We start from the raw sequence: 144,179 nt of genomic DNA on the forward strand, positions 1-144,179 counted from the left end.
CCTACTCGTAACAATTCTAAAGGGCACAGTAAAACTGCCCCATATGGTTTCCAAGGCTGAAATATTTAAAAAAGCAAATCACCAGCTCTTTATCCTGTGGAGTGACTGGTGGGTTCGAACTGCCAGCCTTTCAGGCTAGCAGCCAAGTGCTTCCTGGCAGTCACCAGGTCCACTTCCTTAACCACGGTAACTTGAGTATGCTAGAGAATTCTTCATTACTTAATATGGGTTTTCTTTAAGCTTCATCTGCTTCAAATTTAACACAGCGCATAATTGTTAGCTGATCACTCTTGATTTTCTCCAAATACAGATATCCTCAAAATTTTAGGGGGAACGAAATCTATATTCAGTTGCCTATAATTAATGTGACAAGCCTTAAGTCACATCGCAATACATTCAATTCCGTAGAATAAATTGTGCTGCTCTAAGAGACGATGTGGCAGTTTAAAATCTAATAATACTCCCACATTAATATTCCAATATAAATAATGGTTATAGTCACAACTTAATATCAGTTTAATTGAAGTCTATATCAATATTTTCGCAAAGCAACCCATCCACTTGGATGGATAAACAGAGCTGAGAGTTCTAGAGCGTACTGTGGGGTTATCACTGATTCTGGAGGCATCTCCTTTCTGCCTTCTGGGCATGGGGAGAACTCCGGGGGTCTGGCCCAGTGGAGAAGAAGAGGCAATGGGAAACATCTAGGCCAAGGCCAAGAGCACTAAGCTGTTCAAGCACCAGGGCCCGGGAAAGCGTATTGTACACTTTTAAAAAGCAAAACATTTTCCATGACTCAATCTTTCAACGTGTCTATATAGTCAATGCATCTGTTTTTCAAGGGGAGAAAGAAAGGCATATTATGCTGCTAGCAAAGTTCTCAATTCAAAGTCCACCATTTGCTTTACATTTTAATAACCACACTAAGGTTGGATTATTCTAAACAGATCTTAGAGAACTGTCTGTTACAGAGCGCATTTGAACTGAGTCGATTCTTGGCATCTTATGGAAACTGGTGTGCCACTGTATTTCAGCCCAGCAGATAGTCTTGTTCAAGGGGGGGAAAAGTTATTTTTAAGGATAGAGGAAATGTATATCTTCTGTAAGTAATTTTTAAATTTATTTTTTAATCATTGCATTGAGGGCTCTCACAGTTCTTATAACATTCCATACATTGATTGTATCAGGGATGTTTGTACATATGTTGCTATCATTTCCAAAACATTTTCTACTTGAGTCCTTCTTATAAGCTCCTCTTTTCCCCCCTCCCTCCCCCAACCTCCCACCGTCGTGAACTCTTAATCAATGATATATTGTTGTTATTATTATTTCATATCTTACACTGTCCATTGTCTCCCTTCACCCACATTTCTGGAATTCAGGACAGATAAACACCCCAGGAACAGTTGTGGGAGGAGTAGCAATGTCACAAGTGTAGGAGGATGGTTGGGGAAGGGTAAGGGGGAGAAAGGGGGAGCCCATTACAAGGTTGGATATACAGCCCGCCCCCAAAGGGGATGAATAACAGAAATGTGTGTGTTTCCTTGAGGGGTGGCTACATCAAATATACTCACCTATTTTACTTGCCTCGTTGTTGTTGTTAGGTGTCTTAAGTCGGTTCTGACTCTTAGCACCCTGACTACAACAGAATGAAACACCCCCGGTCCTGCGCCATCCTCACAATTGGTCTTATGGTTGAGCCCCTGGTTGTAATCGTGGTGTCAGTCTATCTCGCCAAGGCTCTATCTCTGTTCCACCGCTCCTCTTTTTTACCAAGCACACTATCTTTCTCCAAGGACTGCTCTGTCCTGACAACATGTCCAAGGTGCGGAAGATGGTCTCACCATGTTTCTAAGGGCATGCTGGCTGTACTTCTTCCAAGACAGATTTCTTTGTTCTTTTTGGCATTCCACGGTCCTTTCAATATTCTTCGCCAGCACGATAAGGTACTTTCTTTAGCATTTTCCAGGATACCAGCTGAAACATTTATTACTTAGACTTAAATCCACAAACCTATGGCCATCGAGTCAACCTACTTTGACTCACAGCGACCCTCTAGGACAGAGCAGAACTGCTCCATAGTCTCTACGGCTGCGATCATTACAAATAGGCCCCTGGGTGGTTCAGTGGCTTCAGCACTGACCTGCTAACCCAAGCTCCAAGAGTTCAAACCCACCAGTGGCCAAGGGAGAAAGAGGAGGAGGCTTTCTACTTCCATAAAGATGAAGAGTCTCTGAAACCTTATAGAGCAGTTCTAGTACATGCTATAGAGTCTCCGTGAGTCGCAATCATCCCAATGACAGTGCATGGATTAGTCTTGTTTTTTTAAAATAATTTTATTGGGGACTCTTACGGCTCTTATATTAATGCATACATTCATCCATTGTGTCAAGCACATTTGTACATATGTTGCCAGCATCATTTTCAAAACATTTTCTTTCTACTTGACCCTTTGCTATCAGCTCATTTTCCAGTCTACACCTCCCTCCATCCATCATGAACCCTTGATAATTTATAAATTATTTTTTTCATGTCTTAAACTAACTGCTGTCTTCTTCCACTCACTTTTCTGTTGTCCACCCCCCTGGGAAGGGTTTATATGTAGCTAATTGTGATCAGTTCCCTCTTTCTCCCCACACCATCCCCTTCCCCTCCTGCTATCGCTACTCTCACTATTGGTCCTGAGGAGTTTATCTGTCCTGGATTCCCCATGTTTCCAGCTCTTATCTGTACCAGTGTACATGCTCTGGTCTAGCTGGATTTGTAAGGTAGAATTGGGGTCATGATAGTGGAGTAGGGGAGCAGTAAAAAACCAGAGGAAAGTTGTATGTTTTGTCTTTGCTATACTGCACCCTGACTGGCTCTTCTCTTCCTTGTGATCCTCCTGTGAGGGCATGTCCAATTGTCTACAGATGGGCCTTGGGTCTCCACTCCACCCTCCCCCTCATTCACGGCGAGCTGGCAGATGAAAATTTACAGACGCATACGGCCACATTTTGTGCTGCAAGTCAGCTGGTGAGCAGGCTCAAACTTTCAACCCAACAGTTAGCAGTCGAGTGCATAATCCATGCCCCTTTCAGGCTCTTTATTACTAGACTTCAAAGCCTGTATTTACCAGGAAAGGAAGAAATGCCGGAAGTCCAGACGATTCACGTTTAAATGATCTGGAAGGAGGATTTCAGAAAGGGCACCAGTGCAACTGGAAACAGCGGCCACTCTCGCCATGCAAAGCAGAAAGTGATTTAACGTTGGGAATTACACAATCATTGGAAAGATGGGAGGAGAAGAACCCCGGGAAGTGGGGGCGGCGGGGGGGGGGTGTTTGCCAAAGTCTTTCAGGTCACAGTGATGCAACTGATCCAGAGGTCAGGAAACTCCAGGCAACCCTGTCCCCACAAAGCTGGCGATTAGCCAGTGGCAGATGAAATCTGGCCACTAAAAAAATTAGCATCGGTTAGTCCTTGCCAGTCGCCTCTCAGCAGAATGACTTGCTTCTCTTTGGATATCCAAGTCACACAAGAACTGACTTAATGAGCACACCTTAAATGGCATCCAGTAAGGCTCTCTAGGAAAGAAAGTTTTCAACTCTGAGCCTGTGCAAAAGAAGGGGGAACAGGACATGGAAAGGCTGCTGCAAAAGAGGCCAAGTGCTAAGTGACAGCAGATGCGATGAATTGCTCCATACGCATGTGAAAAGCCCAGACGTCCCTGAGTGGGGCAAACAGTTAACACGCTTGGCTAGATGCTCGAGTTCCCCCAAAGGTGCTCCAGAAGAAATCCTGGCAGTGCACTTCAGAAAACCCCATGAAGCACAGCCGACTCTTGTCTTCATTAGCTCGTGTTGCTAAAAAAGAGAAATGTCCCAGTAGTTGGCTCCAAGAAACAAGACTTTTTCTCTCTCTCACCATTTCGGAGGCCAGAAGTCTGGAGTCAGAGCACCAGCCCAGGGGGAGAGCTTTCTGCGGTGGCCCTGGAGGAAAAAGTCCATGCCTCTTCAACATCTGCATACTGTTCCTAGGAGATCTCCCTTTGTCTTGGGATCTGTCTTAACTCCATCTCAGATAGCTAGCTTGAGTGTTTTATCACTTATACTTTAAGAGAGATTCGGCCCCCATACCAGCTACATGGACAACTTCCCCTCACTCCAGAAGAATTTACTTGAGAGGACGGCACTGAAGCTGCAGCTAGAGGAGAGGGCCAATGTCTGATCAGAGCAAAGGGATCAAATGAAGGGGGAGGAAGAGAGAGTGGAGCACATCCTGACCCATCAGGCCTGGAGGATGATATCCCCACTCTGAACAGCCAATGGACAGAGTAGACAATATGGCTGATCACACTATGAAACACGCCATCCCTTGATGGCCCAGGTCCTAAGGGGGACAACACTGGAGACTCAGAGTCTGGACTGGCCCAGACTGACCCTGTGACCCTGAGACAAACCACTAAAAGCGTGCGGCAGAGCAATCATGAGAGCAGAGCAGGGAGCCCCTGAGGGAGTACAAAGGACAGACTCTGGGGCCAGAGCATGGTACCCCATTGGACCTGACTGAAGGACACGCCTAGAGATAAAAAATCAGATCTTGATCTACTTACAGATTTTTCTTTCTTTTAAAATATTTTTCCTTTTAATTAATTTATTCTTCTATAGGTAATTGGGTTCCTTTTTGTTGTCATCACTGTGTTCTCACTCATTGCCTATCATGTTAGGACTATATTTTTGGTGCATATTAGTATCTCTACAGATCTATCTAGATAAGATAGACTGGATGAATAGTCTGGAGGTAGGGGAGAGTGGGGAGGGAGGGGGAAAATGAGCAGCAGATGTTAAGGGTTCAAGTAGAAGGCAAATGTTTTGAGAATGATGATGGCAACAAATGTACATATGTTCTCGACACAATGGATGTATGTATGGATTGTGATAAGAATTGGACGATCCCCCAATAAAATGATTTTTAAAAAGAGAGAGAGATTAATGAAATTAATGAAAGACACCCTACATTAATCCTGACTCATTCACACAACAAAGACAACCATTCGCAAATGGGATTATAGCTCCAGTCATAGAGGCTGGAATTTATTAGACACATATTTTTTGAGGGTAGAATTCAATTCGCAACATTTCACCCCTTGGCCTCCCAAAATCCATGCCCTGGCCATATGCATAACACATCCATCCCATCCTACCTTGGCAGAAATCTTAAATCAACTCCAAGCTTGAAATCTCATCTTTTGAATCATCAAAATAAGATATGGGTGAGATTTTAAGCATATTCCATCCTGGGGCCATAGTCTTCTCCATCTGTGAACCTGAACCTGGGAAATATAGACTTCAAGTTACCAGTTTCCCTAATACAATTGATTGTGGATCCAAGGAAGACAAACTCCTTGACAACTTCAAACTTTTATCTATTTATCATGATGTTATCTGTTGGCCCGTTTTTGAGGATTTGAGTTTTTCTTACAGTGAATTACAATCCATACTGAAGGCTGAAGTCTCAGAGCTGCACCAGCAAGCCCTCCTTGTTTTCAGCAGGCAAAGTTGTATGTTCTACATGTCACACCTTGTTAATACGACGTCCTCCAAACTTGGTGCCAGGTTCTTCTTCATATGGTCCAGCTTCTCAGATTATTTGCTCACCACGGAAATGAAGTATGCTGAAAGGCTACAACCCTGATTCTAAATCATGCAGTGTCCCCTTGTTCTGTTCAAAGGACTGCCTCTTTGTCCATGGATAGGTTCTCTACTGAGCACAATGAAATGTTCTGGGATTTTTTTTATTTGCTTGACTGATTTTAATACCATGACAAACAACCCCAGACTTGATATAATCATTATGTAAATACATAGCTTAATATGGTCTCCTTTTTAAAAAGTAAATAACCAAGACGTGACAATTCACGTATTCCTTCTCACCCACAGGAGTTCTGACATGAATTTTCAGTTGCTTACATCAGGCCAAGGCCTTTCCACACATGCTGCATGCAGGGTTTTATTCCTTTATGTATTCGCATGTGCCTTTTCTACCTGCTCGCATCTGAAACCCCGCGCTGGTTTTACATCTGTGGGGTAATGGAATGGCTGCATTGCAGTTCTTCCTGGGACATCTCTGGTTCATAAGGATTCTTGACACTGGTCATATCAGACATGGTGTGTTAAGTACACTTTGGCTGTGATTTTCCACATTTCCGTTCCACTGTGAAGCGTGTGCACAAAAGTACTTTGTGCTGCAAATGCATTTTCCACAAGGGAGACAACTTGTGTCCTGGCTTGCTTCTTTGTGCAACTTGTTCTGTTACAGGTGTGGACAATTTATCTATATCGAGAAATCAGGCAGCAGACGTATTCTTGAAAATTTCACTGGGATACTGTACAGTTTTATTTCTCCGGTTTCTTAGGAAGCTGAAAATCTTGTTTTGGTTCGAAATGCCCTTGTACAGGAGTTACCTGAACTAAAATATGATTTTCTTTTTATGAAATCTCTGATGCAAGCATTATTTACGTTTTTTTTATTTTGCAGGTGGCTTGATTTTTAAAATTAATTTGTATATTAAATGTCTTGAGGTCCTACAATCTGTTTTCGGGATTGAGGCTTGCTTGATGTCCTTAAGCTGGTGGGGGAAGTACCTGGGGAACATGTGAAAGAGCATTTAGTTCTGAGGGAAAATGTTTTGTTGTATGTTGCTTGTATCATGGTGATTATAATATTCACCTTTTCCCATTTTGCATAAGAAAAGAGTTATGTTTCAAATCTACACCAAGGTTCAGGGAAAGGGTTTTGCTGCCCCCTTTGTTTGGGCTGTTGTAACATTTGTGACCCTTCCTTCCAACTCCCCAACAGTGTTTCTTGCGTTTTTGCTGCTTTTTCTCCTAGTTGCTTGTTGTTCCTTCTGGTTCCTTCTGGTATTCCTGATTGTATTTCCTGCGTTTACGCTTCTCCACTCTCGTGTTAGTTCATTTCTTTCTCACCTTTCGTAGGAGTTCTACAATAATTTCTCAGTTGATTTGGGTTTCTGAAGTGTCACAGTCTTCCTGTTCTTATGAGTGGCCATCGCGGAGATTTGGACTCATAGCGACTCCATAAGCACAGAGTCCAACTGCCCCCTAGATCTTTCCTGGCTGTGAACTTGAGGGAGTGAGCTGTCATTTCTGAGGCAACTCTGGGTGAGTTTAAACCCCTAACTTTTAGGCTAGTCCTCAAACGCTTAAACATCTGTGCCACCAACAGATGACATTTGTAAGCTAGAATTCAGTTAAAAAATCCTTCTACTTGGAAAGCAGTATTTCTTGGTAGAATTGCTCCCTTTTGCTATGTCCTTGTAAACTTTCTTTGGAATTGGAATCAGTAGTTGAAGAGTTCTCTTTTGGGCGAGTGAGAGCCTTCTTTCAGAACGTGAAATCCTTTCATGCTTACTGACTTTTTAAAGAACCATTGTCAAGGTCCTAGGAGTCACACTGCTCAACCCCTGATAACAAGTGCAGCGGAATGTCCGCTACATTCTGTAGTTCTCTCTTTCCAGCCTGACTGGCCTGACAAGTACAGGGAAGATACAGAAAGTCAGTGCTTTACCTAAACGTGTCTTTGTAGCCAGTGGGGAAGTAGACCCCTACAGGTGCTGTTTGTAGGTATTTATTGCCAGGGGCAAGGTATTTTCTGGAACGCTGGACTGGGCCACGCAAGTTTTCCCTCCCTATTATGATAGTTTGAAGTTACTTCATGGATGTCACCCCTTTGTCTTCCTTATTTAGTGAGTTGTGGTATCAAAGGGGGAGTAACAGGACTTTGTAATCCTGTAAAGAGTTATAGTCTCAGAAACCTACAGGGGCAGTCAACCTACCGTGTCCTATAGGGTCACTATTGAGCCGGCATCCACTCAACAGCCGAGAGTTTGACTTGGTCGGTGGTGTCAAATGGCGGGCTAAAGCGGAAGCTGTCTGCAGCCTTGGGAGCCCACAGGGGTAGTTCTGCTCTGTCCCACAGGGTCGTTATGAGTCAGAATTGACTTGATGGCAATTGCTTCCTTTTTGATTTGGGTATCAAATGAAACAGAGGACACGAGCTGCCTGCCCAGCACGCAGTCCTTAGAAGCAGGGGGCTCTTGTTGGGCTCTGTTGGGGTATCTCAGGGACCTGCTTAGCAGACTGACCTTTGCTGATGGGTAGAATTGTAAACAGCCTGACACGGTTTGCTATGATCCTCACTCATCCCCATTTGCACCCCATCATTTCTGATTCCTCAGAGGTCACCCTTCCTTTTTTTTAACAGAACTTATTTTAGTGGCATTTTGGAAGGGAATCTCGAATTGCAATATTGAAATAGGAGTCACTCCATCCAGGTCTGACCGTTTCAGTGAGTCACATAAAGTGCAGAGGGAATCCAAATTCTTGCTCTATGTTGACTAGTGTTTCTTCTCCTCCCAAACCCAAAGGTTTTTCAAGTATCATTTTTGAATCATGTACGCCCCAGACAGTGAAAGCAGCAAAATCGGGGGAGGGGTATTTAGAAATGCCTTATACTAACATTGTTTACTCACATTTCTTGCTCAAACGAACAGAATGACCTGAAACCTGCATTGGTCTCCTCTCCAGAAGGCTCCCAAGTGAGTAAATGCACAAATCAGGCAAGAATAAGCAAAGGGATATTGAAGTCATCTATCAAGTAGTGTCTTGTTCCCAAACTGCCCATGCAAAACCCTAGGAAGCGCCAGTGCCTCAGCTGGCTCTTCCCACTGTAATGTCATGAAAGGGTCATGGGTCAAAAGCACATCCAACCAATGTTCAAGTAAGAGTGGTTCGGACTGCTCTGAGGATCTTGACCTGGTAACGGAACATAACCACACTCCCATAATATATATCTCCTACTGATATATCTCCCACATGAAACATTATCCAGTCAATGTTCCCGAAAGAAGGGAAAGAAAAGTAAACAAAGCAGTAACAAGTCAGGAAGTCTTTGGCAAAATGCTGGTAAAAGACCAACACTAGGCATCCCTCAGACGCCAATATTCCCCGGGAAACTTTTGCATAAAAAGCGGATCCATACCTACAACAGAATCATCTGGGTAGCGGGACTAGAAAAGTAGTCCTGGTGGCACAGGGGTCAGAGCTCGGCAGCTGACTGAGAGGCAGCCTGCTTCTGTGACCACTTAAAGCCTTGGAAACTCTGTGGGGCCCTTCCTCGGTCCCATGGTCACCAAGGGGCAGAACTGCCTCCAAGGCAATGTGGTTTGCTAGCGACCACCCGTAATGCAGCTTTACAGATGCCGTGCTAACTACAAACATGAGCTCCACCGTGAGCCACTACTGTGCTAACTGAACAGATCCCAAAGTAATTTTCCCTTTCGAAATAAATCAATGACTTAAAAGGGACAACCCAGGATGTGGGAAATGATGAAAGAGGGGCGGGAAATAAACTCTTGCACATACTATTTTTAAAGTTATTTTAAAAATCTTTCTGCGCATTACTCTTACTGTAATATGTGGCAGGGAGTAACCAAGTAGCTAATGAGGGAACGTTTCTTTATAAAAGAATCCCTGTCAGTCAATGACCAGTTTGCTTAGAGAGGGAGGGAGAGGGGGAAGAGAATACAGAAGATTTTTAGAAACATATCAAGCAATGACACGTATGTTTATTTAGATTCTGGGGCAGTGAGTTCGCCAACTTGCACCTGTGTGTACGTGGAGGGGTGGAGACCTAGCTACCATTCGGGTCACACCCTGATGATGCATCCTTAAGGGTTATGGTGTAGCTTGCTGGGACTCTTGTCTGCTTTCAGGGGTGACCTCATGTAAGTTGCCAACCCTGGAAGCTATAAGCATCCTGCCACATTCCCACCGACCTTGGACCCATTTGACTCTGCACCCAGTGACCTGGATCTCCCTGTATTCCACTTCATCTTTCAGCATCAATGCCTATAGCTTTGAGTCTGAAGAGGGCTCCAGCTCAGCTCAGACCCATGGACTTAAACTGAATTGGGCTGGGACGCTGTCAGCATACGAAGTTCTTTCTTGCACACGTCCTTGGTTTTGTTTTCTAGATAACACAGACTGTATCTCATCTGTTTATTAAAAAAAAGCGAGACAGGAAATTTTAAGTGTATATACCTTACCCACTGCCATCAAGTCAATTCTGACTCATAGCATAGGATAAGGTAGACCTGCCCCTTTAAGTCTGAGACTCTTAACTCTTCATGGGAGTTAAATGCCTTGTCTTTCTCCCCCAGAGCAGCTGGTGGTTTCAAACTGTTGACCTTGAAGTTAGCAGCCCCAAACATAACTACTCTGCCACTAGGGCTCCGTTTTAACAATGGATATTTGATATTAAAAACACTTTTTAAGGTATACTATGGGTATACACTGCTTATCTTTTAAAGTTTATTTACAAATAGAATTAAATGTTCAGAAATTTGCTTCAAAATAATAAGGGTGGGGAGATGAGAGTATAGACAGATAAGATTGCTTATAAGCTAAGTACCTGTAGATAACGACTAAATGGGAGATCATCACATAATTTTATATGCTTGCTTCTCACTTTTCACATATTAAAGGGTGGAGAGGAAATGGTTTGGGATTAAATAAATGAAAAGGTTATAGACTAGAATTAAAATGTGATTTCTGTACAAATGTGGGATGGTTGATAGTTATTTTCTGTCAAGGTGCTGGGCCAAGACTCAGTAGTTTGGCATGTGACCTAACAATTCCACGATGGCATCTGCGGTAAGCAGCCAATAACCGTCAAATTAGGGCAGAGGGTATTCCCCTTACTCAGCTTACCCCTGCGAGGCAATTGAAAGGGAGAATGGCATGTCTTACATAAGTAGATTCTTCAGGACCACTTGCTTCTTGCTGGTCTGGATCTTGAATCTGGCTCACTGACCGCTGGTTCTTTGGACTTGAGCCAGTGGTCTACAATTAATGCCTGCGGACTCTGCAAGCCATCAGCAGCCTGCCATCTAATTGCCATTGGACTTCATAGCCGCAAACCTGCGCTGATAACCTTGGATTCATTGGCGTCTGTATCCACCAGTCTGTGGCCTTGCCCCATCCTGGTTTATCTGTTTCTACAGCCCCTGGAGGCTTCCAGTTTAACATCTGACCCACCGACTTGGACAGACTTCCCTTCTACAAATGTGTGACTCATTTTCTTGATATAAATTTGACTTAAACAATTAATTATATATACAATTATACACACACACATATATTACACATACTGGTTTTGCTTCTGCTTCTCTAGAGAACCCTGCCTAACACAGTCTCTACTAAGATGAAGGTCGGGGTCCTCTGAGATAATTTGCCCTTGAAAAAATAGCTATTAATGACACACAGATACTGACTCATTCTTTATAAATATCAGAGTGAAAAAGTCTTCATAGAGTCCAACTTTTACGCCCAACTTGATTTTTAGAGTAATGTGCACTTAGTACTCCCCTCAAACCTAGTGCCAGAAAACAGCAACGCGATCGAGGAGTAAGTTCGTGAAAACATCTTTCAATCAGAAATATATGGGTTTGGGGAGCACTACTAGTTTGACACTCTAAATTCTAAATACAAAGAAACAATGCAGAATGTGGTGTTTGCTTTTAGTTTATTAATTTATTTTGCAGGAATCTTTGACTCTCCAAGTATGTATGGTTTGGAGGTACGATGCATGCATAGCCTTTTAAAATGCCTTTGTACAATTTCCATCTCAAAATAATTTCATTCACAGCATACACAGAAATCTAAAAGACATGATATTTACAAGATTTAATAAGTTCTTGCTGTTTTAATGAAGAAACTGATCAATTCTTTTACAGTAGGGAAACGTGGACATTAGATATGCCATTATAAATAAAAATTCAGAATTGTTCAGTCTCAAAGCAACTTTTCATGGCTTTAGAAATTAAAATTGAGCCATAATTCTAGTAATCTGAGTGCCCAAGCCATGCAAAATCTACTTGTACTAAATATTTTGGGGATGCAAATAATACAGGAAAAAAATTCATGTTTGGTGAATGTGAAAACATCATGAGAATTAACTTTTACAATAAGAAAATACTGTTAATTTTCAAAAAGATACAGTAGTGGTGCAACACAGACAGTGCCCAATTATTTTGATTTTTTTGCATGTAACATTTCAGTGGTCATTTCGCTTCTTCTACAGATATATAGACACACACTGCAACACAGACTTGTCCAAGGTCAGAACAGGGGTACAATGTTAACAGAATTCCATTTGTACCTAGAACGGGCCATTTTCACATTCTAGGAGACATCTTTGATATTATTAAAGGACAACATTTCTACACCTTATAGTCTTGCTTTTCATTTATATTGTCAAAAAGACATTACAATTACCTTTTAAAATACTATATAAAATTGAATTGTCGCAGAAAGTGGGACGTGAACCCTACATGACTGTGACAAAGCCACGACAAAATTTAAGGAAACATTGATTTAATAATTAAAAAGTACTAAAATTGAGACCAGCTCCTTAAAAAATTATTAAACTGCTCATCACTTTCCCATTTCTGGCAGGGAAATAAACAAAAAAAATTAGCAACACTTTCCCCACCATCATTAATCTGTTCTATGACTACATTTTTACAAGGCATTTCTTTAAGCCCCCCTCCCCCTGCCTCTACGCTCTCCCATATAAGGTCAAAATAGATTCAAAAGACTTTACAATGCTTACAAAGTTTCTGGCTCCTCAATTCCCATTTTAAACTTTTTAGAACTATGCCATCATTGAAGGGGGCAATGTACTTTAACAGAGTGGCAACTATGCTTTCTCACAACCCAGTTTACAAACCAGTAAAATCATGTAAAATACACAGTCTGATCTATGTTACCAGAAGCAAAAACTGAGTTGTCTTTTCAGAGACAACTCTACGTGGACACAAGACGTCTCAGCAGCCAGGTTCCGTCCACTTTTTATCCTACCACTTGGATGCCAATGGTCAGTGCATATCAATCTAAATAGGAGCCCCCTTTGGAAAAGGCACCTTGAAAGGTGAGTGAATTCTTGTTCTAAGCGGCCCTCAGCAAGAAGCAGTCTACGGATGGGGCCCAATTCAGGATACGGAAATTGACCAGTGTCAAGCAGTTTTATTGTCAAAAGTGAACACAGCCTGCTGGCTTGCATACAGAACTTGTGCAAGATGAGAAATTTACACATTAAAAAAACAAACAAACAAAAAACTTCCTGAAAGTCCATCTCTGGAGTCTCATACCCCACCCCTCTACACCTATCAAGACTATTTGCTTATTTTCCCCGGCAGGTGAAAACATTGATTGACTAGGTATATTATCAGAGAACTGAAACCATGCACCTACTGTATGATAACTGCTTCTTAACCTTGATGTATTTTCATGCACTGGTTTTAAAGTCATCTACATGGTGTTAATAAAGCATCAAACTGGTTTCATACATGCGACTCTCCTCAACTGCCAACTGCCAAGGTAATTGCTATCACTTCAGCACATCCCTATGAATACTGGGAAACCTTTATCTATACTGTTCCTTAAAACCAAGTGGGGTGACCATCACTAAAGAACTCTACCACGCTACAAAGGCGAAGGCATTGACTGTTATCGAAGATATAGGACTGACAGCTAACCAGTGTAACAAACCCTTTAAAAACCGCTGCTTTCAGAACAATGCTTTTACGCCCATCTGCTTTCTCATCATTATTTTCACAGTTTGCCAGTTGTTGGATGAGAGATGTTTTTATCAGTGTAATTACATAACCAGGTTTTCTTTGTGAGACGAATGATCTATTTTAAGGAACTTTCCACATATGGAAAAATGTTTTCAAAGCTGTAGGTGGAGTGTGAAATTATGGTTTTGATGGAAAAGTATGATGAGTTATTATGCCTTTGGTTTCATTATACTGTTCCGTGCAGCTTGCCTTTCCAGGGCTGCCAGAAATCACTGCTAAATTCACATACAATGACAGCTTGAAGTGAGAGTGAGAACATGTATGAGTGTGTAGGGGCACACAGTACAGGACAGTGAAGATCCCCAATGTTATAACCACGGCTGTCATCCTGTAGGACGGGGAGACCTATCAACTTTATTGCTGTTTATATGTTCACCGAAACGAGGGGAGATTCCAAACTCTAATTCTGAGCTGGTTGGGAAGCCAACAACGGTATGTATCGAGTGAATTCGGACTCCTTCGCAACCTCCCAGAGCAGAGTAAGAACTGCCCTTGTGTGTTTCCATGGCTGAGTATCTTTATGAGAGCAGAAAGTCTCATCTTTCTCCTGTAGAGTGCCTGGTGGGGGTTTGAACCACCAACCTTGTGCTTAGCAGTCCAACACATAATCCACTATGCCACTAGGCCTCCTTCAACAATGGTGGAGGTCTTCATTAGATGTGCTGGTGGTAACTGTCTAGTGATGCACCGTAGTGAAGCACATGACTTTAAATCTCTTCAGTGAGCCGCACCCTAAAAGGTCCGGTTTCATAAATAAGGAGTGCTTTAATATTGTCTGGACTACCTGAACAAACTCAACATCATCTCTGAATACCATAGGTTATGTTTGAAGAGTTCTTACTTTTAAAGTACTCTGCATTCATCTTTCTCTATTACAGTATTTCTTGGTGAGCTTTCTCTTTTTTCCTAAGTAAGGCAGCATGCAACTTTATGATATTGGCCAACTGTAATTTCCCTCACATTGTTGTATTAACATATGTGCAAATGAATTTTTACTGAACAGCTAAGATTGATTCTTTCTCAGCTAGATTAGGATAATGGCACAAAGTATTATCTGTGCTGTAAACATGATAAATTCTTCACACAATTGGAAAGGAGAGAGGGAAGGAGGGAGGAAAACTGAAAAGGAAAAGGAAGGAAGGAAAGCCCTATGGCCTGCAAACATGTCTCACAGAACCACAGCTGAGCTCCAGATTTCCAAATGGATTTTGGAATGGGTTGACATTTGGCATACATTCCCTGTGCTATTAGCAAAGCGTAGTTTTACAAGAATGTCATTTATAAAAGATCATACTTCATAGGAACTTGCTTGCTTGCAAAACAATGGCCTTGTCAAAGCATGCAGTAACTTAAAAATATAATATTATATGGCATAATTAGGTCTTAGTTCCCAGTGTTGATACAGTTTGATGAATCATTGTACAAACAAAAGGGATCTGACCACCTCTGATTGTACGTCAAAACAAAGGGCACGGTATGCCTAATTCCTGACTGCTACAAATCACATTTTACATCTTGTTTGTGTCCGTGTATGTGTGGTTGAAATTACCCCTGAAAAAAGCAGCAATTACAAATACCCTTAATTACTTTCATTTCCCCTCCCAGAATAAATCGTATTCTGGGTGCTTTTGCCTATCCTCCTCTTCAGCAAGAAGCCACAGGAAGAAGCTGGGGGTGGGGGTGGGCCTCGGTTTTTCCAGAGAACTGTCACCAGGTAAGTCTGCTCTGGCAATTCACAGTTGGTCTGCATAAACTGTAACATTTTACATCATGATTCAAAGTTCTAGTTTCAACAATAAGGGCCACTCAGCAGTAACTTTAACATTAGGGGTTCCACAGAGGAGTTCTCAACTTCTCTGTGTACATTCTTTCAGGCGCGATCCTCTTCTGATTTCAAGCATCCCTATCTATCTCGCGCTCTGCAGTGAGTTGAGAGAGAGAGAGAGAGAGCGAGCGAGAGCGAGCGAGCGAGCGAGCGAGCGAGCGAGCGAGAGAGAGAGAGAGAGAGAGAGAGAGAGAGAGAGAGAGAAACAAAACCAACACGCAATCCCCATTTCTCCTCTAGTGAGCACAAGTGAACACAGTGTCATTCTGTCTCCCCCGGTGTAATGTACAATGAGAAAAGCTGGGCCGATGGAAAGAATCCCAAAGCTTCCATTTCGTGGGGTGGGTGCTCCAAACATCACTTGCGACTATGTGCAGACTCTTCCGAAGTCAGGCGTACCTCGGCATCTCACACTGCTCGCAGCGATTTAGTGCAGGGTGGTTCAGGAAGGTGCAGCTATCACAATTCCAGGGTGCCCCCTCGAAGTCTTCATCTCGGGCTTGTATCCGAGGACTCAGTTTGGAGCCAGATGGGTGCTCTGAGGACAGTCGGGATTTGAGAGAGAGAAAGGGGGTGGGGGGGAATGAAAACAGATTAAGTTTGCTGCCTGGTTATGATCCATATTGAAATTTAAAATTGCTCCCAAAGTGCCAGAGAGGTAATATCCCAGGACTGAGTAAGCCAATTACTAAGCATAACTACAGGAAATGCATGACTGAACAGAGTTGGATGATATATATACAAGGGGGCTTCAAAAAGTTCATGGAAAGCTTTCATTATCTGTAGATAAGATATTCTCAACAAATGAAAAAATAAGGGATGGTATACAGCAAATTCAGATCCTGCCTCCTCTGGGTACCTTTCCTCCCTTTAAAGCATCTAAACCTGAGAACAAGGACCTTTGGTGATACTGTCAGGTAAAAATTGAGCTGCTCACTGCAAGGTTGGAAGTTCAAACCCACCAGTCGCCACATGATATAAAGATGAGGCTATGTGTTCTTGTGAAACCTCAGAAATCCTAACTAGGCTCACCAAGAGTCGGAATGAACTTGATGGCTGTCGGTTTGGTTTTTTATTATTATTATTCCTGACAGTATACTTTGCTGGCAACCTTAAACAACTACTCCCGGGGAGATTTTTTATCAAAACCTTAAAACTGATTTTGTCTTTCTCCTAGGTTCTCATTCTCTCTTGTCTGTGGTCAAATTAATTCTTTCTAAACTATCTATTCGTGGGGTCAAATTGATAAACATTGACTTGAAAACTTAGATTAAAAGCATACAGGACAGGGAGTTTATGTGAATGGCGTAGAAACAATTCAGAAAAGGGTGGTGTGAATTGGTTACAACTTGAAGAATGTAATCAATCATACATGGAATTGTAAACGTCAAAACTACTAAATTGATATAGGATCTGCCATGTAAATTCTCAAACACAACAAAATTTTAAATTTAAAATTTTTAAAAGGCTCTTTGCTTTTACAGTTCATTGATAAATCTTACCTTTGGGGAACAGTACCAACTAGAAGTGGGGAGAGAGACTGGAAGGCTAATGCTATCTAAGCGGAATTTACTCTGGAACTTGGGGCAAGGTTGGAAGCTAGGAAAATCCATCTGTGAAGTATTGGATATCCTTAGTCAACTGAAAATGAGATGAAAATCTAAGGGAGTTCTCAACCATCCTAATGCCGTGACTCTTTAATTCAGTTCCTCATGTTGTGGTGACCCCCCAACCATAAAATTATTTTCGTTGCTACTTCATAACTATCATTTTGCTACTGTTATGCATCAAGTGACTCCTGTGAAAGGGTCGTTCGACCCCTAAAGCTGTCGCGACTCACAGGTTGAGAACTGCTGATTTAAAGCAAAGAACCTTCCCGAGGTAGTTTATTGTGACAACCTGGCTGATAAAACACATGTGGGGTTAATTGAAAGGCACAGCAATAAATGGCTCAGTGAGCCTCGCCTTTCTAGTTCTCGGGTCTCTTGCTTTCTGATGGCCGGACCAGGGTGCAGCTCCCTTAGCCAGTTTTCTGCTTTAGCTGGCAAGGCTCACTTCCTGCAAGACATCCCTGAGGAGAAGCCACATGGACCTACCCCAATGCAGCCCTGGGTGCTGGAGCACCTGTGTGGAGACCCCTGCCAGTGCTGAGATGTTCACACATGCACTGACCCATATATATGAGTTTCTGTGGATTTGTTTCTCTAAAGTTGTGAGATGTTCATACATTCACTGACATATATATACACATATATATATGAGTTTCTGTGCATTTGTTTCTCTAAAGTTCCCAGACAAGCAAATTATGGGACCTTGGGAGTGGGGTACTTGAGAAACAAATCATAAGATGGAGAGTAGATGTTTGTTTGACCTCTCCCTCATTGTAGTTTTTCTTCTTTGTCTAGCCAGATGTCAGATAAAGCCACACTGTACTAGGTTGTTTTCTTGGAAAAACATGGGACATATGAAAATAGAAAGTTTGTAAGCCCACTTGCTTTCAGCCAATAAAATTTGATCTTTAGATGGGTTTATGCTATGCCTGCAAAGAAACCTTTGAAAAGATATGCCCCACCCAGTGCTTGGAGTACTCAGGAACCAATGTTCTTTGTCAGAAGCTGCAAAAAAAATCTAGAGCCATAAAGAAAACGCCTCTCTGGGACTGAATGTTAAAGAGAGCCTGTGAGCAGGCTGAAATGCTTGCCAGGTGACCTCGTAGATCTACTTGTTGAGTGGAAGTGGGAGAAATGCAGCAGTAAAGAGATGGGCTGAGTTTGGCCACTGGCACCTGTGGACTTGGTTTACAGGGAAAAAAAGAAGATGAGAGCAGGTTGACTGGTCTAAAGTTCATGACCTAGCACGAGGGGACTAAGCTTGTTGAGTATTGGTGAGAGCCCGTGGTCTAAAGGCAAGGCAACCAATGGGCGCCCTGTGGAGGCTGAGTGAGGCAGCCCACATTGAGTTGACCAGAAACCGACCAGATGGAGATTTTTGAGCCTGTGAACTGGTGCATATTGTCGCTGACTTTACGGATAGCCTGTCCGGATTTGACTTTGCTTATGGATGCAGATTTCACAAGGTTCCAACTGGAATGAAGACTCTCCATGTCGAAAAATATGATTGTTTTCTCAGAGAACTGAGTTGATATACATTGGATACTCAAAATTGGGGGGATATAGGCATGAAGTGGTTGGCTTACAAACTTTCATAGGTGGGGGAACATATTCACAGGATTATAGGATTAAGGTTTAGGTGTTACTTAATTGCAATCCTGAAGCTAAAGAATATGTACAGGTGCCAGGCAGCAAAGGGTGGATTGAGGTAGTTTATTGTGCCAACATGGCTGGTAAACACATGTGGGTATAATTAAAGGGGGAGGGATAAATAACTCGATAAGCCTCGCCTTTCTAGTTCTAGGGTCTCTTGCTTTGTGATGGTTGCACCAGGGTGCAGCTGCCTTAGCAGTTCCCTGCTTCAGCTTGCAAAGCTGACTTCCTGCAAGACATCCCCAAGGAGAAACTCCATGGACCTACTCCGATGCAGCTCTGGGTGCTGGAGCACTTGTGTGGAGGTCCCTGCCAGTGCTGAGATGTTTACACATTCACTGACTCAGCTTTCCTCCTGCAATCAGCGTCATTGTGTCTGTTTTGTGAGATGGAGGAGGACTTTGTGGATTCATGTTGGACATATGGGTTAATGTTGGACTTGTGGGCTAGCACTGCTTTGGGATGTTTTCTTGATGCGCACTGAACCTTTATATAAAACTCTCTCTTATACATATGAGTTTCTGTGCATTTGTTTCTGTAAAGTACCCAGGCTAACACACTTCCTAACTATGTAACAAAAGAAAACCGACTTAGGGAAATGTACACAGTTCCCCTTTGGGGTTAGGCAGCCCTTTCGTGAAAATGTGTTAGCACACCAAAGGGAACAGGCTTTGGGGGTTCCCGAGGGAGAGAGGGCAAGGGTGAGAAGGTGGAGCAACTGACTAGAAGCTTGGTAGGCATTGATTTGGGTGAAAGCGAGGATGGAGGTCCAGAAGGAGAGGAGATATCAGGGGAGCAGGTGGAAGAGAATTGGAGGTGGAGGAGGGCAGGGAGTTGACGAGTAGCTTCAACTGTTGAATGCTGAGTTGATGGTATGAAAACCCCCCCCCCAACCTAATTCACAATAAAAAATTCATTTAAAAATACATTAGTTGATAACAATTTGCCTTTCATGACTAATGTGAAGCATTCCCTAAGAGGGAAAGAAATTGAGCTCTAGCTTACTCCGAGGTATAAGGCTTGGCAGCCTCCAACTTAGCCTTACACAAGATCACAAAAAAATTATGAGGTGCTTAAGTGGTGTAGTGGTTACGAGTTGGGCTGCGATTCACATGGTGAGCAGCTCAAAACCACCACCCCTCTGCAGGAGAAAGACTGGGCTCTCTACTGCTGTAAACAGTGACTGACGCCGAAGCCAACGGCAGTAAGAGAGGGAGTTCAGCCTATGCCTATGATTACGATCCTCTTGCCTCAGCTGCTCCTCTGAACTGTCCTTATTACCCACTTTTCAGATTTGAGAGCTTTCTTTTGTTGTTCAGTATAAAGAAATAAAAAGCCTTAGTTTAGTTGGGAGATGCTCACTATGACGTCTCCAATCGTGCATAAAGTAATTCTGTTTCAAAAGAACCAAAAGGGAAAACAAAACAAAAAAACCCCAACAACCTCAAACCTCCTGCTATTTAGTAGATTCCAATTCATGCCCCACCCCACCCTCTCATGAGACAGAGTAGAACTCCCCTTTGGATTCCTGATGCTGTTAACCTTTACAGGAGTAGAGAGCTACCTCATCTTTCTCCTGTGGAGTAGCTGGTGGCTTCAAACTGCTGACCTTATAGTTAACAACCCAATGTGTAACCCACTAGGCCACAAGGGTTCTTTTTAAAAATCACAGTATGCTCCCATGGCTAGACACATACAAAAATCCTATCTAATTTCTACTGGTTCTAATGAACAGGTAAAAAAATGTAATTTTAATTTCTTTCTGGAGCAAACGACTTTTTATTTAATGAAATATTTGTTACAAAATGAGAAAATTTAGGAGACTAAATTCTAAAACTGTTATATTCTGTCGTCATAGATGTATTCAAACTGCAGGCTTCAATATTAGATTGTGGCAGTGAGAATGTGTAATATAAAAAAGGTTGTCAAACTCTTCTCTTTCTTAAATAACAGAAAAACTTCTTTTACCTGAACTAATCCAGGACAGGACACTCATAGACACTCAAACTTGTTTAGTACCATGAGGATTTAGTTCCAAATAATCAACTACTCTAAAGTAACTTACTTACCAAAAATGTATCTTTAAGAGTGACCTAGTTTAGCACTTTTGGTGCTGAAAAACAAAGAGTACACTGTTCATTCATCACAGAGCCGTGCTTTTGAGTAAGACCCAACCCAATTCACTTCTATATTCTGCCTCATGGCCACCCTGTAGGGCAGAGTAGAACAGCTCCATAGGGTCCCAAGGGTGAGCTGTGGCAGCAAGGTGGGAAATGCCTTAGTCCGCTAAATGCAAGGTCAATAGTTCAAAACTACCAGCTGGTTCAAGGGAGAAAAATAAGGCTTTCTGCTCCAGTAAAGAGTTAACAGTCTTGGAAACCTAGAGAGGCAGTGCTACTTTGTCCTATAGGGTCACGATGAGTTGAAGTCAACTTGATGCCAGTGAGGTTTTCTTTGAGATATTTTTATGTGAACAGAAGGCTTCATGTCTCTCCCACAGAGTGGCTGGTGGATTTGAACTGCTGATCTTGTGGTTAGAAGCCCAACACTTGAACTACTAGGCCACCAGGGCTCCTTTTATTACTTAACAGAATCATCTAAAACCCCAAAGACAGTTTAGGTATCTGTTCTCAAAGTGATTTATAAGTATGCAATCTTCTATGGAATAACATACTTAAGTTAAAAAATTTAAGACTCATTAAAAATAAAACTCAAAGGAATATACCGATTTATAAAGAAATAGGAACTGAAATATATGTCTCTTCTTTAAGGCTAATTATTTTCAGTGGATTCATTTTTATAGACTACATTTCCATAAAATTAAATTCTGCACAAATACCAAAAATAAACTTTTGTTTAATCAACAGTTTACATTGTACAGTAATTAGAGTAGAGTGGAAAATTGCTCAAAAGGATGCAACTAAAATGTTTTTAATTTAAAAATGTGTTTTCTAAAAATCCAGTTTCAAAGATAAACTGAAAAAATGGGGGACATATGGCAATGATACAGAAGGAAGAGTTTGAAGGCCAGTCTGAATTGAAATGCATCCCAAGTATAAAATTATACACAGCAGATTTTGAAGGCTCACTATGAAATAAGTCAAATATCTCAGTAATAATTGTACACTTATTGCATGTTGAAATGGTATTACAAGGAGACTTCAAAAAGACTGTGGGGAAAGTTCCATTATCTTTACATTCTATTTTTCCATGGACTTCTTGAAACCCCCTTGTATTTTGGATGAAGGAGCAAGCGAGTGACTAGTGTGATAGGTTTGGTGTCAACTTAGGTACATGGTAACAAAGAAGGCACTCGGTTTAGTAAAACACATTCAAATAAGTTCATCTGCTTTCTGTTTTCCGTATTTAATGTGGCTGCCAGAGTTTTTAATTCTGAGGCTTACTGTGCATTTGTACAGGACAGCAGTCTTAGAAACGTAAGGTGGAAGGATTTTGGAAAGAACAAAATGAAGGGCTGGCTTTAGTGATAATAATTCTACATGGGTTAGCAGGTGTCCTTGCCCACGGTGCACACACTCTGGGTACACAAGTACAAACCATCTACTGCTGCAGCCTGGGTGTCGTGGACGTCAGCCTGTACTTTGGAGGTCACGCTAATTCTTCTGGCTTTTCTCTCAATGGTGCAAGGGTCTGAGGAATCTGCATGAGAAGCAGTAAAGAGGGATCAAATCATGAATTAGCAGGAAGCTATCTCCTAACCCCCACCACAAACGCGACACCATGCTCCATGCTGTCGACTTCATCCCAAGTCATAGCAGCCCATTTGGGTGAGCTCATCTTTCTATCACTTCCTGCTACACTTTAGTTCTAAGAAGGCTGGTCCACATTTATTACTGCTCTTACTACCTATACAGAAGAGTAAGCAGTGGCTCTCAGCACACTTTAGGTCCTCTCCAATCACTTAGAACAAATGGCCTATTTCGACAGTTTCCTCCTTTTTAGTGGGCCGGGGTAAAACTCAGTGACAACAATTGCATGTCAATGTGGAAGTAACATTTGGAAATTATGCTTTAGCTGTTCTCTGAGTAAACAATAGTTATTGGAAAATTATAGTTTGAAAATACACTAAGGCTAACCATAATGCCCATTACAATAAAATTGGTGAAATTAAACTGCAGCATCTCATAATTAAAATTCATGGCTACACACTCTCCCGATTCATCTCAGGAATTCTAATTATCTATATGTGCAAGCCCCAGTACATCCTTGGAAACACTGACAAGAACTGAAGGCATCCTGATTTCTTGGTAGAATTATGGGTTGCATTAATTTATAGGCTATGAGTAAGCAGTCCCTGGTTTTAAGCATTAAATAAAAATAGTATTTGCTCTTAGGAACTAAAGACAAGTCGTACAGTTTCACATCAGTTACGAGCCCATCAGTAATCCTCTACTACAAGGTTGCTGCTGGGCGCTGTTGAGTTGATTTGGGATTACACACACTACACTGCTTAATTACAAAGCTCATCTCCCAAAAAAATCTGTCTTCTCCAATTTTCTGTTTTCATGATCACATTTCTTATTTACATAAACATCTATTGTTCACGTGGATTTCCAGCATACATCTATAATAACAAAAGGCATTTACTTTGGCCAATGAAGCAATTCTACTGGTTACTTGCATGTCACTGTTTTTTGTTTGCTTTTTAATTAAGTGGGATTGCAAGCCAAACTGTATTAAATTATACATATTTTTATAAATGGCCAATTTAGTGGAAATAGAGCAACAAACAACAAAAAACCTAGAATTTGCAAAGTACTTAAAAGAAAATAAATTTGACTTCAAATCTGTAATGGAAAAGGCTTACCAAAGTATTTCAGAATATAGTCAAGTTGTACTGTTTATATAAGTTTTACTAGAAAATGTGAGTGATTTAAAAAGCTCTTTATTATGTAACAGTACCATTTCGCATTCTCACCAACAACATGGCTTATATAATTCAAGCGCAGTTAAATGTCTAAACTAGAGGTTTTTATGATAAACATGGCGCATGTTAGATGGCTTTCTCTTCTGGTTTGTATTAAAACTCTGTATACAAACAGAGTTCAAACTAAGGAGCAGTGGCGACAAAACCTAAAGGTTTGCATTTCAAACCCACCCACTGACTTTTCAGAAGCAAAATCTAGCAAGTTACTCCCTTAAGAATTACAACCTAAAAAGCCCTACAGGGGCAGTTCTGCTCTGTCCATTACTATGATTCAAAATGGACTTGACATGGCCACAAATGCACAACTGTGCTTGGCACAACAGATGGATGTATGGATTGTGATAAGAGTTTTATGAGCCCCCAATAAAATAATTTTAAAAAATGACTTGACAGTACCGAAGAATGACAGCAACAATTGAGTATTAATAGCTTGGGGTGGGAATTATGCCTTACACCTTTGTAGTGCCTAGCAGCTATCTACCCAATATAATCACCTATGTAATCAATCTACCAATATATTTGATACGTATTTAAGAAATTGATCAGCATTAGAATCAGCATTGGAGTTACAACAAACTTTTTAAAATCTTTCCAAAATTGATTAGGGCAAAGAATGTACAGATGTTCTTTATACAATTGATGTATGTATATGTATGGACTGTGATAAGAGTTGTATGAGCCCCTAATAAATTGTTTAAAAAATAGTCAAATGACAAAAAAAAAAAAAAAGAAAATGATTAGGGCAAAGAATGTACGGATGTGCTTTATACAATCAATGTATGTATATGTACGGATTGTGATAAGAGTTGTATGAGCCCATAATAAAATGAAAAAAAATCTTTCCAGTGTAACTCTACCTTACTTACAGGAAGTCAAAGCTGCACACTGAGACCATAATATAGAATATGAAATAGAAACCTTAAACAATTTCCTAGCTGAGGAGTATACCAATCTACAACTACCCCACCTCAAATACATGGTGTTGACCCCAAAGACAGAAGGCAGAATGCATTAGCACCACTCACATCGCCACTCCTAGGAAATCGCATATCTGCGTATATGGGATCCTGGCAGATGCATCATATTACCTGAAGAAATTTGCTTTTGCTTTTTTTAATATTTAAGGCCAAATTTACACAATGAAATGGAAAAACCTTAAGTGCAATTTGATGAGTTGGACACATATCAGTCTACACACCTGGATAATCTAAATCCTTATCAAGACAGACTATTACCATCAGCCCAGAAAGTCCTAGAATGCCCTACTTTCACTTTCATCTGCTCAGTTCACACGTGCCTGCCAAACTCATGGATTGGCCCTAAGGACCAGCTGTAGTCTGCCTTCATCGTAACTCGCAAAGCATATGGACCAACATTCTACCCTCCAGATTAGAGCACCTTTTTGCCCTGCCTGGGTTACCCTCTCCCAAAATCTATCTGCAGAAATTTTACTGAACCTTCCAAGTCTAGATTAAATGCTAGCTCTTCCATAATGTCTCACCTGGTCATCTCAGACAGAAGTGGTCCCTAAACTTCTCCTAAATAATGTATACTAGTTGAAATAAAGGAAAAATCAACATAGGGTAAGCAAAGTATGAAATCTATCTCTGCCACTGTTAACCAGTGTTACCTTTACAAAGTTACTCACAATCTCTCTGAAATTTACACCTGCAGGTGAAAAAGGCTTAAATGAGATCACTCTCAAAGGGCCTAACAGAGCCCAAGAGAAAACAAAGGATCGAACAATACAGTCTTCTTTATTTTTACCTAGTGCCTTAAAATGAAAATTATTTCTTTGTAACAGCATAAGGCTTGGTTTCATTACATGACCTAATATATTTTTTGAAGAATGAGTGATAAACACAATGAGGACAGAGAAAGAGAGAAACACATCATTTAAAATAATGGTTACATAATAGGGAGAAAAATTAAAGAACAAGAAATTCCTGTCTTCTTATCTTTTTTAAAGGGTCCAAGTTCTACCCAAATATTTACAACTTGGTAATGAGTTAGTGAACTATTAAGACTCATTATAAAACTTTCCTCCAATTATTTAATGCTCCCCTCCCCCTTTACTGTCAAGACCTCAATTCTACCTTACAAATCTGACTAGAACAGAACATGTACACTGCTACTGGTAAGAGCCCTCAACACTTGGAATCCAGGACAGATAAACCCCTCAAGACCAATAGTGAGAACAGAGATAACTAGGAAGGGAAGGGGAAGGTGGGGAGAAAGGGCGAATCGATCACAAGGATTGACATATACCCCCTACTAGGGGGACGAGCAACAGAAAAGTGGATGAAGGGAGACAGCGGACGATGTAAGATATGAAAATAATACTTTATCAAAGGTTCATGAGGGAGGGTGGGAAAGGGAGGGGAAAATGAGGAGCTGATTCCAATGACTCAGGTAGAAAGAGAATGTTTTGAAAATGATGACGGCAACATATGTACAAATGAGCTTGACACAGTGGATGAATGTAGGGATTGTGATAAGAACTCTAGGAGTCCCCAACAAAAGTATTTAATAAAAAAAGAATTATTCTAAAATCTAGGTGTACTGACAGCCCATAGATCATGCATCGTTCTATTTTTTCTAAAGATAATTGTTAAATAATTTCTAAATGTAAAAGACACTTTATATACAGATGTCAATGAAAGGTTTTGATTTTTCATATTTTTGGATTGTAAAGCAATTCCTATTCAATTTCTGTTTTTGTGGTCATTGTAACGGTTAAAGAATAATAGAGCAAAAGCATCAAGAAAATTTCTAAGCCTCACTTGTCAACTATCTCATTACTTGACATTTCACATTTACGACTAGAGTAAAAAATCTGTCTGCATATTAATGATGTATATTTATCTGGCAGTAACAAATACCGAGGTGCAAGGTGCAAGGGGAAATGTCAGGCGAGAGTAATACTGGCTGTGATGATCACAGTATGTGCTTAGGTCATGAAACTCAGTGGTTCGGCAGTTACGTGATGTCATAAGCTGACAGTTACGAAATGGTGTACCGTTTGCACTCGAATATAAGCCGACCCGAGTGTAAGCCAGGGTACCTAATTATTACCTGGGAAACCAGAAAAACTGATCGACTCGAGTATAAGCCTAGGGTGGAAAATGCAGAAGCTACTGGTAAGTTTCAATAATCAAAACTAATGAAAGTAAAAATTGAGACATCAGAGGGGTAATGTATGTAAATACTTATTTTAAATAAAAAACATAAATAAAAGGACAGCAAGTCATTTAACATCAGTAAACCAGCACAGCAAGTGGAAAATAGGTTCCACAAAAACAATAAGGTATCAACAATGATACCTTAAGAGTACTGTTCCCTGAGCTCAATCAGCAACCAAGCTAAAACGTAAAGAGTTAAAATCCTTCAAAACTGGATTCCTCATCATCATCCGTATCCCAATGCAGAGCTTCAGCTGGTGTGAGGTCATCATAGACGCTGTCCTCACTGAGATCGCCATCATCACCATCACTGCTGTCATTTTCATACAAAGCGCAGTCTTCACTGCTATCCATAGCATTACTAATACTACATTTCTGGAAGGCACGTCACACCATGTCTTCTGGAATGTCTTCCCATGCATCTCGAACCCACTTTGCTATTAACTCTATGTCAGGCTTCATGAGATTTCCTCCTTTTGTTCGTCGGGCTTGACCAGATGACATCCATTCATGCCACATCCTTCGCACATGGTCTTTAAAAGACTTATTGAAAGATACATGTCGCCTGGCCCACAGGCCGTGAGGATGATGTTCCTGAGTAGAGCAGCCAGTCCACAGAGAGAACAACATGGCTGGCCCCACTATGAGAAATGATGACGCTCAGTGACTAAGGGCGATACACGGGACAGCACCGGAGACACAGTGTGGGAATTGCACCTGACCTGATCCCACCACACCGAGGCAAAGCACTGGGGGAGTGCAGCGGAACAGCAAGGGAATGGAGTGGCAAGGTCCCCAGGGAATGCTGAAAGTGGACTTTGGGGCCAGGGCGTGGTGCCCCAACAGACTGGACTGGAAAACGCTCCTAAGGGCCAGCAAACGATCCGTGAACTAACTACAAGCTTTTCTTCTGTGAAGTGTTTTGTTTTGTTCTTTGTCAGTGGATTGTTTTTGTTGTTTTGTTGTCTGGTTGTATACTGTTGCTTTGTTTTCCTCTGTCTTGTTTTTGTGCACGTTAGTGTCTCCACAGGTCTGTCTGAATAGGACAGGCTGGATGAACTATCTGGAGGAAAAACAATGGGACCGACAGTTCCGAGGGGACTTGGGGTGGGGGTGGGGGTTAGGGGGGTAAGGAAGTGGTGTTAAGAAACACAGGGAGAAGAGAACAACATGGGACCCAAAATGGTAGTGAGGGGGGAGTGGCAGGCCTGATGGGGAACGATCAAGGGTAAGGTTGCGTAGAGAAGAGGTATAGCTGTAGCCCAGGTGGGGACGGAGCATGGTGGTGGGGCAGGAGGAAAGTCAAGGGAGATGGAGGAAGGAACTGGGAGTCAGGGGGCATTTATGGAGGTCTAGACAAAGACATGTACATGCAAATATATATATGAGGATGGGGAAATAGATCGATGTGTCTATATTTATAGGTTTAGTATTAAGGTGGTGGAAGGACCTTGGGCCTCTACTCAAGCACTCCCTCAATGCATGAATACTTTCTTTTATTAAATTTGCACTCTATGATGCTCACTCTCCCGACACAACTGCTGAAGCCAAAGTGGGTGAACAAGTAAATGTGAAGAAAGCTGATGGTGCCCGGCTATCAAAAGAGATAGTGACTGGGGTCTTAAAGGCTTGAAGATAAATAAGCGGCCATCTAGCTCAGAAGCAACAAAGCCCACATGGAAGAACACACCACCCTGTGTGATCGTGTGGTCCCAAAGAGATCAGTTATCAGGCATCAATGACCAAAAAAACATATCATTGGCTGCACACCTCCATGATACGATCGCTGAAGACAAACGGGTGCATAAGCAAATGTGGCGAAGAAAGCTGATGGTGCCCGGCTATCGAAAGAGATAGTATCTGGGGTCTTAAAGCTTGAAGGTGAACAAGTGGCCATCTAGCTCAAAAGCAATAAAGCCCACATGGAAGAAGCACACCAGCTGGTGTGATCACGAGGTGCCAAAGGGACCAGGTATAAGGCATCATGCAAAAAAAAAAAAAAGAAGAATATATATATACACATATATGTGTGTGTGTGTGTATACCACAGTGAATGAAGGGGGAAGTGCAGAGTGGAGACCCCAGGCCCAAGTGTCGCCCACTGGAGATCCCCTCATAGAGGGGTTTAGGAGAGGAGATGGGTCAGTCAGGGTGCGATGTAGTACCGATGAAGAACACAGCTTTCCCCCAGATCCTGGATGCTTCATCCCCCCAATTACCATGATCCGAATTCTCCCTTGCAGGACTGGATAGGGCAGAGGTTGTACACTGGTGCATATGGGAGCTGGAGGCACAGGGAATCCCGGGTGGACGATACCTTCAGGACCAGGGGTGTGAGGGGCGATGCTAGGAGAGTGGAGGGTGAGTGGGTTGAAAAGGGGGAACTGATTACAAGGACCCACATGTGACCTCCTCCCTGGGAGATGGACGGCAGAGAAGGGGAGGAAGGGAGACTCCGGATAGGGCAAGAGATGACAAAATAACAATCTTGTGGATTATCAAGGGCTCATGAGGGAGTGGGGAGCGGGGAGGGAGGGGGAAAAAAAAGGACCTGATGCAGAGGGCTTACGTGGAGAGCAAATGCTTTGAGAGCGATTAGGGCAAAGAATGTACAGATGTGCTTTATACAATTGATGTATGTATATGTGTGGATTGTGATAAGCGTTGTATGGGCCCCTAATAAAATGTAAAAAAAGAAAAGAAAAAAAAAGAAAATGATTAGAGCAAACAATGTACAGATGTGCTTTATACAATTGATGTATGTATATGTATGGATTATGATAAGAGTTTTATGAGCCCCTAATAAAATGCTAAAAAAAAGAAAGATACATGTCACAGGACAACTCTGATTGGTTAGATGTGAGCAAACATTCTAAGCCCTGCAGTGTCAGCGGGGCTTTGAATGAACAGCGGAGAAACGGCAATCACCCGTGAGATAGCGGGTGCTTGTCCCGTTACCTGGGGGCGGGCAACGAGATATTACACTTCACTGGGGTACCACTAACCCGTGTATAAGCCGAACCCCAGTTTTTCAGCATATTTTTGTGCTGAGAAACTCGGCTTATGCATGAGTATATACGGGACTCATCCTCCACTATGTGATTAGATGTGGTTATCTTCCACTTTCCCATAATGCCAATTTTTGTATAACGACCTAGTAGCTGGGACCCTAACCATGCTGTTAAGTGAGGAGTGGATGTTTGAGTCAAAAATTTTTCAATAAGCGACGTATAAAACAGTTTTAAAGAACTGTAGTTTTAGAATTATCCTTATTCAGTGAATATGCTCTGTTGGTATTCGTACTCAGTGCTAGGTGAGTCAATGCCGACTCATATGACCGTAGAGGGCCGTGCAGAATTGCCCCGGGAAGTTTCTGAGGCTGTAACTCTTTACGGGAGTAGAAAAATCCCATCTTTCTCCCCTGTTGGTATTATGATAAGACATATTAAAGAGATTATTACACATGCTGTAAATAATCCCAATGGCTAGGAAAATGAAGAGTTTTTACTATTTCATGTAAATCCATCAATTTAGCACGCTAAGAATTTTAAAACATTTTTCTTGATAGATTAGAAGATGGAAAACTCATTTTCTTTGAGTTTCATTCTCTTGCTTTGATTCTAAAACAAAAAAATAGTTGCTCTTGAGTAGATTCTAATTCATGGCAATCTCAGTTGAGTCAGAGTAGAACTGTACACCTGAAGGTCTTTTTCTTTTCTTTTAAAAATAACATCATATTTGCTGTTGTAAGAATATAAACAGCAACACATACACCAATTCAACCATTTCCACATGTACAATTCTGAGACACTGAATATAGAATCTCAGTTGTGTTACCACTCTCTTCCTCCTTTTCTGAGTTGTTCCTCCTCCATCAATATAAACTCACTGCCCCCTAGGTTCCAATCTAATCTTTTGAGATGCTATTATCAATTTGATGCCATATAAATAGGTCTTGTAAAAGAACAGGGTTCAACACAAATATTCATGAATAGTTAAGCAAAATTGTTTTGTACCATTGTTAGAAATCAGCAGATTATTTTAAATGCAGATCAGGTAAAACTTGAATAGTAGTATTGAACAATAAAGAGATTAAACACTGTGTGTGCTGTAGCCTATAAACCTGTAAAGACTTGAAAACACTCTGTACTGAGCGTGAAAGCCGTTTCTCTCAAATGTAGGTAATTTAGGATTGGGTTGCATTAGGTAGCATTTCTACATTTCCTAACTAAAAATAAGAAAATCTGATAAGATGTTTAAGTGTTATACCCTCAAATAATTTAAAAAAAAACAACAACAATGGATTCTTTGTTATTTTCTATGTCTTCATTATCAATCTATCTGGAATTGTTCAAAAGAGGGGGACTAAAATATGATATATGGAAAAGGTGAAAGATTTATACGACTAGAAGAGAAACCAGAGACAATCAGGTGGCCATATAGCTAAGAAGCAACAAATCCCACAAGGAAGAAGCACACCAGCCTACCCCGACGCAAACACTGAAGACAAAGCAGGTGCATGGGCAAGTGTAGTGAAGAAAGCTGATGGTGCCCAGTTGTCAAAATATATAGAATCTGGGGTCCCATAGGCTGGAAGATAAACAAGAGGCCATATAACTGAAAAACAACAAAGCCCACATGGAAAATGCACACCAGCCTGTGAAATGACAAGGCATCAAAGGGATCAGGTATCAGGCATCAAAGATAAAAAAAAAATCATAGCATTGTGAATGAGGGGTAGTGCAGAGTGGGGACCCAGGGCCCATCAGGGGGAAATTGGACATCCCCTTGCAGAAGGGCTGTGGGGAGGTGACGAACCAGTCAGAGTACAGTGTAGCAACGATGAAACATATAATTTTCCTCTAGTTCTTGAATGCTTCCTCCCTCCCGCTATCATGATCCTAATTCTACCTTATATAACCGGGTGGACGGGAAGATGTACACTGGCATGGAACTACGAGGAATCCAGGATATATGAGCCCCTCAGGAACAGTGGTGAGAGTGGCGATATCGGGAAGGTGGTGGGAGGGTGAGGGAGAAAGGGGAAACAGATGACAAGGCCTACATGTAATCTCCTCCCTGGAGGACGGATAGTGGAGATCTGGGTGAGGGAGACGTCGGAGAGCACATGATAAAATAATAATTATTTATAAATTATCAAGGGTTCAGGGGGGGGGGGAGCTGGGAGGGAGGGGAAAAATGAGGAGCTAATACCAAGGACTCAAGTAGAAAGCAGGTGTTTTGAGAATGATGATGGCAACATATGTACGAATGTGCTGGACACAAATGATGTATGTACGGATTGTAAAAAGAGTTGTATGAGCCCCTAATAAAAGGATTAAAATAATAAAAGTAAAAAAGAAAATATGATATAAAAATATAAAAGTCAGTCTAGAGTTATAATTCTAAAACAATTAATTAGATTGAAATTCATCTAAACTTGGTAACTCAACAGTTAACTTTATTGAAAATATTATTTCAAGTTACTGAAACGCCAATCAAACTTTTGTTGTACAGAGTTAAGGAGAAGAGATTTGATACTTTTCATGTTAGCTCATTTCTAGGAAGTATTTATAAAAATTAATTCCACTAAATCTTGTGTTCATGCACCTTAGTTGGTCCCTGGTGAGAATGAGCCTACCTACCTGTCCTTGAATCAATTCTGACTCATAGCGACCCCATAGGACAGAGTAGAAAAGCTCCTGTGGGTTTCCACGACTGTAACTGTTTATGGGAGTAGAGAGTCCCATCTTTCTCCCTTGGAGCAGCTGGTGGTGACCTTGTCTTAGCATCCCCCAGGACTCTAAAAAAACACCTCATTCTCATCGTATTGTTATGTTCTTCTTTTGCTTACACCAGGATCCTTTTGTTGCCTGCCAATTAAATAACCTTAGATGTACTGCAGATCTAACTTTCCATTCTAACATTATGCTTTTAGTATTTTAATTATTTTATGAGAATGAATTTCTAGGATCTAGGAGAAAGCAATGGTACTGAAGGTTCCAGAGGGACTTGGGGGGAGGATATGTAGAAAAGGAGCAATGAGCAACAACGCCATAGACATGGGAACAACTAGGGAATTAAACGCAACAATGAGGAGGACGCAGAGATCCCAGTGGTGTTGGAGTAACAGTAATTTAGTTAAGAGGAATTACTAAGAGGCACAAGGGCAAACATGATGTTGGGGCAGGAGGAAGGTAAAAGGAAACAGAGGAAAGATCTAGGAAGCAAAGCTATGGAGAGAGGTATAAACACAGGCGTGCACTTATATAAATATATTAATTCATAAAAATAGAGATATTGGTCTATGTACCTATATTTATATGGCAATATATTGAGGAAGTAGGCAGACTTTGGGCCTCTGCTTAAGCCCTCCCTCAAATCAAGAACATTTTGTTCTAACAACCTGGCATTCCATAATGCTCACCCTCCCAACATGATTGCTGAAGACAAAAATGGGTGCATAAGCAAATGTGAAGAAAGTAGATGGTGCATGGATATCAAAAGATATAGCATCCGGGGTCTTAAAGGCTTGAAGTTAAACAAGAGGCCAGTTAGCAGAGAAACAACAGGTCCACATGAAAGAAGCACACAGGTAACAGGCAGAAGACCCAAAACCCATCTGTAGACAATAGGACATCCCCTCACAGAAGGGTCACAAAGAAGGGATGAGTCAACCAGGGTGCAGTATTGCACTGATGAAACACACAACATTCCTCTGGTTCTTTGAGGCTTCCTCACCCCCCACTATCATGATCCCAGTCCTGCCTTTCAATTCTTGCTAGACCGGAGCATGTACACTGGTACCGATAAATGCTCACAACACATGGAGGTGTCAGATAAACCACTCAGGAACAGAAATGGGAGTGGCAATACCAGGAAGGTAGGGGAAAGGTGGAGGAAGGAGGGGAGGAAAGGGGAATTGATTGATGCATAAATCCCCCCCCCCCACACAACAGAAATGTGGGTGAAAGGAGAAAGCAGTTGGTGTAAGATTTAAAAATAATAATAATGTACCAAGGGGTAATGAGGGTAGGTGGGGAGAGGGAGGGAACGAAGAGGAGCTAATACCAAGGGCTCAAATAGAAAGTAAATGTTTAGAAAATGATGACAACATATGTACAAATATGCTTGATACAACTGATGTATAAAATGTTATTACCAACCCTCAATAAAATGATTTTTTAATTGGCCTATCTCATTATTGCTAGAGAAATTATCTTACGGTATTTTTTAAAATGCTAAACAAGTCCATGACTATCTCTAACGAAACCTGCATCGGATATAGGTGAACTTCCAGAAAATGTTGGTATTTATTTTGATGGCATTTGTGACATTTCCTCCTCACCTTTTTTCGATGGCTTCGGTGGTACAACTGGACCAGGTTCTATGTTGTCATAAAAGTTATTCATGGCTTTTGGATCAAAGTTTCCTATGGGAAAAATAACACCAGGATTTAGGATTCTTTTTCTTGCTAGTTCATTTTCCAAGAAACTATGGAAATTAAACTTAAGGGGAATTTTTGCCATGGTTTCAACGTTCATTTTATTTCTCCCATCCTCCTCCCACTAAAAACATGGGCACTTTCTCACTGTGACCAAAGACCCACGAAAAACGATCGCACCAGTGCTTGCCTATAATGTACCTATCACCTGAAGGAATGGTTCTCTCACTAAGGCTGACCTCCATAGACAAGAGTAATCATGTGGGACATTTGGAGAAGTAGCTGAAGAAGAGAAATGAAAATGAACTGTTCTCACTGATTGTTTTGATCTTAAGAAGCAAGTGATAACCTTCATAATTTACCTTTAAACAATATAAATTGAACTATGGAGGATTATAAAGATGATAATCAAGTTACATTTTGATATCTCTAAGCAACTTTGGTAGATGTGAAACATCAGTAGTTCATAGATGCCTAATGTGAAGAAAAGGAGAATCTTAAATGTTGCCTATTGATTTGCCCAGGACAAAGGATGGTAAAAAGGATGGACATTACCAATTTCAGCAAAATCATGATAGAACACTCCCTTAAAAACTGTATCTTTCTACAAAATTTTTCTGTCTGAAAATGTTTAATTCCTGGTTTGTTTCAGCCACAACTCTTGCCATGACTGTCATTCTGAACCAAGTTTGGCTTTGGGTTCTACCTTCATTTCTTCAGTGAAGAAATTCTACACTCTCATCTGAGTGCTATGAATAATTCAAGCCAACATTTTAATGGTACCCATGCTTATTTACAAAGGATGCTGTATGGTATTGATAGTTCAACTAAATTGAATCTTTTGATTTGTTGACCTAATTTTGTTCTGACAAAAGTTTAAATCAATAATAAAACTCCTTTTCATCATATCATGCACTGGAAAATTCAGCTAGTTTAAATGTCTAACATAACATCTAAATTCCATCTCTAGATTAAAAGTTACAGATTAGAAACTTTCTGGAGAGTGGAAGGACATAGCTGATATATTTGGATCCCTTATGAAAAAAAAGATTTTAAAAAGCTGAATTACTAAGAGGTACTCTGACGAATGCAGAGCAAAAACACAGCTCTTAGGTTTTAAAACCTTAAAAATGGTTTCCCTTGCACGCACTATTTCAAATACTAGATCCATTGGGAAATGCTATCTTAAGGCAAGTTTCTGATAGCAAGTCCCATGACAGCTCATGAAAGTCACAATGTTACTTGAGCTATTCATTGGATCTTGTCACACTTTAAGATGGGGTACATATATTTCCTTCGATTATTTAAGTTATAGTTGATGGTCTGATTTCTAGATTTCACAAGGCTTAATATAAATAGTCTAACTAATTGCTTGGTTTAGTGTTGCCTGTTTTGCTTCAAAGAACACACACAAAAAGAAAGTAATGGTCTAAAGCAGGAGACCTCAAACTTTTTAAACAGGGGGCCAGTTCACTGTCCCTCAGACACATTGGAGAGCTGGACTATAGTTAAAAAAATGTGAACAAATTCCTATGCACATTGCACATATCTTATATTTTGAAGTAAAAAAAAAACCAAAACGGGGCAAAAACACCCGGCAGGCTGGATAAATGTCCTCAGCGGCTGCAGTTTGAGGACGCCTGGTCTAAAGCATAGGAGCAATAGTCTGTGTAACCCCTCCCCTGCCCATATCATTCATATGAATTCTTTCAATGCTTACAGCTAATAGGCCGTATAATGATAAGGCTTCTGAGGAGACTTATCTGAACACCTTTAAAAGAAGATGGCTCAACTGTTACATTCAACGTTGCTTTTTCTGTCTACTGTTCAGATAGGTTCTTAGCTCTTTGGATCACTTGCTTCCACTGTTTAATACTGCCTCAAAATGGCAATGGGGTGGTTTATTGTCAACTCTGAAAATGCAGAAGCTCTCTTCGCTGCCACAATTAAGAACAGCAATTGGCAGGTAAAAGAAAAATAAAGGCCGTTCATAGCCCAAAACTGTTCAGAAAAACGACACATACGGCCTTTAATGTAACAGGACAAATAGAACAATATTTTTACTTTGGACTAAGATCTGAATGGCTGACGTTCTGTGTAGTCTCTCTTACGTAAACCTAAACCATGATGACCTCAAGCAGGAGTCCGCAAGCTTTTCGGTAGAGGGCTGGACGGTGAGGATTGTGTCCCTTCAACACCAGTATCGTTAACTATCCAACCCTGTTGTAGTGCACAGCGGCCACGAGCAATATGTACATCAATGAGCAGGGTTGTGTTTCAGCAAAACTTTATTTACAAAAATGGGCCACTGAGTCCTAGTTTGCTGACCCCTGATCCATAGTTTCCTGTTTCAATTTCTTTAGAATGAAGAAACTATGAGTACTGATAAAGCAATTTGAAAATAGAATTTTTTTTGTCTCTAGAAAGCACTCACCTTTCGGTTTTTCATACAAAGAGAAGCCGCTTCTTCATTCATGTTGGTTTGTGAAATTGTTCATTCAATTATTCATTTATAGTAACCAGCATCAACAAGTTTGGAAAGACAAGCAACTGACCCTTGGTAAGCAAAAAATTCAACTTATGGGAACAGTAGTATGTGAACATGCCAGAGTGTTGTAGCTTCTTAGCCATGAATATGAAGGCAGTTGTGAACATCAGTTAGCTAATTTTAGAGAGCAGATCAAGAACATCACTTAATCTGGTGAGGTGAGTACATGAAAGTCAGTTAAGAGAGCTTCTACTGCAGTAAAATTACAAGGTACAGTTGGATGTTTTCATGTAACAGATACACTGGTATGTAAAAAAATGGCAAACAGAATTTAGTTTAAAACTGAGACATTTGATACTTTGATTTGAGATCCCTATTTTAACAGATATTTCCAATTGCTGCCACATAACATAAGATCTACTAAGTTTTGGAATTAAAGTACACCAACTTGTAAATTACAGTAAATGACTAAAAGGATACGTGCAGAATGATAACGCAGAACTGTATAAATGATAAGAACTTAAGGATGAAACTGCCAACGTAGAACTCATTTGTAACCCCTCCCCCCAAATCTGATCGCTGACCAGCGACGGGGGGAAGGGGGCGAGCGAGCACACATGAGCATCAGAGAGGAATCTCTTTATCAGGATTGTATCTTATAATAGATAATAACCAAAATCAATGCTACTCAAGCAGTATAAGCATCACACTATTACTTATGGTTTACCAAATAATTAAGTGTTTACCTCTAGACTGAAGGAGATCAACTTCTTTCAGTGTACAGTCAACATTTATCTGGAGTTGTCTGTTCATGCTTCTCAATCTTGTCATTTCCTCAGGCTAGTAAGAATGGACCCAAAATAGCAATTGTGGGAAAGTCATTATCAAGCCCAACATTTTAAGAACCGTGTTTCATATTAATCGTTCTGATTGGGAATTACAAAGAATGTGGCCTCAAACCATATATGTGTGTGTGTGTATGTATATATATACACCATATTGAATGAAGAGGGAAGAGCAGAGTGGAGACCCAAGGCTCAAGTGTCGGCCACTGGAGATCCCCTCATAGAGGGGTTTAGGAGAGGAGATGGGTCAGTCAGGGTGTGAGGTAGTTCCGATGAAGAACACAGTTTTCCCCCAGATCCTGGATGCTTCTTCCCCCCAACTACCATGATCCGAATTCTACCTTGCAGGGCTGGATAGGGCAGAGCTTGTACACTGGTGCATATGGGAGCTGGAGGCACAGGGAATCCAGGGTGGACGATACCTTCAGGACCAGGGGTGTGAGGGGCGATGCTGGGAGAGTGGAGGGTGAGTGGGTTGGAAAGGGGGAACTGATTACAAGGATCCACATGTGACCTCCTCCCTGGGGGATGGACGGCAGAGAAGGGGGGGAAGGGAGACTCTGGATAGGGCAAGATATGACAAAATAACAATGTATAAATTATCAAGGGCACATGAGGGAGGGGAAAAAAAAGAGGACCTGTTGCAAAGGGTAAGTGGAGAGCAAATGCTTTGAGAATGACTAGGGCAGGGACTGTGCGAATGTGCTTTATACAATTGATGTATGTATATGTATGGATTGTGATAAGAGTTGTATGAGCCCCTAATAAAATGTAAAAAAAAGAAAAGGGGAAAAAAAGAAAGAAAATGATTAGGGCAAAGAATGTACAGATGTGCTTTATACAATTGATATATGTATATGTATGGACTGTGATAAGTGTTGTATGAGACCCTAATAAAATGTTAAAAAAAAGAAAGGGCATGTTTAGCAAATTCTATATACATCTTTTTTTACAAGAATAGTCAAGTAAAACGGGGGCATCAAAATGGCCAGAGATATATAAGGAAATCAGCATTTGGAGAGGTGACAAAACTAGACTGTGTTCTCTTATACAAAAATCCCAGTATATTCCAATCACATAGATAGCTCTGAGAATCTTTGCTGCTTTCATAGTAAAGGAAACTGTAAAATTCAAATGTTTAAGTAAATAATGATTTTAGTCTTGTCTAAACTTAGTGAGTGTCAGTAGTTATTTTAATGAACATCTACTACTTTTCTAGTACTGAGCTTCCCAGATTTCGCTCATCCTTTCCACCTTCAAGGTAGAAACTAATTTCACCCCCAAATTATAGCTGAGACATAGAGAAGTTAAATACTATTCTCAAGCTTATAAAGCTGGAAATAGAACTAGAAATTTTATAGAGATGTTCCATATCTATAAATATAGAAAAAAATTCTTTTCTTAGGGCTGATCAAAGCAATGAATCTAAGACATGAAAATTTCTGGAACAAGTAGGCTCTATGCTTTCTCCAGCTTTGCTTTCGTCTGCCTTGATCTTCCTAGCCCAGTCCATTCCTTAGGCCTTTCAAGGATGCAAACGAAGTACCGGAATATGAAGAGACACCACCCACCCCAAATTTTCAGCTTTTTAGAAGCTTTTACATTCCTTAAGGAGTCTGGAGGGAGGGGAGTAGCTAACTCACCTGGCTGCTAACCCATAAGTTCGAACCCACCAAGCCACTCCATGGGAGAAAATTGTGGGGATCTGCTTTGGTAAGATTTATTGCCTTAGAAACCCACAGGGGCAGTTCTATTCTGTCCTATACGGTTGCTAGGGTCGGAATGGACTCAATGGCAGTAGGTGGGTTACTTCCCTTGGCAGTGTTAACCTTCTGACTCTACCTATTTGTACAATAAAAAATAGTCATGGTTTAGAATCTAAAAGCATGACTCCCGAAGCTTTCAACAGAGCCTACTGTCATTAGACTGCCATGTATTAATGAAATTATTAGGATAATTTCGACTATAAAAAGAGGTGCAAGAGCTTATATTTGAGGAAGACAGAGCAAAATCCTATTATGTTAAAAAAACATACATTTTTCTAAAAACCGAGTATGTTAATATAACAGCAAAGGAAAACAAATAAAAAGGATTTAAGTCACACTACTCCAACATCTTCTGCTGGTTAGAGGTATTAAGAGAATATGCACGGCCATTTCAATGAACAGATATTAAAGGTTTAAAATAAGTGATATAACAGGCAGAACATAATAAAAGCTACAACACACTAGAATTTTAGAACAAAATAGAAAACCATCTAGAAATGTTTTGGATGGAACACTTAGCTGCCTAGTGTCATCTAACGGCCAACACTAAAATAATTAAAAACATATTACCAAGAAGTTTCATAAAGACAGAGAATTTATTTAGGGGCTCCACAGAGTAATGCTACCTCTGTAGGAACATGTGGAAGAACCCAATCTTTCCTTTGTAGGCTCACAATACGGAAGCTGAAGAGGCTAAGGCTTCTGATATAGTTTGGAAGGCGAGGAGAGAGATGACCTTAGCCACAGTGGTCGTGAATAGTAAAAATTGGGGCCTAGGTATGAACTATTCTAATACATTTTATAGTCAAGAGGCTACTGCACATTTTACTTGTAACTTAAAAAAAAGCAGCAGCTTTATCAACAGTTTCATTTCCAAAGAGAATAAAACCACTTGAACTCAGTTGGGTTTGTCTGTAAGATCTGTGTCCTTTTCCCACGGTTTCTGCATTAATTGTGGTGGTGGCGGGGGGGGGGGGTGTTTCTAAAAAGTAACTACAGCTTATCCAAAGTACAATGTGATTTTTTGGTGAAGGGTTTTCAAGATTCACTGGGGAAATTAGGTGAGGAACCTGACATTTCAAAATGAAAATTTCATAATTTTTTTACAACGGGTGGAAGAAATATCGTAGGGATCTTAAGATGTTGGCTCACAGGCCAATATTGGGTTCTTTGATACAGTTTGATACAGTTATGTATCTATTTTCTAAAATGCTTCATGTGTATGTTGTGTACATTTACTATTGGGCATTGCATAAATTGTTTAACATACATGTTAAACAATTTGTATTATATATATTTATTCAATTATATATATAGTTCTAGCTATATATATATATATATATATATAATCAAGATCCCAAGAAATGGACACAGTGCCATCACGTTTCATAGATAAGAAAACAAGCAAAGGGAAAGTTACTTACTCAAGGGTCTATGAGAGGTATTCACATATGATTCGAAAGCCCAATAATCCTAACTACCATCTAAGAGTGCACCCCCAGCCATGCACTCAAATTTCCTTCTGCTTTCCTCTAGACCTGGCAGTGGAAATGTATAGAGTCAGTTACCCACCCAAATTTCTCATCTCTCAAATATTGTCACCCACATGAGCTGCCAGGTTCTGAAGCCAAGTGATGGCCACATGGGGGGTTGTTAAATTATTCTATGTCTATAAATCTTTAAGATTTCTCTATAAGTAGTTAAAAATAAATTACAGCCCAAGATAGAAGTTTCACCAACTTCCCCTCGTTTTCTTTTCTTGTCTAAAGATGTCTCATCAGTAAAAGCTCTCATCTAAAATCTTTTTTTCTGTTTTTAAAATAGTAACCCATGTGACTAACATCTACTTCCAAAATCAACAGCAATCAACAGGGTTTTAAGTAGCAGCGGTTATGACACAAGGAAGTTAGTGATTATTTTTTAAATGACTTCTATGTTCAAAAAAGCAGTTTACATTATGCTAGTGCCTAAAAGATCAAAAAGTGCTGAACACCACATAGGTGGGTTCCCATCTTTGTTCCATCCTAACATGCCTCTCTCAGAGAATTCAATTCCAAATGCAAATGGAGAAGAAACGAGGCAGGAGTTTTATGTACATTAAAATCACCTCTCATTTAGAGATAGCATTGTCATTTTCCAAGTGTTTTAAGCAATTGAAACTTTCTTCTCTCACTTCCAATACTGTCTAAACTTCAAAATCTATTCAATGACAGAAAACACTTTAATTATTGAATATATTTGTTTCTCCAATTGTCTCTTTTTTCAAAAAACATCAATTGGTTCCTCATAACCAGCGGAATAAAGTTCAAGGCCTAAGCCCCACTCTCCCTGTGCACACTAACCTTAATCAAATCATCGGAAATCTCACACACACTGTATTCACTGCCTCCTGGGAGTCAAGCTCCATGTTAACTGCAAGCCTTTGTTACCGCTCCCTTCTAAAATGCCTTCCCCTTTCTTCTCGGCCTATAGTAATACCAGCTGGCATTTAGGGCAGGGGCTCTTCACCTTTATCTGTTTTCCATCTAATAACCTGGTGAGGACCAGATGAAAGCTCTAAGTCTATTTCACACAGAAACACACATATGAAACTCTGCATATACTCTCAGAGACTTCGCAGGTCCCTTTTGAAGCCACGACCCTGTTTAAAACGTCCATATGAGAACCTAGTTGAAGACACACTGACTGCAGAGGCCTGGAACACAGGCCAACTTCTCTAAAACTGTAAACTCTGAGAGCAAGAGAGAGATTGAGAATGAGAACGAGAATGGGAATGAAATTGAGATTCATTGCCCTCAGATCAGAGATGGTGGGAAAATGGGAAATGACTCCCAGGGCAAAGAAGAGTGTAAGCTGAGCCTTGAAGGGCAGATAGGATTTATACGTGTAGAGCTGTCGAAGGCATTTAGAAGGAAGGTAATATAAGCGCGAAGAAGTGTCTTGAGTGTACACATCAACTCAATTGATCTATGCCTTCTCTCGTTAAAGTGAGCACACACAGCACTTACCATGCTGCAGTATCTGTTGCTACATCAGTTGCTGTATCTATTCCTCTCACTAGCACGTGTGTTCTCAGCACCTAGCACAGTACCACATTCAAAAACTGCATGACAATGTCTGTGGAATTAATGTACGCTGAAAGAAGATAGAGGAGGTTGGATCACAGAGAGGTTGTGATCACACAATTGTAAAAGATGTGTTTCAAAACCTTCCAAATTGTTTAAGAACTTTAGAATTCATATATAACTAGGATGTGAAAAACAGACATCATCCTAGTCTTTTCACTTTAACATTCCCCCTTAGGTCTGTCAATATGGTTATCCCAGGTTGTATCATTACTTGGATTTTATAAAATTGCTCTGCTTTGAAATAGTGTCTAATCTACACTTTCCGCAAATTCGTATTGCTCTCCTCTTAATTCATTTTAATTAACATACCTAAAAGAATAATGCTTAAATGTTTGAAAATATAGTCATACACATATATGTATGATATGCTTAGAAGAATTAATAAAGTACACAGAGAACAATTTATTAAATATTTGGCTAGGGTGTTTTGTTTTTTTCTTTCAGTCTCCCATTCTGATGGAAAGTAATCTATGGTAAATGAGATGCTATGCCTCGATTAGATTCATCAGTATTTCAGAATACTGATGAACCTCTGGCCTTCATGCACATGAAAAATAAAGTATCAAACTGTTTTGCTAAGAGTAATTGAAGGAAAAAGTCCATCCACTGTTTAAAAAAAATTCTTCCATGCACAACAAGGAAAGGAAAACCAAATAGCCCAGATAACCAATCTCCTCCATGTTGCTCTCAACACACCCCAGCAGATCACTTACCGTCGGGATAGCAGTGTTGCAACTGACTCTTCTAAGCCGTCTCTGCATCAGGTCATGCTCCATGTTGTTAACTTCAGCCTTCAAGCGCTCTAGCTCCTCTTTCTCGAGTTTCAACTGCTTTGCTAACCTCTCCATCCTTGCTCGCTGATGTAACAGCAAGGCTACAGCGTTACAGATAAAGTCATTACAGAGAATAACATTGGACAGGTGAGCTAGAATTTTCGAATGCATAAACTACTCATAAGGAATCCCATCATCCAAATTTGGTCAGCATTTACTCTTATATTTTTCTAATGCTATTCCATACCTCAATATTGGCTCTGACTCTTATAACTGCTACCAGAATGACATTATTCATACGTCTTTCATGGTCTGTAATCCTTAGCTGCCCTAGGATTTAACTCTACTTCTGTGTATCTTAAGCAGGCTCAAGACAAGGCACTTTGAATTATAATCCTTATTATTTCAACTTCTTACCTATTGAAAGAATACTAAATTCTCCAATATATTAAAATGATCTGAAGACTTTATAAATTACTCTTCTATATATTTAGTTAGGCCTACTATTAACTGATCCAACAGCATTCGTCCTCATTAACACCACTTCTTATAAACATATATTTATAGATATCCTTATGCCCTTCAGGTCCTCAATTTTTAAAAATACAAAATTTTTCACCTTGATGAGCTTGAATCCATTCTATGAATCTATTTTCCTACTCTGTCGTTTATTTTTTACAATATATATTTTATTCGTCTCTCATTAATATTCTTCCAGTAAAAAAGAAGCAAGTACCTCTTATCAGGCCATTTTTCTATCTACAATTTCCTATTTTAGAACAAAGTCTATATAATACTCTGAAGCATGAAGTTTATTCTTAATAGCAACCCAACTTCTGACATTTTGAAATTAGTGAACATCCTATGAAAACGAAACTGCCAACCTATTTTGTTTTGACTAGGCAAGTACCACCCCACCCCCAAAGACTACATTGCATAAAAGGCTAACATTTACCTTGTGTGTAGGCATAGTCATCTGATCCAGAACTAGAGCTTCTTTGATATTTATGGCTTCCCTTTTCTCCCCCTGAGCCTGGCATCACTGATATTGGCTGAATTGGTTCTGGTGCTGCAGAGCGCTCTTCTTGGTCCACTAAGTTTAAAAGATTTTCAGTCGTTGCTCGGCCTACAGTAATTTTAAACACTGTAGTTGGATTGGGTATCACCCGAGACGGCGATGGAGCACACGAAGGTCCAGTTGGCTGTGTGTATGTAATATACACAGGATTAACACTATATGGAGGCTTGGGCTGGCTAGAAATCCCTCGTGAAGGAGAACTGGACGGCGGCGTGGTAGCGGTATAAAGGGAGTGCTGGTTCCGAGGAGATGGTTGGTTACTAATGGGTGAAGGACTCCTGTTAAGTGCTGTTCCAGGTCTCTGAGAAGGCTCAACTGTAATTTCTATTTTCTTCATGGAACCTTTGGGTAAGCTAGATGCTGAGTAAGGGAGATAGGCTACTGAATGGCTTCCCTGTTTCTGATAGCTAGGAGGTCCTTGTTGATATGGATGGGGTGGAGTAGTTGAAGGACTAGGTGGCATGAAGACATGGGAACTTGGGTGGCCCAACTGAGTCGGTTGTACTTGATGCTGTGGAGAGCTGAAGGGTGAGGGACATTGAGAAGGTGGTGGTGAATGGTAAGTAGGTTGAGGGATTTGTTGTTGTTTGGGAGAATACTGAGAAGGTTGATAGTTCTGTTGATGTGGATACACAGGTAAAGGTCGTTGACTGTAATGAGACACTGGGGCCTGTGGTGAAGACTGCCATGGCGTACTCTGAGGAGTTTGTCTTCCTGATGAAGTCTGAGATGTCTGTCTAATATAAATAGAACCAGGAGACCCATAGAGATTGCTTGGAATTTGTGGAAGAATTTGTAAAGCTCGTGGTACAGTCTGTCCAGAGGGGAGGTTTTGGGATACTGTAACAGTAATTGGGTTTGTACTATACCGAGGTAAGTGCATGTATGAAGGTGGCGGCGGCGGCGGTGAAGGCCCTTGCATAGCAGATGGATTCATTCCTGTTTGAATGGAAGATGGTTGCTGAGGTTGTGAAGGAGTAGCTGCACTTCTGTTCTGTTCATTCATAAAAAATGGATTGTAGTTGGGAGTAGCAGCCACGACGGCTGGAGCAGAGTGCGGTTCCTGAACTAAACATATCAGCGGTTTACCTGCTGCGTGCTGTGGATCGATATGTCCATCACTTGAGCTATGCACCAGTGTTCGACCACCATTAAGTTGAACTCCATCTCCTGGGTGGTAGCTACTAGAAGAATGGATACCCAGGTTAATATGTAAAAGGCGATTTCTATTCATCCTGTTGTCATCTGGACTGTGGTATTCCATATACAAGTATTTGCTACTCTCCTGGGAAAGTGCTCGGCAACAGGCTTCAAGATTGTTGTTATTCTGGGGAAGAAAAATGGTAAAAATGAAATAACCCAACAGTAGAAATCGGGCTTTGCCAGGTCACTACAGAAATACAAATGGCATAAAGTGCAAAATTGTATCTGACCCACCAAAAGGTCGTCACTACTGAAAAGGTTATCACAAATGATTCTTGGTATTTTATAAACATTTAACTGACAGTACTAGTACTACCACTACTGCTGCAGAAAGGTAAAGTACTTATTCATGAACACTGTGACTCAACCTCAAGTTTCTGACTCAAAATACAGAAGTAATTTTATACTTGCTGCATCTCAACAAATTAACACGTTGGACTATTCTTGGATTCACCACAATTGCTTCAATATGCAGGTAATATTTCAAATGAAAACCATGAAAATAACCATGCTTTAGAAGGCACTGAAATGAAAGTAGAACTTACAATGAATTTCAAGAGTCGAAACAGTCAATGTTCTAAAGCAACCTTCACTTTTATTTTAATTAAATGTATCCTTATATATTTCAATTGTTTGAATTATGAAGATTTAAAGTACAGTAAAAAACAAAGGAAAAAACAAACCCTACATTCTGAACTATTGCCCCATAACTTAAATAAAGTTAAGGTACAAAAACCTGGTCTCTATCAACTTACGAGATTAATTCATGCCTCCACAATTGCAAACGTCTTTGCCTGCTGAAAGGTGGTTTGGAATACTCCCCAAATCACATTTTTTTTTTAAGCAAAAGGGAAGAAATTTGTTGGAGCCCATATGGGAAACCCTGGGGGGGGGGCAGCATACCCTACTGTGTAGGCATGCCAGCAAAGAGTCATACCATTCACTGTACCCCCCCATGTCCCAGAGGGACTCCCCTTGAGCCAAGCCCCAAAGCCCCAGGACTGGCTGGGGGTGGGGACCCAAAATCACATTTAATGACTTCAAATTTTACACACACACACACACACACACAAGTTAATAGAAAATTGACATTTTAGAAGTTCTAAGAGACAGAACTCAAAGCAAATAGCAAAGGGCTCCCTCATTTTAAAAATCTAAGTTTTCCATTAAAATACAGAATTCAGAGTGATTTATTAGCCTCAAACATGCATCACTCATTGCCTTTGAAATAATCGCTTTTACAAAAAGAATTCTCATTTTTGTCAATATTCCATAAATAATTTACAGATTTTTCCTTATACTAAATTTTTGGTACTTTAATTCAAACACATGCTGAAGTGCTTTTTGAGCTATAGGGAAAAATGTGTGTTGAATTTAAGAAGGAAATAATCACAACACAAAGAATTGGCTTTTTCTTATCCTACTTGAAAATCATGCTGTAAAAGGGAGAGATGCTAGATATTACAAAGCAAATTTGCAGCCAAAGAATTCAAATTGATTGCCAACTGGAAAATGTTTAAAAGAAAAATATGTGAAAAGTGAAAACAAAATATCTCCTTCACGTTTTTTCTGAACCTATGAATCAGCTAAGAACCAAAACTAGTGTTCCATTTGAAACCTGAAACAATCATGCACACTTTACTATTTGAGGTTTTTAATTAATAATCGAGGAATGATAGTCCAGGGAGAAGTCTTTAAGCTTATATAATAAAATTCAAACTACCAAATTTCAAATAATTTAATGCAAAAGAAGACACTTCTTAGAAAGTAGGCGGTAGTTTCCACAGCCACATACGCTATTAACCCCAAAGGGGGGGAAATGGGAAAGGCTTGGGACAATGTGTTGTGGATAATAAGTTATTATAAGGTATTTAATACATTGAAAGTAAAGTTCGATGCCATCGGCTGGCTAAATGAAATAAAAGCACTGGGACAAATAAAGAGCTAACGAAGGGATCTTGTCGGGTTAACCATGGCAGAAGAAGTGAAACTGGAACAGGTCTGAATTTTTGAAATCTGGGTGAACCAGAATGGGAAATGCGCCTTAAACTTAACCTCCCTCTTAGAAAAGAAGGGCAATGTAGGTGACAAAAAGTTACCGAGTCTTTTGCTCGGTGGATTTTGAGCAGTGTTAGCAACAAACCGATCAAAGATGAGCATGTGGTGCTCTCCATCACCTTGCCAATAATCCAAATGCCAGCAGAAGGCTTCCATTCCAGGGTTTCAACACATACAGTTTGCCATTCCGATTATCATTCCAGACTATCTAAATTTTGAAAATTCAAGTGTGCTCCAGTTTTGCTTTGTGGACATGATGGAATTGGTTCAAGCTGGTTCAAAGCCCTGGTTTGAACATCAGCACCGACTGTGAGGATAAAATAGTGGGCAAGGTAGAAATGCTGCTCCCCAAATCAAACAAATGGGGAAATACCATAATCCAAAATTGCCCCTTTAGTGGAAAGATGCAGTCTACCAAGGACGTGAACTATTTATTCCAAACGAAGAAACGAGATAAGGACATGTAATTAAGTGAAAGAAAGTAGGCTTAAACTTAGAATTAGATATTAGTTAGCACTTGAAAATGAAAAATCCAGTACGAAAGAACGTGAAATATGTATAGATTTTTAAAAGTTAGCTCAAAGGTGTGTGTTGTTGCTACTGTTGGCAGCCACTGAGTCAGTTCTAACTCCTAGAGACCTTATAAACACTAGAACCAAATGCAGCCTGTTCTTGGGCCACCCTCACAATTTTCGCTATGATGGAGCCCTCAGATAATATGGTATGCTTGCTACTCAACTGTAAGGATTTGAGAGCTGATGGCACAATACCAAAAAATGTAAAACGTGAATACTACGGAGCATGTTGTCCCCTTTCACCACATGCCTTTACTTTTCTCTGTTAGTGATGCTCCACGCGGAGATATTTTGCATTATCTAGAGCTGTTTTTCACCATCACAACTCACAGGGGAACAGGAGGTTGCTATTGGTACCTAGTGGGTAGAAGCCAGAGATGCTGCTAAACATCCTACAATGCACAGGGTTAGACTGAAAGTAAAGAATTGCCAATCCCAAATACCTTGAGAAACTTTGCTGTCAATGCTGACCACCCCCCTCCCCCACTTCCCAGCCAGCACGAAGTTCTAGTCACCACAACACAAATTACTTCTGATAAGTAAAAACGTAACTTAATTTCACCATCACTGGAAGGTTATCTACCTGTAACATGCACCGAGAGACCACATTCTCTGGAATCTCAGGGAAACGCTGCCGGAGATCATGGAGAACCTGAATATCCAGCTGCGGACTGCTTTGCGCCATGCCAGAGCAAGTGGCGGTCAAGGCTCTTGTAAGGAATGGCTGTCAACCGGCTTTCCAATAGCAGCGATCTTCTAACACTGCGGTCATTTTCTATGAAAAGAAATGGAAAGGTTGTTACATTTAATTATCTTTCAAATCATTACTATCAACTATAATAAAGATATCTAATATTAGTATACTTCATTCCAAAATTGGAAAATTGACAATTTCAAATAAGCCAAGAGTTTTCTGATATATGAGGAGGGACCTCCCAAAAAGCAGAAAGAAAAGCTCCGCCCAGCAGAGTTTTCATAGTGGGCATTTTCTCCACTAGGCGAGCATCAAGGAACTTGCTCTGAGTTAGTGCACCCAGTGGGGTTGCGGGGGAAGGTTTACTCTGGTCACAGTGAATTTTTTTGGTAAAAGCACTTTCACTTAAAACTCCTTTTTTGTTTTGTGATGGCTGATTTAAGAAAACAGTGTACAGCTGTGAAATTTTGTTTCCTCTTGGGGAAAATTGCTGCAGGAACTTTAGGGATGTTGAACACAGCTTACAAGGACAGCAGTATGGGAAAAACTCAAGTGTACAAGTGGTTTCCTTGTTTCAAAAAACGGTAAAATGTCAATTGATGACACCTCCTTCTGGACGTCTGCCAACTTCCCAGAAGGTTGAAAATGTTGACTAGTAGTACATCTGGGGTTCGTTCCATCAGGTCAGACTGTTAATCAAGTTTTCTATTTAGAGATTCTCAAAAATTGCGTAACAGTGGCAGACGGGGGACTGGTTTTACCACCATGACAATGCACTGCTCACGCAGTCATCTCAGTGGGCCACTTTTGGGCAAAAAACCAGCATGCTCCTCGTGCCCCCACGCACCTTACTCACCTGACCTCGCTCTGTGCAACTTCTTTCTGTTTCTGACAATGAAGAGGGACATGAAAGGACAGCATTTGGATGTAGAAGAGGTGAAGAGAAAAATGAGAGAGGTGCTGTCAGCCATCCAAACAGATGAGTTTGAAAAATGTTTCCAAGAAAAGAATTGCAGATCTGACAACTGCATTACGTGTAATGTAGTGTACTTTGAAGGTAACAAGGTTGTATTGTTAAAAAATTGTAAATGCCTATTTTTGGAGGGGGGGTTCTGCTTTTTGAGTGGGGGTATCCCTTGTAATGTCGCCAATCTGTGGCTCAAAAAATAAGAGTTTAAAAAAGTAGTAGTATTTGATAGTTGTATTTGTATGGCCTTGAGAAATTCTACATATGTACATGTAATCACACCTGTTTTCTCAAGGGCTATCACATCACTGTCCTAAAGCAGAGCACTCATTTTGATGTCTGAAATAATAAAACTTCCATGACATAAGGATGCAATAATGCTACAAAGCACTTTCCCCATTCCCTTTGCACCCTCCCTCCATTATGAGGCCAAAAGGTCTGAGTGCGATAGCCTCAGGGAAGAAAGTCCGACTTCGACACTAAATAGGTGGACAACAAAATGGAAATACAAAATCCTTTGTCTGCAGCGATGACGGCACTGGCTCACCATCAGTCACACCTGCCTAGCTAGGCTCTCACCTCATTCTGTTGCCAGTGGCACAGGCTGAGATGGCAGGATACAGTTTGAGTAAAGGAAACTGACCTTCCATCTCAGCAGCACTAGTTTCAAATTAGCCATCCACATAAATTAGGCATTCATCATAAAACAACTATACCAAGGGTTAATTAACCAGCCTACTTCTTAATCTGTTTCCAATTTTAAAAAGGGGAAATGTGCTTGTGTATCCCATAGACTGTCATGTGTATATCATGTGTATACCATAGACTATCATGTGTACATAACGTGTGTACCATAGACTATCAGGTTTCTTTTGTGTTCACCTACTTAACAGTCACATATTTTCAATTTGGAGAGAAGAATCAAGTAAGTGGCTTCACCGAATGCATGGAAATCATAACATAAGGGCAGCTCATCTCCCACCGAATCTTCTATTTCTTACCAATCGAGCTCAATCATCCTGGAGGAGCACAAGAGAATCTCCGAGAATATTTGAATCATATTTTTTAATGCTCAAGAAAAATACGGATTGATTTTTGCTGGCTTATAATGAAATAATATATAATCACAAACTTGACTTTTCATGCTCAGCCGGAGGATTTTATCTATTGCCTTTTACTGGGCGTCTAGTTCTCTCTCTTCTCTTCTCCGAGCCCAGATTTCCAAAGGGTTACAAACAGTCCTTGTGTCTAAAGGATGGCCGCAAGGCTCCAGTGCATTCTACTTTGCTTTCCCAAACCACTAAACTCACTGCCATTGAGACCATCCTGACTCACAGTAGCCCTATGGGCCACAGTGGACCAGCCCTGTAAGTTTCTGAGGGTGTAAATCTTTACAAAATCAGTCTCATCTTTCTCCCTCAATGGCAACGAGTGTGGTATTTTGGGTAATGACTTCTAACTATCAACAGGAAAGATGTCTAAAGAACATGATGAAAAATTAAAATATGGGAAAAGACACAGACCATTTGATTTGCATGCATATGGGCTTTCTGTACTACTCTGCTCCTGCAAACCACTCCTTGGTCTGCTCTAATCTGACTCATGACACTACTCCACTGAAACAGTCTGCAACATCTCTCTGGTGCTAACTACAAAGGGCATCTTCTGTCCCCTTTGAGCTCTGCAACATCTGATGCTACTCACCACTCCTTCCTGTTGTGGGAAATGCTAATTCTTTTCCAGCCTCTGCAACATCATGCTAAAGCCGCTTGCAGCCTACCTCTCTTCACTTATAATGCTGGCATTTCCCTAGGTTTAGCCCTAGGCTGCCTCCTCGTCTCATTCTACACCCTCTAGTCTTACGGTTACATCCACTACTAAGTCTTCACTAACATTTAAAGACCAAAGGTTCCTCAATTTGTAAGAACCATGCTCTTTCTTTGAGTCTAAGATATCAATCTGTCAATATGCCCAAAAAGGAACTCCAAATCCAAACTAGAAATCCAAAACCATTCGTGAGAACAGTAGGTTTATTATGCCAACCTGGCCAATGGAAACATGTGGAATTAATAGGTCGCAGTTTGATTGGAGGACAAAGAAACAAATGGTTCTGCAAGGTCCGAGCCCCTATCTCTTTCTCCCTGATGATTGGAGCATTCTGGAGCAAGTGTGCTGCTGCTGTAGCTAGTTCTCTGCCTCAACTTGTGAGCTACACTACCTGTGAGTCAGGCCAATCTGGAGATCGTGTCGTAGAGCTTAAGGCTCCTTCGAGACCTGCTTCACCATGCCGCTGGTGCTTCTATAGCCTGAGCTTGAGGCTGGTGGTCGCCTTGCATTGCTTGTGTTTGATATCCCATCCGGGCCTGCTTCGCTAAGCTCTGGGGCTACTGACTTTGGTAATCTACCTTGCTGCTTGCTGCCTGTAGGCAGACTCTGCTTGCCTTGCCCCAGGAAGGACTCTGCTGTCTGCTTCTTTGACCTTGGACCTGGCAGCCCTTGTGAGTTGAAGGACTTCTAGTAATATTAACTGTTCCACAGAAGTGAGTTGAACTGAACCCTGTTATTTCTGTGTGGACTATTTAGTTGTTATGTTCCTTCTTGTTGTGTGTGTGTACACACACACACACACACACACACACACACACACACACAATGTGAAATCCTAAGTGTCCTGGTTCCGTTTCTCTAGGGAACCCTGCCTAACACAATGGTACCAGGAGTGGCTCTAGAGAAACAAGAACATAAATAGGAGCTTCTCAAATTGATTCTCCAGTCTGATTAGGTCTAACAACACTGAGGATGCTGCCTCTACCTCTAAAGGCATGGATAAACCTGACACTTTTACTCGAGTGGGTGGTGTTCATCCACGGTGTGACGTCGCAAAGCTAAGATCCACAGTGTCACCACCAATAGATGAAGTGCTGGTGAGAGGAGAGGCTCTCCGTGATTGTGTGTTTGATTTTTTCCAGCAGTTTTGTCAGGATGAGAAGTTTAGGGAAGCTGGTTGGCTGGTCCTCCTTACAATTGAAAATGGGATCAAGGAAAGGGATAATCTCAGAAACTCAGAAGCATTTCTCAAATGCTGAAGAACAGACCTAAAAGCTTCTGCATGTGCTGCAAAGGAGAGTCTTCTCTCCTCTTGGAATAGAGTTGACATTGCCAAACACCAAATCCAGAGTCTCATCCTACGGGTAGTTGAATTACAGCGTTGGCAGAATTGCAGGTCTAGAACAGTGTCTGATATCAAAGTAAGGGCATTATCCTGAAAAAAGAATTTGGACCCTGAGACATGGGATGGGAACATATGGGCTGATGATCCAGAAGAGGAGGATACTGAGAGTATGGACTAGAGTACAGTGAGCCAAACTGTTTAAGGCAAAATACCAGGTGGGGTTGCATCTGTAGCATTGCCTGGGGGAGAGGCCTGGCAAGATTTGCTGAGAGACCCCAGGAACACCCCTACCACCCATTATTTCCTCTAGACCTGTACCTAGAATTAAGTCTGAGAAAGTTCCTAAATGTGAGGTTCAGATGATGACTCAGGAAGAAGAGTGCTATACTCATAAAGATCTGCTTGAGTTTTCTAATACACATAAGTAGAAGCCTGGGGAAAATCCATGGGAATGGTTACTAAGGGTGTGGGACACTGGTGGAAGGAATGTAACATTAGACCAGTCTGAGTTTCTTGATATGAGGCCCCTAAGGACATATACTTCCTTCAATGTCTCGGCAAGAGAGGGTAAGAAAGGATCTAATAGCTTATTTGGCTTGTTCACTAAAGCCTGGGCTGCCAAATGGCCTAGATTAGACCAACTTGAAGTACCTGACCTAACTTGGTACACTGTAGTATCTATAGCTTAGAGAAATTGGTATGTTGGGACGTATCTATCAGAATCCCATAGACCCCCAAAATGAGTGTCTCGAGGACATAACTTTCACCCCAACCTTAATGAACAAATTGTAAAGTGGGCCCCAGTATCTCTGAAGGCTCCTGTGATTGGTTATTTTATGTGCACCAGGATTAACAGTGGGAACTGCCCTAAGTGAACGCCGACATTTGCCTACAATGGGGCTGATAGGGTCCCATGGTGGTAGGGGGCAGGTGTCAGCACAGAATCAATACAGGCAGGGTAGGCATGGTTATCATAACGGACAGCAAAGTTTCTGTTGTAATCAAAACAACCTGACTCGTGAACTTATGGCATTGGCTACTTAGCCACCGTGTCTCTAGAAGTGAAATATGTGGGGAACCCACTAAATATTTGTGATCTATACAGGTGGAAGAACGTTAGATCAGGTGAACAGCAGACTAGAGAGTCACGACCTCCTCAATCAATTCTCAGACCTGGGCCAGTTTACAGACCCATAACCCCTTGAATGAGGGAGAGGGTAGGTTCCTTTGAAGAAGGACCCTGCAACATCATCAGAGGTTTATACTGTTAGTCCTTTTTCTAGCCTTTCCCAAAGGGAGCTGCAGCCTTTCACAAGAATGCCTGTTCACTGGGGGGAAAGGAAACAATCAAACTTTTCGGGAATTACTGGATACTGGCTCTAAACTGGCATTAATTCCAGGAGACCCAAAATGTTTCAAAGACCTGCCAGTCAGAGTCAGGGCATATGGAGGTCAAATTATCTACGGAGTTTCAGTTCAGGTAGGCACCACCATGGGTCCAGTGGGTCCCTGAACCCATCCTGTCATTATTTCCCCTGTTCCAGAATGCATCATTGGAATAGACATACTTAGTAACTGGCAGAACCCCCATATCGGATCCCTAAAATGTGGAATATGGGCTATTATGGTAGGAAAAGCTAAAGTGGACACCATTAAAACTGCCATTGCCTAGGAAAACAGTAAACCAAAAGTAATACTGCATTCCTGGAGGAATTACAGAGATTGGTGCCAGTATCAAAGACTTGAAGGATGCAGGGGTAGTGATTCCTACCACATCCCCGTTTAACTCACCAATTTGACCGGAAAATCAAAACAACAGATGCATCCTGGAGAATGACAGTGGGTTATCATAGAGTTAACCAGGTGGTGACCCCCAACTGTAGCTGCTGTTGCAGATGTGATTTCATTGCTTAAGCAAATTAATACTTCTGGTGCTTGGTATGCAGCTCTTGATCTGGCCAATGCCTTCTTCTCAATACCAGTCTCGAAGGACCACCAGAAGCAGTTTGCCTTCAGTTGACAGGGGCAACAATATACTTTCAGAACTCTCCCCCAGGGATATATCAAATCGTCTATCCTGTGCCATAATTTAGTCCAAAGCGATCTTGATCCCGTCTCTTCCACAAAATGTCACATTATTCCACTATATTGATGACATTATGCTGATTGGACCCACTAAGGAGGGTGTATCAAACACTCTGGATTCATTGGTACAACATCTGCATGCAAGAGGTTAGGAAATCAACGCAATGAAGATTTAGGCACCCTTCACCTTAGTAAAATTTCTAGGGGGTCCAGTGGTGTGGGGCATGTTGAGATATTCCTACTAAAGTGAAGAATAAGCTGTTGGATCTGCTCCCCACCCCACCCAACAACTAAACAGGCGGCACAACTCCTAGGGGGCCTCTTCGGATTTTGGAGGCAACATATCCCATCATCTTGGGTATTCTACTTCGACCTATTTATCAAGTGACACAAAAGGCTTCCGATTTTTAGTGGGGCCCAGAATAAAAAAAGGCTCTGCAACAGGCTCAGGCTGCATTGCAAGCTGATTTTCCACTGGGACCACATGATCCAGCTGGCCCAATGGTGCTAGGGGTGTCAGTCATAGTTAGAGATGCAGTGTGGGAAACTTTGGCAGGCCCCTATTGGTGAATCACAGCGTAGACCGTTGGGATTTTTTAAAAAATCATTTTATTGGGAGCTCGTACAATTCTTATCACAATCCATACATACATCCAAAACATATGTACATTTGTTGCCATCATCATTCTCAAACCATTTGCCTTCTACTTGAGCCCTTAATATCTAAACCCTTGGGATTTTGAAGTAAAGTCCTACCATCCTCTGCAGACAAGTACTCCCCCTTTTCAAGAACAGCTTTTGGTCTGTTACTGGGACTTAGTGGAGACTGAACGCCTCACCATGGGCCACCAAGTCACCATGAGGCCTGAGCTGCCCATCATGAACTGGTATTGTCTGACCCTCATAGTTATAGAGTTCGACATGCACAGGAACATGCCATTGTTAAATGGAAGTGGTACATTTGAGATCAGGCTAGAGCCGGACCTGAAGGTACGAGTAAGTTGCATGAAGCAGAGGCCCAAATGCCCACAGTGTCCACTCCTGACACAGTATCTTCCTTCTTCCAGTCTGCACCTATAGCCTCCTGGGGAGTTCCTTATGCTAAGCTGACTGAAGAACAGCAAATTCACGCTCGGCTTACTGATGGTTCGGCATGATAGGCAGTACCAAGAAAAAGGCCAGACCGGACCAGACCACAGGGCTCCACAGCACATGGAGCAAACCAGCTGAGTGCCTTCAGGTAGGCGCTTGATTTGTGGAGTGGGATGCCCTTTTACATTTGATACAGCTAAAAGAGCTTTGTAAATAGCTGCTTGAGCAGGGCATAGCCAAAGGGCCTTGCGCTGAGGAGGGCCCCCGAACAAAAGAACTATATTCTAAGCATCTATGATTCCATTAACTTCCCTACTAAACACCTGGGGTGAAGTGAAATTACTCACTTACACCTCTTCAATCCATAACTCTATAACTCCCACCAAATGACTGGGTGGGACCATACAATAGGGCATGAGAGACACTGTTAGAGGAGACCGACCAATTCTGTCTTTCCTGTGAATTTAAGAAAGCCATCTCAGAAGCAGAGGGTGATTCCTGTGACCATCGAGAAAGAAAAGCCAAGAGCAGGGCACGTGTGAGATCCCTGCCAGAAGTGGCAGAAGCAGCAGAGGTGCCATGCCTAGGCGGAGCGGAGCGGAGCAGAGGAGCTACACTGCAAAATGGTAAATGGGTTGCTTAGCCCACAGAGGCCAAGGCAGCAAGTAACTGAGAGGCTGAGAACCAGAGAGAGACTTACCTGGCTGCTGGCTGTGAAGGGGTGCTGCCTTGGTGCTGCCTTAAAGTTTTTTGATCCTGACTTGTGATAACCTGTTAACTTCTCCAATCAGCCTCCAAAACCGGGAGTATTGCCTGTGAGTTCATGGGGCTATTGCAATGTGGCTTTGAATCTGCCTGGGAAACAGACGGCGAGTGAGTGCCCTGGGAAGGGCAGCTGGTGCCAGAATTGGCAGAGGAAGTTGGAGGTTAGAGGCATGTCTGACCTCTGCCTCATAGCAACTAGCTTTGGGCTGATGCATTTGATTCTCCTTCCCCGTTGTATAGTCAGAGGAGGTTGGACAATACCCTCACACTACTCTTCTAAAGAAAAAGGCTAGGGAAAACATGTTTCAGATTAAAGGTGACAGAGACATGAGAACTAAATCTAATGTGATCCTAGATTAGAGTGGGGAATCTTTACAAAAGAAATGAATGAACTAATTGCCAAAATTGAAATATAGATGGTAGCTATAAAGAAGTAATCTATAAATGCTAAATTTATTGCATTTACTCGTTTTGCTGCACTAGTAGCTGTACTGTGGTTATAAAGAATATCCCTGTGTTTCAAGAATTATGCAATGAAGCATTTAGGGGTAAAGGGCATGAGGTAAGCAACACACTCTCAATAGGCTCACAGAAAGAAGCATGTATGAATGTGTTTATATAAACACACACACACACAGAAAATACACAAGAAAAATTGCTAACAAGTAAATTTGGCTGAAGGCTATATCATGGTTTTTTGCACTCATTTTTATTCTTACAACTTGTCTGTAAATTTGAAGTTATTTCCAAATCAAAAGCAAAAACAAAATGAAATGAACAAAGATCTGCAGCTCTTTTCAGGGTCTATGCCTTGTTTGCAATTGCCTTTCCAGAGCTTAACAGAGTGCCTGATCACAGTATTTGTTAAACGGTGAGGAAGAAATTGTACATGATGAAACTATCTGTTTCACTAAAGCAAAATACACTTCCTACTCATATATAGAAGAGCGTTTACATGAACTTTGTCCCCTGCTTCCTGTCCCCCTTCCCCCAAATTGGGGGAAGAAGGATCACTTGTGTACAATGGTTTGGGAATGAATAGGAAAAAGAGGAAAAATAGCTTGTAGCTACTGAAATCAATGAGTACATTTCCCCAGTTTGTCCCTTTAGAAATATTCCAAATCCGAAATGCTAAGAAAGTCTAGCAGATTAATAAACTAGTCTTTAATTTAAAATACAAATCATCTTTAATTCTTACGTGTGCGTTTTACCTTGTTTCTCTACCAGGGTTTGATTTATCTATCGTTTTTATTTGCACTGTAAGAAAATCTATAATTTGCACTAGCCAGATTCATAACTAGATGAGCAACCCGGCTGCCAATACTCTAAGGCAGTGCTGGCCAATAAAATGACAAGGTCAGCTGTACACAGTGGTTTCCATGTTCTAGTCGGCATGATCAAATCATTAAAAAGAAACAAAACAGATAGAGCTAATATTCATGTATTTTATTAAACCCATATATGGAAAATATTGTTTTAACATGTAATCAATATAAAAATTGATAGAAGAAACCAAGTCCTTGAAATCTAATGTGAATTTTTACATTTACTAAAATCAAAAATCCCATTGCCACTGAGTCAATTCCAACTCAGAGGACCCTAAAGGGGGTTTTGAGGATGTAAATCTTTATAGGAGCAGATAGCCTCATCTTTCTCCAAGGGAGCAACTGATGGGTTTGAACCACCAACCTTGCAGATAGCAACCTAGCCCAAAGCACTTCCACAGATTCCTCAGGTGCTCCCAAGGATTCAAAGTCACTGCTCATGCAATTGTGCTCATTAGTGGTTACTAGTTACTGAACCACTATGTCCTGAAGGTAACTATAATCCTCTCCATTTTACAGATGAGAACACATAATTAGAGAAGAAGCGTCTGGCTCTGGCAGGATGACTCAAATCCATGCTGCCTTCTCCAAAGTCTGTCTTCTTTACACTCTGTCATTCACCGAGAGCAAAGCTTTTCCCAGTAATGATGAGCACCTTTCTTTTACTAGCTGGGGTGGGGGACAGCAAGCCCTCATTAGTTTATCATACAAAGAGAGCATTACTGGTATGAGAGGGGGGGAAGGACTGCAAGGGGAAGGAAAGAATTCGTGTACAGATGTTACCTATTTTAACATGAAAGAAACAGAGGCAAAGGGAAGAAGTTGTGCTTTCTTCCCCACCCACCCAATGGTTACCAATACTTGAATTTGAATAAAACCTATAAAAACTTCTTGAAGATAGAAGCCCACGCCTTACAAAAACTACAAAGAAGACGGTTGCTATCTAAAGAGATGATGAACAGCAGATCTATTTTTCACAAATAGGAATCTAAACTGATATAAACATGTTCTTCTTTAGAAACTATGTATTCATAATAGTGGTTATTGCTGTTCCCTGTGTATAAGGATTCATTCACACAAGCACTAATTGATAAGGATAATCATTAAGTCTTTCACAGTAATATTTACTAACTTAGTAATTTCTTGATGATTGCCAAAGGGTAAAATGCTTTACAAAAAAGCTATTTCCTGGAACATTAAATCAACTGACAGCTAACAAACAGAAAGGTTCCAGCTCATAAAACAAGCCTATTTCCCTTAAAAACACAGCTTGAATTACGTGTGTGCGCCCATACACACGTGTGTTTTCATTTAATTTCACAAAATACAACTAACAACAAACATTTTCATACTGGTATCTGGGGCGATTATACAGTTGGATATGATGAGTTAGATTACAAAACACAATTTATTTTTGCCCATAAATGTCGATGCACACAGCAACAATGCAAAATAAACACTGGGCTTTATTTCTCAACCACATTACAGTGGGGCTGTTGAGTTTTATACACCAATCAAGTGATTCATGATTATTTGAGTCATTGAAGCCAGACAGAGGTTTGAGCTGTACAGGATAAGCTAGGATGGGGCCAAACTCCTGGAACACCTTGAAACAATGTCACCCCCACCACCCACGACAGCACAGAGCCGCAATGAAGAGGTTGTGGAGCGATGTAGGTGGTAGCCGAGAACCAGAGAGAAAAGGTACTGAAGGCACATAGTTCAGAAGCCACAAGAGCCAGGAGGTTCTGCAAGGTTGCACCTTCATTGTCTGGAGGCTTTGCAAGAACTTTCAATTCAACAGTCTCAGCGTAGTGGTGGGGCAGGTACTAACTTCTGGGTGGAATCAGTATGCAGCTACCTCCTTAATTCACAAGTGCACGTGCCATACCGCAAAGGTTCTGTTCCTGAAGAAGAGCAGCTGCTAAGCGCGCTCGCGTGCACACACGCGCGCGTGCACACACACACTCACTGCAGAGTCCCTCCTCCCAATCAGAGAGGAAACTCCCGAGTGCTCTGCTCCAATGCTCCAATTCCCTGAAGTCCAGCAAATGACTGCAACACCCAGTGTTTTGTGTCTGCTGGCTTTTCTCAACTCAGCAAATCCACTGGGAGGCGCTATGCCGGCCCTCCCTAAATATTAGGCTGCCAGAATTTAGCTCACTTCCTAAAATAACTATTAGAGATTGTAAACCAATGGTCTGTGAGTCAAATTCAGCCCACAAATCTGTTTGGTTTGGCCCTAACAGTGTTAAAAAAAAGTTGAGCCACAGTTTTAAAAGGGAGGGGGTATTTAAATATAAAACTAAGATATCCAGCTTTTCTCAGAAAAAAATTGGAAGATCTAGTAGCAGCAGCAGCTGAAGCAGAGGCTCCCCTTCTGGACAGGACAGGCACTCTCTTGCAGCTTGCCTAGTTTCTACTGCCTATGGTGTCCCAGGCACTAGGGCTTGGCTTTGCTCACTCCCTTCCATGGGGGGCAGGGGGAGGTGTTGTTGAGACATCTGAAATGTGTTCACAGAGAGGCTTTCAGACACTACTGTAAATATTAAACTAGTGTTTCTCAATGTAGCAACTGATGCAATAACTTTGACGAAACAATTCCTTGTTTTGCAAGACTGCCCCATACAAGCTTAGCATCCTAGCCCCTCCTACTAAAATCCCAGAAGGCACCCTCATGAGAGGCCCCAGAAAGACAGTAACAGCTGCCTTTGGAAACCACTATTAACATGCCAAATATGGTGCAGTAAGCATTTCTCAGGTTTGAGCGGGAGGTAGCCAGCCTTGTCGTGAGTGAACTTTTATAATTAACAATATATATATATATACATATACACAGGCATCACTTATTTTCTGATGGGCCTGCCCTAGTAAAGACAGTTGAACAGAAACAAGCATGCATAGCCCTGTGTCCACAATAAATCAAAAACCAAACTCGCAGCCATCAAGTCAATGCTGACTCTTAGGGACCGGCCACGGGTTTCCGAGATTTTAACTGTTTACAGGCCTACAAAGCCAGTCTTTCTCCTGCAAAGCTGCTGGTGGTCCGAACTGCCGATCATGCAGATCACAGCCCAAAGTGTATCTACTACACCACCACAATACATCTGGTGAAACAGGATGCAAGATGATTTGGACATTGTGCAAATGCCTTATCCGAAGCTGGGGCTGCTTCTCCTCGAAGCATCCCGAACCAGCTTTGTACCTTAAGTAGTGGTTTTGAATGTGCTCAGAGGGTTTTAAGTGTGGTCCTCAAGGCAACAGTTCTCCCATAGCTGACACAAGTCCTACTCTCATTGTCATTACCCTTGGTGTTTCAGGGGAGCTGGTTCTTTAACAGCTTGGAGAATCTTTGCATTGGTTTGGTCTTGTGCTTGGCAAGTGCCACATGCTCAGTTGTGAGCAAACAACATTGATTTTCTACCTTCCTGTTGTTTAATAAGCTTTTGTTTCACTTTCAAATCGGTGCTTCTCCTGGGGCTCTTGCGCTGCTATCCCTAGCAATGGCTTTGCTGCATTTGGGTGCCAAGATACATTGCATGGTAATATTTTTAAAAGAAAAGTAAGCAGCCAGATAACACTACAACTTTCAAAAGATGGGAGATGCAAGAGATTGGAGACTGCTGCCTCTGAGGAAAAGCCTCCACGGTTATGCAGGAAACTTTGTAGAAAGTATAGTACAGACACAAGGCATTTATTATGAATATCAGGACTTACATACTGCAGGCTATATGTAGATGCACCATACTCTTATACACCTTTGTATGCAAAAGACACGAAATACAAATGTTGCTTGATGGAAGTTACTGTGTTCTACTGCATCTTGATAGTCAATCCGGATGTCTGAACAGACATTAGGTGGCACATGACTGTATACTAGTAAGTTGCTTTGGAGCACTCATGCATTTTCTTGCTCGTTTGGAGGTTTTGAGCTTAGGTCATTCTTAAGGGGCATCTTCCATGTGCTAGACACCATGCTAAGTGCATGACCTCAGTGAATCCTCATAATAATTCCCTAATCATCAAATGAGGAACTTAATGCTTCCAGAAGCTGAAGAATATCCTCGCAGTCACATAAGCAACAAGGAGCCAAGCTAGGACACACAACTTGAAGTCTGTGTTCTTAATCACTATTCATCTGTACTGTGAGCTACCTGGTAAGATTAAGATGCTATCTTAATTTTAAAAGAAAATGGCAAGTTTAAACCAAAACTTGCTTTTAAACCAAGAATGTTTGCAGTTAAGGTTCCAATTTCAGGGGTTTTCGTACATGTATATAAGGAACTACCGAATAACAAGGAAAAGATAGCAATATGATCATCATTATTCCTATTAGTGTCCTAAATGTCTAAAATAATATCCTTCCGGATTTTTATTTAGAGAAGACCATTTTGAAAGATATATTTGATGCAGCTATCCCATATTCTGTTAAATTTTAAAAAGAGAATATAAGGCCAAAATAATATTTAAAATATTTTAAAAACCAAAAATAAGTCAAGTTAAAGATAGTGCCCCAGAAACAAATGGCAGCACATGCAGATTAAATTTAAGGGTAGCCCTACCAAACTGAGAAGCCCTGGTGGCGTAATAGGTTACTTACTGGGTGGCTAACTACCAGGTCAGTGTTTGGAAACCACCAGTTGCTCCTCGAGAGAAAGATGAGGCTTTCCATTCCTGTAAACAGTCCCAGTCTTGGAAACCCACAGGGGCAGTTCTACTTGGCTGACTTACCAACCTGATGAGCTGGCCATTCTACATATGAAAGGACTGAATCATGGGCCTACTGCACATGTACAAAGGTTTTCATTGCATAGCTGACATGGGGAATTTTTTTTAAATGCTGATAATTATATAACCCAACTCTGTTCCACAGAGAGAAATGTATGTACAGAATATTAGCCTTATGAATTTACTTTGATGGATGAGTGTGCCCTCTCCCTTCCATTTAGTGTCTATCTTGATTCTCAGTAAGCCTAGTAATCCCATGTTATTTTTATCATTTTACAGGAAATATAAGCTTGTTTCAGAGCCACCATGCTTACGTTTCTAATTAATCTTCTGAATCAACTTCATTTCACAACCACAGTAGAGTCTAGTTTAGATCATAGATTTTTCACCATGCCACCACACTTTGCTTACTCTTTTTTCATTTCTTAACTTTTATCTTGATTACCTAGAAAACGAACCTCAAGTACTAACAAGAAGGACTTTACACCTACAGGAATGCTGTTTTCGACCAAGTACTAAAGAGTTTCCCACTCTGGTATGACAGTGCAAAATTCACCTTGAGTTCGTGCTAAGCTTTCCAATTAACTTCAATCGGCACAGCTTAGTCCAGGTCTTAAATGCCTACAAAGTCACAGTGCGTTTAGTGCCACTATCAGTACTTAAAAGAATATGCTTATTAACTTTCTGTTCTCCTCCAGGTTTTAGCACAATCAATCTTGAGAGAAAAAACAAACAGCATGCTCTGTTAGCTATAGTTCCGGGTTCACACTAAATAATTGGTATGAACAATAATATATGACTTGAAAGATAACTGGAAGTCTAATTTGCTCCAGTTAAGGCATTCTAAAGTCTTTGTTGTGCCCACTCTTACATGGCATCAATGAAAAAGAACAACAAGACAACCTATTAGGGACCGGGAACAGAAGCCATTAATCTCCATATTTTAGTACTTAAAGAGGTGACTTACAACAGTCTTTTCCAAACCATGGGTTGGCTGTGACCTATTCTTGAGTTGTCAAATGAATTTACTAGGTCGTGACCAACACTCAAGGCAAAAAGAAGAAAAAGAAAAAAGGAACATAACAGCACTCCACTGGGTCACACATTGTAAGAGTAAATATCGTTTCAAAAATCTTCCTTCCGGGAGGTGTGGAGGGTATGTATGTACTACATCAGTAATTCTCAACTGGGTCATGACCCCTTTGGGGTCCCTCTCACAGGGGTCGTCTGAGACCACCAGAAAACACATATTTCTGATGGTCTTAGGAACCTAGTCACAGTTCCTCTAGCCGTTTCCAGGTATGTCCACCCACATGCAGATACACCCTCCTACGAGTACCTGGCATGAAGACTGGTACCCATGCTACACCATGCTTTAAGACAGAATTTCATTGATTTATAATTAGAAATAAATATTTCGCAGTATAGAATTACATACTGTTTTTGTGATTCATTACTATGTTTTAATTATTTTCAATTTGTAACAATGACAATATATCCTCCATATCAGACATTTATATTACGATTCATAACAGTAGCAAAATTATAGTTATGAAGTAGCAACAAAAATAATTTTATGGTGGGGGTGTCACCACAGCATGAGGAACTGTATTAAGGGTTGCGGCATTAGGAAGGTTGAGAACCACTGATCTAGATCACGATTAAAATGTATTTCTTACCATGTCTAAGCTGCTTTGAAGAAAATATACTTAGAGATCACGCTTAAGTATTCTAGGTTATGTAAGAAAAATATTTACTACTTTTCTTTTTTTTCTTGAATTGATGGTAGCTTTTCAATTAACAAACAAGGGTTCTTTAAGCCACCTCTGGATATAAAAGCTGAAACAGCATAATTCATTGTTCGAGTTTTTGTATGACTTTATTTCTATCGAATTCATCCTAAATGTGTTGCGTAGGTTGTTTAATATAAATAAGGGGCTCCGACCTGCTAGTACATTTAAAAAGAACACCACAAAATGAGCAAATAATCAGTTGTATTAAGCTAAAAATTGAAGACCACAAACTGGGAAATTACCTACTAGAAGGGTTGGAAAGATTAACAGATTCTGTTAATAATCATCTGTTTAGCAATTCTTAGTATGACAATATTCTAATATGTCATTCAATATCACATGAATGAACCAAACGTTCATTCATGTGATAAAATCTGAGCACTTGGCACTCAGCTTGGAGACACAAATGACCCCTAGGTGAGAGAAAGACACTGTTAGTTATACTCGAGTGAGGTTAAGTTCTATAATTAGAAATAATCAGAAAAAGAAATAATAAGGTAGGACAAGGAGGAGAGCCAAGGAAAGCATCATAAAAGCGATGACATTTAAGCAGAACTAATTGCAAAGAGGAGTAGAGTTGATATTTTTAAAATAAAAACAATTGAAACAGAATGCTGCAAGGAATTCTACACTACTATCTAACTGAGTAGTTCTCAACCAAAGGTCCATTCTCCCTTCCAGGGACTCCTGACAATATCTAGCAACATTTTTAGTTGTCATGACCAGACAAAGGTGATACTGGTATCAGGCAGGCAGAGGCCTGGGATGCTGCTAAACAGCCTACTATGCACAGTACAGCCCCTGACAACAAAGAATTAGCCAACCCAAAATATCAATAGTGCTGGGGTTGAGAAACCCTGCTCCATGCCAATATAATCCTCTTATTTAACACAAGAAAATAATAAATGATAACTCTTCCTCAAAAAAATAATTCCTCAATCTACTGTGGAGTCAATTCCAACTCATGACAACTCTGTAGGGCAGAATCTAACTGTTGCACAGGATTTCTGAGAATAAGTCTTTATGAGAGCTGATTGCCTCATCTTTTTCTCAAGGTGGGTGTCAACCGCACTACCAAAGCGCCTTAATGAAGGCTCAGTCACTGCTAGCGAGGCAATTCCAACTCATAGTGACCCAATAGGACTGAGTAGACCTTGTGGGTTTTGGAGACTGTTAACTCTTTATAGGTAGGAGTAGAAAGCCTCATCTATTTCCTGTGTAATGAAGGCTAGAGGGATTAAAAAAAACTTGCTTGAGCCACAATCATAAAACAGACTTCAGTGTTTAATTCCCAACACGTACCCACATGTTAGTAAACTGGAAAACAGGTGTTTTAAAAAGAGTGCAAACATTTTCACAAAGTAGAAAATGAACTATCTAGAAAGCAAAGCTGATATGCATATATCAGAAAGAGGCTTTCTTAATACAGATCTACCAATGATTCAAAACAAGAATACCATTTTAAAATTATAGCATTATTCTTATTAAAAATACTCTATTTGATATCTGACGACCAGTAATTCAACATATACGTGAATGTTTCCAACAGTTCACTGAAAATTTCCATTGTTATTTAATTTCAACTTTTTGAAGTATTTTCCTCTTTCGGAATAAGAAAATTTAGAATAACAGTTGCAAGGTTGCAAGCACGCAGGCGGTCGGGCAAGCAGGTACAATTGCCAGCCGGGGCAGCCCTTTCAAATGCCACCAGCTCCAACCACCTAGGGCAGAGGTCCTCAAACTTTTTGAACAGGGGGCCAGCTCACTGTCCCTCAGACCCATTGGAGGGCCAGACTATAGTTAAAAAAAACTATGGACAAATTCCTATACACACTGTACACATCTTATTTTGAAGTAAACAAACGGGGCAAAAATACCCAGCGGGCTAGATATATGTCCTCGGTAAGCTGCATGTGGGTCACAGGCAGGCCGCAGGTGGCCCTGGGGGCCTGTAGTTTGAGAACACCTGACCTAGGGTCTGGAACCCAAGCCTTTCTCATTGAAAATCAGCCCAGAGAAGATCCTTTCACCCTTCCCTTTACCAGTTACCTTGTATACTCGTGTACAAACTGAGTTTTTCAGCACGTTTAATGCAGTTTTTGTGGTAAAATTAGATGTCTCGGCTGTTATTCGGGTTGTCTTACACTCGAGTATATATGGTAGGTTACTAATGGCAAGTGAATTGTCCGAAGAACCTCCACTGCTAAATGCCTTGAAGTTGACACTACTCAGGGTCCTGATTTAAACACATGAAGTTACTTGAACATCTTTTATTCTTTTCACCCTTGCCTTTAAATGAACAAAGAGGGTGGGGTTAAATGGGCTGGAGAGTGTAACAAACCTATTAACAGAATTAGCAATATAGTTTAGTTTTCAATAAATAACTGCACTAATACAGAGATATACAAACCTTATCTTCCATTTTTTAATTAGTGAAAGTTCAACCAAGATATCGTGTCCATTTTGTAGTACTACAATTCACGGTAAAAAAGAGAAAGAAAATCTTGAAGAAGCTAAAGGCACTGTCTTACAATGATTGCTGTCCTAAAATAAAATAAAAAAATCACAGACCAGAGGCAAGATTCAAACTCTGAAAGGTTTAACAAGAAAGCATGAGTAAGCAATATGCACAAATACAAGGCTCATGAAGAAGAAAGCAGCCAGTTGTACATCTTTAGTCCCCGCAATTTCATAAAAGAAACTAGTCAAGTTTTTTATGTTCAAGCAATACTAGGGGGCAGTTCACCTGATTACCTGAGCCACCTGGCTTCCCTCTTCAGTCACATCTCAGGAGGTTTGTAGCTTAAAGCAAACTAGCAAAGGGACCTTAGAGGCTTCTCGGGCAAGTCATTAAGGGTGCCTGCATCTTCCTATGTCATTAAAATTTAATGAGCTTGATTACAAAACTGTGTTGAGGTCTTTTAAGGGCTATAGGTCTTAAAAGTTTTTAATATTGCCACACTGTCTGATTTATTCTCTAGTGAAATAACCAGACAATAACCAAAGCGGTTGAATCAATCTTGACTTATAGCAACCCTATACAGGGTTTCTGACAGGAGCAGATATAGCCTCATCTTTCTCCCACAGAGCAAATGGTAAGTTTGAACTACTAACCTTGTAGTTAATCGTCTACCATTTAAGTGACAATAGCACCAGGGCTCTCACTAGTAAAGGAAATGCTCATAATACAAGCAAGCACAACACACCCTTACTACAAACCCCTAACAGGATATCCATTATTTCTTCTAATTTTTTTGCTGCCCTATGCCTTCTCAATTGATTTAGAATTGCTCACTGAGAACTCAGAGAGCCTCTACACCAGTGGTTCTCAACCTTCCTAAAAATGCCACGACCCTTTAATAGTGCCTCATGTTATGGTGACCCTCCCCAACCATAAAATTTTCAGTGCTACTTCATAACTGTAATTTTGCTACTGTTAGGAATCGGGTGACCCCAGCTGAAAGGGTCACTCAACCTCTTCAAAGGGGTTGCGACCCACAGGTTGCGAAGCGCTGCTCTGAGCAGCCCCTAAAACCAACCCACAAAATCACTAATCCACCATTGAGTGATTAACTTCAGCTTCCTCAGGAGGAAGATATGTTGTCATAGAGCCAGTGAAATTATAGGAAAAGATAACACTTAAAGGAGAAAGTAGAATCTGTCGTGCTAATTGGACAATTTAAAGCTCAAGAACTGACAAGACAGGTCAAGATAATCCAATAGCCCCAGTGGGTGAAGAAAAGGTTCATCCATATAGAAAAAAATCCAGCTAATAATTGTAGAAGCAATCAAATTAGAACAATTCCTTGTCAGGGGAAGCCAGCCCCTAACACATCATTACAGGTCCGGTAAGCGCAATTGTACAGCGATAATAAGTAAAGATCATAGTAAAGTTATAGAGAGCATGAGAGATAGAAGGATTGAAATAAATGGAGTCAGACACGCTTCATGGTAGCATGCTCACCCTCGCTTGGTGGTCCTCGTGGAGGGAGAGATAGATCTTCAATGCTAGCCCAGACTTTTATGTTCTCTGGGGACATGCAAGCCCCCTCATTACAGATGAGGACATACATCACAAGAAGGGGCTGTGCTATAGGCAATACAGTAATGAGAGGGGGTGATCTAGGGACACACATGCAATAGGGAGAGGAGGGATTGGGGTATACATGTGACAAGATGGGCGAATCCTAGATTTAGGATGGCAACTTAACTTTGGATGTCAGAGAGTCAGTTTGGCCTGTTCCCTGACTCAACTGATAGAGACCATTATTGGTAGGGTATGAACGCTTGGTCGCAGTCCTCAGGGAGAAATAGTTTATTGTCCCCAGTAGCAGGGAGTGAGGCCTACCCTGTAGTCTGGTGACTAACTGCCCCGGAGGCCTACCCTGTCGTCTGGTGACTAACTGCCCTTGGGGAGGATGTCTATAAGCGTTTGACCTCTCCCCCCAATTCCTGTTTTGAATCTTCTAATCAATAAATGATAAAACCATGGGTGAAAAGCTGTTCTACCTGAATCCTCTGATGAATGTAAGAAATGCTGAAATTACCAATATGAAGTGACAGCAAACAGTCTTGCCCTTCTTCTGAAAAATAAAATCTGACCCTAGTTAAAAAGGCAACTCAATCCCAATCCATGTGAAATATAGAGAAAGGAGGGGCAAGTTAAACATCAGGAAGAAATAATCAGCCAAATCCAGAATGTGAGATAATATGGAAGTTTCAAAAAGGACACTGATATAGATTAAGAGGAAATTAGAAGAAATTTTGAAGACTTAACTAAATACAAGGGTGGAACCTGTTTCAAATGAACCAAGTGTAAGAAAACATTTTGAGTCAATTAAGGAAATGCAAATATTTATCTTTTAAGGAACTGTTTTCAGGTGTGTTCTGAACACTATCATGACATTGCAGGTATATAAGAAAATACCATTTTAGATATGTATTAAATTATTTAGAGATGAAAAAACATCATGGAATGCTTTAAAATACTCAGCAAAATGAGAAGGTAAGTATGATGAAACGTTCATGGCTGTGGCATCAGAGTTTCGTTAAACTTTTTATTTCTGTATAGTTGGAAACATTCGTTATGAAAAGTTAAAAATTAAAAACCAGCAAGGAATCATTATAGAGTCCTTTAAGAATAAAAGTAACATCTCCAAAATAACACAAAACTCAAAATCATAAAACAGGCTAGGCTTACTAGTTTTACAGAGACTGGTGGACTGCTTAGTCACCCTTTAGGTCTAGAAATATGCTCATTCCCGTGACTCAGTTTTCAGCCAAACAAACCCAGGCTTATAAGGAGACCACCACCAGTGGGGCACAAATACCCTGGTGACAAAGAGTTCAGAGAAGGGAGAGATCAGTTCTAGTAAAGTAAGTGCTCCCCTCACCCCAAAACAAAATCAAAACAGGCAACGGAAAAGATGCAGGATTAAAAGAGAAGGGGGAAATGGGTGGAGACATGAAAAAATAATAATTTATAAATTATCAAGGTTTATGAAGGAGGGAGAAGGGGGGAGGGGAAAAATGAGGAGCTGATACCAAGGGCTCAAGTAAAAAGAAGATGTTTTGAGAATGATGAGGGGAACAAATATACAAATGTGCTTGACACAGTGGATCGATGTATGGATTGTGATAAGAGTTGTACGAGCCCCCAGTAAAATGGTCTATAAATAAAAAATTTTAAAAATCCATACTCTTCTATATTATATTAGTGACTCACTCTCAAATCAGATGGCGGCATAGGTCGTCTTAATAAAAACTATTAGAGCAGAAAAAAATGCAAATTTTTCTCCATTGGGAAGTTCAAAAGAGATTGGTCAGAGTTCTAGCAACATTTTAAAGCTTGGCAGATTTGTGAGTGGTGACATGGATGAAATATAATGAATGCTCTTCCACGAAAAGAATCCTTAGGAATTATGCTCAAGAGAAAATGAAGTAACACTGAACTTGAGAAGGAGGCACCCTCTTACCCTAAAACATATTAGTAACTGAAAACCATGCGACAAAATAAACTCTTTAACTGAGGGCATTGAGCACTCACAAACCGTTGTAACGCAGTATCAAAGGATGTAGAAAATGAGATGCAAGCACTACCAGAAGTACCAAGAAACTCCAAACTTGCAGCCATCATGTCACTGATGACTCACAGCGACCCCCTGTGGATTTGTAACTGTTTACAAGGGCATAAAGCCCTGTTTTTCTCCCGGAAGAGCTGCTGGTGGCTTCAAACTGCTGACCATGTGAACGCAGCCCAATTCGTACTTACTGCACCACTAGGGATCCTGCCGTAAGTGCAGAAGCAGTGAATTATTTAATATAAAGATGGGAATTTCCACCAAATGGCCTTGTCCTGGTTGGGTCTATTAAGAAGGTGGGGGAAGATACTGATTGGATTCATATGTGAATAATTATAAATAGGATTCCCTGGAATGTCAAGCATAAAATGAGCCCTTTGAGAAGCAAGAGGAAGGAACTCCTTACCAGCAAGAGCCAGGAGCGGGGCTTGTCCTCTGTCCCGGAGATCCCTGTGCAGTGCACCTCCTGGATCATCAGAGGAGCCAGCAGCGGCACCATCAGCCGGAGCAAGGAACAAGTGGTGGACTTCCCAACCCATTTGGCAAGAAAAGCTGAGTGCTTTCGTTCAGGAGGCTGGCTTGTGGAGTCTAGTGCCGCTGGGCACTAAATGGGAAGCTGGTCCTGCGGACCCACAGAAGAGGAGCTGAGTACTTTGGGCTGAGGTTACGGGAGTGGGGTGCCTCGGGCACTCAATTCAGGGCTGGGTTTGCTGACTCACTGAGCTTGAGCTGAATGCCTTAACTCTGAGGCTTCCAGCAGAGTGGTATGCCCCTTTGGGCACTGAACAACAGGTCCTGATAAGCAACAGTCTGAGCATTTTTCACTGGTTTCACAACTTGGTGACTCTTATTGTGAATTTTGTCCCAGAGTTCTGTGTCGCCATTGCAATAGAGTAATTGGAACCTAGAGATCAAGGAGAGAATGCTAGTGAAAACTACACACAAGAAGGATAAGGGAGCTTCAAAAAGCTCATAGAAAAGTTCCACTGTCTTTTTTTGGATGTGCTATATATTTTTTATCAGTTTTATTGATATATAATTCATATATCATACAATTGGATGATGTAAATTACTTTTAAAAAGGTTACTCAATCAACATTATCTTTTAATTCCATTTTCCACCCAGTTTTGGGAAGCTACCTCATGTACAAATAGAACAAAATTCAAAATCATAACTAAGACTAGAATTATTGATCTGACAAACTGGTGACACCTTGAGACTAGACACCCTTCAAACCTAAAACTAAGTCCACCCTTAGGGGTCACCTAACAGAAGAGCTTAGAAAATGAACAAAAACACCCCATGGGGAACTTCTTCCTCAGAATAATGAACCACAATGGACTAAAAGGGCAGCATTTGTCCCAAGACAAAGCTCAGGAGGCAGAGTGGGGAAGGCAAGCAAAGCTAGTGGAAATGGGAAGTACACCGGGAGGAACCGGCAAGCGTGCCCTTACACTGAGGGAATTGCCCTAGGTAGAATTTTTTAAAAATGTATAGGGATGCTGACTCTATTGCTGGGGGAAATGATTTGAGGGATATAAATTTTTTGCTCTTCTCCCAAACTGGGAAGAAACAGAACAGGATTTTGGCTAGATTCATTATAAGAATTATTAAAGAAGGAAAAAAGAACTGCTTTACAGAAGGTAGTCAGTCAGGGGGTTCAACCTTTAAGAATGACCCAAGAAAAGGGGAGAAGAAATGCACTGGGAAGTCCAAGGAGGCCGCTTTTTGAGAATTAGAACTGCGATCTGTCTATAGAGGGAAAGGGAGTGTGCATATGAGGATTAAAAACAAAGACTAGTGACAAAGCAAGCTTTCCAGCAGGGCAAGAGGAGTTGGCAGAGCTGGTAGGACATTCTAGAGATGGGGTGGAAAGGAGGCGTGGGGTGGGATCTAGAGCCATAATCTTCAAGTCAGGAGTCACAGAGTCAAGATATTATATGGTTTATGGGGAAAAAAGAAAGCATAAAGTGATAAAAACTGTCCATGATAGCTAAGATAAAATGCTGTAGTAGACACAGAATATCTGCCATTCACCAGGTGAACGGTAGGCAAAAACTTTTTAATCTTTCTGAGGCTGTTTCTTTACCTATCCCATACATACCTCACAAGGCTGTTGTGTGAATTAATTTACATAGAATGAAAAAGCTGGTAATTTGGGTCGTACATTATTCATTCATTAGGTTGTTTGAGAGCTCTCAGATGGTAGTAAACCCAAGGAATCTCAGAACTGTCCCTTTTTATGTTTCACATGGACATTGTACACATACACACACTTTATATATATAGCTGCATGCGCATCTAAATGGCAACTAACAACGACAACACCATAAACGCACTGTGGCAGAAGTGATGATGGTCACAGTATAACTATGAAATCATTTGTTTCCATGAGAGGGGAAATTTGCAAACCTTTTTGATCGTATGCATCTCGATTCAATAGCAATTAAGAGGGATTTTATGTTCAGGCAGTCATTCCAAATACTATATTTAGCTGAAACTTAAATACAAGAAAACTGTCCATTGTCAAGGTATAGAAACTGTACTACGTTGATTAGACTTAAAATGGAATCAGAAAGGAGCCTGCATAAATTAAACAATAAGAGTATAAACATAACACCAATGTTTGAAAATTCAGATCAAACATTAATTTCCTAAGAATAAAGTAACTGCCAAAACGGCCATCAGAAGAATTTTTTTTAACCTTAAAACTATTATACCCATTTTAAAAATTGAATCTGTAATGAAAAGCTTTCCTGCAAAGAAAATTCTAAATCCAAATTACTACACTGCTGAATTCTACCATACATTTAAAGGGGGAAAAAATCCTAACACAAACTCTTCCAAAGACTTGATAAAGTGACCATATTCCCCATTTCATTTTATCAAGTTAACAAAAATGTGATATCAAAGCCTAAAAAGGGCAGTACAAGAAAACAAAATTAGAAGTTAATCTTACTCATGAATGAAGACCAAAATTTCTAAGCAAAATAAAAGTGTGCTATGGAACAGGTGGTTTGCTCCTGAAACACAAAGCTGATTTAGCATTAGAACTTCAATTAATAGGATTTGATTTGGAGAACAAAAGCATATCACTAGATCAACAGTAGGAAACGGATTTGTTGAAATCCAATAGCCAATCATTATGTAAATTCTTAACAAACTAGGAATAGAATAAAACTTCATTTATCTGACATTTAGGAAAAACATTAGATTGTAAATGTTCCTTTTGAGAACGGAAACAAAACAATGGTGCCCACTATTACCACCTCAATAATATAAGGAAAGTGCTAGCCGGTACAGTGAGGCAAGTAATATATAAAAGTATAATAACTGAAAAGAAAGAAGCAATCTTGTCTTTATTTGCAGAAAGAAGACAGAGTACATAGTAAACCCAGCAGACTACAAATTACTTGAAGTACTGTTGACTGCAATCTCCAGACACAAGGACAATACAAAAATGTTCATTTTGATTTTATAAGCAAACTTAAATTCATGCAAATTTATAATATTAAAAAATCAAGTACTTGGGATTAAAAAATGTCTCTAGAGACTTGACAGAGACAATTGTAAACATTACAGGAAGTAGTTAAAGAAAGTTAAATAAATCGAGCTGCTTATCATGTTTAGAAAACTTAGTATTATAGAGATGTCAAATGTCCCCTCACTATTCTAGATTATATGCAATTCCCAGTGTCTGTGTGTAAATTGACAATACTAAAATTCATATAAATTTGCAAATGGTCAATAGTCAAGGTGCTCTCAAAGAACAGCCAAGTGGAAGAACATGTTCTAGTGAAATGTTAAGGCTTATTATAAAGCTAAAATAAACAAGAAAGCATGGTATTGTTGACAAGAGCAATGGACCCATGAAACAGAATAGGGAGTACAGAAACGCAATCATAGACATATGAATATTTTAGTTCTCACAAAAGTAGGGACAAAAATAGTATGGTAGGGCAATTAATACTGTCCCCTACCTCACACATACATAAAAATCAACTTTAGGCAGATGCTGTAACTGTACATAAAAGGCAAAACCGTAATGCTTCTGGAAGATAAGAGAGAGTATCTTCAAAACCTTGGGACAGGGAAAGATTTTTTAACTAGATTTGGTATCCAGTTTAGACATAAAGGAAAATATTGACAAATCGGACTGCATTAAAAATAAGAACTTCTGGTTATCAAAGGACACATTAAAAATGAAAAAGCAGGCCACACAGTGGGAGAAGATATTTGCAATTGGCAAAAGCTCCTTTCCAGCACACAATAAAGAACTCCTACAAGTCAGCAAGTCAAAAAAGACAAGAAAGTACACTAAATATTTCTGAAAGAATTCTACCCATTTTGAAAGAATTTCTACACAAATAGTTATGAAAACATGAGTTCAGTATCCGGAAAGCATAGTTACAAATACTTATTCTTTACATGAGATTTACACAAAGAGTAAAAGGTATTACCATCTGCTCATTTTTGTAAGGCTTAGATATATTTCAGTAAACCAGTCCTCCCCATTCTTTCTGCATTCAAAACTCTAAAAGAAATACTTATCATTGAAAGATCCTGGTTAGGAAACCTCTACCTACACCAAGATCAGAAAGATCTTCCCAAACTGAGAAATGCCCATATAGTAATTAACAGAATGAAAAAGTAATACAGTTACACAATAGAATAGATGGTAATGACAAAGGAGATGAATCTCACATTCACAATACAGCACAAACGAGTAGATAATGTAGAATTCCTTATACAAGTAACAATATCAGGCAAAACTAATCTATGGTGTTAAAAGTTAAGAAAAGTAATGGGATTTTTAGAGGAGAGTGGGGAGTGGAGAATGGAGGGATAAGTGACCAGAGGACAAACAAAAGGTGGAGCGCTTCTAAGGTGTTTGTAATATACAGTCTCTTGATCTGGGTGCTGGCACACCAGTATGCTCTGTTGGTGAAAATTAACTGAGCTGTTCACTACTGATAATGTGTAAATGTGTACCTTTCTGTAGGTACATGAAACTTCAATAAGAGGCTGCTTTTTTAAATCACGAAGGAACGCATAGTTTTCAAAATTGTTCAGGGGCTCTAAGAACAAACAAGTAACTAAAAATACCGGTATTAGACAACAGGGAAATTATTAAAAATATTTATGAAAATGTTAAACGAATGAGTGAGCAAAATTTACAGCAACATTACTTTGAAACTATTTGAATGCAATAGGACACAGTGACATCTATCTAGATTTAGTGACTACAATGTTGAATTCCTTATGATCCAAGACAAGAAAATTTACCTTATAGGTTTTTATGAAATAAGGTCTCTCAAATCTTGGAATTTAATTAACAAATGGATTTACATATTTAGTGAAACTAGTCTAATTTTACAACTGAAGAAACCAAGTTCCTTTGAAGTTAGATGATTTTGTCAAGGTCATAAGCAGTTCTGCATATGTATGAACAATTGAAGTTATTGAACTTTACTGTTTATTTTCTGTTAAAGACCAAGAGATTGACAACACACACACACACACACACACACACACACACACACACACACTTGGTTTACTGGCAGTGGCCCTCAATATGCACATCACATAAAACTGAAATAAACATTTCATCCTAATGTCACCGAATCAAAATTATTTTCTTTGCCATCCATGTCTAATATCCAAAAGTTTTTCTGTGGTAGAAATGATAAGACTTTCTAAAAGAAAGTTCATGATGTGCAACCAAGCAGATAACTTTCTGTTTACTCTAAATGACAGCTTTGACATCAAATTTAAGGCATGTGTAATCATTGAAATGTCAATTGCATCTATTATATATTGTATCCTCACCCAAAAAGACCCCCTCCCAGGGGGCCAGACAACAGAAAAATGGGTGCAGAGAGACAGTGGTTGGTGTAAGACATGAAAAAATATTTTTATAAATTATCGAGGGTTCACGAGGGAGGGTTGGAATGGGGGGCGGGGAGGGATGAGCTGATACCAAGGGCTCAAGTAGAAAGAAAATGTATTGAAAATGATGATGGCAGCATATGTACAAATGTGCCTGACACATGGATGGATGGATGGATTGTGATAAAGCGCTGTAAGAGCCCTCAATAAAATTACTTAAAAAAAAAAAAAGAAAACACATGAAATAGAGAAAGGGATTTGACAAGGGCAGAACCTCGTTGTTAAGGAGTTCAGAATTGCTTTGATCAGCGGTTCTCAACCTGGGGGTCACGACCCCTTTGGGGTCGTAGGACCCTTTCACACGGGTGTCACCCGATTCATAGCAGTAGCAAATTGACAGTTATGAAGTAGCAACGAAAGTAATTTTATGGTTGTGGGGTCACCACAACTTGAGGAACTGTGTCAAGGGTTGCAGCATTAGGGAGGTTGAGAACCACTGGCTTAGATGGATGTTCTGATAAGGACATGAGCCCCTACACCCTTACTCTGGATTGAAGTTCAAGCTAGGGATCTGATTAGTTACCCCAGGTGTCATCTCCCGCATTCCCTTTCTAGCCTACCTGTGTCAGAGGCTAGTGTACTGTCCTTACTAGAAAACCAACGGCCACCCCAGATGCTGCTGATTCCTCTCTGTCCCTCGTGTGGTCTTTAATAAAGCTATCTTCAATGGCCAAAAAAAGACAACTAAAAATCTGATCGGACCACAAATTAAAACCAAGGATTGCCTAAAAGTACATACAACCAAACCTGTTAAATTATTATATTAGTTGATATTAATTTCATGTACTTAAATCGATCAAAACTATGGCAAGTAGTTAAGAAACACCTCTCCAATGTCTCCCAATTGGCTTATACAAATGTCTCTAACAATGTGAAGAAAATGTGCTTGCCGCAGACCTTTACCATCTTAAAAAGAAGAGTGGCTTGCCATTTCGAAGCTAAATTCATCAAAAAGGGAACAGGACAGAAAGCAAGTCCTATTACGCTATGAAACACAAATCTTTTTAACATTCTCAGATTGCTTTTGGTTCTATCCTCACCCCCTCACTGGGCTGGCTCGCTTTATTTCAGACGATAGAATTCAGTGGCAAGATGAATCCCTGGACTTGCCATCCCCAAAGACATCTGGCCTTTGAGCAACTACAGCAAAATTCAAGGTAAACCCAAAATGGTTTTACGGTCATATTTATTCCCTAAAGAACAGAAGATCTCAATGACAGAAATACAAATAATTTTAAAGGACTTAACCACTTAATGCAAAACAGTTTTATGAATCAGATTCGGGATCAGACAGTGGGTGCTGGTGAAATTAAAATAAAACTGGCAGTTTTGTTCACAGTAATGAACCAATGCTAGTATCTTCATTTTAACAAATATATCATGGCTCTGCATGCCTGGTTAAAGGGTATGCGGGACGCTCTATCCTCTGTAACGTCTCTCTAAATCTTAAAGCGTCTACAGTGGAAAGTTTAGTTAATAAGTAATGACAGCAAGAACTACCAAAATTGAGTATTTTGTACCTCAATTCTGACCCACTCAAATGTCCACAGACAGTATCTACTGTCAACTGCTGTTCTCCCATCCTCATCTACATGGAGTCTGGGGGCAGGTTCCCAGAAGAGACTTGACATGCTGCCTATTTCTCCATTCTCCAACATTGGTAAATAAAGTGAATCCTAGCAAACCTCAAAAAGAAAAAAAAATGTGTACTTTACACAGGAATGAAAATAGAACACTCTGACACCATTCCTCAGTGCAAAGGGAAAACAATGATCCTACTGAAGTACAAAAGATGCAGACAGTGGACCGCCACACTGAGAGGTAGTCTAGGTAAATAAAAAAATCTTAATAAACAAGTAACATTCCTTCCACCCTCACTCATGAGGCAGGAGCTATTTTCAGTGCTTTATACCTATTTAGAAAGGAGCCCTGAAGGCACCATGGTTAAAAGGTTGGGCTGCTAACTTAAAATTCAGCAGTTTGAACCAACCAAGCCCCTAGGCAAGAGAAAGTGAAGCAGTCAGCTCCTCTAAAGATTCACAACCCCGGAAGCTCTATAGGGGCGGTTCCACTCTGTCCTGTACAAACAACAACAACTCACCAGCTTACTGGCCATTGAGTCAATTCCGATTCACAGCGACCCCATAGGACAGGGTAGAACTGCCCCTGTTGAGTTCCCAAGACTTTGACCTTTATTTATTTTACTTTTAACTCTTACGGGAGTAGACAGCGTGACCTTCCTCTAGTGGAGCAGCTGATGGTTTCAAACTGCTGACCTTGTGGTTAAGAGCCCAACGTGGAATCATTATGCCACCAGGGCTCATACTCCATTCTATAGGGTTGCGTTAAGTTAGAAATACCTCCAAGACAATGGCTTTTCTCTTTTAAATATACACATTCCCACATTTCGTCCTCCCAAGAACCCTAGTACGTGGCTGATGGACGCTATCAAGTTGCTTCCAACTCACAGGTAGAACTGCCCTAATAAGGTTTCGCAAGCTGTTCTTAGAGCCCTGGTGGTGAAGTGGGTTTGGCACTGAGCTGCTAACTACAAAGTTGGTGTAAATCCACCAGCTGCCCCACAGGAGAAGCATGAGCCTCCTGTGAAGATTTCCAGTCGCAGGAATCCTAGGTGGGCTCACTGTAAAGTCAGAAGCAACTCCGTGGCAGTGGGTTTGTTTGATTTTTCATTCATCTCTCCAAAAGGAAATCGCCAAGTCTATTCTCCAGCAGAGCAGCTGGTGGGCTCGGCTGCTAACCTTTTTTTCTGGTTAGCAACTGAGTGCCTAACCATCTCACCACAAGGGCTTCTTACCCTATCTCCAGGTGCTCCCTTTTCCAACATTTTATAGACAGTCTACAACCAAACCAAAGTCTCGCAGCTAGTTAACAAGTGGTGAAATAGAGCGATCTCAACCCAAACTCTGGAGATAGAGGGCGCATGCTCTTAACCACAACAGACCGCCTTAGCCCCACTACTCACCTGGCCACGTGCTCCAAGGAAAGACCTTTCCCCTTGGTCTGCGAGTCTTTATTGAGATCCGGAAGGAATATGACCCTCCCACCTCTTCTCAAAGAGGGAAGGTGGGAGGGAGTTTGGAAATGTCATTTTCCCCCTCACAAGCTTTCAGTGCATGTTCTTCTTGAAACACTGTTACACACAGGAGCTCACTTTCAGAGGTCTCTCTCCTCAAACGCTGAAAGGTGCTGGCCAGGAATCTGAATACCACATGCAACACAAATGAACTATTTCAAAAGTGAGGTTCCTGCCACAGATTCTCATCTTATAGATGCCAAGATCATTAAACACATTCTAATAATGACATTGCAGTTCCTCAAATAAGCCAGTTTTGCTCAAATATCAAAGTGGCACAGTACTTTCTACCTAACATGATCGGACTGGTGTGACAGGGCAGGAGGAGAAGGGCGGGAGTAGATAACTGTGCTGTAGATTTACAAAAGGACAAACAGTATATGATCTCACTTATATGAAATATCCAAAGCAGACCAATACAGAGATAAGAGTTTATTGGTGGCTGCAAGGTGGGGGGATGGGACACTGTTACTTGGGTAGTACTGATTATCTGCCTGGAGTGATAGAAGGCTTTTGGAGAACATGGTAAATGATTAATTCTAATTGTGTCATTAAACATGGCTAAAATGACAATTGTCTTGTCATATATACTTGACCACAATAACATTTTAAACATACAGTCCTTAACTTCTTGTTAAGATCAGAACAAAATGATGGGGGAAAGATCCATTCTGGGTGTATCAAAACCCCAAACCTGAACTCACTGCCACCAGGTTGATTCTAACTCAAAGTGACCATACAGGACACGGCGCTAAACCTTAAGGTTGCTCAGGCTGCAATTCCTTATGGGAGTGGAGAGAGCCTCATCTTTCTTGCACCTAATGGTTGATGGTTCTGAATAGCCTCCAATCTTATGGACGGCAGTCCAACACCCACCTCGCTATACCACCAGGGCTCCTTTTGTATGTATGAAATGGTTACTATACTACTCTCACGGGCCTCCAACAGCTTCACACTCACCCACATCCTCCACAAGAGAAGTGGTGTCAGTGCAGAGGGTCGTTAAAATATTAACAAGAGTAGCAACGATGATGTCAATGTATTTTTAAAATCATTTTATTGGGGGCTCATACAACTCTTATCACAGTCCATCCATGCATCCATTGTGTCAAGCACATTTGTACATTTGTTGCCATCATCATTTTCAAAACATTTTATTTCTACTTGAGCCCTTGGTATCAGCTCTTCCTTTTTCTCCACTCCCTCCCTCCCTCATGAGTATTTTTTTAATAACCCTTTACTAGGCATGTTCTGACATATTGGTTTATGCATTGGGCTGCTAACCACAGGGCCGCAGTTCAAAACCACCAATGGCTTCTCTCGAGAAAGATGAGGCTTTCTGCTCCCCTAAAGATATACAGTCTAGGAAACCCACAAGAACAGTTCTACCTGGTCTCTTGGGGTCCCAAAGAGTCAGAATTGACTCGAGGGTGCTAAGTTTTGTTTGGTTTGATTTGGTTTGGTGAATTAGGCGTGTTTGAATGTGAGGCTTTCTGTTCCTGTAAAGATTTACAGCATCACAGTTCTACTTTGTCCCATAGGGTCTCTATGCATCAGAACAGACTTGACGGGATTGAATTTGGTTTGAGGCATGTTCTACATACTATACATCCTCAGGCTCTTTTTCAATCCTCACAAAAATCTTATATGGGAGATAATATTTAAGAAACTTGCCCAAGATCATAAAGGATCAGAAGAGCTGTATATTTCAGCAATTTACCCCTAAAGAGCATATTTTTAACCCCTGGACTCTGTGTGTATAAGTAAATAACTTGGTACACTTTAAAAATAAACAGAAGGTACTTTCTCAAATTCCTTTTTAAAAAAAAGAGTAATGGGGGGGGGGGCATTGACCCATCATATATCCTTTCAAACAAGCTAAGACTAAAGAAAACACATTAGTGGAAAACACATTTAAAATGTATTTAGCTTTGATTTTATCATTGTGAGATCCCTCATGAACACCAGCAACAACGGTAATAGTATGTTCCTTCATGACTAAATTAATAAAATGTCAATGTAAAATCACCCAGAGAAATACAAATCCATCGTCAACGTGTATACCAAAGTAAACTAAGGTAAAACAACCCCAGGAATTCCAACACCTATGAAAAATGTTTCAAAACAGCAGCAAGAAGTGGTAGGAACAAGCTGTACCTTTTATGTGACAAACCAAAACTGTTCCTTCAACAATGTAACATCTGCTTTAGCAACAAGCATTAAGCTAAAACAAACTAAACTTAATAAATTTTATTTCAAAACGTGCTTAAATTGAGGAATTCATCTGAAATGAAGCCATGACAGAGATCTTGACACCTCCTCCCTCATCTCTGACTACCCTCATTCTCCTTCTCAAGAAAGAATGAGTTGACTGGTACGAGGTTTGGTCAGGACCCCTCTTGGCTGCTTTAACAAAAAACAAACCACACCCGTCAGTCGGATCTCACTCACAGAGACCCTATATGAAAGAGCTGAACTGCCCCATAGAATTTCCAAGGCTGTAATTTTTACAGAAGCCGACTGCCACATCTTTCTCCCTCAAAGTTGCTGCTGGGTTCGAACTGCCAATCTGTGAGTTAGTAGACAAGCACTTACGGTAACTACTTTCTTGACTTAGAGCACACAATTTGGAGCAGGGGAATGGAGTTAAAGGTGCTGGTTACCCTGCTAGTCAGCTGCCACCCTGCCAAGGACTTCAGTGCCAAAGAAGGGAAGACTCCAGGTAATGCAAGGGAGCGCGTCTGAAAGAAGCAAGAGGGAAGGAAAGTAAGGTCAGGAATTTGAAGGGGGCCGGAGGAAGCTGCAGAGTCCAACAAAAATAACTGGCACAGCTGCCAGCAAATTAAACTATAATAAATGTTCTTAAATATGCAGGATTAATTCAGCTCCAAATATTTCATCATACCCATTTCATTTTTTAGGCAAGCGACTATTTTTGGCCATGGCAATAACTTGAGGTTTATTATACTGTTCTTCCTTATTTCTTCTGCAAAAGGGAGACGCAAAAAGAACCAGTGCTTTTGAGGTATGGCGAAGATGAAGAACCTTGGATACACCATGGACTACCAGAAGCACGAACAAATCTGTCTCGGAAGAGATGCAGTCAGAATCATCCTTGGAAGTGAAAATGGTAAGATTGCCTCGCATGATCTGGACAGTCGCTGGAGAATCTCACGACTGGTTAAGTACAAGATCACAGAAAAAGAGGAAGACCCTCAAAGAGGTAGACTGGGACAGTGGCTGCAACAATGGGTTCAAACACAGCAACAATTGTGAGGATGGCGCAGGTCAGATCAGTGTTTCACTCTGTTGTACTGAGTCCAGAATTGACTGGGCAGCCCTTAACAGCAGCAACAACATACAGAAGGTATAAAAGTAAGTAATACAAGATAATTTCTGGATGCATTTATATTACCATTTGTCAACCCCCCTCTCCCCAATAGCCCAAATACCACCCGTAATTGCCCTCACAAATAAGGAAGTATATTTAACTCTTTCTTGGGAGTACAAGAATAATTTAAAACGTGCTCATTCAGACCAACTGAAATAGATCACTGGTCAAGGCTCCAAGGTATTATTTAAAGCATAATTCCAGATTTCATGTAACACATCCATATGCTAATGTGCACGACATGGCATGAGGCGTCTTCCTCAAGCCAGTAATTTCTTAAAACAACAAATCCCAAGGCAATAACTTATGTAGAATTTTCAGCCAGGGATAATTAATTTGATAGGAAGCATAACCAAATGACCCACTGGAGGTTTAGGATCAGATCTTTGGCATCCTCTTGTCCTGATGTCGGGGTTATTTTTGCCACTTTACTCTATTTAGGGGGCGGGGCTGTGCACAGCAGGGAGACAAAGGTCTGGGCTGCAGGCTCACCACCAATAACAAAGGTGCAATTAAAAAGACCACTAGGGGACTGGAGTCACCATAGGCCATCCAATAACAAGATGCTCCTGCTGTTATGCTAACATTTTGAAAGTACCTGGGAATCTGCAAGGTTTTGAGTCCATAATATCATAACAGATTATGCTGAATCCCTTAACACCAAAACACTTCATTGCCATCAAAGTAGATTCCAAATCTACGGTGACTGTAAAGGGTAGAGTAGGGTTTCCAGGCCAGAAAAATCATTACAGAAGTGGACTGCCACATCTTTCTCCAGCAGGGAGGCTGGTGGTTTCAAATCTGCAACTCTTTTTTTTTTAACCAGGCAAGTGCTTTAGCCACTATGCCACTAGGACTCCTAACTCCTTAATAGATGTCATATTTTCTGCAAAACCATGAACTGGCTCTGAAATCTTTGTACTGAGTCAAAGAAGAAAAAGAGAGCCAGCTAGCAAGTACTCTATTTGCTGGAAGAGGGATATTCTTATGCTATAACAAAGCAAATGCCCAAACCCTATAAATAGTTTATTGTTTTTGTGATGCAACTAGAAATACCATTTGGGGTGACCAAAAAACAAACGAAACAAAGCACCCCCAAATACTTGTTCTTTGAAGTATCCTGGGCCTGCTGAAAGTAGAGGCAAACTTACTGAAAGCACAGGAATTTCAGATAGGTCACCACCAGTTATTAGGAATTCTTACAAAGCAACAAAAGGTCTACATGTGAAAATGATACCTTTGGCTAAAAACTGAACACATCAGAAAAGGGAGGAGCAGAAAACTAACAAGCTTCTCCTGAACCCAGGACACTGAGAACTTTCACGAAGTCCAACAGAATTGAAAGATTTCTCTTTAACAAAAATGTCCATGTTCATAAAGTTTGTATCAGTCGCCATATCAAGTTTACGCAGAGTGTAATATAAAAAGATCACATGCTTTAGAAACAAGACACATGAGTTTGAACTCTAACGCTGCCATCTAGCAGCCTGACTTCCTTAGGAAAGTTACTGGGGAATACTGAGGCCAGTGCTCTTATCTGTACTGTAGAAATAACGTGATCTTCAGCACCAGGCAGCTATGAGGAGCAACTGCACACTACAGAAAACCCACTACAGCCTGTGCCTCTACAGTCCAGGGTAGTTCACTTCCCCCCAGTACATGCTGTACATGGCGTGGTTTCTAAAAGTAAGGAAAGACCATGTCAAACAAGTATGTGGAAGAAAACTTAGATGTAAAGGCCAAAAGTGCACACTTAATTTTTGCCCTCACTAAAGTGTAACTTCCCTTCGATGGAACCACAGTTTTCGGCAGCTATGGGGGGCAGAGGCTACATAGGAGTAGTTCCTTCGTCTCCCACACTGAATCAGGATAGACTCTAGAGCTATGGGTTTGTTCTCTGGACGCATACAGGAATTCTTTTCCTAAAAAGACTACCACCACAAACTTCCATGGGGTGGGGTGCCCTTAATCAATGAACCCGGGGAAAAATTAAACTTTCACCTCCAAAGGCCTTTCAGGCGCAAAATTTGACTTTTGCAAAACATTTGTAAAGCAAAGACAAAAAGCAAAACAAAACGAAATCCTTCCACCAGATGTATTTTTAAAGCCCTGAACGAAACACACTGCATGCCGAAATTAAAATTTGGATGACAAACATCATCTAGAATTGACCAGCCCTGTCTGTACCGAAGGTGGCAACATTTCTAACGAAATTTAAATAAGTGTTTCAATAGACAGAAAGGCTTTCTGTTTGAACACATCAACAATATGAACTTTTGCTTTTCTAAGCAATTTAGTTTATACTCCCATCTTTTCGTCCCGTCTGCCGCTCCTCCCACCCCACCCCCAACACACACACACACACACACACACACACACACACACTCACCCCCCCTCCCCCGCTTCTCTGCAGTTTAAGAATTGACACACACAACTAAACTACCTAGGGGACTCGGACCAGGTATAACTCTTATCCGTTGTTAAGACTTCAGAAGGCTGCTGCCGTCATATTCTTTAGATGAATGCGGCCAATATTTTCTCTTTGCTCAACACCTGCCAACAGCCACTCGCCAACCTCCTTTAGAACAATTATCACGAACCTTCCGTACATCTCTTGACACCCTAAACAACCAACCCTGCCTTGGTGCTGCGAGTCTGTTCCCCAACACCTTGCTGGGACTTGCAGCCTGGCCAGGCTTAGAGGAGGAAGAAGAACATCCTTGGGTTCGGGGTCCGAAGGCCAACCAGCACCCCCAGCCACTCCCTCGCCCCTCGGCCTCCGGGGGCGGGCGCGGACACGCCAGGCCCTGCGCAGCCCTCCCGCAAGCCCGCAGTTCGCGGTCCGCCGCAGCCGGGCCAGGCGGACCTGGGGCGCCCGCAGCCCTGCACACGCCCACCGCCCTGGGCGCAGTCACCCCGAGGCAGCCCGGGGCCGGCCCCCACGCCCCAGTCTGGGCAGGTGCCGGGCCTCCTCGCGGGCACTCACCCGGCGACCGCAGCTCCCCGTCCGCCACTGCCTCGGCCTCGCCCTCAGGACCGTCGCCTGCTGCTGCGGGGGGTCCGGGCCGGCGCCGCTTTCCCGCCCGACCCCCCTCTGGTGCGCGTCGCTCGGGCCCGGATCCGGTGCAAGCTGCCGCTGCCGCCGCCGCCGCCGCCCCCTTCACTCCCTCCGCCCTCAGCGCGTCCCTCCCACTGAGGCCCGCCTCGTATTTCCTGGATCCGGTCTCAGCAAGGGCTGGGCAGGGGACTCGCAGGCTTCAGGGCTCCCGTCGGGCGCCGTCGCTCGCCAGGCACAAAGATGGCGCCGCTGGGGACTGCTAAATGCGATCTCGCGAGGCTGAACTCACCCCACCCCCGACGGGAGGGCGGGGACACCCAGAAAGGTGATAAATGAGGGTAGCCTGCGTTGGCTTCGAGGCAAGTGCTCCCTCCTTTCGAAAATGAGCCGGGGTGGCTAGGAGCTCAGTTATTGCGCCTGCGCATGGGTGGGAGGCTACGCATGCCCAGAACAGCGGTTCTCAGGGACCTGGTTCTCCGGGTTTTACCTGCTTCCTCTAGACTAGAGGCGCTGGGTGGAGAAGGTGGGGGCGGAGGATCTGGGAATGAAACTTGGGAAAGAACCTGGCAGGACCTACCTACAAAGTGAGAGGCGTCCCTTCAAAGCTGGATCTCCTTAAAGAGCTCATCTGGAGTCTTCCAAATTGTTCCTTCTTCCTACCATGCAGTTGATGCGGACTCAACTATAGGCAGGGGAGAGAACTGCCCCTGTGGATTTCCAAGAATAGAAAACCCCATCTTCCTCCCACTGGTGGGAGCCACTGGTGGTTTTGAACTGCTGACCTTGTGGCTCAGGGTGTAGAACCACTACGCTCCCAGGGCAAGTATTCTCTGCAAAACTTCTGAATTGCCTCTTGCTGACAGGGCACATTATTTATTGAGAACTTACTGGCTGCTTGGAGCTGGGCCTACAGCTAGGAACCACAGCCCTGTTTACTACCATCTAAGTTTATTTCAGATCTTAGAACTACATGAACCTTAACAATCGCATGCTAATAAGGCTTCGTGTCCAATATTGTATACATTCATTCATTGAAGCATGTGATGTTCAGAGTTTCCTATGTGCCAATCGGACGGAACAGACCTCAGGAAACTATCTTCAGTGAACTGTTGAGCAGAGATGGAAATGGATGGGGGTAGTGGGGAGGGCATGATAACAGTTCAGTACATTAAGTTCTGTGATGAAAATGTGTACAGACAGAAATGATAGATATGAGGGAGTGGGGGAGAGTGTCATAAGTATCGCAAACAGAAAATTCTTGAAGAAAGTTTCACAGACTATAACCAAGGATCTAGTGAGGAAACAAACCACCGTTATTTAATAGAGGACTTGCCATAAATAATTGATCATTAGATAACTGAAAAGGTTGCTCTTTTTATTGGCATAGACTTAACATACCCCATAACTTAATTGTTCAATCATATTAAGATTTGTGCAATCATCACTACAATCAATTTCAGAACATTTTCTCCTTGTACTCATTGTTGTTAGCTCCCCAACTGCCCCCACCCTCCCTTGCCATGCCCTTAGGCAATTAATCAATCGAGTTACTGGCTCTATAGATCTATCCTGGATTTCATATACAGAAAATCACACAAAACATAGACAGGAAGCAAACAAAAAAAAAGTCAATGAGTAGACAAAACAAATTTTTCAATCAAAAAGAAAGCAGAAAATATTAAAATTGAAACAACTGTAGAATGGGTCAAAAGGGAGGTCAGATGATAAGATTTTACTTTTTATCCTAACTACATCTTCTACAATCGACTTCACAATGCTTTCTATCTGATTCCAAGGCCATTCACATCCCTTGACCATGGTGAGAAAGGATTCGTAAGAGGCTTAATCTAAGTGGGGACCCTGCAGGGTGCTTTGGGGCTTCCACTGTCCTCCAGAGGCTCTGTAAAGCCAGTGTTCACAATTCAAGCTCTGATACAATTCCCTTCTTCAAATTTGGATTTTATCATTTACAACCCTTGGATCATGCAGGCTGGTATGCTGCTTTCATGTAGGCTTAATGTATCACAAAGATATCAATCACATGAAGCTACTAGGAAGCCTGGAGCTGGCTGAAGAAAGGAAAGCAGTTGAGATTATCACAGTTCAGGCCCTTAGAGAAGGGGTTTTAGAGCTGAAACTCAGATCCCTGAGAAGGGAGCAACACCTTGCTGGAATTGATGTCTCAAGAGGCTAAATCTGCAGGTGTACAGACCAGTAAAAATTGAGAAGGAACTATTACTGTCCCTCTGGGACCTTCCTTCTGACATCCCTTCCCTCCTTCTACCCCCTGACTAGGGTGAGGATGGGAATTTGAGCTGAAACTTGAAAGTCCTAAAGCAGAGTGATTCCAGTGTAGAGAGCCACGAATTTTAGAAGCTGCGTGTGCTCAGAAAAGGGACTATTACACACCCCACCTAGTGGGGACCGGCATGTTAAAACATTTGTAGAAAACTTATTTCAAATTCAGGCCTTCATGACAAACAGCTCTGCAAACTGCCTTGCAAACCATGAATGAGAAATAAATACTTATTTTTGTATGGTACTGAGAAGTTTACACCATTTCTTGCATGGCAAAAGCTAATGAACTAATCCACAGCTCTACTCCATCATTACGAGACTATTGTCCTAGGCTGCATGGCCTAGATTGGCTTGATAACACATCACATTCCAGGCATCAAGAAGGAGAAGGCCTACCCATTTCTTTTAAGGGCAGGGCCCAGGAATTTTTAACATCACTCTGTTGACATCCATGGTCCAGAACATCTACCTGCAAGAGACACTGGGAAATGTGAACTCATTCTAAGCTGTCTTGTACCTTAGCTAAAAATACAGTGACTTGGGGGCATGGGGAGTAGACTAAGCATTGGGGAACAACCTGCTTCCATTGGCATGTCCAGGCCCATAAAATAATCAAAACTCAGAACTTGATTTAAAGTTACAGCTTCTCTCTCCCAGTTGGGATCTGACACCCATGAGAAGCTTAACACTCAGGAAGGGGTTTAACCCATCTTGCTTTCTGTTCCTTTAGTTTCAACTTCTCCTTCCCCATCTTGTTAGCCACGATTTCTTCTCCTACAGAGATAAAGCAGGTGGGGCTAGAGGTAGGAAATGTATTGCTTCACTGCCACTCCCTGTCCTAAGATGACTTTATCCTCTCCAGACATGGCAGGCACCTAATGTGGGCTCTTTTTTTCGTGCTTTCTTTTGTGGGTTCTTCAAATCATAGGGCCACACCAAGAAGCTTCAACAGGGCATCTCGAGATGCAGGCGATGCTCCTTCCTCTGTCTGGCTGCTCTCTCCTCAGATCCTGGTCTCTTACTTTTTGATACTGCTTACTGTCCTCTCTTGGTTGTCAATGCCTTGTAGGTGCCTACTGTCCAAGGACCAGTTTTCTCCATTGTTTGAGTATGATTCTTCAGGACATTCTTCACTGCATAGTTCTTAGATATGAATTCAACCTTTTCTAGCCCCTTCTTGGCCCCTGCCTCTTGTGGGACGCTCACAGTTTCTTACTGCTGGTACCCCTCACCCAATGGCAAGCCCTTCTGCAGGGTGCACACAAAAGGCTCAAACTTCTTTTGCCTTCTCGGATGTTCACTTTGCCCATGACGTATGCCCATGTCATAGCCATGCCAAACAACAGGTATGGTGCCCTGTCTTTGCAGCTCAAGCAAGCTTCCTGCCTTCAGAACTCTCTTGGCAAGAGGCAAGCACCAATCTCTGTGTTGCCGCTGGCTGCCAAGCTCTAGGGAAGAGGCTCTCCGCCTTCCTAATGCCGTGGCCCTTTCATACAGTTCTGTCGTGGTGACCCCCAAGCATAACATTGTTTTTGTTAGTAATAAAATTCATAACTGTAATTTTGCTAGTGTTATAAATCAGGCAACCCCTGTGAAAGGGTCATTCAACCCCCAAAGGGGCTGTGAACCACGGGTTGAGAACCGCTGCTCAAGGGGTACATGGCAGATTCTGCTTAGAACTCTCATTGGGCGGGACCTACATATAGCTTTAGTTCAGTAGCCAAGATGCTACTCTTCAAAACGCTTCTAAGCCAGCACTCAGAGGCCCATGACTTTGATTCTGTCAGGTAAGGAAGGAGCTAAACAACCCCCTTTCTTTCCTCATTGGGAGGGATAATTTACAACACGCTGTCAAAGATGCTAACTAATAAAAATCTCCTTTCTAGTTTTCTCTTATAAAGGCTAGAGGAAGTGTTTAAGTGATAGTCATAGAACCAGTTTAACCACCCCTTTGTAAGTTCTGTACAGAAGGGCCTATAGAAGCTATCTTCAGAATGAGGCAGAACTTAGCATTGATTCTCGACAGCATCTGCTGAGAGTATCAGTTCAAGGGATCTCTAGTTTTTTGGAGAACCAAAAAACACATAAACAAGTAGGTATAATGGAATACATTCTGAAGATACAGTTCATGCCTTTGATGGTCTAGAAGCTATGGGTTTGGAGGAAGTGTTGGGGGAGGTGAGAACTAAGAAAACTTATAGGAAAAACAGAGTTATTTGAGGAGATTATCCCATAGAAGGTCATGTATAAACTCATAATGCAAATGAATGAATGCGTTCCCATTTGTTATAAATTAAATAAAACTCAAGATTAAGGTTTATAATGATTCCAATTTTACCAAGAAGAAATTACATAGAAGAGGATTTATCGTTATCTCAGTCTAATTATGGAAAAAGTAGGTGCCCTGTGAAGTGCTCAGCTGCTACCCAAATCCACCTAGCAGCTCTGTGGATCTACTTCAAGGTGGCAGCCAAGAAAACCCTATGAGGAGTTCTCCGTCACGGGGGTTATTATGAGTCAGAACTGACTAGGCTGCCCCCAGTAACCACGAGAAATTGTGTAGCAAATAGTCTAAAAATTTTCCTTTCAATACTTACAAAGATCACTTGCTTATTCCCTAATGTTGTGCTCCAAATCTGAGTGGTGATATCACACAGATCTCTTTGTAAACTTCTCATTGGATAATCTTTTTTCCCCCTCTTTTCCTAACCCTAACTCATTGGATAATCTTCAGCAGCCCTGGAATGTGGAAGGGAAGAGTTGGGCAATGGTAAGCCAGGGCACATTAATGTGGTACATCTTTTATATTCCTTGGGAAAGGATAGTATTAGCGTAGCATCCTTTTAAGCTGTAATAGGTTAAAAACTAGAAAGGGAGACATCAGACAGTGTAAGACATGAAAACATAATAATAATTTATAAATTATCAAGTGTTCATAAGGGGGGGGAGGAGGAGCTGATACCAAGTGCTCAAGTTGAAAGAAAATGCTTTGAAAACGATGATGTCAACATGTGTACAAAGGTTCTTGAGACAATGGATGTATGTATGGATTGTGATAAGAGTTGTATGAGCCCCCAATAAATTGATTTTAAATAAACTAGTTTAAAATCCTTAATATGATTTATATGTGTAATGTCTAGAGATAGGCTTAGAAACAATAGTTACAATATTGAGTTTAGCATGTTTAGGGTGTTTAAAAATTGTAAATGAAGCACAGTTATCTTAAAATGTTATATTGATAATGTTATCAATATGATATTCACCTTACACTAGAAGCTGAGGACACAGCAGTGAACAAAGCAATTGTGGACATAACTTTTGATTTAGACTGGCTGGATCCACCAACAAATATCATAATGTGGGATAAGAAGAGGTACTGGAGAGCACATCATAGAGATATCTAATTCTATCTGGAGGAGCTTGAGAAAGGCTTCCTAGAGAAAAAGATATCTACATTGAAGGAAGTGACAGAATCATTCTATGATACAAATTGTTTTGCAATCATAGCCGTATTAGTTAGTGCAGGTGGGAGTACCTTTGTGGGGAAAACAGTCAAGTGTCCAACTACTATTTGAAAGGTCGATGGTTCCAACCCACTCACAGGCTCTTCGCAATACAATCCTGACGGTCTGTTGCCAAATGTTAACTTGAAGACAACTCACAACGGTTTGGACAGGCTAACAGAGCCCCGAAGAGAACCCTATATTTGAGTGGATTCCGGAAGTAGTTAATTTCATCCAGATACGGCAGTCTAGAGCAGGTATTCCAGGCTGGCAGATGGCTCTCTTCCACTGGGTAATCCGGGCACCCAGGCTCTTTCAGCAACGTGCCTCCCGTGAAATTCCGTAGGCCTTGTCATTTACAAAATTGAGAATGGGTGGCCCTGTTGAGGTTTCAATCAGCAAGAGAAGAAAATTGTGTGAAAGTTCTTGGGCAAAAAGAGTCACGCTTTTTCTGTTGACATTTCATTGACTAGAATTGAAGTCATATGGCCACCTCTAACTTCAGATGCACAGGAAGAAATTCACAATGGGTTTATTTGGACAGTTAGCAGACTCCCATATAACAGCACATATAAAAACATCTTCGAGAGCCTTACTTGTCTATCAAACATTTTCCATTTTTCTCGACAGTCTTCATTATTGTTGTCGCTTTTAGTGTCATTCAAAATGGTTGCTGCCCCTCTAACCCAACAGAGCCTCTCCCTGTTGGCTAAGTTTGTAAAAGTGATACCTCCTCTCGTTTTTGACGATGGAAATGCCGTATCTATGTTGGAGTATACATTTCAAGAGATAGTGAATGTTTCTCTCTGCGATTTTCTCAGTCTTTCCACGATGAATAAAGTAGAGTAGCTGACCCATAAACAGATAGGTAATGTGAGTAACAAATCAACCTGTGGTAAACCACTGAGATTTAAGGACCACCTGTTACAACAACATAATGTAAAATAAACTAAAAGATTACAATGGCTGCATAGCATTTTTGTTGTGTTATACTCAGATTTTATTCTCATTATTGCTGTTTTTGTTAAATAATTTCCTTTGGATAGATGCTTGTGCATGAAAAAACAGAGTCGGTGTCAATGAGCAGTATTGCTGTGGTTTCCAAATGAGGCTTCTTTCCCTTGGATTAGGTAACAGTCCAACTAAATCAAAACCAACCAACCAACAACAACATAAACAATAACAACAACACAGAAATGATTCTAGTTCAATCAACAGTGGGAAAATAAAAGTGAACATTACTTCGCAAGTAATGGAGAAGCTGAGACGTCAATTAGGGAATGAAGAAATAACCCCGAGATTGACAATAGTAGAAATATGCTCCCATCCCTAGTGACGGAGGAACACTTGGAGGAGATGATATTATCACAGCCCAGCAACCAGGCTGATACTGAGGGCGCCAAAACAATGGCTGGGTCCACTGGCTCATGCTTAGCTGTGGTCATGGAGAAAGTTTGGTCCGGCAAGAACTGGGTCCCATGGAAGAAGGAGAGATAGAAATGCTCATTATGTTCCCTCTTCTCACTCTCCAACCTTCTGCTCGTACCTTCTATTTATTGACCAACCCTTTACAGAAGCCAGAAAATAAAGGAACTTGCGAAACATAGTTTTCTATGATTCAGAACAGAACAGGAAAAGGGCAGCAAGGGATTTGAGAACAAGCTGGATAATAATGAATGAGTAAACCAATTTTACAAGTCTTTCCAGTGTTGTGTGTTATCATTGTAAATGTCCGGTTGGTGTTGAATAGAGTTGAGTTTAGCAGTTCAAGGCACTGCTTTTGAAGTCAGATACACTGAGTTTAAAGTCCTGCTCTAAGCACTCACTTCCTACTTATGTGACCTTGGGTTGGTTGCTTAAGCTATTCGAGCCCCAGTTTCTCATATATAAAATGTTGTGAAGATTAAATGATATAAAACACTCAGAATAGGGCTTAGCACAAAATAAATCCACAGTAAACATTAGCTAACATAATTATTAGGTGTAGCATGAAATTGCCAGTTTAATTTTCTCTCCTTTGATGTCTTTGTAGGGAAAATATTTTTTTCCAGGTGATTTTTCTTATTTAAAAAAATCATTTTATACATACAACTCTTGTCACAATCCGTACATACATCAATTGTGTAAAGCTCATTTGTACATTCGTTACCCTCATCATTCTCAAAACATTTGCTCTCTACTTAAGCCCTTAGTATCAGCTCCTCATTTCTCCCCTCCCTCCCCGCTACCCCCTCCCTCACGAATCCTTGATAATTTATAAATTATTATTTTGTCATTCCTTACACTGTCCGACGTCTCCCTTCACCGACTTTTCTGTTGTCCGTCCCCCAGGGAGTGAGTTTACTTCTTACAGGTTCTTCCTCCAGAGTCAGTGTCTGGTCAACATGGCTCTCTACCACCTCTATATTCCAAGTAGAAAGGGAAAGCCTTTTAAAGATCCTGACCTTGAAGAGGCACACATCACACCCATTCACATTCTACTGCCCAGACCACAGTTCCATGTCCACATTTCAGCACAGGCAAGGGTGTGAGATGCAGTTTGTATTTTAAGGCAGTCAGATATACTCAGTCTGAGATTCCTATTACTATAAGTGAAGGGGTGACAGATTTGGGGGTAGATGGGGAACAACCAGTCTCTACCCTACTGCCGTGCAGGCCATGCAGAAAGCTTACTTAGTGTCAAGCGAGAGAACGTCAAAGTGCAATCCAGTTGCTGAACATCTCCACGTCAAGGAGCACTGAGTTATGTGCATCTTTTTGTGGAACTGCCTTCTTTTAACCGGTGAGGTAACGAATGTGATCCACCCACTGTAGGGTGACAAGAACAGGACCGCGGGTGCTGGAGGAGAACGGGAGCCAACCACTCAGCATCCATCAGTGTGTGGCAATTAGTAAATTCTGCTGGCTTGGAAATGCAAACGCTCCTTGTTTAGCCTTGGCTTAAATGCCTTCCTTAGCCCATTGGACAGCCCTTAGTGCTCTTCAAGTAACCCCGCATCCATTGTTCTCTGCGGCCCTTGTCTCTGCCACCTTTCAGAAGGTTCGCTTCTCGTGGGCGTGATGGTGGTACCTGCTGCTCTCACAGTCAATGTTCTACTCTGAAGCTTGGGCGCGGGTCCTACTATGACTTTGGCGCTCTAATAATCATAAGCAATTTGCAAGCCAAGCTTTTGATTCCTTTGACTTTGGAATTTCCTCTAACCCTTAATAATCTTCTAGTCCTGTTTTTTCCCCTGCCAAAGTAACCATGGTGTAAAATCTTTTCCGGGCAAATTCTTTTGCTGTTTCATTTTTGTCTGTGCTGACTCATGCTCTCGTTCAGTTTAATAGCTGCAACCGTAAGCTCTTCTGCAACAATAGATTTGGGCGGACCACTGACATCCTTAATATAGTCTTAATTTCTACTCTGCGAGTCAAGAAGGAAGGTGCCTACGGAAAAAGTGAGAAGTCACAGAATTACCTCTTGCCAAGTCTTCCTTTTTTTTTTTTTAAAATAAATTGCAACCTCTTTAAACTGTTTGACTGTGGGGTTACAGAAATAGTTGGCTTTTTCAGTTGCATGGGACTCTGAAATAGTAGTCCAGGCAAAGAATGTACTCTTGCCGGAGTGATAGCCCCTTCCATTTTAGGAGTGCTATCGGATGGATCTTCTCCAGAATCTTGCCCTCTGTAAGATGCTGCTCAAAGTAGCAAAGAGCAACAGACTCACATTCATGTTGTAACTCTTCCTTATCACTTACCCAAATGCTGTTGCCTCCCAGTCTCTGGGGACTGCCGTCCACGGTTTTTCCGATCCCAGTTAATGTGCCTTGCGAAAGCCGGGAGCCCAGCTAACCTTTCTATTTCTATGGAATAAATGGAAATGGATATTGGTGGAGAACTAGCACTCTCTGTCATAGATGCATATTAATTCAGACCAGGTTCTTAATTCTGCTCCATAAAGTGAGTCAGCAACAGAAAACTGGCACCATCAGATTGCCATATCATTTCATATCAAAGAACTCACTGTAAAAAAGGGAAGCCCAAATGTAGCTACTTTTGCTCGTTTTGATCTGATTGGTATGGATGCTCAAAGATAATCTCCTAACTAGCAACGAAGCAGACTCTCTGAGCCCTGACGAGAGCTAAATAAAAAAGCTTGCTGTCAAAAGTGTACCCACCAATTTTAAGAACTATAAAAACAAGAAAACACACGCACCTTCATAACTTTTCAATATTGTTGTCAGAAGACTGAAGTTATTTCTAAAATTCTGTGGTCTCATCTAGGTATGTTTACGGTGAATTGTGAATTTAGAGCTCATAATATACTCAAAATACTTCATGTTTTTTTCTTCCTTGTTACAATGTTCATTTAAAGAGAATAAAAATTAATGATTGTCATGAGGAGACTTTTTTCCTTTTCTTAATGTGTTCACATTCTCTATTAGACGTCATTTTCTTGCCATTTGGTTTGTTTGATGAATCTACTCCTGATTCCTTTATGTCTAGCACTAAAGATATCATCATTAGATTGTACTGTCCAAATACAAATAAATGTCCATCGCCGTTGGGAGTGGAGACAATGGCCATTCTAAGCAAAAATTCTGGAATAAAGCCAACAGACTCTGAGACATTTATATTATTAATATTATTTATATGGTTTAAAACATAAAGGAGTTGGGGTTATCCAGGCCCCTGATCCCTAGAATCGTGCTAGGTGAACAGTGACTACATATTTACGAGGGGAGTTTAAACTAAAAAGTTTTGCTAACACGTGGAATTAAAAGATAATGGAAGTTTTCCATGGACTTTTGAATTCCCTCATATTAGGTTAATAAATCAATGGCTTTCTTTTTATCCCAAACCCTAAAATACACTGAATATATATAACACCAAAGTAATTTGGTCTTTTTCGAGTCTAACAAGGAGAAAGGATTGGCGGTGGTGTTGTTAGGTGTTCTCAAGCTAGTTACAACTCAGAGTAACCTTAGAGACACGAGCACAGCCGAACGAAAGCACTGCCATGGCTTGAGTCAAGGGCATCTTAGTCTTCAAAGTGACATCAACAATTTTTTGCAGTAAATTTCCCCAGTTCAACACATTGTTTGATGTCCTGACTGCTGCTTCCAAGAGCATTGCTTGTAGAACCAAGGCATGGTGGGGTTATATAATTTAGCAGATTGAAGTTTTCTAAAGCACTCAGATAAGGTGAAAAGGAATTTTATTTTCACATCTCTGAATGTTCATAGCAGGGGAGAGAAGCGGGAGCAGAAACTATGAAAGCTTAATTATGGATTAGCATGCCTCAGACATGTGTTTTTGAAAGTGGATGATTGCTAGCAAGACATGGATATGGAAACAACATATATTTTCCAATGTTCTTCTTATATATCGCCTCATGGAAGTACAACAATCTGAGAAATAGTTTCTGTTATTATTTCCAGTTTAAAATTATGAGAATTTAGTCTTACAAAGGTGAATAACTTTCCCAAGTCACAAATGTAATGACTGATGGAGCCAAGGCTGAAAGACGTTTGACAAATGTCATGTTGGTCGTGCGCCATCCTCACCATTGTTCCTATGCTTGAGTCCATTGTTACAGCCACTGTGTCCATCCATCTTACTGAAGATCTTCCTTTCTTTCACTGCCCCGCTCCTTTACCAAGCATGATGTCCTCCTCCAAGCACTGGCCTCTCTTGACAACATGCCCAGGATACGTGTGTTACTGTCTCCATCTTTGAATCCTTTTCCATTTACGGACACTTGTTTTGTGGCCTAGAATATTAATTTGGGAAATATCCCATGTGCACTTGAAAAGAATGGTATTCAGCTCCTGGTAGATGAACAGTTTCATAAATGTTAATTGAATTCACTATCAATTGATTGATATTGTTATTCATGACTCCTACATACTTACTGACTTTTCTATTAATTTGTTCTACTGATATTGAGAGGGGCACTTCAATTTCCAACTACAATTAGAGAATTATCTATTTCAAATCATGTTAGTCCTGTCAGTTTTTGCTTTGGGTGTTTTGAAACTCTGTTAATGAGGTTCATAAACATTTATAATTTCATATACTCTCTGCCCTGTAAGCTCAATGCGAGTTGAAACCAACTTGACAGCAATGGGTCTTGATGAATTGACTCCTGTGCCATTATGAAATGACTCTTGTTATTTTAATAATATTCTTTGTTCTGAAATGTACTTTGCTAAAATATAGCCACTCCAGATAGTGTTTGTTTGTTATACATGTTTTCTGTAGGTTTACTTTTAATTTATTTGTGTCTTTTAATTCATTTCTTTCAAGCAATATATTTGAGTCTCTCTTTTTAAAAAAATCCAATCTGGCAAGGCCCATAGATCATCAGAATTTCTATTTAATTTGTATATCAAACTAAAAAAATCACGTATGTGTGTTGGAATACGTATATATTCTATATATGAAGGGATCTATATAGTGGTGCTGGCAAATGATATTGAAAGTACCATGGACAACTGAAAGGACAAGCGGATCTGTGTTGGAAGAAGTATAGCCAGAGTGCCCCTTAGACGTAAGAATGGCGAGAATCCATCTTACATACATTGGACATGTTGTCATGAGAGACCTGTCCCTGGAGATGGACATGACGCTTGGTCAATTGAGGGGCAGTGAAAGAGAGGGAGGTCCTCAAGGAGATGAATCGACTACAGCAATGGGCTCAAGCAGAGAATCAATTTTGAGGACTGAGCGGTGTTTCATTCTGTTGTGCATAGGGTGTCTGTGGGTCTGAACCAACTTGAGGACACTTCGCAATAACAATACGGTGATGCAGCAGTTAAGGACTGCGCTGCTAATGGAAAGATTGCAGGTTGGTAACCTACCCAGCAGCTCCCACAGGAGACACACCTGATGATCTGCTTCCGTATAGATGAAACCCAAACTCTGCTACTGATTCAACTCAGACTCGTGCAACCAGATAGGCCAGGGTAGAAAGGCCTCTGTGGATTCCCCAGTCTGAAACTCTTTAGGAGAGTAGAAAGCCTCATCTTTCTCCCACAGAGCAAGCAGGTGGTGCTTTTGAACTGCTGAACTTGCAGTTAGTGACACAATGTGTAACCCACAGCCTAGAAAGTCCTATAAGTTGCAGTTCCACTCTGTCACAAAGGGTTACTATGAGTCAACTTGATGGCATCTAACAACAACACAACAGATAGGCAGGTAGGCAGGCAGAGAGACAGAAGAGAGATAGATAGGGAGGCAGGGAGATAGAGAGTCAGGGAGACAAAGACTGACAGAGAGAGAGAGAGAGAGACTCTTTTCATTGCCGGGGCAAGCAAGCGAAAAAGCATAGAAACTGTGGCTTGGTGAGCTGAGACCTAGTGACCAATCTGTACTTCAGGTGTACAGAAGTAGGGATTGGAAGAGTATGGCAGGACCTTGGCATCACCCAGCCCGCAGTGAGCTCCAGGCATCCCCTGGAATACATATGTAAATATTGCTCTCCCCCACCCCACTCCTGGGAATCATGCTCTGGGACAAAATTGACGCTATGGGAATGGGTTTAGTTTGGGTTGAGAATCTTTGCTAGAGGATTCATTGGGAGGGTAGAATAACAGCCATTTATGAAAGCACAAACAAGTTTATGAGGGGTGTGTTCCAAAGTAGACACAGGGCCAAACAAGTTATGTTGACACAGATCAATGACCACGAGTCCAGAAAGATTGTCCACTGGAGGGAACTGTGTACACTGGGCAAAGTACTGTAGAGGAGGCGTCTAGAAGAAAGAGCGGGAGAGCCCAGGAGTCTGTGACTGAATCCTAAATTGTGCATGGTGTTCAGGTATAGAGTTAGGCTGCCCACGTGGTGTGAAGGCTTTGTTTGGCACAGAGAAAACTTTAAAGTACAGTCTCTGAAAAGGCGATATTTTATAAAAGCAAGTGCTTACACAACATACAATTCAAATAGTTCACTTGGGTAAGCAAGGACATTCCATTGAAGAATATTGGTAATCGCCTATTATTCAATGAGCGTTCTTAACTATGCATGTAGACTATCTGAAGATTACCCCACTCAGGATCAGGGTTCTTGAGTTTATTTTGTGAACTTCCAAAAGCAATTTAAAGCTTGATATTTTCCCAATGGTGGATCGAAGGTGTGAATTTCTCTCCGTCCTTGTAGGGAAGCACTTTTGAATTCATTGCCCTGACATGAGATTGCTTTCCCCAAAGCAATTTTGGAGGAAACATTAAGTGCTATAGAACTGGAGTTGGAGAAATGGGCCAAACAAAATGTTTTTAATCAGAGCTGTGTGGTAACACATTTACTCACGACATAATAAAGAGACTAAAAGAGTACCACTTTGTTTTAAGAGACTTATCGACGGAGAAGTTAATTTAAACTGGGTCCCCCCCCCCCACTCCTTTTTTTCCCCCTCTGGCTTTCGAGTTTGGAAATGATTGTCCCAGATTGGTATTCTATCGGGTAAGTCTGCCATAGCCCACCCCACCCGCCCACTGCCTAGCCTTTTTATCCTTTGAACTATAAATGGAGATTTACACGTTTGGGTCTTTGTCCTCACAAGTTGTACTTGTCTCTGACAATTTCCTTTTCGTTCAAGCAAAACCAGAGTGGTGCTGTGTATTTGCAGTCATAGTCTCTCTGGTATCAAGTGTCACAGCTGGGTGGCATGAAGTTTCATTTGTATTATAAAAGCATCTCCTTTAGACCTCCAGGGGCCTCTATCACTGCCATCACTCCTCGACAGGCACTTCAGGGAGACTAGCTTGACCTTTTTCAAAGGAAACTTTCCAACAGAGTGGCTCCCACTGGATCTAGGTTCAGATATGTGTGTCTTGAGCTTTGAGATTAATGTGAATTCCGACTTTTCAAAATGATACCGTGTACCTGTGACTTCCTAACCAGGGGGAGCTTTGGGTGCTGTGGCCATGAGTAGGATGGAAACATTATGGCAGGATAATTCACTGAGATATTATCCCCATCACCACCCCCACTCCAACCAATGTTTTTATGCTTCTTCCCAAAGTGAGCGGTATTTCTATTATTAGCACATGCTGTTAGTAGGCAGACAGACATAAGGTGATCTTTCTAGTTTGCCCAGGCCATGGGGGCAGGGGAAGATTTTTCCAGGATGCAGTACCTTCAGTACTGAAACCAGGAAAGCCCAAGGCAAGCCGGGACAAGTTGGTTTCTAATTCGTGTTCTTCGTGTCCCTGGGGCATGCTTATCAGGTGTGGAACTTTCCGTTGAGATATTGCATTCATAAAGAAAAATAGGCAAGCCATAAGTGTGTAGTTCTACAATTTTCACGCAAGAAATACACACCTGTAACTAGCACCCAGAACAAGAATGACTATTTCCAGAAGCTGAAGCCATGCTATTTTCAATCGGCTTAGAAGGCTGTGAAAGTTGGACATTGAATAAGGAAGACAGAAGAAGGATTGACGCATTTGAATTCTGGTGCTGGAGAAGACTCTTGAACGTACCAAGGACTGCCAAAAGAAGCAACAAGTCTGTCTTGGAAGAAACAGCCAGAATATTCCTTAGAGGCAAAACGTTGTCTCACGTACTTTGGACATCTTGTCAGGAGAGATTGGTCTCTGGAGAAGGACATCATGAGCCAAGTAGCAAGGCAGCAAAAACAGTTTTGACAGGATGGATTGACACAGGATGGATTGACACAGTAGCTCAGTGGCCCATCGATGGGCTCACGCATAAGAACACTAGTGGGGCTGGCCCAGCACCCGGCAGCATTTCGTTCGGTTGTTCATAGGGTTGCTATGAGTCTGAATGAACTGGGTGGCACCTAACAACAACAACACCCACAACAGGAACCCTCTTGTGCATCTTTTCAGTAACCACTCCCTCAACTCACCATCCTCCTCCTTGAGAACGCTTCAGATACGCTTTGCCTATAGAACCATGTACAGTCTGTGCTCTGGTTTCTGTTATTGAACATCATATGCAAAATGGATCTACTTTGTTGTGGTCACTAGTTGGTACATTCTCATTGCTATGTGATTATGCCACCATTTCTTCATCGATTCTGCTTTGGGTGGACATTTGGATTGTTTCCAGTTGGGGGCTCTTAGGACAGTGCTGCTATGACTGCTTTGGATGCTAACGAAGGAAGGGGTTGGGGGCTGGACAAGTTGCAGGGAGGTAGCAATACTTAGCGAGACGGTGGCCAGGTGCCAATAGGGAGACTGGACCCTTGCCATGGGGTTTCTCACTTCTGTGAATTCAGGGATCTAGATGAGCCACAAAACAAGGAATAGTGTCTCACAGGACATGTAGCCTTTTTATTTTTAAGTTCAAGCAGTATACGTTTAATGGTTGTCTATTTTTTAAAGCTTTGTGATTGTGAATGTGGTGAAGGTTTCTCAAGCAGGTCATCATTTTACACTCAACAGCTCATGCGCATTCTGATCAAACTCCACCTTTGCCGGGCCCTCCACGTACCATCCCTTAACCCACCTCCTCCCTGTGGTTCCTGTTCCCGTTCTTCCTTCTTTCCCAATCCTCTTGTGAGTTGGGAGCAAGACCTGAGAACAAGGCCGCAGCCATTTTGATTTGCATCAGTCCAGATATACACTTATCACTCACTGGCTATTCTGACTGCTTCCAAGGGTTCCGAAAGGGGTTGGAATGCTAATTATGATGATTTGAATCCTGCTTGGAGTCTGACTGACCCCTCCACCGTCTCAGTCGTCGTGTACGCTTGCTAAAGAGCGGTCAGTTGGAAAGAAATGGTAAGCTCATGCACCAGAGAGAATTCTTCTTTCATGCACTCACGATGCTTCCACAACTTACTGCGCTTTAGGGCTTTCTGGAACTTGTCATAAATCGCAAGAAATATAGCCCACCTGTATAGAACAGGTGATTAATACTGTTAGGAGAAATTAGTATCCGCATCGCTTGGAGATGGGGGTAGTTTGAGCACTGGCTAATTGTCTGAGTTCTGTTGAATACTCCAAGGCTAGTCTCCTAATCAAAACAGTTATTGTCTTCCTGTGTCGCTTACAGTGATTATTCCGTAGGCCTACTGTTCCAATATGTGGAGTAACAAATCAGGTGGCCAATGTCGGGCCCTCCTCCGGTTCCATCTCCCCTGGGTGCCCAGGACTGGGGAGAACAGAGACCTTGGTTTCGTGATCGCTGGCTTCTCACCAGTGGAGAACAACTCCATGGATTTTGAGCAAAGAGAAGAGAGAGTTCCAAAGTAAGTGCACCACTCAGCGTCTGACACGCACGTCCCCTGGACAAGCTCCAGGGGTCCCAGTGGGTTCCTAAAAGGTGACCGAAGAATGAGCACTAAGGCCCAGTGATAAAGACGGGGGTAAATTTTGTGGGGCAGCCCCGTTGAGATGGGCTAGGTGGTATCAGCGAATTGTCAGAGCACGTTTCTTTTCTTGTACAAGATATTTCGGATTGTTTTGATTCTCCTTGAACCTTTTCTGAGAGTTGAAGCTCTTATTTTTAAACCAATTTTTCCTCAGAAATCTCCTGTCTTTTGTTTCCCTCTTACTGGAGCCCTTGACAATCTCTACTGACGGGGTGGTGTGGTGGTGGTGGAGGTGGTGGTGGTGGTGGTGGTGGTGGTGGTGGTGGTGGTGGTGGTGTGTGTGTGTAGGTGGGGGGTGTCTTCTGGGTTTTAGCTGGTCTGCATAGGCACAGTGCTTAAGCACAGTAACTCAGGTCATTGAAGAGTTGGCCAATTTTTACCCCAGAGTCATAAGAGGATGGTTAGTAGCTTATCAGAGAGGCCTCTGCGCAATTTCTAACTGAGCCCGGATAGGGACAAAAGTACAGCCAGCTGCCAGGAAGTTTTATATACAGGGTAAAGTGAAACATGTAGCAAGCAAGACTCCAGAGACGAGCCTGCTGGGACTTACATTAGGAATTTGTTCCTACTTCTGGAGGGACCCTTATGAAAAGGGAAAACATAAGGTCTGACCACAGGATGCATGACTACTGGAGAAAAGTGGCTCGACAATGCATCTGGTGATTTTCATACAGTTTTGCAATTAGATTTGCTTGGCACCAGGGCTCATAGTGACATGGAAATGCACGTAGAAGCTGTCATGACACTTTAGATGCATGCATTCTAAGCAATCATGTTAATGTTGCCATTACTATAAGAACACACGAAGAAGACACGTGGCTTATACACCAACAGACAAGACTTGGATGACAAAGAGGCCAGGGACAGGGGTGGGAGGAGGGAGAGGGCAGGGGCGTGGGTAGGGATGGAAAAAATGGAAATAAAGACATAACATTTAAAAATAAATTAATAAAATAATCTCTTCTTGCAAAACAATACCTCTCCCGGTTAAGTAGCCTGAAATTGAGTTTCCAATATACTTCGGTTATATAGTATTTTCTAAGGTGAATATAATTTTTCTGTTTCACTTTGGGGAGCTTTCTGTGTATAAGCTACTGGTTTTGTACTGAGTTACTGATAGTCTTTATAGGACCATTTAGAAATCTCAGTTCTTTTTAATCGTCCAAGAACAACTCTTTCTTGCTCTTGGTTTTGACACTAGACTTAGTAGTTTCCCTAAGAAACTCTGATATAACTTTGTATCTAAAAAAAGATAGATTGCCTGTTGTAATTGGTCTAAAAATTCCTTAAAAAAGAAACTCACCCTGATTTGGGTTAAAGACAAATAAGTGCTTGTGTTAAATAGTCCTAATTTGTGGAGAATCAGATAAATGAATTTACTTGATCAGAGGTTTTGTGTTTATATAACAACCCCAGATGCAAAATATTTCCAAACAAATTCAGTTAGTTATTACAGAATGTGTTCCGCCTAAGGAAAAAGACAACTTGTATAGTGGAACTAGAAATTCCAGAATAAAAAGGGAAATAGTTTTTGACAAAACCAAAGAAAAGGCATAGAAATATAAAAGGAGCGTGTTAATTTTTTGGAGAACGTGTAGTAGAACACGAAACTTATACCACACCAAAAATCTAAATAAAAAGAAAGAGAACAGAAGAATGTGTATGTGTATTTGGGTCAATGAATGGATGTGTTCCTTAAAAAGCATTGTGAGCTGAGAAATATATGACAAGCAATATTGAAACATTTGCTAAAGTATATTTGCCAAATAGAATCAAGGTTTTTTTTGTTCTTAGCAACTAGAGGTTTAATAGATTAATTCCTAAAATATCTTGAAACATTTTCATGTTAAATAGTAGAGAAAACAAAACTTGGGTCTCTCACTGTTAAGAGAAGGAAATATTCCTCGGCTACTTTTATTCTTGTGCAATCTGCCTTGACGACAGAGGTTTAACAGACTGCATTCCTCAGCATGATAAACTCCTGCTGAAAATCTGGAGTTTCATAGACAGTCACAAAAGATTTTGCTGATTCTGAAACAAAGCTAAGAAGTTGTTTTTTAACCAAAGAGGTGCCCGATTCTCTTTTTTGAGTTTGAAAAAAATAAATTATGTTCCCTCTTAAGTTTTTTTGTTTAATACTGGACAGTAGGTACAGTGTATTAAATCATAATTTCATTACTTTTCATATTTGATTGTGAAGCTTAGATAGAACTTTGTTGCTTTTAAATCTGACAGTGCAAAAGCCTATGGGTTTCACTAAGAGAGTTACTAAGCTTACCCATCAAGTTACCTCGGAAGTTTAAAAACTTGATGATTTGTTATATAGAGAAAATATTGTTTCAAGATTATTAGGTGGCATAGTCAAAAAGTTTTAGAAAAGTAATAAGTGAATAAATGGCCTGGAGCCTGTCTGATCTCCACTGGTTTCAGTCGGGGGCGGGGGAGAGAGTATGCCTTCCTTTACCATATTACGACAGCAACCATTCCTCTCACTGCTCCCTCCTTTGCTGCTGTGTCATCTGTTTGTAATGGTTGCAAAAGAACTCGCAGACACCACTCATGATTACGGGGGTTTATTAGGAAACTTAACAGGTTACTACAAGTCAGGATCAGAAAACATTAAGGATACAGTCTTTTATCCACAGCAGTGCCTCTTCTCAGCCAGCAGCTATGTCTTTCAGCCTCTGAGCCACATGGTTCCTGGGTCTCTGCCTTGTGACATGGGCCAGGAAGCTTGCTGTTCTGCCTGATGGTCTCAGCTCTGCTCTCTGCCTCTATCTCTTGATCTCTGTGCTGCAGTCTCTGGTGCCGCTGCTTCCTTTGCCTCATCAGGCAGGGATCTTGCATGCATGGCATTGGGGCATCTTCTTTCTTGATGATCAAGGGATCCTTTCTCTTCCTGATTCTGAGATGGCCCACTGATAAAATGGCAAAACTGACCAATCCCCTGTTAGCATTTTACACACCCAATATGCATGGTCCTATCCCATCATTTGGTGGATGTTAAAACGATGTGGATAGGGGAGCCACACCAACGAATTTCCCTTTGCCACAATAAGGTAATCATTTATAGTTAGAGATATTTCTGCCAAAATTTAAGAACAGATTTTATTTAGCTTTACCTAACTTTAAAAATTATTAATTAGGATCTAATACTTATATCATATCATTCCATAGTTTAATCATGTCAAGTAGAATTGTACAATTGCTACCATAATCTGTTTCCATTCTTTGTCTACATGGACTCCTTGACATGGTCTCCCTTTCCCCCCACCAACACCACTATGCTCTCCTCCCCCTGAACCCCTTATTCTACCTGCTGAACCTATAGGTTCTTCGATCTGGGTTTCATATACCCCCAAATGGAAAATCATATAACACGACTTCAAGAGGGTGTCCTCCAATGACATAACACCTCTGAGATACAGCCCTGTATGAACATTCAAAAACCAAACCAAAAATACAGAAAAATTTGGAAAACAGATGCAGTCAAGCCTGTATCATAAGGGGGGATCTACTACAACAAAGTTTTAACTGCTCAGGTGAGATTTCTGCCTTTAATTTTCTAGGCTCATCTCTCCCAAGCACTCTGTTTAGTGAGTACTTCCCTCCCTTCCTTCAATTTCAGATAGGGTCGTTCTTCGGAGGCTTCCCTATGTAGTTCCTCAAATGAATCTCGGGTTCCCATTGTCATCCATAAACTTCTATTCATCAGATTCTCACAATTTAGGCTCTGATACTAATCCTTCCTTGGACTTCAGATTAGATGCTTTACAATCCTTCGGTGACTGATGGTGGTACACTACTTCCATGTGGACTTAGTTGACATCTCACTTAGATGGCTGCTTGTTTGGAGACAAGCCTTTAAGACCCCAGATGTTATTTTATGTGATAGTCAGGCACCATGTAATTCTTCACCACAGTTTGCTACAGCACCCATATCTTCTGTGTTCCTGTTCTGAGGGAGCGTACCGAGCAGGGCCAGGATGTAAGAACCAATTGTTATTAAGTTGGAGCTAGGATTTAGTGCGAGCCCCAAACCCAATTCTGGATCTGAACATTTTTTGTTATCGCTGAGGAATTAATACATATGTCATATCATTCCATAGTTCAATCACATCAACAGAGTCATATGATTGCTTCCAAAATCAGTCTCCAAACATACTTTCCCTTCCTGGACTCCATGACATCATCTCCCTTTTATCTCTGCCCCTATCCCCCGCCCTGCCCAAACTCTTGTTCTGTTTGCTGTCCCTATAGGCTCATTGATCCTGGGTTCATTTACTGAAAACAGAAAAGCAAATAATGCCATTTGAACAGGGTGAGCCCATTGGCATCGCGCCATTGCATAAACCCTACTATGAACAAGCACAAGCGCAATGTCCGTCGCAGGCTTTCCGGAACAATACAGACCTTAATATGGCATTCAGGGCATCGAAGTAGCAAGACCTTGCTTGTCCGCCAACGAACAACACTCCACTCTTGATACAACTGGTGTCGGCTTCCTCAGACGCTGTGTAATTTCTGATTTAAGTCATCAGGTTACACGTGTGTTTTGGGTAGAGTCCAGCTCACCCAGGGGTGTGCCCGCATGGGATCTCATAATACTGCCTCTGGAGCATGCCAGGCACCCCAGAGATCCAGGATTCAGTGTCCCAGGGTTCCATGTCCCCAGATGTCTGAGTTCAACATTGCCCACCAGCTGTACACCACTGAAGACACTTCATACCCAGTGACCCCCAAAGTATCCTTAGTCCCTCCTTCCCCACCAGGAGGTCCCTCCCCTCCCCTCCCACCAATAGACATGCATCTATGTTCCCCCAAGCGTGACCTTTCCCTCTCCCCTCTCCTGCATTGCCCCTCCCATCAGTAAGTCTCATCCCTCTGACAGGGTACATTACTTTTATAATGAATTCTTATTAAGTTTTTCATTTTTAAAAGGCTTTATTATGAGTGAATTATGGCCCTATTAAGTTTTGTCATCTACAGCTTTAAAAAGATGTGTACGGTCATGGCTGACAGTCTGAATTGCCACCTCCAACTACAAGGAACAAAATGTCCCCTTCTTCGGACTAGCTCCTTTCCCCCTGAGCAGGGCAGTCATGGGTAAGATATCAAATTTAGTTCACTGGGCCAGTGATCAGAGTCAATGACTGCATAAGCGTCAGACAGCTTATCCCAAGATTACAGAATAGGATCAGCTAAGTAGAGACCAAATCATTGGACTTTGTATGTTGCTTTTGATGATATTTGCTATCATGTTGCAATTTTATGCCTTTAAAATCTGTGATTTAAAATCTGTGAATGGCAGATGGGAGTTATGAGTTATTGCCTTGTGATGTATGCTTGTGCATTGCCATACCTGACTGAGGGGTACAGCGCTGGCGGTGAGGGGTCATAATAGGGAGACAATGTCAAGGAGTCCAGGAAGGAAAAGAGTATTTGGAGACTCCTTGTGGTAGCCATTGTACAATACTGCTTGCTGTGACTGAACTGTGGAATAATATGACATATGTATTAACTCCCAAGTAATAATACATTCTTTTAAAATTTTGCAAAAAGATGTGTTGGCCACTATATATGAAATAATTAATGACATTGCCAATACTTATCATCAGTGTCACTGAACTTTACAACCAAGTAATTCCTCTAATTTGGCCCTACTCCATACTACCTTTTCCTAAAAGGATCACTGAACTTTGTCCTTGGGTGAATGCGGCCCTTTTGATCGCAAATGGTTGATTACTCTACACTAAGTTGGAGGTGAACTCAGTTCCAGACCCTGGAGATCCTGCCAGTCTCTATCCGACCAGCAAGCCGGATCACTTTAACGATCTGGAGTTCTCTTTCACTCATTCTATCCAGGAACTTCTACACTTGATCTTAGCCAAATGGCCGAGAAGCAATATCCAGGAACTTCTCATGTGATTTTTCAGAGCAGGAAAAGCAGTCTTTGACAATAAATGAACCAGCTATGATGCACTAAAGATTAGTGTCCTTTTTTTTCCTTCCTGGAGTCTGGCGTAATAATGAAAGCGGAGCTATCTCATTAATGATTGAGATTCTTTGCCCAGTGACAATGGAGGCTCAAAACAGTAATTAAGGTGATTTATAGAAAACAAAGAAATGCCATCTTCGTGTGTATGTATGGCAGAATAGGATTCTGTAATCAATGTGCTTTTGATGATCAGTCATGCCTTTTACCCCCATAAGCCTTCCTTTATGAAAATGACTAGAACAAGAAACAAACAGAACCATGTATTTCTGTATTACAAAATAGATGTGTGAAGCTCTTTGCAGAGCTAGTATTTATGTGAGAAAAGGTTATTGGGTCACAAGACCTTAGGTGGGTGTGGGATCAAAAGCCAAGGCCCTAAAGGCTTTGGGGTAGAGACAGAAAGACATGGAAGAATAAGAGATCAATCAGAGCTTCCTAAAGCTATATAAAGCCTTCTCAGGACTGGAAGAGACGAGAGTCAGGAGGGTGGGGAGTATTTGCAGACATATTCCCGAGAAGGGCTATCCTCTGCCTGCCGTTTGTCTACACCCTCAAAGAGAATAAAAGGGCAGAGATGTCAACGAAAATTGCCTGTGGTTGGCACTCTCAGTACGTCTCTTACACCTCCATCATTGCAGTGGGCTCTCTCCTGTTTCCACTGACCAGTAGCTGTATCAGCACATCGATCGTTTTTTGTATTCCCCAGAACTGCTCTGCTGCGCACAGGTAGCCAGAAGTGTCCGCAAGTAAACCTCTCTGAAAGTAGTCCTCAGTTAAAAACTCTCATCATAATTATTATAGATTATCCACATTATACAATAAATCATATACATTTATTATATAAATATAGTCTATGTCTATGATACTTATATATTTTATATATCATAAAATGAATAATGTATGTATGAGAAAGTATGGACTAGATGGCAGTGAGTTGGGTTTCTTGGAGTTTTGTAATGCTTGGAAGGCACCCTGGTGGCACAGTGGTTGAGCGCTCAGCTGCTAACTGAAGAGTCAGTAGTGTGACCCCGCCAGCCATTCTGTGGGAGAAAGATGAGACAGTCTGCTTCTGTAAAGATTTACAGCCTTAGAAACCCTCTGGGGGCAGTTCTACTCTATTCTACAGGGTTGCTGTGAGTTGGAATCAACTTGATGGCAGTACCTTTAGTTTTTGGTTTGCTGGTGGTCAGTTGTATGCATCAATGTGGCTAGACTATAGTGCCAGTGATTTGATCAAATGTTTGACTAATTGCTATTCCAGAATGTAACCTGATGCAATGTAATGTAACCACCTTCTATAGTGCAATCTGAGCAATGGAGCTGGTGAAAGGGGGCATTTTTGGAGGATGTGTTTTGACTGGAGAATTCACTTTTTCTCTCTGTATTCTTTCGGTTGTCTGACCTACAGATTTGGGGCTGAAAGATCCAGGTTTCCCGGCTTAATGTTTTGGACTTGTTACCTCTCCACATATCTGTGAGCCAGCAGGAATCTCTAAGATATCACCTGACCTATGAATTTTGAACCTGACAACCACCACAATTGTGTGTGTGGGTAAAATTTTTGGAGTAAAAGTCTTTCTCTCTAAATATACATATTTATATGAGAGGACGTCCAAAATCTGTGGGAAAATGGAATAGAAATATAATGAGATGTTTCCTTGAATTTTTTGAAGACATCATGTATGTCACTGATTCTGTTTCTATAGAGAACCCTGACTAAAACATGCACCATTATGAATTATATTTCATTATTAAGCTCTTCTCCTGAGAGAGGTAGAATAACTCTGAGGTGTATATTTCAAATCTGGGTAGTCAAGGGTTAATTCTGCAAACATGGGAGCATTCACATTCCAAAGCCCTGCACCAAGAAATAGCTCTTGACCTGCCGCAGGAAGATAATCTCTAAGCCCTTGGAATATCGTTGCCCCAAAAGAGTGTCTTTGTATATTTGGAACCTTTAAACTCACACACTCACCACCATCAAGTTCATTCTGACTCTTGGAGACCATATAGGACAGAGCAGAACTGCCCCCCTGTGAGTTTCCAAGACTGTAACTCCTAGGAGCATAGAAAACACTATCTTTCTCCTACAAAGCATCTGGTGGTTTTGAACTGCTTACCTTGTGGTTTGCAGCCCAGTGCATAACCCCTGTGCTACCAAGGTTCCCTTTTGCGACCTTAGGACATGACTAAAATATATATTTTGCAACATTAGTCCAGGTCTACTAGTGGATGTGAGTTGTGTTTTTTTTTTTTAATTTCCCCAGGGTTCACACTGTATCTCTTTGACCTCTGAGAGGGGCTGGAGCCTGCGTAGCTAAAGTCAGTCCTGTGGGACCTCTCTGACTATGCCACTACCTTTCAATTCACACCTGCACACCAAAGCTCTGGTGCGCTTCCTTGGTTGGTAATACTGGCTATGCACTTGCACTTCCTTATCACTGCTGGGCGATGAAGCACCGAAGCACCTTCTGACTCCATTACCCAAAACCAAACAAAATTAAACCAAACAAACTCACTGCCGACCCTAGAAGAGGAAAATTGAATGGTTTTGGTTGTTTTCTGCTGACTCTGCCCCATGTAGTTTTTTGCTTTGTTTATTTTAATCGATATCCTTTCACCGTAGTATAACAGCTTTTTCTGAGTTCTGTGAATCCTTCTCACAAATCACCAAATCCCCAAACAGCACCATTTTCCCAGAATTTCTCCCTGGGGAGATTCAACTCCAGTTGTTCCACTTGTGTCTGGCTTAATAATGCATGCCATTACCTGCCTCATCTGGCCTGCATGGTTCCCCATAATCCCCTACAGATGTTTACTGTATCTCCCAAATGAAGGACTTGCATTTGAATCATTTTCTCAGAGTCTGTTTCAGGGGTGTATGCAAACTATGGTACAAGTCTTCCAAATACTAAAAAAGGTAAATGCTCCTTTTCAACAGGCCCATTAAGAATAAGGAAAAGAGTCCTGGAAAGAATGGGAGGAAAATGTAGAATAAAAGTCAGACCTGTTGGACTGATCAAGTCTAGAGCAGGGGTTGGCTAGCTGGAGAGCCATATTTCAGTATGTTCTTTCAGTACGCACGCACGTGTGGCTCAGAAGCGAAATAGAAAATGAAAATAACGCTATCACAGTTTCACTTATAAATTTTTAAAGCCTATTATTCAGATAATGGTGATTTCGTTTGCTTGTAAAATATCTTCTCAAATAATTTCTGAATTGTTTTGAGGGACAGGATTGGCTCTTGTATCTCCAAAGTTTCCTAACCCCTGGTCTAGAGGAATCCCTGAGACTATCTCATAAGATGCCTCTCAAACTTCGTGATGAAGCTATTTCTGGAGGTCGCCTTTCAGACAATAACAGATTGGCTTATAACATCTGTGAATAATTTACTTCCTTAGACAAACGACAACCTGAAAGCAAACAGTCAACAATTACCCCCCAAAGCAAACTGAAAAGGCAAGTAAGGGAAGCTAGATCAATGGGAACAGAATGAATAGAATGGAAAAATGAGAATGCTGACATAGTGTAAAAATTGGAATCATATGCACAGAAAAGTTTGCATAAAAATTGTTAAAGGGAAATTTAATTTGCAGTTTAAGTTTTCACATAAGACATTTTGTTCAAAACAAGGAAATGCATATGCTTCTTACTGTGTTTTCCCGAAAGACATCACCCGAAAATAAGACCTACTGACAGTTTTGCCACTTGCTGAAATATAAGGCACCCCTGAAAATAAGACCTCTCTGAAAATAAGGCCCCCCAAAGCTACCGTAACTCTGGACTCTGGACCGTAGCAGCAGGCGCCGCTGCGCCACTTACTGTTGGCCACAGCACAGCCGGCACAGGCAGGACGTGTGAGGTCTCTTTTAATAAAATAGTAAACAGTAAATATGTACCGTATTCTTCTTCATGGAAAAATAAGACATCTGCTGAAAATAAGACCTAGCACATCTTTGAGAGCAAAAATTAATATAAGATGCTGTCTTATTTTGGGGGAAACAGGGTAGAAAAGAAGAAGTACAATTCTTTTGTATTTAGGGATGCTAAGATCCTATACATAGGCAATCCCAAAGTGCTCACGGCCAAGAAAACTTCCAAAGTTAACAGAGGAATTTGCAAGTTTGTAGGGCACAAGGTCACCAAAAATCAACCGAGTTCCTATAGAACACCAGTGAAAACTCTGAAAGGGAAATTCGGGGGGAAATCCATTTACGAAATCATCTAAGAGAATAAAATACCTAGTGACCGATTTCACCAGGGGTGTGGAGGAGGGGTTATACAGGAGCACTCAAAAACATTGCTGTACGAGATTTAGAAAGAAATCAATAGAAAGATGTTCCATGTTCCAAACCAACACTCACTGCCCTGAAGTCTATGTCAACTCATTGTGCCCCTCTAGGGCATGGCAGAACTGCCCCCTGTCAGTTGCTGAGATCATAATTGGTTCAGGAAATAGAAAGCCCAGTCTTTCTCCCAAGGAACAGCTCGTAGTTTTGAACTACAGAATTGTGGGTTGCAGCCCGATTCGTAACCAGGATGCCACCAGGGCTTCTTGTTCCATGTTTGTAGAAGACTTAGTATTGTTGATGTGTCAATACTACCCAAGGTGATCTATACATTCAATGAAATCATGACCAAAAGTCCAATAGCCATCTTTACAGAAATGGAAACACAAATCTTTGGTTTTATGTGGAATAGCAAGAGTCCCTAAATAGCTCAAGCCATGTTGAAAAAGTCAGAGGACTTACATTCTCTAATTGGAAAAAATATTCTACGCTACGGTACTCAAAATAGCCTACTACTGTTACAATAGACACGTAGACTAATGGAACAGAATAGAGAGTCTGAAAGTTAATTCGCACGTCAACTGATTTGTGAAATGGGTGCTAAGTGCGTTTGATGGGGGAAAGAAGAGTCTCTTCAATAAATGGTGTTAGGAAAACTGGATTCCCCCCGTGCAGAAAATGAAATGGGATCCGATTCTAACACTATAAACAAAAACAACTTCAAAATGGATTAAGGACCTAAATGTGCAAACAAAACCCATAAAATTCTTAGAAGAACAAGCAGGGCCTAGCTTTCAACAATGCATTTTCTAATATAATAACAAAAGCACAAACAACAAAAGAAAGAATAACCAAGTGGGATCTCATAAAATTTAAAAACCTTTGTTCTTCAAAAGGCTGCCCCCACAGTGAAAAGACAAGCTACCAATTGGGAAAACATCTTTGGAAATCATATCCAATAAGAATTTAAGAGCCAAAAAATACATAAAACATCACTACCTCAAGCAGCCATTTACATCATAGCAAAAACATGGAAACAGCCGCAAACCCCAATTATAGAGAAATGCATAAACAAGCTCTGGTCCACTCATAGTGTAGAATATTATGTGTGCATTAGTAAAAAACAATGACAACTCGTTTAAACACCACAGGACACGGACACAGCTACAGAACAGTATGCGTAGCAAACTTAGTCACTCTTACAAATATTTAATAACACCACTATAATAAGTAAAAACAAAGAAAAGGGAAACGTGGTTTATACACCAAAAGACTAAGAGGAGGCCAGTGACAGGGACAGGAGCAGGGAGAGGGAAGGGATTGAGAATGGAGGGAGGGAGGATAGGGGGAAGGGGAGGGAAGGGAACCACATGTATGGAGGGCTTAACAGCATATTGTTGGTGATTTCATTTCTTGAAATGGTCTGTGTACATATACAGTATGTTTCTTTAAACACCAAAATTGAAATGAACTTCAGTCTCTAGTGACAAATAAGTTCACCTCAAACAAAAAGAAAGACAAAACGACAATGAGATTACATTTCACTCCCACCAGAGTAAGATGAAACAAACAAAACAACACACACACGCGCAGAAACTAGCAAATATTGACAAGGATGTGGGGATACTGAAACCTTTAAATAGTTCATTGGCATATATTTCACATGTCATAAATTCGATAGTTCAATCTGATTTTAAAAGTTGTACAATCCTCTCCCTTTGCCAGCATTTACTTTTTTCTTGTACTCGTGGTCATCACCTCCCCACCTCACTTCAACCTGCCCCGCCGACCCCTCAAGAAATAAGACCGTGGCCGTATTGATGGAAACTGAAACTTATATCCATTGTGGGTGAGCATGAAAAAATGGCTCAGCCATTGTGGAAAAAAGTGTGGTGAGTCCTCAAAAGAAACCCAGGATTGATGACCCTATAGGGACAGCATGTAGAATATAGGTCTCGGGGGCGGGGTGTACAGTGGGGGGTGGGGGGATGTAAAAAGGGAGACGATGAGAAGGTGTCCAAGAAGGAAAAGAATGTTTGGAAACTGATTTTGGTAACTTGACGTGCTTGAACTATGGAATGGTGTGCTATATGTATTAACTCCCAATTAGTAATACCATTTAAAAAAGATTAAAAATGGAACTAACTGCCGGGTGACCCAGTAATTTTACTTCCAGGTATACTCAAGAGACTTGAAATCAGAGACTTAAACAGAAACTTGTACCGCAGGGCTCACTGCAACACTATTCACAACAGTGAAAAGGTGGAGGCTATGAAGCAGATAAATGGCTAAATAAAATGTGGAATGCTACTCAGCCAGTACATGAAGCCATGCTGCATGTTATTACAATACAGACGGAACTAGGAGACATTACGCTGCGTAAAATAAGTCAATCCCAAAAGGACAGACATTACACGGCCTCACTTAAATAATAAGACAGGAGAAGACAAATATGCAGAAACCAGAGTTAATTGTTGCCAGGGGCTGAACAGCAATCAATAAGTAAAGAAACAGGGAGAGACGGATTTCTCATATACTCACCGGTGTTGTTTATGGAGATTGAGCCTGCAGTGAGGGAAAAATCGCATCGATTAAGGGTAGGGCTGAACGGCTGCTTCTTGTAAGTGATGTCAATAAGTTACACATCTGTGAAAAGATCAATTGGCAAAAGTTGGGTGATAGATATATTTACAAAATGACAGCAAACAGTAAAGAGGAGCGGTGGAAGCTGGTTATATACTCCCAAACACCTCGTGGGATTTGGTTCCTTAGTTAAGACTTAGGGTCATGGTTTCATTGGCCATTCCAGTTAATTGACTAATGCTTCTGTACTACCGCCGAGTTCATTGATTAATGCCTGGGGTCTTACAAACTTGCAAGCAGCTATTTAAGCCACAGCGATTGGTCTCTATTCAACTGGAACAACAGAGTAAGGAGAGTCAGGAAGAGGAGGAGAAAATGGAATATGTGGCTAATTGCCTCTGTGAACAACTGCCTCCTTTGCCATTAGATCGAACTGAATGGTGCCTGGCTACCATTGCTGAACATTTTCTATAGAATTCAAAGATTCTATAGAAAAATCCTGATCAAAAGGAAGAAAATGCAGCAGGACAGAATTTCAATGGAAAATTCTCAGGGACCCCAGACTTCCTTTACTGGATTGTACATGTAGAAATTGCTGAATTGGTGAATATTTTGTTGGCTATATTCTCAACATAAAAAAGTAAAGGAATGAATGAATAGATGAATGAACTAAAAGGGAAAAGATGGTTTCCCATACACCTCCCAGATTTTTCTCTATGGTTCCTTATATATGTATTCTCTGATTAATATTATCTGCTAACACTCAGGACAGAGAGCTTCCTCTTGTGCTTTGCAATTTTTTGGGCTGTGAGCTCATTGTCCATGAAAATTTTCTTCCACGAGAGTCTTCTTTGTACCCCGAGTTAAGAAGGTAGGCGTCTCATGTCGATGGCTTGACATTTTCTTCTGCTCTTGCTGTTGTTCGGTGCCTTTGAGTTGGTTCTGAGTCATAACTACCCGTGTACAACGGACAGAAACATCGCTCGGTCCTGCGCCATCTTTACAACTGTTCCCATGTCCGAGACCATGGTGGCACTCATTGTGTAACGATGCTCCTCTACACTGTCCATTTCTTGAATTTAAGATCCGTTTGAGCAAGCTTCTGAGGGTAAGGTACTCACACGCTAAAGTAAGGTAAGTTCATATTTACATTATACTCTGACACAGATCTGATTGGTATTTACTGACAAAGTGAAGCGTGCGTACTCTGCTTGTATATCTTTAAGACTGTAAATCCGTAAGGGAACAGAGAGCAGTACTATCTTTCTCCTCAAGAGTGGCTGGTGGATTTGAACTGTCAACTTTTGGGTTAGCTGTCCAACCCTTCTTACCTGACAGTGCCATGAACTGCCATCAGGAAGTCATTAAAACAGACCAAAACTTTCACCATTGTGCTGAGGCTGAAGGGCTAATAAGTATAAATACACAAAGATGCTGAGATTACAGAGTTACCATTTGTAGCTATATAGTCAATGATCAAAGAGCAGTCAGTTAAATTAAACCAGAAAATGTCTTGTTTTTAAAAGATGTCACTCAAAAGTGACCAATCATACTTATATAGAATATTGCCTGAATAATCTCATACATAAAGTTTATCAAACAGAAGTGAATATGACAAGATGATCAGCAAACCAGTAGGTCTGTCGTTTGGGGTGTGATAGAGGATTGCCCATAAAGTTCACACTATGTAATAAAGAAACCCTACATACACACGGGATGCAATTTAAGTCTTATAAAATGTAGCCAGCTGTCCTCGGATTACAAAAACAGAGCAAACGAACCTCCTGGGTGTCAACTGAAGTGTGATCTCCTATCCTCAGTCTCACGTACTACATTCCAAACATGGATCACTGTGACCTCAGAACGATGCTCCTTATTGCTTCCAGAAGCCAACGCTAGGGCAATCATATAACAAGGACTTAATGTACTTATGCATACTTATACTTAGTAAGTTAAAGACATATTACTATTTTATTTACTTACTTTAGTTACTTAAGCGATTTCATAGGCAAAAAGCAGTTTGTGATTAACTCTCCTAAGATCCCCCAAAGTGGCCTCTTTTGTACCTCATTTCACACGGCACTACACTCACCTGATGAAGACTTGTTTTGATTTCTTGCACCCCAACAGTACTGGTCAAACCAGAAACTGGAAGGGCGAGGCTCACGTTTACAAAAACCTGGAGCATGGTGTGTAATTTTCACTCATTTGTTGTTCGAAATTCAAGGGGACCTTCTTTCTCCGGGCACTCAGGGCAATTTCAAGAGGCAGCAGGAAAATATCAATAGATTTAGAAACAAATACAACAAAGCAACGATCTCTTGCTCTGGATTTCCTTTCTCAATCTTTCTAATTTGCCCATCCAATTAGACTAATTAGACTCCAGGACAAATTAAGTCACAAAGTAAGGTTGAACTGTATATTTTCTAAGGAACATAAAACATCTGTAATGTCAGGGATAGAATGAATCTCGTGGGTCTAGAGAGTATTTTCTCCGAATTTGCCACATTTTCTACCCCTTAGTAATACCTAATTTGTCATTACGGCTATTTACTGAGAGATTTTAAAAGTTGAGCATACACGTGTGTCTTTGAACAACTAACATAAAGAGAACCAGCCCTAGTTGCCCTCTGCCAATTATGACATTTCAGTTTCCAAAGCCCTGTAAGTAAAAATTAAAATTGAAAAAATATAAAATGGAACCAAATAATCTTAGACACACTCCAAGTATATGTTGGAATGGATATTGTTCCTGAAGGGCAACATGGCAGTAGATATTGAAAGCTTTAGAAAACGGTATTTCTACAACACAAAACACAACAAAAATTGTATTTCTTTGATGAAACCATCTTCCCTTTAAGAAATTTATTGTAAGAAAACAACCACATAATTGGGAAAAGAAGTTTATAAAGTAATATTTATTGTAGATCAGCCTATGAGAATGAAATGTTAAAAACAATTAAATATATATCATAATAGGATTGATGAAAATTATGGTACAAATCTATAATGAAATGTTATAAGTCATTAAAATAATTTAAATATATTTTCACTACTAAAAGATATTTGTGATGGTATGGGGTATAAATAACATGTAATAAAGAACTATGAATCCTATGAGCTCAATATGGTTTAAAATATGAATTTATATATTTGTGTATTTATTCATAGAAAAGGTCTGAAATTTACAGAGATTAGTGGTGGATCAGACCATGTTATACTACGCTATGCCATGCTATGCTATGATACTTGATCAGTTGACTTCCCTCTTGACCCAACCTGAATTTGCTCTAGGCTCAAATATTTCTTGCTTGTTCCATGACAGAAATTTCTTCTCTGGTTTTTTATCATATTATTGGTTGTCCTTTCTTTCTTATTCTTTATTTTTATCTTCATATTATATTATCTTATTTCTGTTTCATTTTGTTTTTATTGTTTCTGTTCGGTTTCCCCCCTTTTAAGGCACAGAACGGAATGCAATGGTTTAATGGGTGTGTGCATGGGGGTGTGCGTGTGAGGGCAATTGGGGAACAGTGAACGAGGGATGGGGGAGGGAGCACTAGAACTGATTGTGGTGACATACAACTCTTTAAAAGTGACTTAACTGAGCAAGTTTATGATATGTGAATATTATATCAAGAAAACTGCTAAAAAAGAAGAAATCGAAGGAGGAAGATTTTTTGCTTAGGGTGCATTGAGTCTGTGTTAACGGTGGTGGGATAATTTGGAAAAGGATATCAATAATGGTTGCGCAACACAAAGAGTATAATCAATGGCACTGATTCATATATGTGGAAGTTGTTTCATTGGAGAATGTTTTGTTGTGGGTATTTTTGCCGCAATTAAAATAATTATAATTACACAAATAACAGGAGTACAGGAAGAAGAAAATATTCTAAAATTGATTGTGATGATGATTGCCCAACTCGTCTTGATATGATTAAATGATTGAATTGTATGCTATGCAGATGACATGCCAATAAAAAGGGTAAAAAATAAAGTCTGAAATTTTATAGCAGAAAATATTAACAATGGATATTGCTAGGCACTAGAAATATCTTTTTTCTCTTATATTCTAGTAATCGTATTTATCTATTTATAATTGTTTTATGGGGGGCCTCTTACAGCTCTTATAATAATCCAGACATCCACCCATTGTATCAAGCACATTTGTACATGTGTTGCCATCATCATTTTTGAAACATTTTAGAGATATCTTATGAAATATTATAAGCATACATGTTACCAAAAATGAAATAAAACATATTTATATCTAATAGTTAACTTTATGAAATGTTATCATTTTGCCATGTTTGTTTAACCTCTGTAATGAAATATTTCAGTGAAGATTGAAAAGTTACATATAAACCCTGTTCTAACCCATTTCCCTCTCTCTCTGCCTCCTCCAACTCACTCTTCTCTCCCTCCTAAAATTTGGAGTGCTAATTTGTTGGATTGTATATTACATGTATAATACAAATATCAAATCAAAGGTGTGCATTCATAAGTATTGGTGCACATAATATATGTATTACATTATATACACTCCATGCATACATTATTGCTCACATAAAAACAAGTTTAAATAAATGTTATTTAAGTACATGTCATTCCCTAGGTGGTACAAAGAGTTGGCACTGGGCTGCTAAGCTGAAGGTTGGTAGTTTGAACCCACCTAGCAGCTCCATGGAAGAAAAGGTCTGGAAAAAAGAAAGAAAGAGAGAAGGCTTAGTGACCTGCCCCTGTCCGTGTGACAGCCCAGAAACCCTGCAGAGCAGTTCCACTATTTAACACAGGGGGTCCCCAGGAGTCAAAGGCTGACTGCATAGTAATCAACAACGAAGGCCATGTGTTGCCATCATTTCTGCTTTTTTCCCCCCTATTAATAGTGTGGTTTGTAAAGATTCATGCATACTGATGCATGTAGCATTGGGTAATTTGTACTGTTAAGTCACATTTTGGGGCTGTACCATAATTTATTTATTCATCCAACTATTGGTGTCTATTTAGGTTATTTCCAATTTTATGCTATCACAAATAATGCAACTTGAATCACAGATAACTATTCTTTGGCATCTCTTTATACACTCTTCATAAAAATTTCTTTATGCTATATCCCAAGAAGTGGAACTGTTGAGTCTATATTCATCATCTCATAATTTATATAGCTTTGTGAGGAGGCATGATATTTCACAGACAAAATCACCTCTCCTTGATTATCTTCTTTAGAACGACTTCAGTTCTCCTGGTACTTAATTCTGTGATATAAATTTTAGAGCCAGGCTTGCAGGTTTGCAAAAAAACAAAACAGGTAAGGCAAAGCAAAACCATACAAACAAATACCCCCACCACCAGCAAAAACATGCTGATATTTTTTGGAATTGCACCAAACTGATCATTTTACTTAGAAAATATTCATATTTTTATCATTTGAGTTTTATATAGTTATTGAAAAGTTTCACTTCACTTTTCTGGGAAGGCATTATATATCCATTTACACATGTTTCTTCTGTAAATAGCGTAGTGAAGAATGAGAATTCCAGAAAACTTCATAATGCTCCTGCAGACCCTATACATGGATCAAGAGATCCTGTTCAAACAGAATATGGGAATAGCACCTGGTTTAAAATCAGGGATGACGTGAACAGGGTTGTTTCCTGTCACCATACTTAGTCAATATGAGTGCTGAGCAAATAATCCAAGAAGCTATATGAAGAAGAATATGGCATCGGGATGGGAGGATGAGCTACAGATTGCACAGCTTGTTCTGCTGAAAGGGAAGAGCACTTGAAGCACTTGCTAATGGAAATCAAGGACTGCAGCCTCCCGTCTGGTTTGCAACCCAGTGTAAAGAAAACCAGAATCCTCACAACTGGACCAATAGGTAACATCATGATAAATAGAGAAAAGGTTGACGTCCAGGATTTCATCTTGCTTGGATCCACCATGAACGTTCATGGAAGCAACAGTCAAGAAATCAATTGGCATTGGCCAACTCTGCCACAGAAGACCTCTTTAAAGTGTTGAAAAACAAGGATGGCACTTTGAGGACTAATATGTGCTTAGCCTAAGCCAGGGTATTTTTGAGCACCTCATACACACATTGGATATTGAATAAGGAATACCTAAGAAGAATGAATACTTTGAAATTATGGTCCCGATGTGATGACCATTGAAAGTGCCACAGACTGCCAAAAGAACCGACAAATCTGTCACGGAGAGGTGAAGCCAGAGTGCTCCTTTGAAGCAAGGATGGCTAGAATTCATTTCCCAAATTTGCGATATTTTACTAGGAAAGACGAGTCTCTGGAAAAGGACATCATGCTTGGTAAGATCGAGTGTCCGCAAAAATGAGGAAGGCCCTAGGGGGTGTGATTGACATAGAAACTGTGACAATAGGCTCAACCACAAGAATTGTGAGGAAAATTCTGGACCAGGCGGTGTTTCATTCTATTGTGCATAAGGTTGCTATGAGTTGGAATGGACTCTATGGCACCTAAAAGCAACAACAACAACACTATATACCCATGCCCATTTGAGGTAAGGTTTGACCATAAGAACTATTTTAAGCGAAGAGCTATGAAAAATGCAATCCTGTTCAATATTCTCGTCAATGGCCTAAGCCACTTGAAGTGACAGCCTTTCCCAGCCCACCAAGGAACTTCTTGCGACAATGAGTCTTCATCACTCTGCTTTTTCTCTGGCACTGTGAAAGCTCTCTCAGCTTCCTGTAGGCAACACCTTTTCGGGGCAATTGATCGCTTTGAGGATAACCTTCAGTCAAAACAAGCAATAGGAGTTGATGCATAAATTTCTCAGTAGACCCAGCCCTCCATGGTACGTTTTTGAAGCGTTTACCATACGATAGCTCAGAGGATGCTCAGATTGAGTCGCAATCACCTACACTGACGAAGTGATTTTTACTACATCCTTCATATTCACTGCTGTGGAGCTATTTTGGACTCAGCAACCAGCTACAGGGTTTTAGGGGCTTTGTAAGTCTTTACAGAAGAGGCAACCTCATGTTTCTCGCATGGAGCAGTTAGTGGGCTTGAGCAGCTGACATTTTAGAGCAATCACAGTTATTTCTATTCTTTTGGTTGTTGTTAGGTGTTGTCTGTTGTTGGTATTAGCTGCCGCGGAGTTGGTTATGACTCACAACCCTATGTACAACCGAAGGGAACATGGCCTGATCCTGTGCTGTCCTCACTATTCCTTTTTTAAAAAAAATCATTTTGTTGGGGGCTCATACAATTCTTATCACAATCCATACATCCATCCACTGTGTCAAGCACATTTGTACATTTGTTGCCATCATCATTCTCAAAACATTTGCCTTCTACTTGCGTCCTTAATATCAGCTCATTTTCCCCCTCCCTCCCAACTCCCCACTCCCTCATGAACCCTTGATAAATTATAAATTATTATTTTGTCATATCTTACACTGTCCGACATCTCCTTTCATCCACTTTTCTCTTGTCCATCCCCCAGGGCAGAGGCTATATGTAGATCCTTGCAATCGGTTCCCCCTTTCTACCCCACCTTCGCTCCACCCTCCAGGTATCGTCACTCTCATCACTAGTCCTGAAGGGGTCATCTGTCTCGGATTCCCGGTGTTTCCAGTTCCTATCTGTACCAATGTACATCCTCTGGTCTAGCCAGATTTATAAGGTAGAATTGGGATCATGATAGTGGGGAGAGGAAGCGTTTAAGAAGTAGCGGAAAGTTGTATGTTTCATCGTTGCTACCCCGCAACCTGGCTCGTGCCCTCACCATGACCCTTTAGTAAAGGGGTTATCCAGTTGCCTACAGATGGGCTTTGGGTCTCCACTCTGCACTCACCCTCATTTACAATGATATGATTTTTTGTTCTTTAATGCCTGATACCCAGTCCCTTCAATACCTCGTGGTCACACAGGCTGGTGTGCTTCTACCATGTGGGTTTTGTTGCTTCTGAGCTAGATGGCCGCTTGTTTATCTTCAAGCCTTTAAGACCCCAGACACTATATCTTTTGATAGCAGGGCACCATCACCTTTCTTTACTACATTGGCTTATGCACACGTTTGTTTTCAGTGATCATATTGGGAAGGTGGACACCCACTAACATGATTTTTTTCTTTGATGTCTGATACCTGTTTCCTTCTACAACTCGTGGTCACACAGGCTGGTGTGCTTCTTCCATGCCTCACAATTATTCTTATGTTGGAGCCCATGGTTGGATTCGCTGTGTCATTCACCTTCTTAAGGGTCTTCCTCTTTTTCAATGTCCCTCCATTTCACTAAGCATGTTGTCCTTCTCCAGGGACTGATGTCTTCTGATAACATGTCCAAAGTACATGAAATGAAGTCTCACCATCCTTGCCTCAAAGGAGCATTCTGGCTGTATTTCCAAAACAGCTCTGTTTGTTGTTCTTTGGCAGTGCATGGTACTTTCTTTGTCTTTTAAAAACTCATTGCCATCAAGTTGTTTCCAACTCATAGCAACTCTAGGGGGCAGGGGAGAATTAACTCTGTGACTTTTTGTTTTAGTTTTATTGGCACTACATCCACATACCATATGATTAATAGTTCAATTATATCAAGAATTGTATAATCTTTACCACAATCAATTTTATAACACTTTCTTCTTCCTTTACTCATTGCTATTCATGCAATATTTTTCAACTTTGGCAAAATATATGCAAGAAAACATTCCCAATTAAACAACTTCTACATGTATCAGTGTCATCGATTATACTCTTCATGTTCACAACCATTATTGATATCCCTCTACAAATTGTTCCACTTCCATTGAAATGAACTCATAAACCCTTTCCTGATAAACTGCTGCATCAGTTATTGTCTCTATGCATCCACTCCTTCTGTGCTTCTTAACCTGGGGGACATAGTGGGGAGGGGACCAACCCAGAGACAAAGGAACAACAAGTGAACTAAAATTAATGGAAGGAAGGACGTAGGATGCCTAGTGGGGCTCAGTCAGGGGCAATGTAGCAGCAAGGAATTAATAAACCCGAATGAAGGCCAAACATGATGGTGGGACAAGATGGAAGTAAAAAGGAAATAGAGGAAAGAACCAGGAGGCAAAGGACAGTCATAGAGGCCTAATTACAGGCATGTACATTTGTAAATATATACATAAGGACATGGGTACAGAGCTATGTATTCCTATCTATGTGTTAAGCATTAAGGTTGCAGATGGACATTGAGCCTCAACACAAGTACTCCCTTAACATAAGCACACTTTGTTCTAACAATCCAGCATTCTGTGATGCTCACCTTCCCGACACGATCACTGAAGACAAAATGGGCGCATTAGCAAATGTGAAGAAAGCTGCTGGTGCCTGGCTATCAAAAGATATAGTGTCTGGGGGCCTAATGGCTTGAAGATAAACAAGTGGCCATGTAACTCAGAAGCAACAAAGAAAACTGTGCCCAAGGTGAATGTGTAGGGGGCATGGAGTGGAGACCCAATGCCCATCTGTACATAATTGGACATCCCCCCACAGAGGGGTCATAGGGAAGAGATGAGCCAGTCAGGGTGCAGTATAACACTGGTGAAACACACAACTTTCCTCTAGCTCTTCGGTGCTTCCTTCCCCCCACTATCATGACCTAAATTCTACCTTACAAATCAGATTAAACCAGAGCGTGCACACTGCTACAGATAAGAGCCCATAACACAGGGAATCTAGGATAGATAAACCCCTCAGGGCCAACAAGGAGAGTAGAGATACCAGGAAGATTAGAGAAGTGTCGGGGGAGAGAGGGAGAATTTATCACAAGGATCAACCTATAACCCCATCCCAGGGGGACGAATAATGGAAAAGTGGGTGAGGTGCGATAGAAGATGATCTAAGATATGGAAAAAATAATCTATAACTTTTCAAGGGTTCATGAGGGAGAGTGGGTGTGAGAAGGAGGGAGAAGAAATGGGGAATGGAAATCAGGGGCTCAAGTGGGAAGAGAATGCTTTGAAAATGATGATGGTGACATATGTGCAAATGTGCTTGACACATTGGAGGAATGTATGGATTGGCATAAGAGATGTAAGAGCCCCCAATAAAAGTATTAAAAAAAATCAAGGATGATGAGACTTGGTCTCACGTATTTGGACACGTTTTCAGGAGAGAGCAGGCCTTAGAAAAGGGCATCCTGCTTGGTAAAGTAAAAAGCTACTAAAAACAGGTACATTAGGAGAGCTTTTTAAATATAGCTGTGGGAACTGCCCACCAGAGTTTCTGACTCAGGATCATGCCTGAGAAGATGTGTCCCTAAGTGGTTCTCAGGTGATGCTTGGGCAAGGACTACGTTGAAAACCACTGAGACAGATTAGACGTGGCACGTTCTACAGTTGGGGTGTGTGGAACAGGGAGGGGTGAGGATCAGCAGAAGGAGGTGTGTGGATATAACTGATACCTATGAATATTTTCTTCGCAATCCCTAAATGCTGCATTCATTATTTCTTCTGATCTAAGCTGCACAGTGTCTTGATCACAGCACGCTCTCCTGAAGAGGTCCTCTCTTGGAATCTGATGGCCATGTTAGCTTACACTACCTTGTCACACCAGAGCTCGGCAAGTCATCACCTATCAGCCCACCACCTGTTTTTATGCAGTCCATGAGCTAAACATCACCTTCACACACCTGTGGCGGACTGGTTACACGTACTTCTAACTACCAGGTCAGCAATTCGAAACCACCAGTCACTCCTTGGAAGGAAGATGAGGCTTTCTACTCCTGTACAGAAAACAGAGGAGCTGATACCAAGGGCTCAAATAGAAAGGAAATGTGCAGAAAATGACGATGGCAACCTATCTACAAATATGCTTGATACGAGTGCTGTATGGAATGTTATAAGAGCTCTAAGATCCCCTAATAAAGTATATTTTTAAAAACCCCAAAAATCAAAACTGGGGGTCTTAACAGACACAATAGAAAACAAAAACAAAACAGAAAGAAGAAAACAATAATAATCAAAACAATATAAAGATCAAAATAAAGAATAAGACAGAGAAGACCATCAACAATATTTAAAAAGCCAGAGAAGAAATTTCTGCTTGGGAACAATCAAGAAATATTTGTGCACAGAGCAAATTCAGCTGGAGTCACGAGAGTCCATCTGACCGAGTATTATATTATTCCATGGTTCGCTCTTCCATCAAGTTTACAATAATCTCTGCAAAGCTGTTTGAGTCCCTCCCCTGTGGCTAACGGGCATCTTCCAGAGGCTTATTCTGAGTGAGTGTGCTGCAGATGGATTTTGGGTTTGCACTATGCTCATAGTCTTCTACAAATTGGGTGTTCACCATTTAAGCTCTGATACTTTCCCTTTTTTGCTCCCCTCTGTACTTCAGCTGCATGATCTCTCATTGCAGATCAGTGTTCTCCTCCTCCTCTTTCTCATCCAAAGTGGCTTTATGTATTACTCAAACCAAATTAATTTCCCTCAAGTCAGAATACTCTTTTTTTTTAAAATTATAGTCAAGAAAGCCCTACGGAGTGGTTGCACTGTGTAACACATGGCGACAAGCTTTATGGAAGCAGATTGTCAAGCCTTTTGTCTGTGGCACCGCTGAGTGAGTTCCGACCTGAAATCTCTGGACTAGCAATAATTTGTACCAAGCAGGAACCTAACATTCATTAAATTTCCATGATATTACAATTGCTTACTTTACATGGAGTATTTCATTTTATGTTCTTGCATCTCATGTGGTCAGCATTCTCATTGTCTCCATATTTCATGTGTGTGGTTGATCATGGACAAAGAGCTTACATTATGTGGGTCTTCGTTTTCTCATTTATAAAATGGAAACAGTGAGAAGACCCACCTCATGGAGTCATTGGGATAAGTAAAACTGTCCAAATAAATAAATGGTCCCAGATAGTGTTTTGCCCAAAGTTTGTGTTGAGTAAATATTATCTATTATTTCATTAGGTCACTGAGTGCTACAAACGGTTTATGATCAACTGCTAGCCACGGAAGAAAGGCCGGGTGGTTTGCTTCATTGAAACCCTGGTGCAGCAGTCCTGCTCTTAAACACACGGGGTCCCCAGAAGTGGGAATCAAGTCTTATTTATTATTATAGGGCATCGTCATCAAAGTTAAGCAGATAGATGCTATTAGCTCTTCTATATATTCTTTTCATGGTAACCATTTTTGATGGTAAGCAGCCATTAAACAGCACAACAATTGACCTCCTGGAACAGCAGAGAAAAGTCAGCAATCACAGGAGGGGTGGAATGTGTCTCTACTTGCCTCCATAAACAAGTGCCTTCTTTGCCCCAACACCAGAAGAACTGGATGGTAGGCAGCTACTCTTACTTAATGTTTTGTGTGCAAAGATTCTGTAGAGAATTCTAATGAAAGGGGAAAAAATAGAACAAAATTTCAAACTCTGGAGTAATCCAGACTTTCTAGAGCCACTGAGGCTGGATAACGCCCTGAGAACATTGCCCGGAGGAAATCTTTATGTTTTAAACTGAAGTTATCTGCTAAAGCCATCTTTAAACCCAACAGCACTGTAGCTTATTTAGGAAAGAATATCTGCCTTGAGCATTGTGCTTTTAAGCGGAATGATCTGTATTTCATTTAACTGACAACAGCAACTCAAGTTACTTAAGAAACTTAAAAGTAAACAACAACAAAACCCTAAAGGTATGGCAAAGTTGTGTTAATGATGGAGAAATCATTTGAAAAAGGATATTGAGGAAGGTGGCAAATCTTGAAGATTGTAACCAATGTACTTAAACTGTACATGTAGAATTTATGCATGTTATTCCTGTTTTGATGCACATATTTTCATCAAAAATAAAAAAGAAGTTTCCTACCCTCAAAATTAATATACAATCCTGAAATTCTTATCACCAGCATCATTTTGAAATTAATATTCCCCAATAATAATAAAATGCTTGTTGGACTCAGAAAACCATTTTTCCCATTTAAGACTGTATCTGATAAAAAGAAAACATTTATATCAGAGCAAAATTGTTCACAGTATAAGGAGGAAGCATGAAACATAAAACATTGTGGATCCAGCTGCTCTACCAATAGCTTGATGCATGATCAATAATGGAAAGGTTATGAACGGGCTTCCCAGTGTGTAGAATTCTTCTAGTACGTCTTGGGAACCTTATTTCTGATCTAAAATGAAATGTCACATATTTTCTTCCACATTTTATTTGTAGATAACTATTTGGACTGGCTATTAACTGAACATGCTAATAGTATGGTCAATGCTCCTTGAGGAATTTATTTCCTAGTCAATTGTATGTTTCATATAAATAAGGAAATAAGGTCTAAAACTAGCTTTGAATCTGGAAGAAAAATTAGCTACTATTGTAGTGAATGCAAATTTTGACAAAAGGGGCTTATACTCCCATGAAATAAGGCATTTTTCTGAAGAATATTATGTCCAAACAATTTCATAAATTGAATTTTTTAGAGTCATTATTTTCAGACTGCTTTCTCTTTCTACCCACCCCACCAAATGTTTTAAGCAACGCTAAGTTCAAACTAAGGAAATATTATTCATAATGGACACATTGGTTGAAATGCCACTTTACATTTTTAAACAACTTAGGGGTTTTCAAAGTACAGTTTTCCCCACTTGGCTTCTTTTAAAAATTGGAGTAAAACATAATGTTTATTTAGAAAAACTAACTGGTAAGGATACATGATGATGTAAGGACAATGTCTATTGGAGACCAGGTAGAGATTCCACTAGAACAGTGGTTCTCAACCTTCCTAATGCTGCAACCCTTTCATACAGGTCCTCATGCTGTGGTGACCTACCAACCATAAAATTATTTTCATTGCTACTTCATCACTGTAATTTTGCTACTGTTATGAATCAGATGACCCCTGTGAAAGGGTCGTTCGACCCCCCAAAGGGGTCGCAACGCACAGGTTGAGAACCACTGCACTAGAAGGAGGAAGGGAAGGAAGCTGAAGAGGACTTCAGTAAGGATCCCTCAGTGAGTACGAATAGCAGTGGAACATTGTCTGTTATTGTGTCACAAGAAGAGCTCCTCGGGTTGGAAGGCGCTCAACGGATGACTAGAAAAGAGCTGCTTCTTCAAAAGTAGAGTTGACCTTAAGGATGTAGATGGAACAAAGCTTTAGGAAGCTTCATCTGTTGAAGGGCACGACTTAAAATAAGAACAAATAGCTGCAAACATCCATTAGTAATCAGAACATGGAATAAAGAAGTATGAATCTAGGGAAGTTGAAAGTTGTCAGAAAATGAAATGCATAGATTGATATCATAAGCGTTAGTGAACTGAAATGGACTAATATTGGCTATTTTGAGACAGACAATTCTATGGTTTACTGTACCAGAAATGACAAATTGAAGTGGAACAGCATCACATTCATTGTCATAAAAAATATTTCAAGAGCGAGAGAGAGGGGAAAAAAAAGGATATATCAAGATTTATCTGGAAATATACAACATTGTCAGTGATAGTATAATAGCTATGCAGCTGCAAGCAAGACCAGTCAATACAACTACCATTCAAACTATTGTGCACCCGCCACGAGTGCCAGCAATCATTGGAGATTTTTACCAACTTCCACAGTCTAAAAATGATCAGACATGCAATCAAGGTACACCAATAAATAATAATGATTGGAATTTGAAAGATGTGAAAAAGAAAAAGAACCAGCAGTTGGAAAAAGTAATCAGGGTGGGCAGGAAAAAAAAATATAATCTTGGTGATAGAAATTATTCTGAGGTCATATGATAGAATAGGAAGTTTGTTTGTTTGTTTTTTCATTTTAAATTGGGTGAAGGTTAAAGAGCATATCAGTGTCTTATTCAGCAATTAGTATACATTCTATTTTATTGCATTGCAATGCCCACAATGTAAAATCATTCATTCCACTTCCTCCCCCTTGTGTTGCCTGTTTCCACTCCTCCTTCTTTCATAACTTTTCTGAGCTTTGTTGTAGGGTGAATGCTGCCCTTCTGATCTCAAATGGTTGATTCTTCTAAGATGTGCATAGCTCCCTGGTGCTATTGTTCCCCTTGTAGACCCATTATTTGGTTGAAAATTGATCTGGGCGGTGAGTTTATCTTCAGACTCATGGTCTCAGGGGTTCCACCAGTCTTTATATGACTAGTAGGCCTGGTCCTTTATAAAATGATTTTGTTTCATTTCACCTTCAGGGAAGTTGGTAGTGGTAGCGGGACATCATCTAGTTCTGGTCTCGGGGTGGTGAGCAGCAATATTTGTGTAGTCATTTAGTCCATTTGACTAATATTGTCCAAGCTTCTTTGATTTTCTTCACTCTTCTGGACAGGGAGAGACCAATAGTTGAAGTATAGATAGCAGTTCAAGAGCTTTTAAGTTCATTGATATTCACCTCAGTAGGATGTACAACATTGTTTTGTGGACTATGCTGTGCCAGTTGATACCACTGTCCCCTAAGACCATGGTCTTGAGTCCCTAGGCCCAATGACTCATTTCCTAAAGGTATTTGGCTATGTCTAAACAGTTTTCATAATTTTGCCCGCTGTATGCTTCACCACATTCATGGATATTTTTATAGCACAGTTAAATACACATATAGAAATAGCTTCTGTCAGAAAGATATATATGACAGACCTCCAATTACTCATATGCATGTTCAAGCTGAACCTGAAGCAAATTAAAACAAGGAGGACTTGAACACTTGATGCTGAAAAATCAATGACTACAGCCTTCAGCGTGAATTATACTTCAATGTAAAGAAAACAGAAATTTGCACAACTAGACCAATAAATGACATCACAATAAACCGAGAAAAGCTTGAAGCTATAAAGGGTTTCAATTTACTTGGATTCACAATCAGCACACATGGAAGAGGCAGGCAAGAAATCAATTTTTTTCCCCAGAGCGTGGGTGGGTGCTGGACACTATCTAGTCATAGCACTCATGGGCCCCCAGAATGGGAGATAATTCATTCATGCTACTTTCATCTTTCCAAGAAAAAGAGAAAAGAAACACACAAACAACAAGGAAAGGGATAATATATCTAGGAAGGTTTCGTTTTTTTTAATTAAAAGCTATGTAAAGAGATGAATGTGGCCAAAGTCTTACACAATTGAAATTAAAGTAAAACTGACAGTATGTGTTTAAACCTGAGTGTTTCAGGCATGGCAGGAAGTTGCAGAAGAGGGAGGCAGTGACCCGAGCCAGTGCTCTTGATGTTCATGGACATATATATTTTTAATCTAATAGGCTAAAACATTTCAAATAGAAGCACACATTGAGGTGGTTGTGGGTGCTGAGATACTTCCTGCCCACTGGGAAACAACGCTTCGACTAGTTTTTGTTAGTTGGTTTCCTTGAGGATGGTGGGGGTAAATTTGGGTAGGAAAGAAAGCATAAATGAACATGACCCTGAGGTGAAGAAGTACGTGAACAGCCTTGACAATATGCAAAAGAAAAACACAGCAAGTGAAACAAAAAATGATGTTCTCAGGGTTTTCCTACAATACAGTCTTGTTAGCTTCTTTGTTACTGTAACAGCGTTGATCTCAAACTGTACCAGAATACATGGAGACTAACAAACAGAACCGCATGGAATTTTCCAACTGAAAAGAAACAAAAATTTTGTTGTCAGAGTTACGTTGATAGTAGATGGTAACTAAATATACTCCTTTGAATATTAAAAAAAACAAATTTGTTTTGGGAAAATCTGCTGCATAGGACCTCTCAAAAGTATAACAAGCAAAGTTATCATGTTTAGGACTAAGGTGCCCCTGACCCAAGAGGTATTTTTGTTAGGTTTCTCTGGTGGGTGATACCTTGGCTCTTGGCTTCCCATGAGAAAGAATTCACGCTGAAGACTGGTTTGTAATCCAGGTGGTGTTTTATGAAGACTGGGAGAAATTTCACGTTTGACGGTCTAAAAGCAGTCCAAGCTATATTGGGGGAGCGTGCCAAACAGTGCGAACCTGGGGCTCGCCACTGGACACAGGCAGCCTCGTGGGACTGCTCACCCAAGCGTGGGGACCTGAGGCCAGAGAGACTGCAGCACAGAGCAGGGTCGAGGGGCAATTAGAAGAGCAGGCCTCCCCGCCCCCAAAAGGTATTTTAAACCTCTGGCTGTGGAGGCATGGTCGAAGGTATTTGTTGACCCCCTTGACTGAATCAAGCCCACCATGCTGGTGGGTGGGTGCTGAACTGGAGTATGCCCAGTTAAAGAATTCTCAAAGATGTTTAATGCTCACCTGATTCCTTCCCAACCCCCTGTAGGGGGCCTTGTGCAAACACGGGAGGGACAACCCCCTTATCCTTATCCTAGCTATCTAACATTTTCAATTGCCTCACATGTGTGCATGCAAAAGCTAGGTAATGAAAAAGGAAAACTGAAGAAGGCCTTTTAAATTATGGTTTTGACAAAGAATATTGAATAAACAATAGATTACCCCAAGAAAGAACCAATATATCTTGGAAGAAACACAGATAAAATGCTTCTTACAGAGGTAGATGGTTAAATTGTTATTATGTTTTCATGTCTTACACAGACCACTGTCTCCCTTCACCCACTTTTCTGTTGTCCGACCCACTGGTAGGGGGTTATATGTAGATCACTGTGATCGGTTCCCCCTTTCTCCCCACCTTCCCCTTCCCCTCCTGGTATGATTACTCTCAATATTATCAAGGGTTCATGAGGAGGGGATAAAATGAGGAGCTGATTCCAAGGGCTCAAGTAAAAAGAAAATGTTTTCCAAATAATGGCCACAAATGTACCAATGTGCTCGACACAATGGGTGTATATATAGATTGTGATAAGAGTTGTACAAGGCCCAAATGAGAAATGATTTTTAAAAATAAATGAATAATATAAATGGAGGATGGTGAAAACTTTCGATATGTTACCAGGAGGAGCTAATGCATGGAACATCGTGTTTGGCGAAGTAGAGGGTCAGTGAAGAAGCGAAGAACCCTCAGCGAGAGGGATTGCCAAAAGGGCAGCACCAACGGGTTTAAACAGAGGAATGATTGTGAGGATGGAGCAGACCCAGACAGTGTTGCATTCGGTGGAACACAGGATTGCGATGAGTTGGACCTAACTAGATAACAACTAACAGGATAAAGGAAGAAAGCTACATTTTTACACATTGAAACTTTGGCACTGTGGTAAATATCTTGCTAAGAAATTTTTTTTTACAACGAGGCAATGATAACGTGGCTTCAGTCACCCTGAGCTTAAATGATCTGCTTACGAGCTATTATATCAGTTAGCTTTCATGGTAGAACAACCCAAGACTTCTTCTGAAACCAAGTGCCATTTAGTCTTTTCCAATTCATAAGGATTCTAAGGCTGTGAATCTCCTAGTAGCAGATAGCCTCGTATTTCTCCCACAGCGGGCCTACTTGTATTGAACCACCAACCGTGGGGTTGTCAGTTCAAAACTTACCCCACACTACCACCCGAGCTCCTTACCCTAGGACTTCCAATCAAAACTCACTGCCATCTAGTCTATTTCAATCCCTATCAGCCCTAGAAGGCAACTACAACTGTCGCTGTGAGTCACCAAGACTAACTTTTGGCAAGAGTAGAAAGTCTCATCTTTCTCTCACAGAGCCCTGGTGTTTTTAAACTGCTAACCTTATCGTCCAACACAACCCAAGACTTAGGGATTTAAAATTGTTGTTTCACTGTCATAAAATAGAGCCCCAATACCTGGTAAACCCATTCATAATGGAAAGAAATACTGCTTGGTCCTGCTCCATCGAGAAGAGACCTATTGTCCTGCTGTGAGATCTGTTGAGTATCACAGAAACACTCGAGACTGCACTGACAGATGGTCAGTGGCTGCAGAGGAGGCACATTGGCCAGGAAATCCAGGTCTCCCCAATGGAAAGTCAGAATTCTACCACTGAATCACCACTGCTGCCTGGCGACCAACCAAGAAACCAAACTCACTGCTTATAGGACAGCAGAGAATGGCCCCTGTGCGTTTTCTAGAGAGCCTCATCTTTCTCCCTCAGAGCAGGCTGCTCATTTTGAACTGCTGATTACAGCAACCCTGGACGATAACCGCCCATTGAGTAACAACTACGCCCCAGAGCTCTTGCTGCTGCCCTAGGCCCTAGTGGTTTAAAATAGCAACTGCTTAGCCTGCTCTTCTGATGACCATCCCGTTCATGTGATCAGGCTCAGCTTTTCATGGTCGGGCTCACTCCTCTGATTGTGGCCTTGGCTGAGATGACTGGATGAGCAGGGCCTCTCCCTACTGGGCCTCTCAAGCTCCATCAGGCTAGCCCAGGCCTCTTCAAATAGTGATGTCAGGTTTCCTGAGCAGCAAGCATAGAAGCTCCCGGGCCTCTTGGAATTGACACGAAGCCACTATGAAATGCGTTGGCCAAAGCAAAAGACAAGAACAGCTAAGGTCCCGAAGATGGAGAAAGTCCGTTCCCCTTTTGATGGGAAAGCTATAACAAGGACAAATCATGGATTTGGGACATTTTTACAATTGATCCTAGATATGCAGCTAATCAGTCGGTATACTGTGAAGAAAAATTAGACCTGATAACTGATGAGTGCAGACCAACGGTGACATATTTTCTCAATAAAACTAAATACCCTGAATACATCCTTACTTTGCTCTTGTCCTCTTCATTTCCTTTGAAATGTGTGGCATTCTATCAAAAGACCAGACCGGAAGTGCTTTTCCTTAAAATCTACCAATCACAGAGTTAGCTGCCTCAGAAAAGTAGGATGACTTCTTAGTGACATTCTTAAAGAATGACAGTAAAACCTGTCGTCCATAGGCTGAATCCAGGACAAAACTGCTGAAAAAGATGAGGGGGTGATGACAGTATACATAAGGACTTTAATGTCCCCGAATCAGTCACGAATGAAAAGTTGGGGGAAAAAATACCCACACTTTAAAAAGTCTGCCTCGGGCAATCTCAAAACGTTTGACATTTCATTTATTGGGAAAATGTAGCTTTTTGTAATTAAAAAAGTTTTGACACTGAAAGTGACTTTAAGACCTGTTCAAATCAGGTCAGCGAAGCTGTGGATGATCTCAAAGTTTTTATCATAACACTGAGAGATTGAAGGCTGTGGATTTGTAACTGTAAATGTAACAGATATTTGCAGAGGGACGACGCACCCCAACTGAAACATTTTTAGATTGTAATGTTGCATAGGCTTGCAGAAACCCAGGGAGTCCTAAATAAATTTTATCCCTGTCCTACTTTTATATAGGAAGTATAAAAGAAATGAGCCCTATTAAGGTAGAAGTAGTTAAGTGCGTGGCTGCTAACTGGACGCAAACAGAAAGGATGGCAGTTCAAATCCATCAGTGGCTCCACAGGGAGAAAGACATAGCTGTCTGCTTCCAGAGAGATTGACAGCCTTGGGCATCCTCTGAGGCAGGTCTCCTCCATCCTTTAGGGTCCCTAGGAGTTGGCAAAGACTCAGCAGCAATGGGTTTGTTTTGGGGAAGGTGGCAGTCTTTTAGAGGTAATCCTTATTTGACTTGTCAACTTTGTCAACAATATCTTGACTTTAGTGGTCCATGAACCCCCCCCCCAGAAAATCGACCACCCCCAAGTTGATTTTGCCTGATAGTGGCCCTACATAGGGTTTCCCCAGCCATAAGTCTGTCCTGGAGATCTGTTCAATTTTCTCCACCAGTGCACTTCAAGGATTTGAATGACCAACCTTGCAGTTAGCAGCCCTACAGTGGCATAGCTGTCTATGACAGTTTATATATGGTGTAAAATCAAACCTGGCTCGTCCAAACGCAAACCAAACCCAGTGCCATTTAGTGGATTCGAACTCACGACTCACCCGTCACTCACTCACTGCCACTGAGTCGATGCCAACTCATAGTGACTCTATAGGACAAGGTAGAACTGCCTCTATGGGTTTCTGAGACTGTAACTACGAAATTTTCCCATGGATTCGAACCGCTGATGTTCGGGTTTGCAGTCCAATACATAATCCATCTCGCTCCTTTCAGCTAGTTGTTGTTTTAAGGTGCCATTGAGTCCGTTCCAGTCATAGTGCTCTATGTACAACAGAACACAACATTGCCAGATCCTTTGCCAGCCTCACAATTGTTCCTATGGTTGAGCCCATTGTTGCAGTCACTGTGTCAATCCATCTTGTGGAGGGCCTGCCTCTATTTCATTGTCCCCCTACCTTACCAGCATGATGTCCTTTTCCAGGGACTAGTCTTACCTGACAACGTGTCCAAAGTATGTGAGAATTTTCACCATCCTTCTATGGAGCTTTCGGGCTGTACTTTCAGCTGGTTGCTGTTGCTAGGTGCCATTGAGTTGGTTCCCCTTCATAGAAATCTAATGCACAACAGAAGGAAACACCCCTCTGTCCTGCACCATCCTCACAATTGCTCCCATGGTTGAGGCCATTGTCCCAGCAATCAACTGGTAGGAAAGGCAATTTCCAGTCTGGGTTCTCGTAAGCCTAATGCCTGATATCCATGAAGGCGATTTATTTATTTATTTTGCTTTTAAACAAAGTAACGGACTCTTGTAAACTTTAATAAATAGGAGCTTTATTGGAAGGATATGGCATTACCCACCAAATAAGAGAAAAGAAAAAAAAACATTGAACATTGACAAGAAGGCCTTATAAAAAGCAAGAATCAGAAACACTCCGGGAATCAAGAGGCGTAGTTCTGCCTACCACAGCTATTCCATCATTGGTTGTTGCATTGAACACTCTAATGATTTCTTAACAAAAATGGTTAAGCTTGGTCACCGAGGTCAACATTAATTGCTCTTTTGATGTTCTTAAGTAGTACTAGTTTATTAGAAGCCAACATTGAAGGGTCAGTTTTTCTAGTGAAAGAATATATAAATTATGGAAAAGTAGACTTCTGCTGTCAGAGATCTCTTGGGTAGATTTTGAGATTCTATTCAGAAAAGAATCTGCTTCCAACTACAGTACTGGCAAAATTGGATACATTTGAATTAAGAAAAATCAAATTACTGGGGGTTTGGATTAGAAGAGAGGTCTGTGTATTTCACCTCACGCTTTAATGTACATACCACACTTTATCCATGAGCAACATGGTCTCTCTCGAGTGTCACAAGTCTCAACTGGCAGTGATTTTTGCCCTCACTAGCAGACAAAAACCAGATAAAGGAAGATCTTTGACAAGAAGGATTGACTCCGTGGATGCATCGATGGGTTGCAACATCAGAACAGCTGTGAGGATGACACAGAAATGGCAGTGTTTGTTCTGTTGTACACAGGGTCACTATGAGTCAGAACATGACTCAACAACACTTAACAATATCAGTAGGTATTTACAGGAGCCCCAATGGCATAGTGGCTATACATTGGGCTGCTCACTGCAAGGTCAATAGTTCAAAAGCACCAGCTACCCTGAAGGAGAAAAAACAGTGCTTTCTATTCTCCTAAAGAGTTACAGTCTCAGAAACCTCACAGGGGCAGTTCTACCCAGTCCTATAAAGTTGCTGAGCAGGCCTGGGCACCGTTTTGTTCTGTGGTCCATAGGTCACTGCGAGTCGTCACCATCTGGATGGCACTTACCAACAAAGGGTACATTGGTCTGTGAAAACAAAACAAAAACATTATGATTCTCTTCACACAGTAATGAGTAAGACCACAGCAAAGGCAGGCACTAAAGACTCATTTAATATGGCTGCTTTCGATTCGCACGTAATCAGTGATTTCAATACAATGGTTCGTTTCCTTTTTTGTGAGTGGTTATGTGACTACAGCTGTGAATGCTTTCTCAGTGGCTGATTAGGGAATCTTTTAAGACATGAACTTTCTAGTTTCCTGTGTCCAATCAATTATGCACCTTCTCGCTTTGCTAAAAGGCAGTCTGTAATTTAGGTGTTTTTTCCCCCTGAAGTTACATGTTCAGAAATCATTTGGTATTGAGGAGGAGCCTCTGTAAAATGACTGGAAGATACAGGGCATATGACATCTCTTTCAAAGACCTGGAAGAGAAAAGTAATGAATGAATTTGGCTTATCGATGAAGCTGATTTTAATTCAGAGCTGAGTGAAAACCAACCAGTCCCCTGGAGATGGCAGTAGCAGGCTAGGATGGAAATCATTGGTCAACCAGCCACAGCCACAACTGCAGAGGCGGCTCTAGAGCCCAGTCTGTCCAGGAAGGAAACCGTAATGGATCCCTATGGCAAGCAGAGGGCTGCTAATGCCGGTGATGATTCCAGCGAAATTCTACCTTCTTTCTCTCTCTGAAGTTTAGGGCTCAAGTGTGGCCTTCAGTTCTCTGAACAAGGTCTTGTGTAAGTGAATGGATGCATACACAAAATTCCTAGTACACGATTAGCCCTATCAAATCTACTTTAAGTTCAGTTCACTGAATTCTAAGTGCAGTATGACAGTTGCCAAGGTACAAAGGGTGATAAGAGTGGGTCCTTGTGCCGGAGAGGTTGAAAACCACACAAATCAATGTTTTCAGTAAAATATAGTATGACTAATGAACCCAGTGCTATGAAAGCTAACTTAACCCAGCCAGAGGGGTCAGAAACATTTTGTTGCTGAAATTGCTTCTGAGCCGTGTTGAAACAAATAAATAAGAGTTAGTCAGGACAAAAAAAAAAAAAAACTAAGAAGAATGTTGCAAGCAGGAGACCCAGAATGAATAAAGATGTGGAGGTGGGAAACGCCCTGGCATTTACTTTACTGCTGGATAGCACTGGGACACTAACCCGCAAGGCCAGAAGTTCGAAACCACAAACCGCTCTGCTAGAGAAGACAAGGCTTTCTGCTTCTGTAAAGAGTTACAGCCTCAGAACCCCACAGAGGCAGTGTGTCCCAATAGGAACGCTATGAGTCAGAGTCAACTTGAGGAGAGTGAGTTCGGTTTGTTGAATTTGGGATTGCACGGGGCACGGCAGGGTGACTGGGGGAGATGGCTGCGGACAGCAGACACGAGGCTGGAAAGAGAAGCAGCTACGGAACTGCGGCGATGCTAACCGAGTGCATGACAACGGCTTCGGAATTAAAGATGCATTGCAGGCACACCGAGGAATGAGCAGGCTCTCTTGTTTTAAGCACCGGGAGATATCCCAGCTCCCTCCGCCAAGTCCACACGCTGCCAGCGATCAGCCCTCAAGTGGTAGTCAAGCTCGTCATTTTCTCCAGTTCTTCCCCCCTCTGCGCAGAGCTCTTCTCTCTGCTATTTACTTGTGTGTCTCCTCATTACTTACGGATTTGTTGTTGACCTTCATCCCTGGCCCTCACTCCCATTCCGCTGGCTGAGGGGCACTGTGCATTTTTATTTAAAAGTATCAGTTTGTTGCGCTGTGGTGGCTTGGGACTTGCTGTGCTGCTATAAACTATGCCACCACTATTTTTTTTGGTCTGTCAGGTATTATTTAATAACTTTTCTTTCTTTTTAAAATACTCTTATTGGTGGCTCTTACATGTCTTATCTCAAGCCATGCATTCCTCCAGTGTGTCAAGCACATTTGCACATATGCCGCCATCATTTTCAAAGCATTCTCTTTCCACTTGAGCCCCTGATACCCGCTCCCCATTTCTTCTCTCCCCAATCCACCGTCCCTCCATCACCCTTGATAATTTATGGATTATTTTTCCATATCTTACATCGTCCTCTGTCGCCCCTCACACACTTTTCTGTTATTCGTCCCCCTGGGAGGGAGTTCTATATTGATCCGTGTGATTGGTTCTCCCTTTCTCCCCGCCATTCTCCCCTAATCCTCCTGGTATCGCTACTCTCCTTGTTGGCCCTGAGGGGTTTATATGTCATGGATTCCCTGTGTTGCAGGCTCTTATCTGTAGTAGTGTGCATGTTCTGGTCATCTAGCTGAGAAACAACAAAGCCCACATGGAAGAAGCACACCAGCCTGTGTGATCATGAAGTGTCGATGGGATCGGTTTCAGGCATCTAAGACCTAGAATAAAACCATACCCAAGGTGAATGGGGTGGGAGGAAGCATGAAGTGGAGACCCAATGCCCATCTGTAGACAATTAGACATCCCCTCACAGAGGGGTCACAGGGAAGAGATGAACCACCGATGAAACACACAACTTTCCTCTAGTTCTTTGGTGCTTCCTTCCCCCCACTATCATGACCTCAATTCTACCTTACAAATTGGATTAGACCAGAACATGCCACCATACTTTAAAGAGCAGCAAGGATCATCCGTGTTGGAGGTGTTTCTTCTTCTTTGTTAAAATCATGTTATTGGGGGCTTGTACAACTCTTATCACAATCCATACATATATCAATTGTATCAAGCACATTTGTACATTTGTTGCCATCATCATTTAAAAAAACATTTTCTTTCTACGTGAATCTTTGGTATTAGCTCCTCGGTTTTTACCTCCCTCCCCTACGCCCTCCCTCAGGAACGCTTGATAATTTAGAAATTATTACTATTTTTTCATGTCTTACACTGACCGGTGTCTCCCTTAACCTACTTTACTGTTGTCAGTCCCCCTGGGAGGGGGTTATACATAGATAATTTTGATCAGTACCCCCTTTCTCCCCCCACCTTCCCCGTAGCCCCCTGGTATCACTGTTCTCATTATTGGTCCTGAGGGATTTATCTGTCCTGGATTCCCTGTGTTATGAGCTCTTATCTGTACTAGTGTACATGCTCTGGTCTAGCCGGACTTGTAAGGTAGAATTGGAGTCATGATAGTGGGGGGAGGGCATTAAAGAACTAGAGGAAATGTGTGTGTTTCCTTGGTGGTATACTGTGCACTGACTTTCTGACTCATCTCTTCCTTGTGACCCTGCTGTAAAGGGAAGTCTAATTGTCCACAGATGAGCTTTGGGTCTCCACTCTGCCCCCTCTCATTCACAATGACATGATTTTTTGTTGTTGTTCTGGGTCTTTGATGTCCAATACCTGATCCCATTGACACCTCATGATCACACAGGCTGCTTTGCTTCTTCCATGTGTGCTTTTTGCTTCTCAGCTACATGGCTGCTTATTTAACTTCAAGCTATTAAGACCCCAGACCCTATAGCTTTTCATAGCCAGGCACCATCAGCTTTCTTCACCACATTTGCTTATGCACCCATTTTGTTTTTGGCAAAGACATGTTTGGAAGGTGAGCATGATGGAATTCCAGGTTATTAGAACAAATTGCTCTTGCACTGAGGGAGTACTTGAGTAGAGGCCCAATGTCCATCTGCCACCGCATTACTAAACCCTTAATATATGTTCATATATGTATTTTCTAGCATTATAATTATGTTTACATATGTACATGCCTGTATTTAAACATCTATAAATTCCCTTTGCCTCCTAGGATGGAGGTATTTCTGTGGAGCTTATGGAATGAGATTAAGAAGAAAAGCCTGATAATCTTCCTGAATTCAGTCAATGAAAATCTGATGCCTCCCAACAGGATGTTGGCTGACACACTTGTTTTGGTCATGTCCTTAGGAGTGATCTGTGGCTGTGGAAGGACATCATGTTTGGTAAAACAGAGGGCCAGACAGATCAAGGAAGACCTCTGGTGACATAGATGCGTACAGAGTCACAATGATGGGCCTGGACCCACTAGTGATTGTGGAGACATGTCAGGGCACAGTCACAATTCATTCTGTTGTACATGCAGTCATCTTGAGTCACAGTCAACTGGCTGGCAGTTAACAAGATTTCAAAAATATATACGGAGTTCTCAAAAAATTCATGGGCACAGAAAGTAAAGAACAATGGAATTTGTTTATTTTTTTACAGTTTTATTGGTACATAATCCACATATCATGCAATTCATGGGTGTATGAGCAAATGTGATGAAGAAAGCTGATGGTGGCCGGCTATCAAAAGATATAGCATCTGGGGGGGTCTTAAAAGCTTGAAGATAAAAAAGCGACCATCTAGCTGTGTGACCATGAACTGTCAAAGGGATCGGATATCAAGCATCAAAGAACAAAAAATCATACCATTGTAAATGTGGGTGACTACAGAATGGAGACTCAAAGCCCATCGGTAGGCAACTGGACACCCCCTTACTGAAGGGTCACGGGGAGGAGATGAGCCAGTCAGGGTGCAGGGTAGCAATGATGAAACATATAACTTTCTGCTAGTTCTTGAATGCTTCCTTCTCCCCACTATCATGATCCTAATTCTACCTTACAAATATGGCTAGACCAGAGGATGTACATTGGTATAGATAGCAAGTGGAAACACAGGGAATCCAGGACAGATGACCCCTTCAGGACCAATGGTGAGAGTGGTGATGCCTGGAGGGCAGAGGGAATGTGGGGTGGAAGGGGGAACCAATTATAAGAATCTACATATGGCTTCCTCCCTGGGGGATGGACAGCAGAGAAGAGGGCGGGAGGAGATGTCGGACAGTGTAACATATGACAAAATAATGATAATTTATGAATTATGGAGGGTTCATGAGGGAGGGAGAGTGGGGAGGGAGGGAAAAATGAGGAGTCAATATCAAGGGCTCAAATTGAAGGCAAATGTTTTGAGAATGATGATGGCAACAAAAGTACACATGTGCTTGACACAATGGATGTATGTTTGGATTGTGATAAGAATTGTACAAGCCCCCAATAAAATGATTTTTAAAATATTTCAATCATATCAAGAAGTATTGTACAATCATTTCCACAATCACTTTAAGAATACTTTCTCCCCCACCCTCCTGATGAAATCATTTTTAAAATGAGTTGTGCAATCACACTCAGTTCTAGTGCTCCCTCTCCCCCCGCAGCATACATTGTTTGTTTCCA

General features: G+C 41.1%; 1 protein-coding gene across 1 annotated transcript; it reads right to left on the reverse strand.

Annotated features, from left to right (window-relative positions):
• Positions 1 to 11,573: 11,573 nt before the first annotated feature.
• On the reverse strand, positions 11,574 to 86,588 carry TAB3 (TGF-beta activated kinase 1 (MAP3K7) binding protein 3). The gene is made up of 8 exons (XM_075539693.1): positions 86,400 to 86,588; positions 48,861 to 49,052; positions 44,319 to 45,768; positions 43,304 to 43,464; positions 37,598 to 37,691; positions 34,268 to 34,351; positions 22,348 to 22,449; positions 11,574 to 16,064 (listed from the first exon to the last, which is right to left on the reverse strand). Exons 2-8 carry the CDS (start codon positions 48,960 to 48,962, stop codon positions 15,916 to 15,918), a joined length of 2,142 nt encoding a protein of 713 aa, XP_075395808.1. The 5' UTR covers positions 48,963 to 49,052; positions 86,400 to 86,588; the 3' UTR covers positions 11,574 to 15,915.
• Positions 86,589 to 144,179: the final 57,591 nt, after the last annotated feature.

This window comes from Tenrec ecaudatus, chromosome X (assembly GCF_050624435.1).
Source record: "Tenrec ecaudatus isolate mTenEca1 chromosome X, mTenEca1.hap1, whole genome shotgun sequence".
In the NCBI taxonomy this organism is placed as follows: Eukaryota; Metazoa; Chordata; class Mammalia; order Afrosoricida; family Tenrecidae; genus Tenrec; species Tenrec ecaudatus.

Excerpts from the sequence above, each read along its gene's own strand:
- TAB3 (XM_075539693.1), bottom strand. The coding sequence starts at position 48,962 with ATGGCGCAAAGCAGTCCGCAGCTGGATATTCAGGTTCTCCATGATCTC. Across the intron at positions 22,450-34,267 it reads ACCGAAGCCATCGAAAAAAG|ATTCCTCAGACCCTTGCACC; the intron begins GTGAGGAGGAAA and ends CTTCTCATGCAG. Across the intron at positions 16,065-22,347 it reads CCAGGCTGCAGCAGTAGATG|AGCACCCATCTGGCTCCAAA; the intron begins GTTTGTACTTGT and ends GACTGTCCTCAG.